The sequence below is a fragment of the Acanthochromis polyacanthus genome, chromosome 7 (assembly GCF_021347895.1).
Source record: "Acanthochromis polyacanthus isolate Apoly-LR-REF ecotype Palm Island chromosome 7, KAUST_Apoly_ChrSc, whole genome shotgun sequence".
Classification (NCBI taxonomy): domain Eukaryota; kingdom Metazoa; phylum Chordata; class Actinopteri; family Pomacentridae; genus Acanthochromis; species Acanthochromis polyacanthus.
In genome coordinates, this window is record NC_067119.1 from 37,384,311 (window position 1) to 37,528,489 (window position 144,179).

Here is a 144,179-nt window from a genome sequence, read left to right on the forward strand (position 1 = left end):
GCTATTTGTGTTTCATCATCATGTGCGAGAGTCTCTGCCATCAGAATATCTTCCTTGTTAGATTGTGCATCCTTATGGACTGCTACCCAAACAAAGCCCACCTAACCTTTGCATTTTCTCATAAATCTGAATTTGGTTTCTATTATTGCAATCAGCTGCAGATACTGCAAAATCACTGCTTATTAGGTTACTCAATAACCTTGTTTAGTATCCTTACACTTAGGTGTCCATAATATTGCTATCCTTTCTGCAATAAGTACTGTCGTCTGATCTGTAATTCTATGTCCCCTGTTAATTTCGGTTATGAATGGTTGCTTCTTGCCTCTCTGAATCTTGTGATCCCTCTGTATAAATTTAAATAGACTGTATAATAAAGATGGACGTAGTTCATAGACTGTCAGACTAATATGATAATAATATGAAAACAAGAAGGTGCTGTTGATGTGGCAGCTTTTTAGGCCTGCGTTTTTCAGTTTAGAGTGTTTTATTCTTCATGCTAAACTTTTTTTGTTTTGTTTTACAATCATTGGCAATTTAAGTTTTTTCTTCTATGTTTTTTTATTATCTTGGAGGAGTGAGAAGAGGAAATAGAGTAGAAAAGACGGTTGCCACTGTTGCTCATTGGAGTTCTACCTGCAAAACAATGGAGCCAGCTGGCTATTGTTTACTCCCAACAGGAGCCTCTGATCTCGCTGAGCTCTCCAAAACTGCTGGGATGAGATGATATTCCAGAGGAATTTCTACAGAAGAGACGTAGAGGGAGATGAGCTGGACTAAAAAGGAACAAGGGGAAGGAAGACATACCTTGGAGAGAGGCTTAGCTCTTTCGTCTGTTATCATGGGAAAATGTTCTCTCTTTGGTAATAATATGGAGAAGCTTGAGACACTCGTCAGAAACCAAGGTCTCTACCGGGATTACAGGTTATGTTTTGTGACTTGTGTTAACACCGATGCTAAATCAGTTTTGTCAGTCTCATAAATTAGTTAACTGTTAGCTGTAGCTAACTTTCCTGCAGGTCACAGCTGATCAATTATAACAAATCAATAACGGCTGTCTCGAAGTGCCTGGTTGTTGAAAGTTGATTGTTTTTATTCTAATGTATCACTAGCATTAACATGAGCTCCACACTGTTATCTGATCATACACTGTTGTAGAGGAAAAAAAATCTGTTCTGCTTTACATTAAATAGCAGCAGAAAGTACCGGTCACCTCTCTGGGCCACAGTGATGGTGGGTAGACCTCAGTAATGTAACTGTTTCTGAAAGAATCATTTCAACAAATGTCTTCTCAGTGAAATGAACAGAAGTTGTTAAAAACAGTCTGAAGCAAAGAACAGAGATATTAACTCACAGCTGAACTGTTCTTCATTCATTGCACTGAGAGATCCATATTCATCAGTAACAGAGTTCTGTGGAGGAACATTAATGTAGATTAATTTAAATTTATTGATCATTAACCAACATCATGTTAAAATAGCAGTTATTGATCCATTATGACTGATCATCTGTGACATGCAGGAGGACACTTAGCTACAGCTAACTGTAAACTAATTTATGACGCTGTCAAACCTGATTTAGCGTCACTGTTAACACTAAGTCAAGAAATATAACTTTAGATTTGCAGAACAATTTTAAAATACAATGTTAGAACATGTTTACCATCAGAGGTTACAGTCTGAAGTTAACTTACAGTCACTTCAGCTACAGTGATGTAGGTCACTGCTTTATATGTGATATTGTCCAGATGTAGAAAAGAGTGCAACAGGTTTCTAAGATGACTTTAACAATTATCTGTGAAGTTTATCTTCACTTTTGGAAGCTAATGGTGTTAGCAGTAGTGTCGGTAAACAGTAGAAGCCAGTGAATGTGGGTGGGAGAGAGAGTCCTCGACTCTCAATCAGTCTGATCAATGGCTGCTCTCCAGCTCCGCCCTCTGAGAATCTTTTCATCTCTGACTCCAGAAATCCACTAGGCAAGCAGGATGTAGCAACAATATACTTCATTTGCTCAGTGCAGAAACCAACGGGTGAGTTATATTTGGTAAAGAAAAACTCACCATATTTAAAAAAAAACTGAAATTACTAAAGAATCTGAAAATGGAGGTTTACAAGCCCTACACTTTCATTTTATAAATGTAACCTTGAAAATGAATTGGTTAAAATCCCTATTAAGCAACAACAGTTTTTGGTTTCATATTCCGAGATAATTTTCCAAAAAATTAGGAGGTGTCAATTTATTATTGAGATGTGACTTCACCATTCAAAGATTGCCCGTTAAACTACTCTTTTTTTCACCAACAAGATCTCTTAAATTGTAAAATATTGTACAATCATAATTTCACCCCACACAACACACCGCTTTGGAACAACAGATATACTGTGATCTAAAACAAATCATTGTACAATAAGGAATTGATGGATAAAAACATCTGGTCCATAATTCATTTTGTTGATGTAGAAGGATGTATGATGTCAAACATAAATCAAATATCAGTCCTAAATACTTCATTTCTATAACAAAAGCAAATAATGCCACGATTTTAGGTCTAATTAGAGGTATCTTTTCAAGTTCCACAGATGTCACTCCCTGTCTTCCACGCTTCTTGTGGGCGGCTGTGACTTCATGTCCACCAAAATCCCTAATAAAACAATTATGAAAATGTTTGATAAAATTTTATATCCTATAGTGTCATTCCGTAACTCCATTGCTCATGTCTTCTTGGGGGACATCATACAGTCTTTGTGTTAAAAATATCTAAAATACCCTATCACTCCAAAAGCTAAATAATGGCATTTTAGAATTGTGAATGGTATGTATCCCTTGTATGAATTTTTACATCAGCGACTCGGATTTGACACTAGTAAGTGTGTATTTTGTAGGGGTATGGAAACTATAGATCACTTATTCTTTCAATGTATTTTCACAGAAGCACTTTGGGCTGATATACGTATATGATTGGCTTTACCCCAATATTCTACTTGAACCCTTTCTTCAGAAAGATATTATTTCTGGTTTTATATTAGAAAACAAAGATTATAACTTGATGACTCTTGATTAACATTATCCTCATCCTCGGAGCCTGCAGAATTAACTCTAGACCAACGCGGGAAAAATCAAGGAACTGGTGGTGGACTAGCGGGCCACAACATTGTCACATGACAGCGCTCGAGCAACAGCAGTCCACTACGTGACAGTGCTTTCAGCTTGACAGTCGGCATATGAGTTGGATAAAAACAAAGCTCAGCTGCAAACTCCCTTTTATTTCGAAAACACTAAGAAAAGATTGAAAACCCTGCTTTGCACTCAACATTTTAGCACTTGACAGACTGCAAAAGTAAAAGCAATCCTATTACCCAAGGTCCTATTAGACTTGAACTTATTTTATGGCACTTATCCAGGTTGTTTCCCCATGACTAGATTCTTGCTTACATTGTATCTACTGTCAGATGTATGTCCCTTTGGACAAAAACGTCTGCTAAAGGAAACTAGAATTGCAGAAAGAAAGAAAGAAAGAAAGAAAGAAAGAAAGAAAGAAATGATTCTTCATTTTGTTCCAAATTTTAAAATATATGCCTTATAGACAACATTAATTCATTTATTTTTAATGGAGTTTGTTAGCAAACAACAACAACAAACGAACAGGACCGGGATGCGGGGTCTATGGCCGCACCCTGTCGTCCTTTCTTGCGCATGCGCAGATACGGTATTTCCGGAAACGACATGTAATATAAATAGGCTCGTGTGTCGCTCGAGCGTCGGTAGAATATACGAAACCAATGATTCCCATATGTCCAGTGGTCTCCTTCACCTATGGTGAGTGTCGTTAAAAATATGTACATTGTTTAACGGTCACCAAAAACGTCTTGAGTATCTGTATAAACGTCGAAGCTATATTTAGATAGTGTCGTTAGTGAATAGTCCTTGGACCACTCATTTGAGCCTGTTGCTAACGGTTAGCTTAGCGTTACCCTGTGTGTCTGTCCTCCGCAGTGCCCAGCCGGCTTGGTGAAGATGCCAAAATGGCTACCGGCAATTACTTTGGATTTACCCATGGCGCTGCCGCTCAGTACAGGTAAGTGGACCCTAGATACGTGACTTTTGGTTTAACACGCAGAATAATGTTTTTGAGTTCTAACCTTAGCAGGGTTTGTACGATGTGCTGATAAGTACAGGCTGTATGGTATCCACTGCTTCCATTGTTTAAGTTGGGGGAGGGGGCGGTCATGCTTCTGCTGCTGTAATAGGATGTAAACAGAATGGAAACTGTACTGCGTAAATAACGCTACGTGCTGCATTGATTTACATCTACGAAAGTGAGATATGTGGGAAGTTAGGCCGCATTAACTCATCCGTGACTTTGAAATGAGCGGATGCCAGAACACAGCAAGGTATCGTATAGTTACTGAGGTCAGAATTTACAATTCCCCAAGGTTCATGGAGAAAGGAATTAAATGAGAGTATAGTGTAATTGTGGGACCGAACGTTGATCACCAAATATATTAATTCAACTGTCTCCATTTGTACAGAATGAAAGCAGTCATGCTTTCAAGTGGGAATTGTCATTGGCAGTCAATTATCCATTCTGCATACACACATTCTGACAGGCATCTCTCGTCCTCAACTCCAGCTGTCTGTCAGCGGCTCCTGATGAGCTAAAACGACTCTGGGTCAACAAACGGTCTTCACCAGGCTAAATTATAGTTTTCATGTAGTAAGCGATAAGTAAAATTATCAGGGTTATAATGAACAGATTTGCTGATTGCATTGTAATCCATTATTGTAAAAAATAAATAAAATGGACAGCAAAGAATTTAGAAGTTTTAAATTGGTGTTGCATACTATCATTTCAGTATCGATATTGCGATCTACACATATGTAGTGGTCACAACCCATGCAGTACAATGTAAAGTATGGCAGATTAACTCAAGCACATGATGCCACTTAACACAGAAAAAATGACACAGTTCTTATTTTCAATGACCAAATACAAGAGAAGTCCATGTAATGGAACATCATTTATGGCTTTTTGTTTTCTTTTTTCAAAACCACTGTAAATGTAGGGCTGGACAGTTAATGGAATATTAGACACAATCTCCATTTTGACTAAAATGATCCCAATTAAATGTGGTTTTGACATTTGAAATGCACCATGCACATAGAAAATCAGAACATCATTTCAAGGTATATCATTTTGGGTCACACACCTGTATGGGCTGTTGTGCTGCAGAGAAGCGAAGGGATGTAATGCTTCTGTGTTTACGGCGCTGTAGCCGTCTAACTTGTGAATGCTGTAGTTGACATGTAAGATGTTTAAGAAAAATAGGGCTGCAGCTAACGAAGCCTCGAGTAATCGTCTGAGCACGATACCTCATCAAAAGCGGAAGTGAGCGCGCAATGCAACAGAAATCACCGTCCGACCAGAGCGCGGAACACGGACGGACATCGGTGCTGCATCGTGCATGTATTATGTATGCACGTTGCAGCGCGGACATTGTCTCTTCAAATTATTAAAATAATTGACTTTACTGCCATTATCTGCTTCTCTAACATATTAGTGTGTGTGTGTGTTTACAGTGTTTGCAAAATGCCTGTCTACAGTCGAGCTTATTATCAGAATATTCTATTACTGTTAATCCCTCTATGAATATTAAAATACGCTGAACCATTTGTCCTGTATCATAGCTACATGTATGACATTTGCAGCAAAAAAAATAAAAATAAAAAACGTGTGAAAATCAGTTTAATATTCAGAGTTAAGATGGATTAAATGCGCTGTCAAACAGCGCTGAGTGGAGCGGGTGACCGGACCAAGATGGCGGCCCCACCGCTCGTCAGACACAATATTCAGTAGCAGTCGATGTGGCGTCTACTCTTTATTATGTCTATGGGCGTCACGATTTCAACATTTGGAGCAGTTAGCTGCATAGATATATCTATGGTTAGCTGCGTCGGAGTAGCCATTTGAAAAATGCCGCTCACGGTGGTTATTTCCCGTTGGTCCCACTCGCTAAACTGTCCGGCTGGTGTGCGCGTCGCATATCTTTGGTTCCGCTTACTATTTTTTTTTTTCCCGTTTTCTGCGGCAAAGCATCGAGGCTTAATTAATCGATGCTTAATTGTCACTTGAACCATCGTGATTCATCGCCAAATCGATGAATCACGAGCAACTCTGGAACTGATACCGCTGCTATTTTTAAACACCGGCGGTATACGGTATTACCGTAACACCACCCAAGCCGAGCTTGCATACCATGGTGAGAAATTCACACCAGCCAGATACCTTTTTTTAACATGAAGTGGTTGGTGGATTTAAGACACAAAATGAAAGTTTACTATTCAATAATCATATTTGGACAGGTCTCTGTCTGTTTTCTTAAAAAGTTAATTTGACTTTCTGGCACATGTGTTCCCACATGCGTTCACACCTTGTCACATCAGTTAACAAGAAAAGCACTCAGTCACAGTACTCCACCAAGACTGTTCATTACCTGACCTTGCGCTGAACACAGGTGTGTGTTATTCATGTATACATACAGAATCGCGTCACCTAAATATGTAGCGGGTGGCAGGAATTGATGGGACTTGGAAGCACCCCCCACAATTTCATCAATTGTTCCTTGTATCACTTGCGATACGTCCACAGTGGTGGATTTGTAGTAGGATCGCAATGATGTGATCGTCAGCAGACCACTGAGGTAGCATTCACTTGTTGCCATGGTTACCGTTCCGCTATCAGACGTTGTGCCGCTGCCTCAGTGGGAAATCCTTAACAAAGCCATGTATCCAGACTTCAAGCCCCACCACTGCCAAAATCGAATAACTTGATCCTTGTGTCATTTCTGACCGTCCCTGAAAATTTCATCCAAATCCTTTGGTCCGTTTTCGAGTAATGTTGCTAAAAGAGGAATGATTCACATATGCCGATCGTCACATAGCTCCACCGTGTTCCTCAGCAGAATAATTAATCTAACTCAGGGCTCCAGATTGCAACTAAAATTTGAGACAGTGCTAGTAAATTTTTCATCTACTCGGGCATGTGCGACCACTCCGCAGCGCACCACAGATTTCAACTTGACATGTTGTACAAACACACCGTCGCTTTCCCTTTCATTTCGAGAACACTTAAGTGAAAAGTATTTCTGAAGGCATTTGAGGCGAGAAATAAGCTGTGCATTAGCTAAATTTGTCCTCATTTTAGTTTACCGATGGCTAGTTTAGATGTTTGAGGACCGTTTCACGATACGTGGAATCTCCGCACGCCACATCGAATTTGCATGAAGTTGAAATCAGGTCTACTTTATGCAAATGAGCTGCGGCCTGCTCCAGGTAAACACACCTAATCGCAGCTGGAAACGCACCGCAATCGGACCAGCATGCAGCATGTGGTGTGTTTCCAGCTGTGATCCGGTGTGTAAGCTGTTTATTATATTGTATCAACTGCTCCACAATAAAATGTGAATTGAAAACATAGTTTATGCATTTATTGTCCAAGTATTTATCAGTAATACAGTGAAAATGAGAGGAAATGTGAATATTCACTTTGCAAGTTGATTTCGGTGTGCACCCCTAAATTTTCTGTTTGCACTCCTAAAATTTTAAGTTAGGGGTCACCGTGCTCCTAGGAAAAAGTTAGTTTGGAGCCAAAGAGCTAGCTTACCTTCATTCTTTCAGTGCTCCAACAGATCTGGATGCAACAGTTTCCATCACGGTGATTTGTGTGGTCTGTGGTCAGCTTGTTTCAGCCATTCTCCTAATATGTTTCGTGGTAGGAAAGTGTTTATCAATCGATTTTGTGTTTTGTTTTTTTTTGTATTCCACCGCAATATTGCATGGATGTAAAACAGTTTACTTCCACTTTGGTGAAGAACATCAGGGAATTGTTTTTCATGGTCTTCAGCAGTAATTTTTGTTGGTAAATGAGAGACATTGGAATTGGACATGTCTGCAACAAGGAAGTGAATTTGGTGAAATACATACATTACGTTTGTGCTGGGGACTGCTATGATTGGTGGAACTCATGGGAAGCCGGCCAAATTGCGGAAATGTTGCGGTTATTGGGAAAAAATTGCAAGGTCGTGCAGAATTCACTGAGATTGGTTGAAGTCGCGCGATCGTTTGAGTTGTTCACATTTTTCAAGTGTTTGGGATAACGTTGGCTGTGTGAGGGAGCCGAAGGGCTGTTACTTCTTTGCTGCCAAGGTCCGCAGAAGCTCCACATGTTCGACCGTGTGGTATTTCTTCAAATGCTTGATAAGGTTTGTCATGTTGAACCAAACTGCATCGGTGCCACCACGTGAGACTTGTGCGTAACACGTTTTGCATTCCGCCATTCTAACTTTTTCATCTTTGACGATGAAGTATTGCCACACTGCTGACATTTTTTTCCACTCTCCATGAGCTCCCTCCCCTCCACAGACTGTTTTCTTCCGGTTGTTGTTGTCGTCAAATGAGCTCCCCCTGCCCTCTCCTCGTGTGTTAGCAGTAAGTGATAGAAAAGCTGGAGCGGACTTTTTAACTCGATTGCTTGTATGGGGCGCTAGTATTGGAGTTTTCCCCTGCAGTCAGATCCGATCCGTGTGTTTTGGCTGGATCACAGCATATTCGTGATCCGCGGATTGGATCGCAGCATCCCTACTACAAACGCCACCTAAGCAGTGAAGAGGGCAGTGACTCCCACTTTCTCAGGATCCTCACCAAAAACTACCTGTAGGAAAAGTTGCTCATGTCCTTTTACTGCTGCTCTGTCAAGAGGTTGCTGGGGTACTGTCACTTAGTGCTTCAGCAGCTGCTCAGCAGTGCACAGGAAAGCCATTAAGAGGATTATTAGCATCACCCAGAAGCTCATTGACTGCTCACTGCCTTGTTTGGATGATTCAATCAGTTCTCGCTGCCCCAGTAAAACCGCACACATTCTATAGGATCCCATTCTGGACACCATCTGTTTAACCCATCGCCCATAAGAAAAATAAACTCTGGCAATCACTCAAACTAAATTTCTGGGCCTAAATGTTTACCAGTAATTTACTTGCTGTTACATTTACAGAATCTAGAATAGTTATACTTTCTGTGTCTTCTTCTCTTACACACTTTCTACTTACATACTGAACATGTACATATGGGTACCTGCACCTTGTATGTACTTTTTGCACCACTTTTACTTTTAAACCATTACATTTTTTTATATGTTAATACACCATATGAGCTATTTTTTACAACAATAAGCTATAGCAGTGTTTTCGGAGATGACAGATGTACATAGTACTCTTCTAATGTATTTTATTTTTGCACATTTCCAACAGTACTTTAAATAATGTTTGGTCACAATGGGACCACAATTCAGCAGTTCTGTGATACCCTGAGAGTCTTAGTTTCATGCCTTTTTAACACAGACTCACTGTTGGCAACTTGTCCGTGTCAGCATGTACCATCGTTTCAATGTAGCATAGCCATAAACTAGAAAATAGCTGAACTACCAGCAAGCAGACCAACTCTAAAATGTTTAAAGAAACAATGTAAATCAATCTGTCAATTGCGTTTAAAGAAAACTAAAAATTTTTTAATCCAGAACGTTCACACTTCCCAAAAAGATCTATCCATTCTCTATACACGGCTTTATCCTCACTAGGGTTGCGGAGTGTGCTGGAGTCTATCCCAGCTGACTCGGGCGAAGGCAGGGGACACCCTGGACAGGTCGCCAGTCTGTCGCAGGGCTACATATACAGACAAACAATCACTCCCACATTCACACCTATGGACAATTTAGAATAGCCAATTAACCTCAGCATATTTTTGGACTGTGGGCGGAAGCCGGAGTACCCGGAGAAAACCAACGCATGCACAGGGAGAACATGCAAACTCCATGCAGAAAGATCCCAGGCCCAGGCCGGGATTCGAACCAGGGATCTTCTTGCTGCAAGGCGAAAGTGCTAACCACTACGTCACTGTGCAGCCTCTCAAAAAAATACCTTTTGGAAATGCATGTTTATGTCCTTGACATGCAGGCCACACTAAATCGTTACATCACAGCAGTCGGAACAATTCTTTTTTCAGATACAGTAGTTCCCAAGACACACAGATACCTTTGTGCTAAATTTACAAGTAATGTGTATGCTTGGATTCTTCAATAAATCGGACTTTTTCATTATCCACTGTAAAGTCCTATGATGTATTTTCTCACCCCAAGCATTTGGCCTTATTTCATGTGAGAGACAGTACTTGTCCTCTGACACCAATCCTAGCCTTCTTTTGACAGGAATTTTGCTGTTTGGAGTATTAGATTATTATTTAAATGGTTCTATACCCGTGTTATTTTTTTAAGGCTTTGTTTCTCATTGAACAACACTGGATGTATTTATGCTTGTGTTAGTCTGAAAACAACTTTCAGGTTTTCAGTGAATTTTAACACCCTTCAACTTCAAGTGATGACTGTCCAGCCCACCTTTAACATTATCTGTTTGTGTTGTCCTCTGCTAGCCAGCAGCCAGCAGCCGGGGTAGCATACACACATCCGACTACTGTGGCCAGTTACACAGTTCATCAAGCACCAGTGGCGGCACACACTGTGGCAGCAGCCTATGCCCCCACTGCAGCCACAGTAGCTGTAGCTAGGCCTGCGCCAGTCGCTGTGGCAGCTGCCACGGCTGCGGCTTATGGAGGATACCAGCCAACCCATGCTGCCACTGACTATGGCTACCCTCAGCGTCAGCCTGAAGTCCCTCCGCCACCACCACCGGTCACCTCACAGAACTATCAGGTAAACACACTTTCTGATTGCTACACAGATTAAAGCGACATCTTGTTTTTACTATTGTAATTGCATTCTTAATGGTCCCTCCTCATTTACATTATCATTTCTGATGTTGGAGTGGGGACCAGATGTGCTGCCTTCATAATTTGCAAAGGATTACTGTTGCCATACAGAATTCCATTCCATTTATTCCGAATTGGAAATATAACAAGAATTACATATTGTACAAATAAATTAACAATGCCCCTATATATGTTAAGCCATCACTAAATCAGGAAAAGTAAATAAATTACAATCATTTAATTGTAGAGTAATGAATAGTAGCATGATGGAGTTGTTGAACCTGTCAGTGGTCTGTACATTTAGCCTGCTGAACAACTGGTAATTTGAAGTGTGTTTCTATCTATAAAGTCCCTTTCAGACGCACAGTCCATTTTGTAAATGTAACAGCAATTTAACATGCCAGCTTCATGTCTTAGTATGCATCTCAGTCACATTTCTGGAAAAGCCATGCCGAGATTGTTACTAGGTGAGACCAAGAGACATTTTCACCAAACTTGGAGCAGTTGTGAGGAACATTATAGGAAAATTGACCCATATCTGAATGACTAGAATGCCATGACTTTTAAGGGATTGATGAAACCACAATGTTGCACATCCCATGTCTGAAAGGGGCTTATCCGTGAAGAGGCAGCCATGAAAGTTATAGCAATTTAATGTTGTCACTCGCCACACTGTTCCATAGTGACATTTTTTGTAACATGTGAAGTATTTAACTATGAGCCCAGCCGTCTCCCAAGTTTCACACCTGAATCCTTCAGTTTTTGAGGTATTAGTGATTTATAAACTAAGTTAAAAAACTAATCACTCATCAGTTATAGCAAATATCAGCATGCTGTTTATGAGCTAACATGGCCAAATAGTATTAGACATTTTAAAAGGAGAACCATATTTAAGTGATGCAGTATTTTGAATTTGTTTGACTGCGCTCACAAAAGTTTATTAGTCAGTCACTGAACAACAATACATGACTTCACATCAAATTTAGGAATAGTGTTTGAAGACCAGAAGAAGTATGTAGGATAGAGAATCATAAATATATTGTGTGAAAATATCTAAGTGACAGAAAAAAACGTGTTGTCAAGAAGCCGTTTATCAGCTAGCTTATTTAGTAGGATTTTGTCTGGGAAAGGAGTATAACTGAGCTTTTTTTCAATGTTTTGTGAAACATCAAAAATTTGTTTTATCACTGCACTCTATAGTGGCACAGGTATGGATGGCAGCACCTGGAGAAATTTCACCAGGAGCCAACAGCCCTAAATATTTGGTTTACTATTTGGCTTTGCAGGACTCTTATTCCTACGTCCGGTCTACAGCTCCAGCAGTAGCTTATGACAGTAAGCAATACTACCAACAGCCCACTGCTACTGCCGCCGTTGCTGCTGCACAGCCACAACCCAATGTGGCAGATTCGTACTACCAGACAGGTATGCTAAATCCACACTCAATTTAAGTTTGATTACTTATACCCCCTTCAAACAACAAAGGTCTTAATGTCTTTGAACTGTATGTGACAGCTGTCACTCGGAAAAGGCATAGTTAGGACTTTCCACGTACTGGTCCTGCTTGTAGATCAGGTACTCCCAAAAGGACTTTTCTTTATTTTTGTGAATTTTTAGGAGGATGGGGAAAAATTATGATCGCAGTTAACAGTTTTTTCTCTCTTTCTTCTTTGATATTTTACACACATAAAAAAGGCAAGTTGTATACCACCCGGCATTGTTGCATAACAAAGTTGCAACACTCTTTGATCTCGCTGCCACTCTTTGGTTATGTCTTTCATTTTGGAAAGGACATTTTTTTGTGGCAGTTTTCAGTTAATAATAATGCATAATATGCATTGATTTCTGTGTTAAATGCACCTATACTTTCATTTTTTAAGGTATCTTTCCAGGGAGAGACGGCAGTAAATTTCCAGTGGAACACTGTAATTGCACTCAACTGCTTTTATAATGCTTTTAAAATTTATATTTTTTTCTTATGTTATTGTGAAGGCTATAAGCATATACACACTTGCCAATATATACAGATCAGCAACTAAGGCATTCTTGCAGTCCTGCAAAAAATGCTGTTCTGTATGTTTAGGAGGATGCAGGGAGTTGTTTTTGGCAGTTGCATACCTTGTTTTTTTGAATAATTTGTAGATACCTGGCTTGCTCAGTCCTCAAATTTAGTCAGATGATTAACAGAGGAATGTTAAGTAATTAGCATTGTCTTTGTTTTTACTGTGATCATCAACATTCGTACTGCCAATCTTACCACCCAACATTGTTACACTGTTGGCTATATTATTTAGTTAAGCCAGTTATTAGATAACACAATTTTAAATTGCATGTACTAATAAAGTCACAGCTAAGTTTTGTTCATTTTAACAAGTTTGTATGCCCACAAACCGACATCTGATAGTGGTAGCTAGCGAAGTGTTGTTCACATAAGCCAAATGGAATGACAATCTAATGAGCTATTGTGTCATGACCAACATTATTTAAAGCGTCCTACATTAAATACAATCATTTACTAGATTATTGAGAGCCTAGCTAATTGTAAAACATGCACCAATTTTATCAACTTGCCAGTGATTTTGTGTGGGGAAACTGAAAATTATTAGGGTTCAGTTCAGGAACTATTTAGTGAAAACTACATTGAAACTGTCTGGTTGTCTCAACATATGCAATTCTTCAGTTACAACAGAAGGTTATGGCAACTCCCTTTCTTTAACAGTGCTGAGACAAGTAACAGCTGGCATCTAAAGTGTAAAAGGCAATTCAAATAAAAAGATAAACCTGGTACTCAGGATTAAAGTGACCTACTACAAAATTTCTGGTATTGTAACATTTCTGCAGTAAGCAATGCCGATACAATGAAGACAAATATGGGTCATTGGCACATACATTTATGAACTTCAAGATTGTGATTTATATCCGGATTGATTCGTTGACATCGTAATAATGGTAAATGTTTAATTCTAACTTGAATCACAGCTTTAGTGCTACACACAGCACAAATACCTTTTCATGGAACAAGTAGCAAAGGTATAGTTAGTTACTTTGCTGAAGGAACAGTTTTATGCAGCCTGTTACTTACAGCTCTTCATCCAAGAGTTCACTGCAGCAGCTCATTTTTGTTCATTTTGCTCATTTTTTCCTTTTTCAAAAAATATTTGCTGGCAAAAACTTCAGAAACCATTTATAGTTTATTAAAATCTACCTTTCAGTAATCAAATATCAGTCAACACTAAACACAGAGACAAAGCATTGGATTTCTACTGCCTGCTACTAGGGCTTCAGTATATGCTTTCTTTATCCCTGGCACTTAAAGGCCTAACAATGTTCAAAGATATGAGCAGCAAATCACTTATGACCTGTTTATGATGCCAGAATTCATCTGTCATTTTCCCAGGTTTCACATATCCTGAAGAGGGGCGGGGTTAGGCAGGATTTTTGTGCAGTCATTTTTCAAACAGTCGTTCCCATTTTCCTTGTCAGACCAGTTCTGGGAAGTAACCCTCACCAAAAGGGTTTTTACCAGTGAAACATGGCAAAGTGAGGTTGTCATTCACTGTCATCCAACTCTCTCTAGAGCAGTCTAGTGGAAGCTATTTTAGCCAGAGCTGCAGCAACTATAAAGCTGGACCTTGAAAAAAAACTTTTATCTGCAGAGCCTAAAGTGACACTAAATTGTTCATATTTAACTTGTATGAACTTTACTTGGTTATCTCAGTGAATTCTGTTTATTGTGTACTACCAGCTTTGAACTCCAATACAACTGGCACATGTCCTCATGTTTCATATGTGTGTTTAGCTTCAGTGATCTTGCCCTGGAAGCTCTTCTTTGTACATATGAATAGAAGGGACAGCAGGTGGTTTTAGTTTTTAACTTCCTTGTCTGAAACTTTTTCTCACACAGCTAAAATAGACATTATAAACTCTGATGTTGTCTTTTGATATTTGCAGCTGTGGTCTTGCAGTATTCCTGCAAAGTGATGGAAAGACCAAATCTGGACAGGTGGAACTTGAGAATTTATACTGTACACATACATTAAAACGCTATGTATATCCACTGTGTTTTCTAGCCCCCAAATCAGGATATACCCAGGGGGTAACATCATACACCCAGAGCCAGCAGACTCGTCAGGTGACTGTGATAAAGCCAGCTGCTCCTAGTCCAGCCTCATCTACTTTCTCCATCTACCCAGTGACCTCTACTGTTCAGCCAGTGGCAGCTGCAGCCTCTGTAGTCCCTTCTTATTCCCAAAGCCCAACGTACAGCACAAATGCTGTCACCTACTCTGGTAAGCTTTGACACCAAGTTGATTGCTACTTGAAATTGTACAAAAAGTGCTCTGAGAGAACAATGAACTGTTTTTGCTCTTAGGTGTGTGTAGCTATGTCTACAATGATACACAATGATTCTGGATTCTATCATCTTAAAGCTAGTCAGTGAGAAATTGACTTACATTATATAACTTAAGTAAGTACATCCCTGTTCAATATCACTTAAATGCCAAATTAATCAAAATTGTAAAGCCTAACAGCAATTGTATTTCTACATTACTGTGATTCCTCGCACTCAAACATGACATTGGTGCAACAGCATATCTGAGTTCGGACCACTGTTTTGAGTAACGGTTGGAAAGTTATTCCCTAAACAAATATTTGTCAGTGTTATACAGTTTTTGATTGCTGTGGTATACTGTAAATAATTGTGAATTTTGATATTGATCAACATGGACTTTGTTGAACAAGTTCTGGACAGAGCTTCCCAGAGAAATTGACTTCAGCACACCTGGCCATGCAACACGTCAATCGCCTGCTCAATTAAACATTTGAGGTCATTCATAGCAGACAATGATATCTAATGTATTTCATTTTTATTTTTGTTATAAAGTATCCAGGTGTGGGCTAAAGTTAACTCAATGGGGCTGCAAATGCTTAAGGTGAATGTCAATCATGAAAATTGCTTTAGTCATGGAAACTCCTGATGTGTATTTTGGAATTAAAAGATATCAAATATAATTACAGAAATTATTTCCTTCATTTACCTTCCCACGCTGGCAGCATGGGATGGCAAAGTTGGTCTGTTGGTTATTTCATGTTTAAAAAGTGAAATATCTCACAAGCCATCCAGTGAAAGACCAGGAAATTTGACACTCCCAGTCATGCTCCAGACAGGATGAACTGTGAAACTCTGGTGATGCTCTGACTCTGTGTTTTTATCTGGTGGATAGATTTATGATTAGATGCCAGCAAAACTGGCATTTATTATGGTCGCCTTAGTGTTTACTGTTAATTTGTATTTTATCAAATGTTAATATGCCACCATTTTAAAGTCATATATTGAACATGGTTGACATTATGCATGAAAACCTTTACTTTTTTTCTTCAGAAACCTAGTAAAAAGACTTAAAAATTACAGATTAATGTCTTTTTCAAATTGACATTTGGCTAATCTTTTTCAGGAACCTCATACTCTGGTTATGAAGCAGCAGTTTACTCAGCAGCTTCCAGCTACTACCAGCAGCAGCAACAGCAGCAGCAGAAACAGGCAGTAGCAGCTGTTGCAGCAACAGCAGCATGGACAGGGAACACTTTCACCAAAAAGCCCCCCTTTCAGAGTAAGCAGCTGCGACCAAAGCAGCCGCCCAAACCCCCTCAGATCCACTATTGTGATGTCTGTAAGATCAGCTGTGCCGGCCCACAGGTGAGTTTAGAATACCCCATAACGACACAATTTTGTCAGAAGTGCTAAGCGTTAATCACACCCACAGGGTTTCTGCCAGAAATATTAGAGATGGTGCCTAGTGGCATTTGTCTAGTATGTGCAATGGCCAGACACCACTTACTATACTTTGAAGCCAGGCACAGGGAGAACATGCATAGTCCACATATAAAGACCCCAGGTCAAAATTGCAACCAGTACCAGCAGACTGTGCTGCCCCACCAGGGGTGTTTTTTTGTTGTTTGGGAGGTGCCAAATTCTGTAAAGCATATGTGGTTTAAAGCATAACTATCTTTTTGTGTTCTCAGCATTTCTGTGCAGAGAATAACTTTAATTCATAATTATTAAATTACAAATGAATTACTGTTTATATATCAGATTGTAGTCTAAACATGACATAATAACAAAATGTATAATATCTCAAATAAATACTTGCCAATAATTTGACGAATTAATGTTTTCTCTTTAAATATTGATTGCATCAGACTTACAAAGAGCATCTTGAAGGCCAGAAGCATAAGAAGAAGGAAGCAGCACTGAAGGTATCCCAGAGCAGCAGCTGCAGCGGTAGTGGTGGAGGGGTATTAGCCCGCAATGCTCAAAACCAGCTCCGTTGTGAACTTTGTGATGTTTCATGCACTGGCGCCGATGCCTACGCTGCCCATATTCGTGGAGCAAAGCACCAGAAGGTATGGATATGAAATGGTCATTAGATTTCTACCATTGATTTGTTCAAGACTGGCCGTGGTGTTACGCTCTTACTGGATAACAGGAAGAACCCGATAGTCGTATGATTTGGCTCAGTCTCTTTCAGTTTTAGTTGCAGTAAACCATGATTGATCTTTAGTTCAAATTGTGCATGAAACATTGACTTTTTGTCTATGCACTTGTTGCTGTTTTTAAGTGCATCTGTTTGATGGTAAAAATTTCATAGTAGTAAAATAATTAAGTCCGACAGCATTTAGTCTTTACATTCATACCCATGGACAGTAAGGAGTGAAATTGTTCGAAATCAGTAGGCTGTGTTTTGCAGATGGAAACCTCAGATCTACTAAGAATGTTCTCTCTGCACTTTAAATTCTCTTAAGGTTGTGAAGCTTCATACAAAGCTTGGTAAGCCTATTCCCTCTACTGAGCCTAGTATGGTCACTCAGACATCATCCTCCACAACAGCTGCCCTCACTAAGACCACCACAGCTACCTTGAGCAGTTCCAGCACCACCAGCTCTCTGTGTGTAGCTGCAGCCTCCTCCTCTGCCACCAGCTCCAGCCCACCCTACCTTAAACCTGTCACCATGGTCAGCAGTGGTGTGGCAGGTGTCAAGAACCCGTTAGCCAACAGCCTCTGTGTTGCTAACTCTGCCTCTGTTGGGAAGAAAGTCAACACCCCCAAGATCAATTTTGTTGGTTAGTAAGCATTCTTTACTTTCTCAAATGATTTAATTTATGAAATTAAGTAATGAAATATTTCAACCATTAGTTTTTCAGAAGTACTATACTCCTGCTTTGAAGATTTAAAAGGAAGGTACATTTCAGTAAATAAATCATTCAATTCAAAGAGGTATGGACATTCTATGTTATTTTGTCAGCAGAGCAGTTCTGCATACTGTGGTGAGGAATATACAAGCAGCGTGACATAATCTTTCTGCAATTTGTGTGAAGCAAAACTCCAGGCACATCAAAATTAGCAACACTTTTGTCAGTCACCAGCTGTATTATTGTCTGTGCCGTGTCACTGTATTGAGCTCTGAATCGTGGAGGTAAATTCCGAAAAGGGTCAACTAGCAGACTTTTCTTGTGATTACAACCTCAAAAGGATTTTTTTCTCCTTTAGCCAGCTAAACTTTGTATATATTACTTTTATTAAACAATATAATTTTTCAAATGCAGGTGGAAATAAATTGCAGACAACGGTTAAGGCGGAAGAGGCCAGATCAGAGGTCAAAGTGGAGGTTTCTAAGCCTGCAACGCCCTCTTCAGGTTCTCATGACTCCAAGACTGAAGTTCCAGACACTCTGTCTGCATCAACTCTGGCTGCACTGCAGAATGACGTCCAGCCAGTCGGTCATGACTATGTTGAAGAAGTAAATTTTGATAGACTTATGTCTGCGCTTACATCTACGAGTTAGAAATGCATTTAGATGTTGAGTGTAATATATAATTATCTCTTTTCTAGGTCCGAAATGATGAAGGCAAAGTCATCCGCTTTCATTGCAAGCTTTGTGAATGTAGTTTCAATGATCCAAATGCAAAAGAAATGCATCTGAAAGGTCGTAGGCATCGTCTGCAGTACAAGGTTTGGAGCTGACATGTCTTGCAACAATATATACAGTATAATACTACTTTACAGTATAAACCTACTGTTCTTTTTGATCAGTAGGTCATATAATACTACTGTAATACTCATTACTGTAGTAATACTGCAATACTACTGTAATACTCATTACAGTAGTATTAGTTGTATTACAGTTGTATTACAGTAGTACTACAGTAGTACTACAGTAATACTGTACTAACATTCAAGTTAGTATATAATTTGTATGTGTATGTTATAATTACATGTATGCATTGCAAATGGTGTCAACATGTCATGATATCTACAGGTATGGCTCTAAACTAGACCTTGTGACACAAAAAGGGCATTACACTTTTTGAAGGCAGTCACCTTTAACAACTAACATTTCAAAAAGAACAAAACATACATAATACTACCATTGGAATGACTACTAATACTTGTATCCCTGAAAAGCAAAAAAAACGATTTTGACATCACCCATGCCATTTTGAGTAAGAATATCTCAGTAACTACAAATATAACCTTGCTGCTTTTTTGTACAGTGATACAAGACAGATGGAACTGTCTTGTAGAAAAATTTGGGGTCTCTGGTACCTGTCCCACACTGAGATTTTTACCACCAAAAATGGCCAATTAAAAATCTCGTCCAACTTTGGGAGCTCATATTTTCCAAACTGAGGTACCTAGAAAGCTCCAGTTTGCTAAGTTATCACACAAGTTTGTGTAGAATGGAACCCAGGGGTGTTAGAACACTTCTGTGCAGTATTTCTAGTACTTTTAAGGTCCCAAACCCCACTCGCGAGTAGGTTTTTCTTAATTTTTAGCATTTTTAGCAAGCCCCCATGGCCTGCAGAGTGTAGGGAAACACCTGGGGATGTTTGTGGGGCACTAGCTACATGCAGAGGCCTTGTTTACCAACTCACAGCTCTCTGGTATGTCTAGAGACTGAGAATTAACCAGTTAAAGATGCAAAAAAAAAACCTGGCAAGGCTTTTTATAGCCCAAATTCTGAAAATTTCAGACCCCTACAACTCAAACTATTTGAGCTACAGGCCTACAATTTTGCATAGAAAGTACTTTTGTGACTATCTAATGGCATGCAAATTTAGGACTAATTTGAAAATGGTGCAGCAACACCCCCAAGGAATATCTGGTCATTTCACCTGGAATCACCCGCATGGGCGCTCTAGCAGTAGTCTAAGAGCAGGAAAAGAAGTTCCAAGTGTGAAACATATCTGGCTCTACAGTATATTACACATTACTGCAAAATAATTCATTGTTATGATGACAGGAACGTTGTCTTAACTAACCTGTTTGCAGGAAGTCATCAGACACACTTACATTGTTGGTATAGACACAAAGAAGAAATATAAAGGAAAAAACATTTTTGGCCGCTAACCATTCTGAAGTTAGAGGAACATAAAATGGTATTGGGGCCATACATTTATCAGTGACATAAAGAGCTTGTATGCTTTAAGCGTCTCAAAGTGGGCACCATGTTCATCTGCAGTTGCGTTTTTTCTAGGGATGAATCTGCGATGCCTGATAGCTATAGAGCCTGTCATACTGACAGTGTATTCATGGATATTTGCCTGTGTGAGATCAGGTATCAATAAAAAAAAAAAAACTGTTTTTGGTCCACATTGGGACTTTGAAGTTCAGTGTACGTAATTTGTACGTTGTATATTGCATTCCTCTGAAATTCGTTTTTACATGTTTTGTGTTGTAGAAGAAGGTGAACCCAGATCTGCAGGTAGAAGTCAAGCCAAGTATTCGAGCCAGAAAGATTCAGGAAGAGAAAATGAGAAAGCAGATGCAGAAAGAGGAGTATTGGAGAAGAAGGGAGGAGGAGGAGCGCTGGAGAATGGAAATGAGGTATGACTGTGGTCTTTTTTTTTTTTTTTTTTTTTTTATTAGTGGATAAAGAGAAAGGAAGCATTTATTCACACCAGCTATAAATGCTGTCTCAGAAGTGGATATGTTTTGAAGGGAAGAGTCCATGTCCATTCAAATCAAACTGGAACTAGCGTTTCACTTTCTTAAAAGCTAATGAACAGTCTTTTATACAGTTTTGTGAAAAAATATTTTCCCCCTTCCTGATGTTTCCTGTTTTTGCATTTGTCACTATTAAATAATTATATTTATTTGATATTAGACAGAGAGAACCTACAAAACGGTGCAGTTTTTAAATGAAAACCTAATTGAAAACCTATATTAGCCCTGTGGAAAAATATTTGCCCCTTAAGCCTAATAATTGGTTGATCCACCCTTAGCAACAACAACTGCAGTTAAATGTTTGCCACAGCTCATGCTTAGTCTTTTACACCGCCATGGAAGGCTTTTGTCCCATGCTTCTTTGCAGAATGGCTTAAATTCTGCCAAATGAGATGGTTTTCAAGCATGACCTGCCCTTTTGAAGGCACTGTATCTCTACTGGATTGAAGTCTAGACTTTGACTTGGCAACTCTAAAACCTTCATTTTGTTCTTTTTGGACCATTCAGAGATGGACTTGATTATGTGCTTTGGATCATTATCATGCTGCATAATCCATTTGTGCTTGAGCTTTAGGTCATGAACTGATGGGTGGATATTCTCCAGGAGGATTTTCTGATGGAGAGCAGAATTCATGGCTCCATCAATTATGATAAATTGTCCAGGTCCAGTGAAAGCAAAGCAGCCGTAAACTATCACGCTAGCACCACCGTATTTTACTGTTGGTATCATGTTCTTCTTGTTGAATACAGTATTAGCTCTACACCAGATGTACTGGACCCATCTTCCAAAAAGTTCCACCTTTGACTTGTCACTCCACAGGATGTTATTCCAAAACTCTTGGGGCTCATCCAGATAATTTTTTTTTAAAAATCAGACAAACCTTTGTTTTTTTTGGTCAGTAGGGGTTTGTGCCTTGCAACTCTCCCATGGATTCCAATTTTGCCAGCGTCTTTCTTGCTGTCGAATCATGTACACTGACCTTCACTGAGGCAAGTAAGGCCTGCTGGATGAGATGATGACACACTGTTGGAGAAATGTTGATAGGCCGGCCATTCCTGGGAAGGTTCACCTCTGTTCCATGTTTCCTTTACTTGTAGATAAGGGCTCTCTCTGTGGTTTGCTGGAGTCCCAGAGCCTTAGCAATGGCTTTGTAACCCTTTCCAGACTGGTAGATGTCAATGACTTTGTTTCGCATCTGTTCTTGAATCTCTTTAGAACAGGGGTGGGGAACCTTTTTCATATCAAGGGCCATTTCAATTTTTATAAAATCCTCCAAGGGCCATACTATTATGAACACATAAGTGATTGGAAAAAAAGACGAAGAAAGTCTATAACTGCTGTGTTACTAAGCCTCATGATTGCTGCATTTGTAGACTCACCTAATGCGATGGCTGGAACTGTTTTTCTTTAGCGAGGCGTCTGATGTCAGCTGGCAGTGATGATGATGCTATTCGAAGCTGGTTTTCCAAGTTTGAGTCAGTCAGTCTTGAGCGGAGGCGAGTCTTTGCAAGAGTCAGTTTTGAAAAGAACTGTTCACAGCAGTACGTTGTCCCAAACAGAGATGCAAACTTCAGGGCATGTCTCCTCAGGATTGGAAAATCCTCAGCACGCACATACAGTTTGTAAAAGTCCAGCAGAGAGAGGTTGTTGTACTTGGCTTTGAGCTCGTTGTTGTTTTGCAGCTCAATTATTTCCGTTTGGAGGTTGTCTGGCACATCAGATGGTTGCACATTAAATGGTGTCTCAAACATGTCGAGTTCCTTTTGTATATTTTTCACATCATGAAACCTTTCGTCAAATGCCTGGATGAGTTTTGCACACTCACCAGCATATTCAGTTGTAACATCAGGCTTTTGTTCTTGTAGGGTGGGAAAGTGCACAGGGTTTCCCCTTTCCAGTTGTCCTTGCCACAGCCTTAACTTCACTTCAAATGATTTCACATTTGAAAGCAGAGAGCTGATGAGCTGATTGGGACCTTGCAGCTTCATGTTTAGCTCTGACAGGTGCTTGCTGATGTCCACCATGAAGGCCAGATCACAGAGGAACTTGCCATCACTGAGCTCCACGACAGGTTTCCCCTTCATCTCCATGAAGCGTCTGACTTCTTCCCGCAGTGTATAAAACCGCGCCAGCATATTTGCACGACTCCATCGCACTTCACAATGATACACCAGATCACCATACTCTGACTCAAGCTCGCTGAGTAGCTCCATGAACTGACGGTTGTTCAGCCCTCTGCTTTTAATGAAGTTTACGGTGGACACAACTGTTTTCATCACATGGGTAAGCTTCAGGGAATGTGCTCATAAACGCTCTTGATGTATGATACAGTGGCATACAACTAAATCACTTGGATCCAGACTCAGACAGCTCATTTCTTTTTTGACTAATGCAGTCAATCCTTTTTGCGCGCCAACCATTGCGAGAGCTACGTCAGTGGCGATGCCGCTCAACTTCTCAAATGGCAGTTCAAAATTGTTCATGGCCACAATAACTTGATTGAACAAATCCTCACCTTTAGTAGTGCCATGCATGGCTTGCAAAGACAGCAACTCCTCCTTCGTTTCAAACTCGGTCGTAATCCCACACACAAAAATGGCAAGCTGCGCTGTGTTTGTGATGTCTGTTGTCTCATCACAAGCCAGAGAAAAATACTCAGTCTCTTGCAGTGTTCTATGTTTTTTCAATATCTTGCGCCATATCAGTAATCCTGTCTGAAACAGTTCTTCGAGACAAACTGACGCTTTTAAATAATTTAACTTTGTCGGGCGCGAGAAGCTCCGCGGTGGCTACCAGGCACTCCTTCACGAACTCTCCTTCAGCATGAGGTTTCAGCTTCTTGGCTATTTATTCACTCACCACAAAACTTGCACGCGTAATATTCGCTCTGTCAGTCTGTGGTTGTGTGAAAGCTGCTTGTTGCGCATCCAAACTCCGACGAAGAGTGTTAATTTTATCCAAACGCATTTGTCCTCTCAACTCCTGGAGTTTAGCATGTTTCGAGCTGTAATGGTGCTCGACATTTGCCTTTTGCATCACCGCCAGCGCCTCGCCACACACAAGGCACACTGGCTTGCCTTTCACTTCAACAAAGAAAAAGTAATTTGTCCATTTTTCCTGGAATACACTAGCCTAGCCGCGCTAGACAACCCACGGCAACAAATTTAATTCTCTGCCAGGGTGGGTCTAGTTACCCTCCATAAGGCTCGAGGTTGGATGCTCCTAAAACTGGCCAGATGAATCACCATGAAGTGTAGAGTCAGAAGGCGGGCGTAACGAAGTGACGACAGAGGCGCGACGATTCTGACAGAAACAACCGGCACACAATAAACGGTTATCTTTCGACTCGGCTTTGGCCACAGCCCTTAAAGATTTGAAGCTAAAATTCAACTTGAAAGATAAACAAAGGACGGCACTTAAGTGTTTCATTGAGAAGAAAGACGTATTTGGACTTATGCCGACGGGATATGGCAAATCCTTAATATACCAGTTGGCTCCGCTGGTTGGGAAGCTAATGGGACTTAGCCACAATCCACCAGTGCTCTAGGAACTATGTCAGCCTATTCATTGCGTTGTTTGGTTGTATACCTACCCAATTGCTGCAGAGGGATTTGATAGACAACCTTTTAGCCCGCCTCCCTCCCTGTCGAGCGTGCCTAGACCCCTGTGCCTTCAGAACATGGGGTCTAGCGCGGCTAGGCTAGGAATACGCGGCACTCTGCATCCACCTTCCTTTTCTTGACAGTCGCCATGATGCATCACTTGTCTTGTGTCAATCACTCCGGCCCAATGCAATGACACGTACATCGCATGTTGTATTCACTGACGTTGACTCAGACACGTCTGTTTTTTCTCAGAAAACTAATGCCTGGCAATTTTTCCGCCCATAATTTTTTATTTATTCATATATGCATAAATGAAGATATAAAATATAAAAATTGTATTGCATTGCGGGCCATTTGAAATGGTCTCGCGGGCCGTATACGACCCGGAGGCTGGACGTTCCCCATCCCTGCTTTAGAATGTGGCATCATGTGCTGCTTTTTGAGACTCTTTAGCTACTTCAGAATGCCAGGCAGCTTCTATTAAAGTGGGGTTTTTTATTCAAAGAGTCTTGCACTAATCATACATGGATGTGGTTGGTAAAATTGAGCCCAACTACCAAATTAATTTGGTCATTTAGTAGATTGGTAACTAAGAACCTTTTCATGAAGGGTAAGGTGGGCCTGGCCAGCATTTTTCCTTCAATAAATGAAGTAATTTAAAAATGGCATTTTCTGTTTTCTTGGGTCATCTCTGTCTAATATTAAAATTAGTTTGATGGTCTGAAACATTTAAACCTTTGATGCACAAAATGGGTCGAAGTGACCCAAATCCAAAGGAGAATGGCTATCTCCTGGCCCACACTGCACAACAAAGGGTTAAGTGTGACCGATTTAAAAAAAGAAGATGCCTGTAGGCAAATACTTTTTGCTGCATTGTATATAGCCGTTTGGCGTGTCCTTAGACAAGTACTTTGGTGGTGCTTCTTGAAGCACCAATGTAGCATTAAACCCGCAGTGCATACCTTTTTTTTTTCCTCCTTCCTCTGGCAGTGACAGTATTTGCACAAATACTGTTAACTAGCTTGTTGTGTGTGCGCGTGCATCTTGCTGCTGACCACCTCCTTTTTTCGAGTGTAATCCTTTCTCTGATCAGTTTTTTTTTTTTTTTTTTACATCTGGAACATCAGAAACTTTTCTATGAAGTTTACCACATTCCTCCACCTTGTGATCCACCGTACTCCTAAGTAGCTGTAGTCTACTCTGCCTCTGTTGGTGCCGTAGCCCCTCTCTTAGATGCTGGTTAACCAATCATTGCTGATTCATGTAAAACACATTGTGACTTGTGCATGAGTGTGGGAACCTCGCCACAGACACGAGATTTAAAACTCTGATACCGTGAATACAGGGACTCGCTTGGAGCTGATTGGCTTAAACAACAGTGTGTAGACTTGTTTGGCTTTGATGTAACAGACATTTACTCACCTGAATTCCAGTTTTTAGTACAATGCTATTGGTCCTGACTATTCAGCCTATCCATGTCATTTAAGTCTCATCAGATACAAAATAACAGAAATTGTTTACGTTTCAGACATGAATTTCACAATCCTTTAAAATTATCACTGAAGATTTTTCTTTACCTTTTAGTTTCTGTAATTGTGAAGTGAACTCCATGAATATGGGATCCTGTTACGGAAACTTCTAAAGGGCTTACATGTGTTTTCTTGGCCACCACAACACATTGACAGGTGATAGTGCGACCCCCAGCTGCCTCTTCTGCATTGCTAGAACAATCATTTTCTTTTTAATTTGAAAGACTAAAGATATTTTTAATGCGGGGGCATAAGACATTTGAATATTGCCAGACTGGTACTTTGTTCTAGAGATTTTCAATATGTGATCTCAATGACTTTTGAGATGTAAACACAGTTAGAGGTTGAACACTTAAGACACCACATGTAAGTCAGAACTGAGGCAACCTTTTGGAAGAGAGACCAAATGTTGTCAATAATCTAAAGCAATTTGAATTACCTTTTTAACTTTGTCACGTACTATTATGCAAATGACAGAACTTGTGATTCTTAAAACTTTGAAATCTATGCCAAGAATCCCTTAAGTTTTTCTCAAAGATGGAGCCACAGCTTAATGAGACTCTCAAAGTAAGTTTTATTCTCAGTTTGTCCAACATCTGTAAACGAGACGCATGAAAACACGCTAAGTGAAGTAAAATTTTTCTGGAGACTCACTGTTATTTGTTTTTTCAGGCGATATGAAGAAGACATGTACTGGAGACGCATGGAGGAGGAGCAGCACCACTGGGATGAGCGACGTCGTATGCCAGATGGAGGATATCCACAAGGGCCTCCTGGTCTCCTGGGAGTCCGGCCTGGCATGCCAGGTCTGCAGCCACAGGGTCCCGTGGTAGGGCTTTGACTTTTTTTTTTTAATTTATGTGTTTGGTATATTGCATATCACCATACATCTATGAAAGAAGAATACATACAATACAGTCTACAATGCTGCTATTGTAATGGCTCCAAGAGGAGGGGTGAATGTAATGAAGACAGATGTATTAACAGGCCACCTTTTAATGTAAGAATGGTGACATAGTGGCTGTAAGGACAGAGGAACATTCAAAGTCTGCTCACTGCGTTGGCTAAAATACTTGACTGTATGTCTAAATTGTTAGATGACTTAATATCAGCAAAATTGCAGATTTATTTTTGAGTTTATGTGCAACGTCTCAACTGTATGGCGTGTTGGGGAAAAAAAATCCTTTTTGCACCATTAAACCCTGTTCCTTGTCAAAACATTTGTGTCTTCCAGCCACCACGTCGACCTGATTCTTCAGATGACCGCTATGTCATGACCAAGCATGCAACCATCTACCCTTCAGAAGATGAGCTCCAGTCTATCCAGAAAATTGTGTCAATCACAGAACGTGCCCTGAAACTGGTCTCTGACATAATTACAGGCCAGGACAAAAGCAAGGATGAAGACAAAGAGAAGAAAGAACCATCTAAAGACAGGTTTGGTATCTCCATGAGAGTAGTTAACCCTTCTTATAGAGGATAGAAAAATCTTTTTTTTTTTTGTCCTGTCTTAACATGAAACTAAGTCCTGAACAGTATTGCCTATCCCTACTAATCCCTTGCAGTCTGAGTTACATCCACATGTTCTTCTTTCCATCATTTTAACAGAGTTTGATTCTTAGTTCCACAACGTCACCAGTTTACTTTTGCGATGCTTTTCTTTGTTGTTGCTGAACTGCAGTCTGACTTTATCTGTTGTTCTGTAATACCAGGGGTTTGTGTCTTGTGCTTAATCCTCTGTTCTCCTACATCCCGGAGAGCACTCAGGGTTCTCGCCAGGATTTTTTTTCAGCGTAACGGCAGCTCCTCCTCCTGCACGCACGCGCGCAATAGGCAGGAATGCGTGCGCGCAATAGACGGGAACGGGTCAATCGACAGGAAAGTACGGCTGAGGTGGGGAGACATAAATTAACCTAGATAGGCACCCAATTGATAAAAACAAACGCACATGGCATTATCTGTCAAAATAGCAGCGCAGCGGCCCTAAACACAGTGTTAACCCTTCCTGTTCACCCCCGACCGTGGTCAGGAAGCCCGGGGTTAACCCCCTTCACTTCATCAGCAGCCGTAGAGGCAAAGACACAGGAGCCCAGCCGCATCGAAGAACACTGCATCCTTTATTGTCTATAAACAGTGACTGAACCGCACAGTACCTCCAACACACCTCTCCACCTCTACCGACTGCACCGACTGCCCGTCTCTCTCACTCGCTCTCCCCCTCCCTCCCACACACACACGCTGCTCTCTCTCCCACTCTTATGCCGGAGCCACACACTCTCAGCGTCAACAGCAGCGTCATCTTTGAAATGGGCTGGCGTAGTGGCCCTAATCACAGCGTAATCTTTTACACTGAGCGTAACGGGCCGTTAAGACTGCGTAACGGCCCGTTACGCTGAAATGCGCTGGCGAGAACCCTGGCACTCTTAAAGCACTGACTTCAAGCTAAATCATGCTTTCTGCATGTCGTGAAGCTCTGCACCAATATGCGTGATGTAAATTTCGTCCTACACTGACGTCTGCAAGGGTCCATCCACCCCTTGATGAATGTTTGCATGCAGCCAAGACTTGTGATGATGTAGACTCTTCACATGGCTGTATGAGAATTTTTTTTGTCACCATCACCTTTATAGTTCATCATTAAGAGTTGTTATTGATGTAGGAGAATAGCATAATACTTTTTTTTTATCCTTTACAGGATATTACTTTGTTACAGTCACATTTTAACATGCAGAGAACCCGCAAACCCGACAGAACACCAACACTAATAGTCATCAGTATGACCAAATACACAATATATAAGTTGTAGAAAACTATATAAGTTAAAGTGTATGCACAGCATATAAATCATAAGTTAAAATATTATTGTTGATTATTTTGAATTGACAAGCCTTATTGCAGCTGGTAGGAAGGACTACCTGCTGCGCTCAGACCTGCACTGAGGGGGGATGAGCCTGTGGCTGAAGGTACTCTCCCTAAGCTCCAGGTTGTGTTGTGGGTGAGAGGCATTGTTTGTAATGGAGTTCAGTTTCCTACCTCAAAACCATTTGTGGAGCTCACCTTCTTGATCAGCTTATTCAACCGGTTTCTGTCCCTGGAGCGAGCCCTCCCCTCCAACACACAGCCATAAAAAGAATAAAGCGCTGGCCACCTGGACTTGGATCTGGACATGTTTCCCTTTGTGTGGGGATCTTCTGCAGAGTCAGGCTGAGGTTGAACAGGTATGTGACAATGTCACACAGCTGATACCATCAGGGCCAGCTGCTTTGCCCTGTTTTAACCTGTCCAGTTCACTTTTAACCTGAAATGGGTGGATTATTAATTATCAGTTTGTGAACGTCCCTGCAGGACTACCTCAAGCTCTGTCTCAAGCTGTTTACTGCAGCTCGCTTCCCTCTACGTCTCTTCCATGGTAACGCTTCCCAGGACCAACGTTTCACCATCTTTGTAGTGACAAGTAGTCTCTTAGCAACAGGAGTGTATGAAGGAGAGAGGTGTACCAAATTATGGTCTGATCCTCCAAGAGGCGACACTGCAGTGACTTTCTATGCATTTCCCATATTGGTATACAAAAGATCAAGAATCTTATCTCCTCTTGTCAGGCAATCCACAAAGTGTTTGAAGGAGGACAGTGTATTGGGGAGAGAGAGATGTTGAAATCACTGGACAGTAAAATGAGTGAGTCTGGGTGTTTGGCTTGTAGTCTCGCAATAGTTGCATTAACTACGTCACAAGCAGTTTCAGCATGTGCAGTAGAAGGAATGTAAACGACAATGGCAACGATCATAGTGAACTCCCATGACGGATAGTATGGCATCAAACTAACACCATATGTCATTCACAAGCAGAGCAAGTCCCCCAATTGTGAGCATCTTTCCAAACTCTTTCCCCCTTCCTCCTGTTCCCTTTTACTCAAGCTTGCTTTCCTCTACATCTCTCCCATTGTAATTCATCCAGAATATCATATCTCATTCCTGCAGTTTTGGAGAGCTCAGCTCAAGATCAAGAAGCTTCTGTCAGAAGTAAACAATAGCCAGCTGGCTCCCTTGCTCCGCATGGAGAACTCCTCTGAGTAACAGTAACAACAATCTTTTCCACTGCATTCTCTCTTCCCACTCCTCCAAGATAATTAAGAGTAAAATAAAAATGCTTAAATCACCAACGATTGTAGAAATGTTTGGCGTGGAGAAAAGTAAAACACACTAAATTGAAAAATACAGGACGAAGGAGCTGCTGTAACAGTCAGGACTTTGGTGTAGCAGGACTTTGGAAGACCTTTGATTTGTTCATGCTTTCAATCTGTAAGCACCTGGTAAAAACTGCTCCATGTTTTTCTGTGTTCGATAAGAGGGACAATGAAACCTTATGCACAGACAGGCGTAGACCTATTGTAGTATAAACTGAAGCATGTGGGCATATGTGATCCATTTTCAGAATCCACATTGGTCATTACCTACTGACATGAAAAGCATGAATGGCCCTTACTGCCCTTCTTTTCACCTCACCATACAAATAATTTTCTGTATCTGCAGACTTGTGCTGTTCTGTTTTTCTGCTGTAGTTTTCCTGTGCGCTCCTGCTTTTGTCGTGCCAAAATGGCAAATCAACGGCGTTTTGTATTTCTTAAATTTTTTTTTTGCAATCCTTTCAAGTCTTAAGTCTTCTCCTACTTGCATTATCACCCCTTTACTCCACATATTGATAAACCACTCCTCCATCTAATGGCATCCTTCAAATCAACTCTGGCCCCAGGCCAATTTGTGTAGTGTGCTTAAAGGCTATATCTCGCACGCAGTTCTTTCATTTTTGACTTTATGTCCGAATAACACTGAGAATTGCACTTGCATAATGCAATAATTGATTTCCAATTGAATATGTTAAGACTCAGAACCTGAGGAGCCAAGAAGGTACAACTGTCCAAATACTTTGTCTAGATCAGTGTTTCTCAACTGGTGGGTCGCAACCCAAAAGTGGGTTGCAGACCCGGTTTCAGTGGGTCGCGGGCCTTTGCCTGAGAAAAAAATGTGAAGAAAAAAAATTGAGTGTCATTCATACTCCTAAACAGTGGATGGCGATAATGCTCTGTAATGTGAGTTGACACCCGCCATTTCACACCATAGAACAAGACCTGCTAAGTACATTTACATACGTTGAGCATGGCAAAAAGCAGATACAACGAAAGCATGAATGGCATGGAAGTAGTAGGTGTGGCATGTGATATTCTATTCTACTACCTCTGGTTCAAACTGCACAATCATTTCATCCAATAAATTTGAGAAGTTGAAAATTTTCCTTGTCATGAATGGTGATGATGGGTCCTGGAGCCAGACCAGTTGAGAACCACTGGTCTAGATTGAATGCATTCGTACATTTTTATGTGTACTTGCGTGATTACCCTTCAACCAAACAGTGCTGAAAGAGTTCCATTAGACAAGTTTAGAACTGATTTGCCACACGTAATTGTAGAATAGATAATGCAGTAAGTTAAATATAAGTAACTGTCACTGAGTAATTAACGACACAAGAAAATGGTGGGTCGTCTTTACTCATCTTTTTTCACCTTCCTCCAAACATACAACAATAACCATTTTTCAGTTTGACTGGTAAAAACACTGGGTTGAAACAAAATGTCTTTTCTTCATACAAGTTTAATTCTATTTCTTGTTCCAGGTAATAATATACATAGATATCAAAAGTAAGCAAATGTTATTTGTATGTATTTAACTTTTTAATATGACATTTAAGTTTTTCCTTGTTTTGCTTTTGTTTATATTTTTTGTGCATCTTCTTTGTGCAACTTTCCAGAGCCCTGAAGGGAGTGATGCGGGTTGGAGTCTTGGCCAAAGGCTTGCTTCTTCGTGGGGACAAGAATGTCAACCTAGTCCTGCTCTGCTCTGAGAGGCCCACAACGGGCCTCCTCACCTGCATTGTGGAGCACCTCCCCAAGCAGCTAACAGTACTGTTTTTACAAATGTCCAACTACTATAATTTCATCCATGGCAACATTTATTGAATACCTGCAATCTTAAAAAGCACCCATGTTCAGTTCATGGCACACTACCAACAAAATATTTTATATAAATTATAGTTTTGCTCAAGAAGGGAGTGTTTACTACTGGCAAAATGTCTTTTCTTGGCCAAGTTGTGTAGGTACACATTACACTTCAATGTAGTCCTTACAATTAGAAGGCCATTTTTTCACATAGAATTAAAGTTTGTAGCTGTAATTTGCCACAGATGACTGCTATATATGCTTGATAACCTGTTACTATCAACTAGCTGTGTGCAAATAGACTTTGAAATAATGTTGGCATTTACACCACTTTTTACAGATGGTAACACCTGAAAAATATGAAGTCAAAGGATCTGTCCAAGAAGCAGCCATCATTCTGACATCCTGTACTGAGCCGAAGATGCAAGTGACGATCACACTGACTTCACCTGTCATCAGAGAGGAAAATGGCAGGGATGGAGGTGGGAAAACCCATCACAGCCTTTTCCATTGCATCTCTTTTCTTGTCTTTTTGCTGTCTCTGTATGAAATCCGTTTCAGTATGTTGGTTGACACACTGAAGAGCACTGTCCTGCTGGCACTCCACAAATATTGTTTGTTGGGCTTTAAATCGGATCATCCAGGCAAGTTGCTCTTCATGTATCATTCATCTGGATTTCAGAAATTACAGGGCAATCAACACATTGCAAGCTCATCATTTTATGGTAACTTTAGTTATGGTGTTTTCCTTCACGGTTTGTTATGCACAGTGTAGGAGTTGCAAGAAATATTTTTTCATGCCATCTTTGTGTAAGAAACTAAGACCACTAGAATGGATTTTTTTTTCTCTGAAATGTTACATTTACAAAACCAGCTTTTGACTGGTCATGAACGACACCAATCTAGTTGTTTTCTCAATTGATAGTCTTTCTCATTATGTGGGGCAGATCACTTCTAGTGTAAATTTGGAAAATTTAAAAAGTCAGAGGCAAGTGCCAGCAGTATTGCTCTTATGCTTTTTGCTCTGTAACTCTTACCTCTCAAGTGCTATCCTTTAAACAAAGCATGATCAGTGTTTGTATTAAGTTTAGTTTTTCCCAGGTGAGTTTCTGTTTTGTTTCCTGTGTTCCAGGGGTTTGATTTAATTTTATTAGCTATAATCAAGAGAAGAATCATTTCTCAAAATAATATTTATGAAATGAGAAGACCAAAAGACAATTCCTGCTCAAGATGTATAAATAAGTAGGAGGCACATCTGTTCCTTAATTCCTTCCTGCATTTTGGAACTAACTGTGCAAAGATGAATTTTGCAACCCTTTCTCAAATCTTGATTTGGCCTTAGTTGGAGAAAATTGGACATGTTTTTCCCACAGGAAACAAATCCTCCTTTTGTGTACTGGTGAACAGTTCACCATGCTGAGGTCCCCTGTTGTAAAGTGCTCCCCTGAGGTGATTGTTGTTATACTTTTACACACATATGACAAAAATTGGACTCCGTAAGAAGTACAGCTACAGTCAAAGACTGACAAGTTTTTGTCCTTTTGATTTCATTGACAGTGGAAAGTGAAGCAAAAATAATTTCAGGGTATTCTCTTGAATTAATTGACATTGTAAAGATGAGAAACTATAAACGATAGTTCTGAAATCTGATTGTTTCACATTATTCTTAGGGGAGTATTGTTAAAAGTTCAGGATAGAAGACTTTGGCAGAGGAATCTTTGGTTGCACCTGATTATAGTCTTTGTAATACAATGACTGTTGGGGTCTGATTCCAACCTGCTGATGTTAGACATGCATGCAGTGATATCCTAACCCCTTTTGTTTCTGGTAGTTCTCATGTTTTTTTCCTCTTCCTCAGCAACCATTGCTTCCTCCTTTTTGATGTTCATAGTAGTATATACAAGTTCAGCTCAAGACTTCATTTCTTTGAAGACCCAACGGGGGTTTAGTTGGGCCCAACAGCTTCGGAAGGATTTTTGACCAGGGTTTTCTTACATTACAAAAGCTTTGCCACACCTACTACTGCCATGCCAGTTTTTTATCAGGTCACTTCCTATTAGCCATTTGCTAATTCTTTCTCTCTGCAACATGTTTCATGCTAACAATCATTAGCCGTGGGATCCCCTTTCTTTCCCAATGCACATATCTCAGAACATATACTGAATTTCATATTTTTAATGGTATTTAAACTTTATGAACATAGTGATAATCACAATTACCTGATAAAATGGTATTGGCTTGAAATCAATTGCACATCTAAACCCAATTTTGTTAGTTTGATGATAGCCAAACATGTAATTCTATTAGTCTTTTAATGTTGAGTCAATAAGTTCATACCCACTGTAAGAGAATACAATGACTTAACTCGTAGTAAACTGATAATCTGTATTTACAACACAATGCAACAATTGTGTTGGTTTGTCGAGTCAGGTTTTTTTTGTAATGTCAGTAACATTTTCAAAATTGCAAAAAGCAACCATTTGTAGGTTGTCATGGAATATTGGTATGTGTGGCAATGTGTTTGTTCTTTGCCAGCCTTGCTGACCTGGTCAAACACCCATTCCTCATCACCATTTTGACACTTCAAATCCATTTTTAGATGTAACCTCGGGTATGGTGAAAGACCCAGCGGACGTCTTGGACAGGCAAAAATGCCTTGACGCTCTGGCTGCTCTGCGCCACGCTAAGTGGTTCCAGGTTCGGAACATCATTTTACTTTCTTATTGTAGCCTTATGCGATGCATCATTTATTTGTTTATTTATTTATTTGTGTGTTTTTACACATTTGTTTGTTTTTTTTAATCAAGAGGAAAACTATTACTATTCGAAGCAAAACCAAAAAATATTCAAGGATGCCACATGTTAAAGGGAAAGATCTGATTAATGTCAATCATATGTATTGATTGTAAATCTAAGTTCATCTGAACGACTTACATGGCAAAATACCAGCAATAAACTGGCATCCTTGTATTCTCTATTCAATTTTCTAAGTACTGTATTATAGTTACATGTGATTCCATAAGGCTGCACAATAACTAGCACAAAGTTGTTTCACCAAAAAGTGCTTTCATGTTGAACGTTTGTTTTTATTCTATATATTTTTGTAGAATGGGGATTGAGAGAAAAGGGAATATCTGAGGAAGTTCCTGTGATTCTGCTACCTGAGCAAAAGCACAGGCTGAGTAAAGCAGATTTCCTTGAATCTTTCAGTCCCTATACTCTCCTCTCAGGTGGACTCTTTACATTTAAGTCCCTGTTTGTGAGATACCTGAATAAATCTGGGGTCAGGGTTTAGAAGATTGCAAGAAAATTCCTAATTTCTTGTGCATCTTGCAAACTTTGAACTCCTTTACTAACTGTGAGGTACAAGACTACTGGGAATGGCAGCTGATTGCAAACATGTTATGGCCTATACACACATCAAACCATACTCAAGCTTCCATTATGCACAGTAGTGTTTGGACCTCTATGACAGAAGTGATTCACTTGTTTGGTCCATCTTTTTTCACCCTGGGTCACTCCATAAACCTAACTTTATTGCATCAAAAGGCTAGAGCCAATGGTCTTCAATCCTGTGTGATCATCATCCGAATCCTGAGAGACCTCTGTCAGCGAGTTCCTACATGGTCGCCTTTCCCTGGATGGGTAAGTATGGCATACTAACATGTTAGTAGCATTCAAAGACCACGGTGCTTTGTGGGACATGGGGTTATTGATGAGAGAAATGTCAAATCTATTGCTGTTTATTTAACATAGTATTTGAGCTTTGGTCTGCAAAGTTCTAACATAATTTTTTGGTCCTTTTTCACAAAAACAAATCGTCCTCAGTCTTTTTAAATACATATTGCGCCATGGTTCCTGGCCCTGTAACTGCTCTTGCGATACTACTTTCTGATAACCATGGAGGATCGAAGTTTACCAATGTTTATAATTTGGGTAAAGCATTCATTTCAAGGGTAAACACAAACTGCTTGTCACCAGTGTCTGATTTCTGGTCTTTAGATTGGAACTCTTTTTGTTCGAACAGCTTCTTTTCTAGAAAAGTGCTAGATGAATAGATAGGGAGTGATGAGGAGAAAATAACTGATCAGCAGAAATGAAAACCTATCTTGTTAGTTGTTTTATTGTAAAAATGCATGCACGTGGAAATGTGACCAGTAAAAGTCAGCACAGAACATCTTTTTGCAATGCAGTTGCACATTACTACTTTAAAGAACGCCTTATCAATTGTAGTGCTAACATCATTTTTTCTTTAACCCTTTAAGCTTCAGTGTACCGCCGGCGGTACACCTACTAATTTGCATAGGAATTTCAAGAATGTCCGACGGGTGCAAACGCGATTACACAAACACTATACGCCGATGGAAAGCTTAGATTCTCATGAATCCGCCGGTATAAACCACTTTCAGATGCGATTACCACAGCGGGTGAGAAAAACACATTTGTCCGACAAAAACGAATATTCATCCATCCGTTCTCTATACACGGCTTCAAAGCACACAGCGCGACTCACATTTCCGGGTTTATTATTACACACACAAAAAAAGATTCCACAAAAAACGGCCATAATCCAACCTTTTACATCCAGATGACACAAGCCAGTAAACTATTTTGTCCAAAACATGTCCTGAAGTCGGTATAAAATCCCCGAATCGGTCGTTTTCAAGGAAATGCACCTCCCGATGTGCGTCCAATATTCCCCGTATTTTTCGTAATTTTTTTTATTTAAAAATAGAATATTAGCGATTTTTTGTACTGAAAACGGCTGGAATTGACTGAAGCTTAAAGGGTTAAAGGTATTTCTCAATAGAGACTTTAACTCATGACATAGTTTCTTGTGTACTTACATTTCTGTGGCTATCAAAATAGATTTATAGTGCAAGTGTTCCCTATCCCTCTGGCCATGGCTCAGGTGGTAGGTTGATTTGATCCCAGCCTTGTGATTAGTTGGATGATCAAGACTTTATTCTCCTATCGTTGCTGTCTTAACAGTGTCAATCACAGCCTTTCATTAAAGTCTATGTAAACATGTATTCTTACACATAATAATCATTTTTGGTAATTTCATTTTACACTACAAACCTGTAACTATTCACTGACTACAAGCCTGAACTGGTGAGAGAATGATCTATTGCCTGTCAGTTAGTGTTTAGTGTATTAAACACTAACTGACAGGGATGTATCTTTGTACATATTGAGTATAATGCTTGCTTCATCTTTCTAATGCTGTACTGATGTTGCTTGAGGAGAAATTAAACCAAATACAGATTAAGGTGATTGTTGAACTTTCCCAGAATATACAATGCAGGAAATGCCTTAATTAAGTTTCATTAGAGTCTGACTGCTACAAGGAGTCTAATGAAGTGAACATTTGTTTGTTTTTTCACCTACCCATAACAATGTTGGTCTTGTATAATCAGGGTGCATTTCCTCTGTTTCCTCTCTGACAACCAAGATATGTGCCTGTCCTCCTGTGTTTGTCGAGGGTGCAGATGCATGTTATTAACAGGAGAGCATCTAGCATCTTTATCGCTTCTGCCACATTCTGGTAGCCAAGCCACGCTAGACAACCCACGGCAACGAATTTAATTCTCTGCCAGGGTCGGTCTAGTTACTCTCGGTAAGCCTCGAGGTTGGATGCTCCTAAAACTGGCCGGACCAATCACCATGAAGTGTAGAGTCAGAAGGCGGGCGTAACTAAGTGACGACAGAGGCGTGACGATTCTGACAGAAACAACCGGAAACAACCATAGAAACAAGGATAGACAAGAAGATGGCTTCTTACAACAAAAACAACAGCCGTTGAGCTCCATTAGCACCGACTCTGAATAATCTTTCTGTTAACATGTCTGTAATATACTTGAGCTTCACCCATTGACTGTTTAAATGAGGCTTCACCGAACTCCCGCATCCTCTGATTTCCGGCGCTCTAGGAGCCTATTCGTTGCGCTGATTGGTTGTATACCTACCCAATTGCTGCAGAGTGATTTGAAAGACAACCTTTTAGCCCGCCTCCCTCCCTGTCGAGAGTTCGTAGACCCTTGGCTAACATTCTGGTCGATTTGTTTGAAAAAGTCCTCTAATTTGGCCTCTCTTTAGTTTTAGATGGACTAACGCTATATAGAAAGCCTTTAGTGAAACAAGTTGTCATCAACTGTAGTTGCTTCACATGTCTCCTCTGCTCCTCATATATGTAGGGAGGGACTTAAACACAGTGAGACAACACTCGCACACGAAACCTAAAAATGCAGAACATATTCTCAAACTGAGCTAGAATGAAGCAAGTGCACAAAAGTGATATGCAAATAACAATTCAAATATGTAGATATTTTCTATTCCTCCAGGCAATGGCAGGGACTGTGAAATATTACAAATTTTAAACAGCTACTGTTATAACTTAGGTATCCCTGCTTTCAAACTGATTAGTGTAATGCAAGCAAGGATTGTGTGCTTTCCCACCATTGAAGTCGCCGTCACTGTCTGTTCACTCTGTGCAGGCCATGGAACTACTAGTTGAGAAGGCCATCAGTAGTGCTTCTGCCCCGCTTAGCCCTGGTGATGCATTGAGACGTGTTTTTGAATGTATTTCTTCTGGAATCTTACTCCCAGGTAAGATTGTATTTTATTTTATTTTTTTTGCATTGATTTATACTGACAATGAAGCCAGATATGTCAAGAGGCAGGAAGCAACCTACCAAACATGGCTACTTGCAGAGTTGCAGAACTCTTCAATGCTGTGGAATAGTTTTGTTCTTACGGCTGCTAAATGTATAGTTACAAAGATTTCCACAGGTTTAAGGCGGTGTTGTGCTCCCAGGGTCTCCTGAAGATTTCTTGTTTAACTTTATTTATCCAGCATTTTTTGACATTAAAGTTACCTTTTTTCAAGGGATACCTGGTCATGAAGGCAGACCATAAAGTTGGAATAAATTATAAAACTGAGCAGGACAACAATTGACATTTGTCAGAAATAAAATACATTAAAATTACCAGGGGAATTAAGACAAAAAAAAAAAAACGGCTTAGGAGTGCAATTGCACTCTACAGTTGCACATATTGTGGTTTGAATGCTCCTAGTGAGACAAAATTATGAAACTGTAGTGAGTTCTGAAGGTGTTTTTCAAGATCAGACAGCAATAGGAGAAGGCCATTCTAACAAGTAATCAGATTATGGCTACCCTGGGACAGCAGCTGTTTAAATTAGGGAAAAAATTAAGTCTGAATGGTGAATGTGAGCTCTGGGAGTGAACTCTGGAAAGGATCTTAAATTTGATTGTGTTAGTATTCAGAACCAACCTTTAGTGTTTCAGTGAGGCCTGCGACTGTCAAAAGGCAATCTGGAACTCGAGAATAAATTAGCAGCAAGCTTTAAAAGAAAAGATAGGATCCAAGTTGCCAGGTCTAGATGACACTTTTAAATCAATAGCCTTCAATGCTTTACATAGGTCCACAAAATATATTTAGACACTGACAAAAGTTTTTTTTAATTTAATGACACATATTCCAGTTATAGTTATATAATGGACAGGGACATAAAGTGCACTCTCAGCTTTCATTTGAGGGTATCAACATTCAAGTTGGATGAAGGTTTTAGGAATTTCAGCTCCTTAACAACATGCCACCCTATTTTAAAAAGGACCGAAAGTAATTGGACTATTGACACAAAGGCCATTTCATAGGCGGATGTGGGCAATTCCTTGGCTATGTCATTACCAATTAAACCTATAAAAGGCCTAGGGTTGATTTGAGATGTGGTGCTTGCATTTGAAAGATTTTGCTGTAAAGACAGCATGCGATCAAAGCAGCTCTCCGTGCAGGTGAAACAAGCCATCCTTCAGTGAAAACAGAAAAAAATCCAGCCGCGAAATTATTACAATATTAGGAGTGGCAAAATCTACAGTTTGGTGCATCCTGAGAAAGAAAGAAAGAAAGCACTGGTGAACACCTGGACAACAGTGGTGGATGATCGCAGAATAATTTCTATGGTGAAGAGAAGTCCCTTCACAACAGCCAACCAAGTTAAAAGCACTCTCCAAGACGTAGGCGTGTCATTGTGCAGTCTACCATAAAGACAAGACTGCACGAGAGTAAATCCAGAGGGTTCACTGCACGGTGCAAGCCACTCATAAGCCTCAAGAATAGAAAGGCTAGATTGGGCTTTGTTTAAAAACATCTAAAAAAAAAAAAAAGCCAGCACAGTTCCGGAAGAACATTCTTTGGACAGATGAAACCAAGCTTAACCTCTATCAGAAAGATGGCAAGGGAATATGCATGGAGAAGGTGTGGTACAGCTCATGATCCAAATTATACCACATCATCTGCAAAACATGGCGGAGGCAGTGCATGGCTACCAGTGGCACTGGGTCACTGGTATTTATTGATGCTGTGACACAGGACAGAACCAGCCGGATGATGGAGGTGTTGGATCCTTTTGTTCAACCCACTGAATTTAAACTGAAAGTCTGCGCTTTCACTGCATCTGAATGGTTTCATTTAAAATTTATTGTGCTGCTCTACAGAACCAAAATCAGAAAAACTTTCTCTGTCCAAATATTTATGTGCGTAACTGTACATCCCCACTAGAATTAGACCTCGGAACAAAGGGATCTCAATACAGAAATGTATACAAATGTTGTATGGGTCTCCCAGTTCAGCCAGTGGCAGCTGGTGGACTTTACAATCAAAAAAGAGAAAAAAAAACTGCAGGAATGCTTTCAAAAATTTGTAAAACAACAAGAAATCAACTGAAGGTTAGTCTTTTGCCAGCACATCATCTCTGAATCTGAAACTAGAACAAATGGTCAGTTAGAACATCCATTGCTCTGGGTTTTTTGATTCATAAAGTCAGTCAAGTCAAACATTTTAACATGAACAATTTTGTGGAAAGTTTTGAAAAGTGCTAAATTAAGGATGCAGTGACAGCAAAAGTCTTGGCGTAATAAACTGTACCAACATGTCTTTAATGAAAGTGTTATCACTTCTATTATGATTAAAGCAATATAGAAATTCTGTTCGAGTTTTATCTGTACATTTGAGATTTATGTGATTTATAAAGCTTTCTACTGTATTTATTGTGGATGGATGTACACTGACAGTCATTAAAAACTTTGAGACCATATTTTTCAACATAATTTTTATTTTGAAGCCCGAAACTGGATTTTCTTCATATGAATCATTTGTTTAGCATATTGGCATACAGAAACAAAAATCTAAAGTTTCAAGAATGATTTCAAAATAAAGAATTTCACAAAAGAAAACGGCACCTGCCAAACACAAAGTCACAACAGTCAACACCGAGTATGGCCTCCATTTGCTTCGATGCAGGCAGCAATCCGTCGGCGCATGCTTTGGACCAGGCTTCTGATTGTGGGTTGGGAACAGCCCATACGCCTGGCTACATCACTGTAGCTCAAAGCGGCCTCCACCATACCCAGTGCCCGGAGACATTGTTCATGTGATAGACGCGGCATGATGCTGTTCACTGGACTAACAATGGTGGCCTTTTTTGGGCCTTTATATAGGCCTTCAAAACCCATTCTCACATTGTGCAGATACTCACTGAGTATTGCTTGGTGTGTATTTGGTTCACTTTTGCAAAGTGACCAACCCATGTGCAATGAATCATGACAAAATGACAACTCATCATTATCTCAACTACCAGGGCACTAGATCATCAGTAAATCCACAATGAATAATTACAACCCCCCTACAAGTAGAATTCTGCATACATTTCTACCTCGGTTTCTATTGACTCTCAGTATATGATGTGATTCTGTTGATCAATGTTTAAAAATTTGCTGTAATAAAACACCACCTTATAAAGTTTGGTTTCTTTGAACAGGTGGTCCGGGATTGGTTGACCCTTGTGAAAAAAAGCCTGTGGATACCCTCACACCCATGGGAGAGCAACAGAGAGAGGACATTACCTCAAGTGCCCAAGTACGAGCTCTTGAATTTTAAGTAAACTATCAGATTGAGACATAAAGAAAGTTTGACATGGTGTTTAGATACGAGAAACAATGCTGTTTTCAGAAAATATAGAAAAGCTAAACTTGTCATGAGATACTGATAACATGACAGTGTAAGAAGCAAACAATACAGAAAAGTAAACCAAGCAAGAATTTTCACTCTTTAGTAAATAGGCAGTCCATTTGGTGTCACTACTTTTTGTGTTTGGGTCATTGTCACCAGTTTGGAACCAGCATTTAATTTCAGGATTAACATAAATATTTCAGAAATCACCAAACGCATACACAGAGATACATAGTGTTTGTGATTTAGGTAGTGTGAGCTCTTTTCTTAAACCTGATACTCTGTTCAAAGGGATTTTCTTGGGGCTGCCTTGACCTTCCTTCAAAGTAATTGTTTTGAAATGTTCCATCTGTGTTTTTGTACAGTTTGCTCTCAGGCTACTGGCATTCCGTCAGATCCATAAAGTTTTGGGTATGGACCCTCTGCCACAGATGAACCCTCGCTTCAACATTCGCAACAGTCGTAAACGTCGTCGTGACAACAGTGATGGGACCGACAGCTTTGAGGGTGAAGGCAAAAAAGACAAGAAAGATTATGATAGTTTCTAGACTTTGTCTCTTATTAATTTAAAGTAATCTAAAAATGTACGAAAATGTTATATGCCTGTCTCCTGTATACTGGCTTCTTTTTATTTTTAAGCTACAAATGTACCAGTGCAATTGCAACCTCACTCTGTATTACACAAACAAAATGTCAATTTGTGTATTGTTTTAGTTTTAGATTTCTTAAAGGTGGGGCTTAGACCTCTGTGCTAGGTAATACTGTTTTTACCTGTTGTGCTTCTTACATAGAAGCTTCTGCCGCTACTTCCCACTGAGCTGTGTTTGTTTGATTTGAAGTTGAAGGGGACAATGGTGATCATAGGATCAAGAGTGGAGCCAGGCTTGTCTGTATCGCACATCAAGAGAAAAAGCAGTGTCAATGCTTTTGTTCATCTGTATAGTTGCATTAAAAGGTGGACTGTGTTACTGTTATTATTGTGAACCATTAATTTGGTCCGCTGAAATTTCAAACTTTCTCCGTCTAATATGAATAACTGTGCTACAAGTGATGTCTGATGCTGTGGTCTTGTAATGTTTCAGTGCTAAGCTACACTAAAAAGATCTACTGGGCATTGCATACAGATTCAACTGTTGATATATCTGTGTTAGTAGTGAAGTTGTCCACCCTAAAATGTAGTTTTGTCCTTTCATTTACACACACATTTAAATATTTGTATAATCTATAAATAGCAAAAAAGGCTTCAGGTTGTGGGAAAAACATTGCATACTCTTTTGGTTTTTAAATTTCTGTTTTCCTGTTTAATATGAAACTTAATTGGCTCACTTACCTTTTAACTTGGTTAGGTGCTAAATGAGGTTTAATGCTAGAAAAAAAGAATACAAATGACTAGCAATGAGAGGGATGGTAATGTGATTGCCCTTTAGCATAGGTCCTGTTGTGAATGCTTGCTGTGCTTTGAATTCTGCTTCACAGTTCATTAGCAGAATAAAAACACTTTCAAATTTAAAGTTGTTGATCTTTCACTATGTACACTTGTTTTTCTTGTGGTATACATTGTGCACATGGTGTTGCAGACATGACCACATGAACACTGGTCAGTTACTATAGACTATAGTCTATAGTAACGTGTCTTTTCAAGCTTCAACAAAGTATTCAGCTTTCTGTCAGTACCTACAGAAAAAAACAAAACTAAATTTGTACATAGGAGCGAATGTCCCAGTAAGCTGTCAAAGTGAGCCTTCATAGTACTAGGGCCTGCCAGAAATGGAATGCTGCCATCATTAATGTGACTGAATAGACCTGGACATTTTCAGACCTAAAATGTCCACTGTAAGAGGGTTATTTGCAGGTTCACCTAAAGAGATTGATCCAAGTCCTGTTTGAGTGTTTAAGTGAAATCTTACTTAATTGTATTTATTTAAATGCTGTCCACATTAATAAATAATATGTTTTGGGAATGCACGCTGCCCCTACTGAGTGAATTAGATGTATTGATAGAAGTTCACACATATTTGGATTTTTGGAAATTCCTGTTGTGTATTTTGTTTGGAATCCAAAAGCAGAAGTCATGCAGTTTTTTGTTTTTTCATTTTAAACTGACAAAAAGCAAAGTTGTGTGGTCTGTGTGTTTTTGTTACAGAATGATTAACAACAAAAGCTAATTGAAAATTTAACAAACTGAATTTCATTGTTTAAATTCTGACTGAAGTGAAGTTTTCTTTGGTGTTCGAATTAAAAATGAATTGGAGATTATCCATTGATACCAAGAACCCAGATCCTGCTCTGCCTTTTACCTTCATCTCAACTGGATGAGGCAAATGTCAGCCCTCCCTGAGCCAAACTCTGCCAGAGATTCCTTCTTGTTGCCTTTTTGAGCAGCCAAACTGCTACTCAGAAGGAATCATCAGATTTCTTGAGTTTCTCTCTTAGTTTAAGGTCTTAACTTGTTTGGCATGGCCTGACAGAACTTATGTTGTGAACACAACTGACATTTATAGACAGAATTTATTTGTTGAAGAGAACGTTTATTTTGATTTGAAAAATTTGACAGTAAACAATGAAGTATAATAAGGAGACTTTTTTTTTTTTTTGGGGGGGGGGGGGGGGGGTAGCAGCTTGGATTTTTCTGGGAAATGTGAACATGATTTGTATGACCAAATTCAAGATGTAGGCATGCTTTGGTAAATGAAGTTCCTATTTATCTATATATGCCTACTGATTGTTTCCATTAAGGGTATAGGAGTAATGGAGAATTCCGCCACTCTCAAGGAAGCAGTCATGCTCATGGGTTCCCGGCTTGATCTGTCTCTGGCAAACTCCTAGGAGGTCATTGAAGAGGATGTCACTGTCATGAACCTCAAGCCTCAGTACGTCATTCTCCTGGCCCTGGAAATAGGTGAACTTTTCCTCCCACCAAGGGTTTGGGTCGTTGTTGCGGACAGATGTTTCACCCAGAGAAGAGGAGCTACAGAACACCTTGACATAGCCATCTGTAGTTCCCAAGATGCCAGAAGGAAGATCGCTGGCCCGCAGATTGAAAACCGTCAGTTGTGCTTTAGCTGCAGATAAACTGCACAATGCCAGCAGGAGGAGAGGAAGGCCGGAGGTCATGGCTTCACAGGAGGCTGTTCGGACAGAAGAACAGATCTTTGCGTTTTTATGTAGCGCATGGATTTACTCAATCAGCCCTTGTAAGGGTCTTTATACACACTCAACCTACTGGTGACTGCAATATTTTACTCCACTTGGAAGTCTTGTCTGCTTTCACTGGTTGACGTCAGCCTGTCACTGCATTTCCCTGCCAAGATGGGCAGTTTCATACTGTGCTTGTCACTCAAAGACTACTTGTAGCCAAACATAAATCATTTCCAATTCACCAAACATGGGGATTTGTTTCTTTGACTAAATTCTGATGCCAATGAGGTTGTTCACTAAGTGTTTGACTCTGAGGAACTTTAATTTTAAAGACTTTTTGAGACTTCAGGCATCATTGGACTACTGTAAAAAAATAAATAAAAGAACTTTAGATGGACTGCTATTTCTTATGTCTGATGCAAACTTTTTTTTTAATCTGCGCAGCTGCGTAGTTAAGGTTGAAGAAACATAATTGATTAATAGATAGGTCAGTGATAACCGCTTGATCTTGTAACTCCCAACATTGAATACAAACTGTGATGTGTGGACTTATTCAGAATGCTCTTAAATGGCTGTTAAACACCACCATGGTTGAAACATTTGAACCGTTGTTTCTGTCAAGGATCATGGTATTACATTTTCTTTAGACATCACAAGAAGTCTGCCTCACTCCTTCTTTACCTTCAATCATCAGTCCTCTCCACTAGAGGGCAGTATCACTATTAAATCTAACTATGGATAACTTGGGGTGAAATTTTGTGATCTACATATGCTACACGGTTATTGGAAACCCTAAAAAATAACACAATATAACATCTAAGTGTCAAAGATGACACAGGATTGAAATGCATAATACAAAAGACTTAATTTGTATGGCCAACCATCCAGCATGTCTAAAAACCAAACCCTTTTCGCTAAAGGAATTCATGGTAACTACTCCACCACCATGCTGTCTGGCTGACATACAGGTAACTACAAATCTTTGCAATATAATTCACAAGACTTTGACTGTCATGCCAAGCTATACAGTACATAAAAGCCCGAACATTAGCTCCACACTGAGCACATATGGCAGTTTGTGAAACTTTGAGTGCCTGATCAGAGGGTCTAAAACACTACTATTGCATCTTGACGAATATATAGGCTAGACAGGTCTCAGGGCACACATGAGTGTGATTAGGTTAGAAGAAATTGAAAGGGAAACCCCAGATGATACTAAGCAAAATGACAGTAATAGATGTAAATCTTACCTGTAGGCTTGGTGTGTTGTCTTTTCCCACGCTATCTGCTGTTCCACACGTTTTTATAGGTCAGCGGACCTCATATCAGCTTCATGTCACCCTCCCTAAAATACAGGGACAACACAATCTGCTACATTCTCACCATTACATATAAAGACACAGCTAGAACTTTTGCATGGGCTTGACCAGCTCCTTAGTCACCTTTTCCAACATCTGAGAAAGTTACACCATCACAGTCATTCGTCCATCCATTTTCTATGCATTTATTCTATAGAGGGTCATGGGGTGTAAGGCAGAGTACATCCAGCCAAAGGAGCTTCTGGCTTTGCTATCAAGCAGCACCGATCCACATCTATTGGGTTCTGTCTACTTTTATACTACTTTTTATTCTATCCACCATGTCACCCACTGCTGCAATAACTATGTTAACAGATGGTGTGTTTATATTTGCCTCTCTGTATTACATTTTGTCTTGATGAATTTTTCAGCCTCAATGGCACAAGTGAAACTTAAGTTCTCTTCCTGCCATCTAAGTCACACAGTTGCTGGATGACCCCATGTGTATCCCAAATGATGCTACTGTAATATCATTGTCATTGTCAAGGTGTCACTTTTTCGACATATTGGGAAAAATCTCAGGTCTATCCATTCGATTCCATGCCAGGAATTCAGTTGTTCTGGCTCATGAAATGTGATTGTTTGCTATTATCTAGGAAATTAAAATATGTTCAGAAAAGAAAATATCTAGACTGTCCAGAAGTAAAATGAAGTTGCTGTTTGGTAGGTAACACAAAAGTTTAAAAAGAAGCATGAAGCAAGCTACTCCAGTCAAAAAGTTCAAAGGTCTGTATTCAAATTAATTTAATGATATATTTCTAAAAAAAAAAAACATAGGTTAAAATATGTTAATTTACATTTTAAATAATATGTATGGGTTCTATTTATTTATTTGTCTAGCTATTTCCTGACATTTTGCCTTCTGAGCAAACAGTTCATACTAAAAAAATAATTGCCAGATGTACTAATACATCAAGAACAAAAATAATTGTTCATTGCAGTCTTACATTTTTTTTTTTTCTGGTGGAACAACATGATCTTCCTTGGAGTTTTCAATTGTCAAATGCTTTTAAAGATATTACAGAACAACCTAAATTATAGTACTCATCTTGTCCATGTCATAGACCCAATGCCATTTGTCTCCCTATGAAATTGTAATCATGATGGAAATGTTTTTTAGGGTGTGTGAAGTGATACACTATCCAGCCAATGGTTTTGTTCCATTCCACATATCAATAGATGACAGTGATTCCAACATGCACACCAATGAAAGGCTGCCAGAGCACACACAATTGAGGGTGAGACTCACACAGGTGACAATTCACATGCTCTCACCAAATGTCTATTTCTCACGCTGTGGCTGCATTTCTCAAGATAGTCGCTGTTGCCATGGTGACAAAACTGCCAACTGCAGAGGTAGGAGTCACCCAGACTCACAGACATAGTAGCTATCAAGAACACCCACAATCAAACTAACATAAGACATAGCCAATCACCAATGTACGTATATATTTGATTTATTAACAAAGAAACTTCACAACCTTCAACCTTTAAGTCATCAGTGAATATACTTTGGGATTTAATATATTGCTTACTAGCAGCGCAAACTGCATGAAGCCAGTGAGGCAGTAGGCAGTATATTGCGATGTAATGTGACCATAGCATGCATGGCAGTTACAACTTGGTTTCAATACATACAGCAGACTTGCAACATAAAGACATACATGTCAGAAGAGAAAAAAAACAATAGCTTCTAAGGTGGCTATAAATTACTTTTCTAAAAACAAACTTTTTTGCCAGGTTAAAACTAATGGAGGCAGTTGCTTTTAACCAAACCTGCAGTCCAACTTGAACAAAGCTCTGTGAAGCAGTGCCATTGTTTTTAAAAAATCTCAGTTTCTACTATATCGGCACATGGCAATTACGATATGGTTAAAACTAATTGGAGATTGGGGGTATGGTCAATAAATGTCAAATGTTAATTCTATGTTTGTTGTGAGACAGGGCAAACAGGGTCACACACCACCCCTGCCTCGACACTGTTTTACCTCTGCTACTATTTGCATTAGCAACGATTGCGTTGGATGTAAATGCTGATGACGTTAATTTGGTCATAATTCTAAAGTGTAGCTGTTGATGATTTCTTCTGTAATTTAAAGTTTTATAAGAAAAAAACCCATGGGTAGTTTGATAGCAGTGTGTAAACAAAGAAAAAATAAATCATGTGGGGCAAACTGAATATTTCTGTCTTTCATTTCCACAGTATGTGTTAAATGACTAAACACACAGTATCAAGTTTGTTTGTTGCATCACAGTTTATTTTATTTTTTTACTGACAATGTTGGCGGTCTCAGCCAAAAGTGTAGGTATAATGGAGGGTTCCACCTTTCTCTAGATAGCAGTCATGCTCATGTGTTCCCGACTTGAGCTGACGCTGGCAGACTCCCAGAAGGTCATCAAACCCAACGTCACTGTCATAAACCTCAAGCCTCATTACATCATTCTCCTGGGCCTTGAAGTATGAGAACTCCTCCTCCCACCAAGGGTTGGCATTGTTATTACGGACAGAGGTTTTACCCAGAGTGCTTCCGCCACAGAACACCTCGACATAGCCGTCAGTGATTCCCAAGAAGTCAGAGGGAAGATCAGTGGCTCGCAGGTTAAACAGCCTCAGCTGGCACTGAGCCACACTCAGACTGCACAGGACCAGCAGGAGCAGAGGAAGGCTGGAGGCCATGGCTTCACAGGAGGCTGTGCAGGAGAAAAAACAAATCACAGCTGGAGCTGGCAGTTTTCTCATATCTTACTTTTCATTATTTCTATTTGAGTTTTTGTAAAACTGTGAAAATTTAAGGTGCAGGGCAGAAGCTGTCATTACTTTTAGATTTGGTTGTTAAATTTTCCAGGTAGAAGAAGGGGTAGAATAAGTCAGGTGGTCCAAAACCCAGCACTTATTTAGCACTGACAAAGTTGAAAAAAAGGGGGGGGGGGAGGGGGGGGGGCACTTCTTCTGCAACTTGATGGCAACACCTTTGATCAATCACACTTGAAGCACTTTTTGCACTTACTACAGGTTTTTCCTTATGTCTGAATTCTTGCTTGTGTTGTAGGTCGCTTTGGACAAAAGCGTCTGCTAAATGAAATTGTAGAATTGTAGAACATATCAACTGCTGAGGACTTATTGGCACTTATCCGTCAGAAATCATACAACTGAGTAACCTTGGACAAGTACTGCACTCTCTGAGTGCTGTTCTTGTATTTGTATTGCATCTTTCATTAATCAGATATAGATAGCAGCATCTTTACAATTAGCTCATACATTTTAATGAATTGACTTAAACAGGCAATTTAAACAAAAAAAAGAGATATTTAAATAATAAAGTCTATTGTTTGTTCATGAGGACCACATCCGTTTTATTAGTATTTGAACATCCATCCAGCCATCCAGCCATCCAGCCATCCATCCATTCTCTATATACCGCCTAATCCTCACTGGGGTCGCAATGGTGCTGGAGCCTATTCCAGCTGATTTAGGGGCAAGGCATGGGACACCCTGGACAGGTCACCAGTCTGTCGCAGGGCTACATATACAGACAAACAATCACACCTACGGACAATTTATAGTTACCAATTAACCTCAGCATATTTTTGGACTGTGGGAAGAAGCCAAAAAACCTGTAGAAAACTCACACATGCAGAGAGATCATGCAAATTCCATGCAGAAAGATCCCAGGAAAGCTGGGACACGAACTGGGGATCTTTTAGTATTTTAACATCAGATAATGAAATACTTAAAAATGTAATCATTATCAGCTTATGAAGTCAATACTTTCAAAAATCTGTCAGACATTCTTATTTTTAGTGGCCAATTTGAGATTAAAATAATTATTTATAACCAAGTGGTTACAAGGCTACTGTGGTCCATATGGGAAACACGTAAATACTGTTGTAACTGCATATTCAAAGATTCAACTTCAGCATCTCAACCAAATCTAACCACAGTTAAGAAGCAAAACAGGCAAAATTAGTGTAGGAAAACAATGTAAGAAAAATGAGATTTCATTTCACAGTGCCACACTTTACCCGCCTTGCCTCCAGTGCTGCTCTCACACTGGTGTATGAATGTGTGTGAATGTTGGTGGTGGTCGGAGGGGCCGTAGGCGCGGATTGGCAGCCACGCTTCCATCAGTCTGCCCCAGGGCAGCTGTGGCTACAAATGCAGCTTACCACCACCAGAGCGAGAATGTGTGAGTGAATGAATAATGGATCCATTGTGAAGCGCTTTGAGTGCCCTGAAAAGCGCTATATAAATCTAATCCATTATTATTATTATTATTATTATTATTATTATTATTATTATTATTATTATTATTATTATTAATATTAGTAGGGGGAAGAGAATGAGGAGGAGCAGCAATAAGCGTCAGAGGTAATGGTAGTAATTGCTGAGAGTCAGAAATTGCATTGGTGTACATAAAGCATGCATAATACTGGTAATGATACTGGGAGTTAAATGAAGGCATCAGTAGTTGTGGGTAAATGTGATTAAACCATAATGATTGAATGACAAATTGACATGTCTTTGAAATGGGAACATCTAGAACAACAGTGAACATGTACTAGTATAAAGAAAAGAACATGAAAAAACCCCTCTGACTTGAACCAAAGATTAGATGTAAAGGTCTTACCTCAAGCCTTGAATCTGTGCTTCTAAGCTTTCCAAGTGCTCGTCCTTGTTTTAAAGGCAGGCAGAGCTGATATCAGTTTGATAAAAACCCACCTGTAAAGCACAACCTGCTGCACTCTCAGCATTATGTAACTGGCAAAAAGTGACTTTATGGAATTTCTGGCTTTTTATAGAGTAATGACAAGAAAAGCAAAACATAAGCCTTTAAAAATCCCACAGCAGGTAAATATGCAGCGTTCTGGCAACAAAGAGAATAGTGCAAATTTGTAGAACCATCAGTGGAAAAATAAAATTCCCCAAAAATACACAAATACTATTGTTATTGTCCAAATTATTCAGTATACAATCCCAATCATCACATTTTTTCTTTCAGCCAGTTCTACACTGATAGTTTCTTTTCAGTTACCATGTTTTTTGTTCCAACTCTCTGATGCTGTTTCAGCATGGTCAGGAGGATTTTTGGAGTGAAGCTAAAGAGAGCACCATTTCTATGTCCACTTGTCCAGCCTGACACAACGGACAACGTGATAGCCATTTCTGGGTCCAGTCACTCCTTCAGATCCCAAAAACACACAGAACCTATAAATCTTTTCATGATCAATTCCTTCTTTAGTCAAACACCACTGAGAGATAAAAAGGACAATTTTCATACTTATTCTCCCAGTTGTAGATTTAAGAGAAAAAAGTTTAGGTAACCATGAGAAAGAGAGTTAACAATAAGTGAGTTACAAGGTAGCATTGAGCCAGATGAAATACAATTACACACACACACACACACGTTTGTACTTCTATCTTAGTGAGGACATCCATAGGCGTAATGCATTTCCTAGAGCCTTACCCTAACCTTAACCATCACAACTGATTGCCTAACCCTAATCCTTACCCTAACCTTAACCAAACCTCAATTCATACCTGTTCTCTAAAAACAAGTCTTCACCCTCAAACATGGCTGTTTCAAAGTGTGGACTGGCCAAAATGTCCTCACTTTGTAGAAATGTCTTCACTTTGATAGTTAAATGCAGAAAATGGTACTCACCATGTAGCAAGTACAAGAACACACACACACGCACACGCACACACACACACACACACACACACACACACACACACACACACACACACACACACAAGCACATGCTCAACAGATGCGCACCTTGGGACCACAATGAAAACCTGGCCTTGACACTACAGATAAGGTAACCTTCAGACACTTGATGGAAATAAATGAGAAGTGTGGGAGGCAGTGAAGACTGGTCTCAACACTCAAAGCCAAACTACTGACCACAGTACACTGCACGCTGCTAAAAATTTACATACAGCAAATCTCACAAACAATCTAGCCATTTATCAAAGCACTTGACTCGATTAAACAGCTTGACACTAGTATCAGTGCTACCCAAGAAAAGTGAATATCACAAATAAGAAGAAGACAAATGTATTAATGTCTCTTCTAGATGTGTAGAGCTGAATCTGTCCAACTGTAGGCATTGCTTGTCTGTGGTGAAGAAGGACACTGTCAGGCCAGCTACAGCTGGTCCTAGTTAGTATCCACAGGACTAACTAGACTAACTGTGCTTCTCTCCCTCTCTCCCTCTATCGTTCTCCCTTCTAGGATTGGCTTGACAGGCTGGAGTGGCAACAGGTGTTCCTCATCTCATCAATGTGATCAAGTGACGCTGAAGCAGCTGGTGACGTCCAATCAGATGTGAACTGCTCGGCCTTTTAAGCAGTTTCCTCCCACTCCTCAGAGCCGGATTGTAACCCCACCTGTAAAGACACTCAGCCAGCCATTCTCACCTCCATCAATAGCAAAGCTTGAACTAACTCCATTTTCTGCTCTTCTATCTCAGTTCCCGGACCAGCTGCCTCAAACTGCTTATCGTCGTGGATCACCACCAAACTACTCTGCCTGTCTTCAACTCGAGGATACTCGACTGTGTTGCTCCTGAAGCCCGGCGTCGTACAACTTACCTTTGGCCGCATTCTCCAGCCGTTCCAACCATTGGGCCGCCGAGCTGCTCTCCACCGCAGGAACCCAGTCCGAGCATCCTAGTTCACATAAAGTTTTGGAACCTAGAATTATTTGTTCGTTGTTGAAAGCCAAGACTGTTGTTTGATTAATTAGAGTTTGACTTTTTGGACCTTCGTAACAATCAGAACCATCTTGAGTACTTTGGAGTTGGTAATTAGCTGTACTGGTATTTGACCTCCGATCCGCTAGTCCAGGGGTCGGCAACCTTTAACACTCAAAGAGCCATTTCGACTCATTTCCCACAGAAAACACCAGGAGCCGCAAAATCCTTTTGGCATTTAAAATGAAGACAACACTGCATATATCGCTTTTTTTAAATTTTTTTTTTACCTCTATGCCCTTGTTAATCAGTCGTGATTAATTAATTACAAAGCCTCTAATTAGATAGATTCATATGTTTTAATCGTGTCCTTCCACTAATATTAATCTTACTTGGTTCATGTCATTTTTGCTCCTGGACCTCATATGTTACGTAATGTTAGCTGGAAATCCATATTTTGCGAATGTCTATTTGACTTGTAAAATCTATTTATCTTAAGCTAATAACTTTTCTCCGGTAAGTCGCTGCCCTATTTTCCAAGACTCCTCTGACTCTCTGACCTGTTGCCTGGATGTGAGATCGAGCCCTGTTCTTGCGAGTAACGTGTATTACCCTATCATGAGTACTTTTGACTCAAAGACAAGACGTGTCTTTCTTGGAGTGGAGCTTTAATATACAGGCTTGCCATTCTTGAGTACAAAACGATGTGAAACTACAGACGGTGCTTCTCCAGGAGTAAAACAAAAAAAGGCATGAAACGTGTGTGACTCGGAAGCTCCGTGTTGTCTCTCTGCAGGGGGAAAATCCCAGCAGCACATCCGGTGGAGTGACACGTCAAAATAAGAGCGGTAATTTCACAATAAAACTCTCTATATTAAAATGCATTGAAACGCGCCTGAAAGGCAGAACAATTTATTTTCCAAAGTTACAGGGAGCCAAAACAGAGGGCTGAAAGAGCCGCATGCGGCTCCGGAGCCGCGGGTTGCCGACCCCTGCGCTAGTCTGTGCTGTTTTGTTTTGAAGCGTTTCTTCTTGAGACTTCCTCGAATAATGAATGTAGTTCCCAGAGCTGTCAAGTAACGAAGTACAAATACTTCGTTACCTTACTTAAGTAGATATTTTGGTTATCTATACTTTACTGGAGTAATTATTTTTTGGACCACTTTTTACTTCTACTCCTTACATTTTCATGTAATTATCTGTACTTTCTACTCCTTACATTTTAAAAATTGCCTCGTTACTTCATTTTGACTTGTTTTTATTCCGGCTATCCAGATAAAATCCGCCACCCGAATAGAATTAATTTAATTGTGGTTGGATGAGAAGTCTCAACGTGACACCATTCCTATACCCCATTGGTTTCAAAGCGATGCAACGCGCTTGCGCATTACACACCCGCACACCGGAGCAGAATGTAGAAGCGTTAATACAGTAAATGGTGGAAGAGAAAATGTCCATGGCGGCAGACGAGGAGCTTTCCCAACCAAGCACCAGTGAGGAGGGTGCAGGCAAGGAAGACCAACCAACCCTTGTTCATCCCTGGCCTTATCTGGAGGATTTTTTTGATATAACAGGATGCAAAAACAACTCTTTTCGCATGCAATGCAAACTGTGCGCACCGAAGTACCACGAGCTAATGGCTTTCAAAAACTCACCATCAAATTTAAAGAAGCATATTGAGGTAAGTTCTAAGATTCAGTCGTGATCTGCTAATAGTAAAATTGCAATGTTTGCTATGGCTGGGTAAATGCTAAGACATGCCATGCTTTGCATGCTAGCTTATGATTCAATGTTGCAAGTTTGTTTGGTGGGCTCCGTGTAAGGTTTAAAATTCGACGTTAGCCAAATGTTTTCTGAGCTTGTATTGTTGTTATATGCAATATTTGTAAGTTAACCCTTTAAGCTTCAGTCAATTCCAGCTGTTTTCAGTACAAAAAATCGCTAATATTCTATTTTTAAATTAAAAAAAATTACGAAAAATACAGGGAATATTGGACGGGCATCGCGAGGTGCATTTCCTTGAAAATGACCGATTCGGGGATTTTATACCGACTTCAGGACATGTTTTGGACAAAATAGTTTACTGGCTTGTGTCATCTGGATGTAAAAGGTTGGATTATGGCCGTTTTTTGTGGAATCTTTTTTTTTGTGTGTAATAATAAACCCGGAAATGTGAATCGCGCTGTGTGCGTTGAAGCCGTGTATAGAGAACGGATGGATGAATATTCGTTTTTGTCGGACAAATGTGTTTTTCTCACCCGCTGTGGTAATCGCATCTGAAAGTGGTTTATACCGGCGGATTCATGAGAATCTAAGCTTTCCATCGGCGTATAGTGTTTGTATAATCGTGTTTACAGCCGTCGGACATTCTTGAAATTCCTATGCAAATTAGTAGGTGTACCGCCGGCGGTACACTGAAGCGTAAAGGGGTAACTGTGCGGAGCTATTCCGCAGCTGGTAAATAAGGCAGGCAGTTTACAAGAATCTGCATAATTATTATCTCTGCCAGGAGGTTATGTAATCACCAGAGTTTGTCTCTGTGTGTGTGTGTGTCTGTGTCTGTGTCTGTGTCTGTGTGTCTGTGTGTGTGTGTCTGTTAACAGCATAACTCAAAAAGTCATAGACGGATTTTCACCAAATTTTTACAGGATGTCCAGAAGAGCAAGAGTAAGAATCGATTAGATTTTGGAGGTGATCTGAATCACCGTCTGGATCCAGGAATTTTTTGAAGGTCGAAGGACAATTGAGAGATGGCCGCCAGGCCATCTCTCAATTTGACAGAGATTCCTGGATCCAGACGGTGATTCGGATCACCTCCAAAATCTAATCGATTCTTACTCTTGCTCTTCCGGACATCCTGTAAAAATTTGGTGAAAATCCGTCTATGACTTTTTGAGTTATGCTGTTAACAGACACAGACACACAGACACAGACACACACACACAGACACAGACACAGACACAGACACACACACACAGACACACAGACACACACACACACACACACACACACACACACAGACAGACAGACAGACAAATGGCATGGCGGAGGTATGCGCTCTCCGAGTGCTTTTCTAGTTCTTTCTGTGCTATGCAAACGACTGAACAGATACCTGTTGAACTATTCCCATCTAACTCAGCCAGCTTAATAATTTAGCACTAGATGCTGCAGCATGGTATATTAGGACCACTGTAGGTAAAATAAATAAATAAAAAGAAGTAGAATATCAATATGGAGGTAAGAGACAGTGGCAATATTCAGAGAAAACAGTTTGAATTCCCAAGTTTAAAGTTGAAAATTTATGATTGGGATACAAAAGGGAATTCACAGGGTTCAGATTAGGAGAGTAGATACATTTTATTTATTTATTTATCCAGTTCTCTTTCTTCTACAACTACAATTATCTTTGCATCTTAGTCCCCCGAGGCCAGACAAGATACATAATCCATCCAGCGGGTTTTGGGTCTACCCCGGAGTCTCCTCCCAGGCGGACATGCTCGGAAAACCTCCGAAGGAAGTCTCCCCGGAGGCATCCCAATCAAATGTCCAAACCACCTCAACTGGGTCCTCTCTCCGTGAAGGAGTAGTGACTCTACTCTGAGCTCCCTCCAGATCTCTGAGCTTCTCACCCTATCTCTAAGGCTGAGTCCTGTCACCCTGAAGGAAGCTCATTTGGGATGCTTGTACTTGCAATCTCATTCTTTCGTTCACTAACCGGAGTTCATAACCATAGGTGGGGGTTAGAACATAGATGGTAAATTGAGAGCTTTGCCTCAGCTCCCTTTTCGCCATGAAACAATGGTTTGATGCAATGAAAAATAAATGAAATTCACACAGAATTCAATATCAGAGACAAGATCATTCGCACTACAACTGACAATGGATCGAACTTCCTGAAAGCCTTCAGAGTTTATGGGAAGACTGACAAGAACAACAATCCTGAACCTGTAGGAGAGCGTGCTGAAGAAGAGGACGATGGTGGCCAAAATGATGATACTGATGAAGAAGAAGAAAGCATTGAGGGTGTTGAATTTGTTGATACTGGAGCCCTTTTGGACAAAGATGACTACTTGGAATATCAACTACCCAAGCACCATCGCTGCGCCTGCCACCTCCTCAATCTGGTGTCCACAGTTGATGCTTCAAAAGCAGAGGACAACCCATTGTACAAGCGCATATCAAGGTCCACATTTGCCAAATGCTCTAGCCTGTGGAACAAAAGTTCAAGAACAACCATCGCATCTGAAGTGATTAAAGACCACTGCACACTCCAACTGATAAGGCCTGTTGCTACAAGGTGGAATTCATTCTTCTCCGCTGCGGAAAGAATTGTGAGAATAACAAGAGAACAAGGTGAAGGAGCACTTGCAGCTGTCTGCAGTAAGCTGGATATACAAAAGTAAGTGTTTGTTTTTCTGTCTTCTGCCTTTAATAAAGAGATTACCCAATCACTGTCACAATTTTATTCTTTTGAATGCACAATATGCAGTCCCCATGTTTACTCTGGATGTTATTTGTAGCAACATAACTAAATTTCTGAAAGTCTCAGATGACAGTATTTTCCTTTTTAATTATCAGTTCCTTCAGTTAAAGGTTCTATATCAAGTAAGCTAAATGTTCCATGTTGTATTTTTCTTTTATTTGTGCAGGTTTACTCCAGTGGAACTTGCATTTCTTGCAGAATATGTGAAGACAATGAGCCCAGTGGCCAAGGCAGTGGATGTTCTTCAGGGAGAAACCAGTGTGCAGATGGGATGGCTGCTCCCCACCATAACTCTACTAAAGACCAAGCTCCAGAACCTTCAGGTCACCTCCAAGTTTTGTGAGCCTTTGATTGCTGCACTTCTTTCTGGCATTGAAAAACGCTTCGGAGAAATGCTTGCAGATCCAGAGCTGATAGCCGCAGCCATTCTGGTTCCCAAATTTAAAACCTGCTGGACAAATGATGAAAACATCTTGAAACTTGGTAAGTATCTCACCTCTCAACTTGCTCTTAATATGTGTAATTTCTTTGGGGACAGTGAAATGAGTTTGAAATGACATTTAACGACACACGCACAGAACAATCAATGGCACAATTACTACACTGTAATATAATGTAAATTGTTTGGATTTTTGTTTTTATTCCACAGGCCTTGACTACATAAAAAGCCACTTGAGCTGTCAGGAAAGGAATCCTGTCTCTGAGGGCTCCCTGTCATCTGTGGAAGAGGACTTCTTTTCCTCCTTAAAGAAGACTGGCCCCCTTGAAAAGACCCAGCAGCTGGATGCATACCTGGGGTGCCCAGGAGACATGACAGAGGTGATGAAGTCCTTCCCAGCTGTGTGCCACCTATCACTGAAGCTTAATACGGCACTCCCTGCCTCAGCAGCCTGTGAAAGACTGTTCAGTGTTGCAGGGCTGATCTTCAGGCCAAGAAGAGCGTGCATTGGCTCAGTAAACTTTGAGAACCAGCTACTTTTGCGGCTGAACAAAGACTATTGGTAACTCTTTGTTGCTTGTCCTTTGCTTGACTGATGTCAGTCTTTATGTTAAAAGTGCCTGTTACATCTCCTTAAATTTGAATCGTTGCGATTACCTACAGAAATGGGCATGACCAAGAATGTGGCACAATAAAGGTTAATTGATAATATGCGTCTGATGATTTACTATTTGCACCATTCCAACAACTAGTCATCATATTTGCTGCTCCATGAAACACGTGTTAATTGTCAGTAGTACACACACATGATTCTGTAATATATATTTACTAAAATGCATTCCTTTTCAATGGACATATATGAGGTGGAAACAGATAGCCTATTCTAGTGCATTCCAAATTTTTCAACATTAGTCGTTATAACCTTTTAGAAAATGTGTTTTATGATTGCACTCTAGCCATTTTTTCCCTCACATTACTTTTACTTTTATACTTTTAAGTAGTTTTAAAATCAGTACTTTTGTACTTTTACTTGAGTAAAAAGCTGGAGTTGATACTTCAACTTCTACAAAAGTCTTTTTGAATGTTATTATCTATACTTCTACTTAAGTAATGAATGCAAATACTTTTGACACCTTTGGTAGTTCCCCACATGGGATTTGTAGTTTTGAGTTGAGAATAATTTGATGGTTGTTTCCCACATGAAATTTGCAGTTCTGAGTTGAGAATAACTTGATTGTAGTTTCCTGCTTGGGATTTGTAGTTTTGAGTTGAGAATAAATCTCCTTTAAACATCTTACCTTCCGTCTGTTATTTCCTGCACTTGGCCTCCTTTGCAAAACCCTAACAGACACAGGGCTGTGGATTGTCTCAAATAGTTTATGCACCAGGGAAACTGTAGCTGGTCACTACAATTGGGTGCCCAGTTAACGGAGTCCAGCCCCAGCCCAATAGTGTCCGTGTAAAGCAGATTAACAATTGGTTTCAGTGAGACATACATTTTACTATATCCTCATTTCGTAGTAGCCTGGCGAAACAGAGAAATGGGCAGAGACAGATCCCTGGACATGTATTTGTAAATGTCTTGCAGGATAGAGAATCCCAAGTCAGTATGACTGACCAAGTCTGGAAAAATAAACACTTGCCTCATTTTGAAATCTGGCTATTCACAGAACTGATGTAGGATGATGATGATAAGTTAGAAGTTGCATTAAGAAAGAGAGCCTGAGAGCATCTGGTGGCCGAGCCTTGGGGCCCCATGGGGCTCGGTCGGGCACAGAACAAAAAAGTAACATGGGGTCGTGTCCCAGTGGGTCCACCACTCACTGGGCAGGAAATCAGGGTCGGGTGCTATGCCCACAGGGTAGTAAGCAGGAGTCGGTGTCTAGGCACACCACCCCCTGGTGGCATAGATAGCTCTGGTCCATGGAACGTCACCTCACTGGTGGAGAAGGAACCCGAGCTGGTGCGGAAAGTGGAGCGTTACCGGCTAGATATAGGTAGGCTCACCTCCATGCACAGCAAGGGTTCTGAAATCAGAACCCTTGAGAGGGGTTGGACTCTCTCCTTTTATGGAGTTGCCCAGAGTGAGAGGCACCAGGCAGGTGTGAGGATACTCACAAGCTCTTCGGAGAATGAGAGGGTCACCTTTCTGCGACTGCATGTCGCATAGGGAAAAACTCTGTTTGTGCTTATACACCAAACAGCAGTACAGAGTATTTGGCATTTTTGGAGTCTCTCGGTGGTGCCCTGGAAGGGGTACTGCTTGAGGACACAAGAATCAAGAGTCAAGAATCAGTCATTGTGCTTTCCACACAGCGAAATTACGATTGGTGACTCCCAGCTATAGCTAAAAAACAGAAGATGGCACATTATATACAAATAAAATTGAATAATTTTTTTTTAAATCCTCAAAACTATAAATATGTAAGCAGAGTTAGTGCACATGAGCAGTCGGATGAGTGTAAAGTGCAGTCCAGCGCAAGACTCAGTTCTTTATTGCACATAGTGTGACTCCATAGTGCTCCTGGGGGACTTTAATGATCACATGGGCAACGATGGAGAAACCTAGAGGGAGGTGATTGGGAGGAACAGCCTGCCTAATGTGAACCCGAGTGGTGTTTGCTATTGGACTTCTGTGCTTGTCATAGACTGGCCATGTGTTGAGCGAACACCATGTTTGAGCATAAGGTGGCTCATAAGTGTACCTGGTACCAGAGCACCAGGTCATAGCTGTGTCATCAGACCTGCGGCCATATGTCTCGGACACTGGGGTAAAGAAACGAGGAGAGCTGTCAACTGATAACCACACATCAGAGTTGAATCCGATAGCGGGGAAGGCTGCCAGACAGACCTGGCAAACCCAAACATGTAGTGAGGGTGAGCTGGGAAAATCTGGCAGAGGCTCCTGTCCGTGGGGTTTTCAACTCTGACCTCCAGAAGAGTTTCTCCTGTATCTCGGTTGAGTTTGGTGGACATAGAATCTGAATCGGCCATGTTCAAAGTTTCCATTGCAGAGTTAGCTGTGGTCTAGAGATCACTGGTGCCCCTCGCAGCGGCAACCCAAAAACCCACTGGTGGATAGCAGTTAATCAATATATTATTGGCAAGTTAGCATAACACCAACTTATTGTGTAATGTCAAAGAAATTTCCTTTTATCCAACTACCAGATCTCCATCTCTTACCCTAATTTCTTTACAAAAATGTGACATATTTAATCTTGCAACTGAGCAGGTATGTAAACACTGCACTGACAGCAGTCTGGCACAAATACATGATGCAAACTACTCAACAGTAGATTTGTATCGAAAGAGTGCGAAAAACAGCATGCGATATGTAATATATAACAATGTACTAATACACAAAAGTGTTACGACCCGGGGGGTTTCGATCCCAAAAGCAGGCGGATACTTAATGATTTAATAATGAACTCAATGAAACACAACTCCACACGGGAGGCACCAAAATAAACAAAACCGGGCTCGGAGCCAAACTAAGAACACGAACCAAACAGGCTGCAATAAGGCTAAACTAAACACAAGAACTGATATCACTCACAAACTGAGAGTCCAGGGACCGGGAACCGGGGAGAGGACAGTGGGGAAGTTCTGGGGACCAAGCAGGTGGTTGCCTGTATGCAGCGGGCCGGTGGCTGTACAGCCGAGGCAGGGACAGAGCTGACGGGGATCGGTGGCGGGGTCGTGGCAGGGACAGAGGGGTGGGAGAGACTCCAGGGAGAGAGCTGACAAGGAGAGCTCCAGAGCTGGGCTGGGCAGGACAGAGCAGGCAGGGAGATCCAGAGCTGGGGAAACCGGAACAGGGTGGCCTGGTGGAGTGCCAGCAGAGACAACCGAAGCAGACCAAGGGCCTGTTTCACGAAGCAGGTTCAAGAAACTCTGAGTTTCTTCCGCGACTCTGAGTTAATCTACTCTGAGATAGAAAACTCTGAATTTTCGGTTTCACAACGGCTGATATGAGTTGGGTTAATTAACTCGGAGTAGGTTGACCCGGAGTTACGCGCGTGCACCGCAACTCTGAAAAGACAGCATCAATGGAACCCCGATTCGACGAGTCACCATGGAAACGGGGAAGCGAAAGGCTGCGTTTTTGAAATGGAAGTTTTTAACGCGCTCATACGGCGAGTTTGAACACGTTTTAAGAAAGAAGTGCAACACCGCTGCAGCTGCAAAAGAGAGGGAGACGGCGTGGAGAACATTGCTGCCCAGGTCAATGCGTAAGTTTAAATGTAGTCCTTTGTAATCATAATAATATTACAGGGAATAGCTGTCTGAATGGCAGCCTAGTAAGTTATTTCATTTAGGGGAAATCCCGCTGTGGGGAGAAGCGCACGGGGCAGCAGCTTAAGATGAAATATAAAAACATTGTTCAAACAGGTCAGACCTCGGCATTATCTCATGGAGGTACTTCATGTTGATCATGTTTTACATTGTAAAGTAGCCTAAATATTAAGTGGCTGTTTGACTGTGCAGTTGTTTTATCCACACATAGCCTAAATGTCTGCATCCATATCATGTCCTGTTAAATAATTAAGCCTATTTAAACTAACACAGACTTCTGCTCAGCCAACAGAAAGAAAGTAGATGCCTGTAAAACGGGTGGTATAAAAGGTCATGGATGCATATATATATATATATATATATATATATATATATATAGATAGATAGATAGATAGATAGATAGATAGAGATAGATATAGATATAGATATTTATTTAGTTCTGTTTTGTGTCTTTTTTTGTCTTTTGGCCCCTTCACACCACAAAAGACCTTGTAACTGTAAGTAGACAATACTCCAAACATTTATCCAAATGGTAGTTTAAGTTTTATACAGAGGTATGTTACTGATAGTTCTCTTCCCATTCACATTTTGGGTGGAATATAGAGTGTGACATTTAGCCTACACTGAAGTGTTGCACATTCTCATCCTTTTTAACAGAGCATGGCTGGACAGCAGCAGGATGGTTCCTCAGCTTCCACTGCACAGACTGACACAGTGAGATGGATGTTCAGGAAACACCAGAGCTTCATTCTGTGGAATTCATGTGCAACTGTATAATTTAATGTCCTCTATGTATTCCCAGTTATCACTAAAACAGATTTACAAACTGCATTTGCTGAGAAAAATCCAAAAACAGATTAGGAGGGCAGATCTGGAAATTGAAATACTGGAGCACAAGTTAGAGGTGGTGATGGTCACAGGTGAATTATGTTAACTATTGGAACATGAACTGAACTATCTCTTTTATTTGTAGGAAATAAAGAAGACCAAATGAAATGTGTATCATGTCTTTATTTGCTGTGGTGGTGATGATGATGACTTAAACTCTAAAGTGATTATTGCATACGGTGTCTCTGACTGCTCTGCTGTCCTGGATAGCTGCAGGTGGATGGACTCATCATCTGGGTCTTCAGTTTGTAGGGCAGGGTGTTGCTCTCCTCTAATAGTGGTAATATTATGAAGAACAACACATGCCACAGTAATATCACAGGCCCTCTCAGGGGTCACCCTGAGGAGACGTAGGCTCTGGAAACGGGCTTTCAGCAGGCCTATGGTCATCTCCACCTGGGCTCTGGTCCTACAGTGAGCCCAGTTGAAGTTCTGTTGGGGGCCTGGTTCAGCGTCAGGGTATGAGGTCATCAGCCTGGGTTGGCATGGTAACCCCTGTCACCCAGCAGAAGGCCATCAAACTCTCCTGTAATGTATAGTGGATACATCAGAGTATATTGAAGGAGAGAGAGACAAGTGAATTCTATTGTGAAAATCTTTAGGCTGCTGACCACGCTGCAGTCTGTTGCTCAGGTTAGACTCTCCATCAATCCTGGAGTCATGAACAGACCCAGACCACGTGGCCTCCACATTAGAAATGATGTATGCAGCATCACATATGATCTGGACAGTGCAGAGAATGACAGATGTTGAACTATGATGCAGTCTTTAACATTTAGAAACAGTAGTCAGTCTACCTGTAGCCTACCTGCATATTTATGCTGTGAATGGACTTCCTGTTTATAATGTGAGGGAGCTGTGATGGGGATGTGTGTGCATCTATGCAGCCAATCACACTGGGAAATCCTAAAAGAAATGAAAATGACTAATCCCAGTCTGAGGTTGCAGCACAATGTCATTAACAGAATATGATTTAAAATGAATTTAACAGATCTCTACATCATTCACCTGCAATTCTGTGGAACTCCTCTTGATGTTCTGACAGGTTTATGTTCACAATGATGAGTAAAAGTCGTTTCAGAGCCAGGAAAACTTTTCTGACCGTCCTCCATACAGTTGCCTTACTCTGCATCTCTGACATCATATAAAAACTTTCATTTGCAAAGAACCGCAGCGCAACACACAATATCTGCTGGATGTGAGAGCATGACTGGTTGGTAATGTAAATGTAAGGACGGATTAGGTTGTTTATGTAGATTATGGACTTGAAACGATTACGAAACGGTACCGCTCAAACCGATAATTGTCTGGAAATGCGAGAACATTTATGCTCAGTCTGATAACAATCTACCGACGAATATTTAATTATCTGTGCAGTAATGCTGCTCCTTCATCCACTGGATCGTTAATAAAAGCTGTTCTACGCCAAAACTCGCTCGCTTACTGACTGAATGAATGAGGAAATGAAACAGCGTGTGTGGCTGAAAGAGGGCGGAGACAGAGAGAAACTCGAGGTTTTCTCAGGTAAACCTGCTGCCGACCAGGTTCAACTCATAGAGTCTGTTACTGCGGTAACTGACCGAGAGTTTAAGTTACCCCTCTTTGTGAAGCAGGCTAGAGTTACCCCTCTGTCTCAGGGTTAAGTTACCTCGCTTCGTGAAACGGAAAACTCTGAGTTTCCCTCATTTCAGGGTTAAGAAACTCAGAGTTTTCAGTGAACCTGCTTCGTGAAACAGGCCCCAACTCAGACAGGTGCATCTCAGGCAATGGCCCAGCACCGAGTAGTCGGGAGAGCCAGGTTTTATGAGCTGCTGATTGTAGATTAGGAGTGGCTGTGCTCCTTTGCAGCCGCTCCCAATCAGCCCAAGCTGACAGCTGGCCAGGAGTGCTGCACAGAGGAGGGAGGGGCCATGGCCCAAAAGAAACTGATAATTGACATAATAATAATAATAATAATAATAATAATAATGAATTTCCCTTCAGGGATTAATAAAGTTATTGTACTGTATTGTAACATATTAAACTAAAATGATTTACCTGCAACTGATAAACCACAACTCTGTGTAACAGTCTGAGGTGAAGAATAGCGCACAATGTGACCTGCTGCTGGAGTCTATGGAGTCACAGGAGTGCCACAATAAAATATAAATATAAATATAAGGAAGCAAATGTGTGAAAGGAATAAATAAAAACATGAATAAATATATAAACGAACAAAAACGTAAATTTTGTCTTTGCTTTTCCCTTTTCTCTTTTGTCTTTTATTTTTCCAGTTTATTACTGCCTTTTCCTTTTGTCATTGTCTTTTCATTTTGTGAAAAAGACAATGACAATGACATTTTGTAATTGTCTTTTCCATTTTGTCATTGTCTTTTCCTTTTGTCATTGCCATTTCCATTTTGACTTTGCTTTTACTTGATGGACCGAGCTGTCCATCAAATGGCTTTGGGCAGGGCTTTATGTCCAGGGTGAGAAGTAAGTCCCTGATCACAGGATTTCTATCTGACGCCACCATGCCAATGTGCAGCCCCTCATGGTCAAATGTTGGAGAAAATAATCTAAAGTTTTTATTGAATTTACCGATGCTGTTGCTCCATTGGTGTTCAAGTTCTCCTGGTCTCTGTGTTAAATGATTACATACATTTTTAGTAGTATCATTAATATAAGCTGCTAGTATCTGTTTTTATCAAAGGAAACTTTCATTTTTATGGACATTATGGGTTGTAAGAGATGTCAAACTGTTGAGCCAAGTAGGAGAATGGAGTGTTGTAATTTTGGAAGAAGGGCTGTGTTTTTTGATAAATGGTCTGCACTTACTGCTTTTCTACTGTCATGGTGCTCTGAATGCTTCACAATGTGTTTCTCATTTACCCATTCACACACACAATCACACATCAATGTCGACAGCCATCACTCCTCTATCTGATGCTTTTGGACCAACATGGGTGCTAAAACATAAAAGCCTTCCCCAAATCACTTGACATAATGTTATTTACTGCTGCTTGCACATTCCTTTCCGTTCATTTGACTGCAAGAAATTCAGGAGTGTGCCATGTTGGAAGTGATACAGAAGTGTTACTACATCTGACATAGTAAGACTGCTATCATGACTTTTATGGAAAAGACACCAATGTGCTCATTAGGTCAGCTGCTATCAAATTAAATAAATATATGTCTGAATCGGGCTTAATTATTGTCCTATCATAAAAGTAACTACCAAAATATGGTAACAGGTAGCCTAAAGTAACAATGAAGACATATTTTATTGTACGAAACATCGCTTTAGTTAGATAAATGATCTTCACAGATGGACAGCATTTTGGTTGGAAAATTTATATCTTTTGCCAGTGGATGAACTTCTCCCCTTCAAATACAATTAGCACCTCTTCTCCTGGGTTATTTTGGCATCGATCACCCAAGTAACCAAAATACTACCTGTATCCTTATTAGTCGCATCAGATAATTCGTAATATTATATGTAAAATAACAATACAATGTATGTAATTTCTTAATATTGATAAAGTTTTCAACTAGCCCTAGAAGGCTAAGAAATTATAATCAAATTCCTGAAATTCAGAAGACGAAGAACAACAACAGCACTTCTGTCACCCCCTAGGTGTGCTCCAATATCCACGTTTCCATACTATATAGTTTGTCATATGCCAAAAATAGGAGGCTGTCTGACTGAATCTGGCCGGATTTTGCAGCTTGCAAGCCTGTAGTTGCTACAGTTAAATGCAAAATTTAAAATCCAGCACAGATTAGATGGACAAAAAAGTTCTCAAACCAAAATGTGAAGAGACTGCAGGCCTTTCTCTGTTGTTGATGCCAATACTATGATGTCTTTCTGCATCTTAGGTGTGTCTCATATTTTCTGTTAAGATCATCAGTCATTGCAGAGGTTTGCTTTATGATGAGTCATACACATGTTAGCATTTCTATGTACATCTGCTGTTACAAAATGTAAGATGTGTGTTTTCACGTAAAATACACAATGTACTGAAAAACATTCAACATGGAGGATTTTGTGATTCAAGATTATACGCACAGTGCTCAGCTGGAGCAGCTGCATGCAATGATCCAGACAGGCTGCTGTATGTATTGTTCATAATTCACAGTGATCATCACGTCTTAGCTACTTTTTGTCTTTGTATCCATGCAAAAAATGAATGAGCGGGGCCAATGGGAGGAAAACCTCATCTGGTGCTGTTCATCTGGTTGTGAAGGAAGGCACTGCATGGACAACTGTCACGCCCTCCATGTCTGGCTCCAGGTAGTGTCCCTTCCCCTTCCCCTTCCTCTCTCTCCTCAGGTGGCGATGTTTGCATGGTGGGCAGGTACGGCCAATGCAGTCAGCAGGAACTGGAATGCAATCAGATGGAAGTAGTCAAGCCAACAACCTCTCCTCCCATAAAGACACACTGCACACCATTCAATGTTGAATAGTCACAGTCAGTTTTAATCCTCTGTTTAGTCTAGCTCCTCTGCTTTTGGCTATGTGTTCATCTTGTATGCCTTGCATTTCAGTCTGGACTTCCTTACTGTTGGTGTCCATGCCCAACCACATGCCACACACCACCACTCCCCTGCCACAGCCTCCTGTACCCCACCTCAGTGAAGTTCCTTGCTTAATCTCTGACCCAGTCTTAGTATTGTGCACCTGTTTGTTCGTTTATTGTTAAATTTAGCCTCACCGAATTCGTAGTGTAGATTACGCTTTAGGATTCTGGCATCAGCAGTGTCTCCTTCCTGCCTGGGTTTTACTTTGCGCGGGTTAATTTAGACTCTTTGTATATTTGTGCATAGACTCTGGTAGTTGTAATTCTGTCTGCCCTGTAGAGAGTTTTGTGTTTGGAGTTGTGTTTGTTTGCTTCCTGTTCTGTCCTTCGGGGCACTTCCTGTTGTCCTCAGGCTCGAATTGTAGTTCTCATTCTGTACTGCTTTGTTTTATTTACAATAGTAAATAAAACTGTAGTATTTTGCCTGCATTCGTGTCTCTTACCCTGCCTCAGTCTGGAATCATGACAACATCCTCAGCGAACCACATGCAGTTCAGCTTCCTCTGATTGAAGGACAGACAAATGCTTTCAACAGTTGATTATTCCATGTTCTTAGAATTCAGAGAGTTGTTTTGTTGACTTAATTTCTGCTGTTTTTCCAGAATTTTCAGATATTAGGCAGAAATTAAGTGATGGATCAACTCCAGCCACCACTTTCACAGGTGAAAATATTTTGCTGTTTGATGTCCAAAGATTCTTTAATAGGAAACGCACCCATTAGCAAAATCTAACTCTCGTAATAGATGAGCACTGCTAAGACTGAAAAAGCCTTGGGATTTATTAGAATTTTTAGAGAAAAAATTCAATGTGTTCTTGTATAACTATATTGCTGTTAAAATACCCTTATTACATAGTAAAAATTATGTTGCTGTTTTTAAAAACAATTTTGAACTACAAAAAACAACAACATAGGACCATCGGTTTAGAGCCACGACCAAAGATATTGCCACAATTCTGTCACAATTGTTATCTTTCATCTGGGATGGCCAAAAATTGCACAGTCTGTAGTGGCCTTTAACCCTCAAGCGACCAAGCTATTTTAGCGACTAAAATGACTGACTGGTGTCATTTGTGACCCCACTATATTTTACACAGGAATACATCTACTTTAGTGCCTCTTTTTGTGCTTTCTTACCTATTCCACTCCACTGCATTTTAAGATGCATTCTAAAATATCTTTAGCAAATACAATTAAATGACATGGTGTTGCCCTCAGGCAACAAACTACTATTTTGGCCCACACACTGTTCCTTTAATTTTTTTTAAGTAAAACATCACATTAAAAGTCTGATGATAAGTCTGTCACCAATGAAATTTGAGATGATTGTGGTTTTGACCTTTGGTCTGGGAGAGGAGCAGTCCTTTTTGGAGCATAGCCAGCTTGGACACACTGCTAGCAGAAGGTAAGATAAATTTCACTTTTTAACATGCTTAAATTTAAATAACTTTGTATAAAAAATATCTCTGATGTGCATGAATATGTAAAGAAGCATATTTGATTGAGTAAAGACACTTTTTGTCTTTATTTATATAGTAAACTGGTAGTTTTTCATTCGTGGCCTCAGGGCAGCATTGTGCAGTTAGACCACTTTTGTTTGAACAATAACATACTCATGGATGGAGATGTGCTGGGATGCATAGTTATGACCATAATCATTTTTCTCCTGTGCTGTCGTAAATGGATGCACGAACATTCTATGGGTGTGAGGAAAAAGATCAAGCAGTTAGGGTCATTCGTTCCAACAGTGAGGACAGTGAGCTTGAGGAGAGTGACAGTGAGGAAGAGTAGACCCCAGAATTAGGTTTCAGGCAGAGTTAGCAGATCAGGGTTCAGTCAGTAAAGTAACATGTAATGAACATGTGTGTGTATGTGTGCATCGGTGTATGATCTATTCTAATTTTATGCTTCCTGGATTCTTTTGAAAACAGGTGATCTCTCTGATGAGAATGCATCAGTAAATGAAGAGGAAAATGAAGATGACAATAATGATGTGCCACACTTACCCCGGTGGAGAACACCCCACAGTGCCGAAGTTTGTTGAAATAAAACTTGTAATGAATTTATTTCTTGTTTGTTCCTCATTCCACTTAATATATAATATAGGAAACCTTGGTGTTTTAGTACCCTCATAGCATCTTGTTGCCCTGAGGCAACAAACCAAAATCTGGTGGTGGTGGTGGTGGTGGTGGTGGGGATGAGGGGATGACCCCACTCGGTCGCTTAAGGGTTAAGGACATAAAGAACTGGATGTGCTGCAATTTCCAGCTATTAAATGGAGATAAGACAGAAGTCATTGTATTTGGCTCCAAACATCTCAGAAACTTGCTGTGAGAAACCTCAGAGTTATCATTGACCAGGACATGTTCTCTAACTTACACATAAAACAAGTCTGTAAGGCTTCCTTCCTTCCTTCACCTGAGAAACATTGTAAAAATCAGGAACATCCTGTCTCAGAGTGATGCAGAAAAAATAATCCATACATTTGTTACTTCCAGGCTTGACTATTGCAATTCCTTACAATCAGGCTGTCCAAATAGCTCTCTCAAAAACCTATAGTTGATCCAAAATGCTGCAGCAAGAGTACTGACGCAAGTTAGCAAGAGAGATTCATGTTTCTCCTCTACTGGCTTCTCTTCATTGGCTTCCTGTGAAATCTAGAACTTAACGAACAATATCCATTGTATCTTGAAGATCTTATAGTACCATATCATCTTTGCAGAACTCTTTGTGTTATGGGTCCCAAGAATAGAACCACAGCAACAAAAATTAATACCTGCAAAATACAGGAAATAATGCACAGCAACCTCTCTTGATGCACCAAGCCCTTCTCTCATTACCTTTGTATTTATATACCGTTATTGCATTGCATTCACTGTGTCCCCCTGTGTCCTTCTCCGAGTGTCCCTGGTCCTAGAGCTGGATGCTTTTGATCTGGGGTTGCCAGTCCTTCCAGAATTTCGCACGCGTTTTTCAAGATTGTTGTGACCGAAAATGTCTGAATTTGCGGCAGCTTTTCTAAAAAAAATGTGATGTAAGTTTCAATGTTTTAAACTTTTTTGTTGCGATGAAATTGTGGAAGACAGTGACAGTTGCTAAAAAGTTGCATTGTTTGAGCTTTTTAGGACATGTTTCAACATTGTAAGTGACAATATTTATTACGAAATTTGCTAGGTCCTATATAACGCTCCAACCCATTTATACAAAAGCTGGCCTACCATGGTAGGAAATTAGTAGCAGCCAGATCAGTATCTGGCTGCTTAAGTGGTTGGTAGATTTAGGTCACAAAATGATAATTTACTATTGAATGAATCACATTTGGTCAGTGGCCTAAAAAGTTAATTTCACTTCCTGGTACACACGTGTTTATACACACGCTCACGGCTTGTCACATCGATTAACAAGAAAAATGTTTAAAGAGCGCAGTCCTCCACCAAGACACTGCATTACCTGACCTTGCGCTGAACACAGGTGTGTGTTCTGCATGTGTACATACTGAATCGCGTGACATAAATATGTAGCAGGCAGTGGGAATTGATGGGACTCAGAAACACCCCCACAATTTAATCAGTTGTTCCTTGTATCATTTCCAATATGTCCACAGTGGTAGATTTGTAAGGATCGCAATGATGTGAGGTACTGTTTATTTGTTGCTATGGTTACCGTGCTGCTATCTCAATGGGAAATCTTTAACAAATCCGTGGATCCAGATTTTAAGCCGCATCACTGCCAAAATCGAATCACTTGTTCCTTGTGTCATTTCTGACCGACCCTGAAAATTCCATCCAAATTCCTTAGTCTGTTTTTGAGTGATGTTGCTAAAAGAGGAAGAATTCACGTATGCCGATCGTCACATAAGTCAGCTGCATTCCTTGGTGGAGTCATGAATCAAAGTCACCTTCATTCTTTCAGTGCTCCAACAGATCTGGATGCAACAGTTTCCATCATGGTGATTTGTCTGGTCTGTGGTCCGCTAGTTTCACATTCTCCTAATATGTTTCATGGTAGAAAAGTGTTTATCAATTGATGATTTTTTTTGTTGTTGTTTGTTTTCCACCACAATTTTGCACTGGTCTAAAAACAGTTTACTTCGGCTTTGGTGAAGAACACCAGGGAATTAATTGTTTTGCACAGTCTTCAGCAGTAATTTTTGTTGGTAACAGGGCTGAGGAGGTCCTGGGTGGTCACGAACACCTCCAACTAAACTCCACCCCACACGGTTAACAATTAGGCCTATTAAAGGTCTACACACACTCACAGAATTGGGATTACATAATCTTTCATTTAAAAATCATGACTTGGAACAAAGAATAAGCAAAAAACAAAAGTGAAAAAAAGGGGCTGTGTGGCTTACAGAGGTGGGTACTTAACGACTTACATTTGCTCTGTTACATTTACTTAAGTAATTTTTTGAAAAAAATGTGCTTCTGAGAGTAGTTTTACTCTGCCACACTTTTTACTTTTACTTGAGTAGATCTGTGAAGAAGACACACAACTCTTACTCCGATACACTAGGCTACACTCGACTGGTTTCTTTTTTATTTACCACATTAGATATGTTGTATTTTGCTGGAGAGATGCCCCCATGTGGATCTACCATAGACTGTCAACTGGGATAGACTCCAGTCCTCCATGACCCTCTACATGATAAAGCAGGTATAGCAGATGGATGGACGTTCAACTGTGATGAGTTATTGGCAGTCCTTAGAAAAGAGTTGGAGCAGAATCTGATGAAAACCCTGTTTGTTTGCCCAAACTGGTTATTGTTTTTCATCTTCCATTGTTCAGTGTCATTACTGCTACCTCTGCACGTTGTGTTGCATCTTCTCTCAGATATAGCTCATTGGATAGAAGCGTCTGCTAAATTAAACTGTAAAATTGTAGAATAATGCACTGCTCTTTCTGCCACTATACACTGTCATGAAGCTAGATGCCAAGAGTCATTTTTCAATACAGAACCACCATCTCGTAACAGTACTAGGCTGAAATCTTTGATAATTACTATTGAGCACATTTCCTCGCTGTTCTCTAAACACAAAATGCTGAGGGAAAACTTCAGATATTTTTTTTACTGCACTTTTCACTACATCAAACTCAAATATTTGGCAAAAGATTTATTGAAAACAGTGCAAGTGTGAGTGAAAAGTAACAGTTTCCTGAAAAATATTGAAGATTGAGTGTATTGCTGAAGTGTTGGCACTTACAGCTCTGCCTGTTGGGCTTTGGAGTATCTAAATAGTATCTGTTTTAGAGTTTCGATCATGGTTACTAATTGGCAATTTACATAACGTTTTTTCTAAAAGGGAAAACGCAACGACAGAGAGACCAAGTTGAAAAAATAGTGCCTGAGGGTTGAGTCTTTTTTATTATACAATTTTGTCTTGCAGTTCAGATTTTTAGTGTAATGGTGGTCTAGTAATTGATTCTCAATACAAAATAATTTGTTTTTCAAGACAAAGAAAAAATAGACCTTGTTTTCACTCTTGCTCAGAGCACTTTGTGTCAAACCACCAACTCTTGTCCTTAGTCCACTGGGATGCAAATCAAACACAACTGATGGTTAAACTTAACTGGCATTGACAAGGGTCATTTTCTGACTAAGATAAAAGGAGATCTGTGAGTGTATTTACCTTTCTTTATTGTCTGATCTTGGAGTCATTCCACATCCCTTGTCCTAAAAATGATGAAAGTGTAATTTACTGACAATTTGAATGTTTTTGTAAAAAACAAAGTTGATTTGTGTGTTTTATTGATGAGACGTGAATAATATAATAAACAAAAACCTTGCCTTCATCTGCATCAGATTGCAAAGGCAGTGGGAACTGCAGAACCACAGAATAATTAGAAAAACATATTCTAACCAGAGACATGCTATCCTCTCAGTCATCCATCTGTACATCTCAAAAATATACATCTGCTATTTCCCATCAGTGATTTAACAAAGTGAAAATGTCATATATTATAGATTTATTACTCATAAAGTGAAATTCTTTAAGCCTCTTTTTAATTTTCAATTTTGCTGAATATGGCTTATAACTCATGAAAAATCACAAATCCGGCATCTCAAATTATGGGAATAAGTTCAAAGATTAAAATATATATATATTTACAATACAGAAATAAACAGCCTCTAAAAAGTATGTTTATATTTATACAATACTTGTTTGGGACTCTTTTACCACAAATTGGTGCATCACTGCAGCGTGCCAGGGATCAGCCTGTGGTACTGTTCAGGTGTTATTGAAGTCCAGGTGTCTTCAGCTCATCTGTATTTTTGGGTTAGATGTTTCTCCTCCTCCTCTTGATAAAACCTCATATGGAGTTCTATGGGGTTCAGATAAGGTGAATCAGCTGGCCAGTCAAGTACAGTGATATCATAGCCAGTGAACCATTTGGTTGTAATTTTGTCGCTGTGATCAGGTGCTAAGTTCTCCTGGAAAAGGAGGTTGTTGTTGGTTCAACTTTTCATGACAAACCTCTCAACGATTGTGCACCTTTTCCAACAACGCTTTTTCTTCCCAGTCAACTTTCCATTGATATGCTTTGATGCAGATTTCAGCAACCAGCCTTTTAAGCAATGACCTTCTGTGGCTGAACCTCCACGTGGTGGGTGTTAGTGAATGTCGTCTTGACAACTTTCAAGTCAGCTGTCTTCCCCATGATCAAGATTCCAAGCACTGAAGAAGGCAGAGAGATTCATAGGATTTATACTGTTTAATTAGTAATTTCCCCACCTCGAAATGAAATATTCTAATAATTTACTAAAAGCCTTATTATCTAAATTCATACAATGTTATGTGTAATTAACAACTAAACAACTGAAATAAATAAACAAAACATTAAGCTTTTTCATAATGTTTGATTTTTTTTAGATACACAAGTATGTTGAAAGTGCAGCTCCTTGCTGGAGTCATTTTATTTATTCCTGTCACCTTCTTTGTTTTTGGTTGGTGTGTTTGCATTTCTGTTTCCCTAAAAGAACATTATAAAAAAAAAAGACTAAATAGTTTCAGCAATAATATTCTTCTGAGTTTGATGTCGTAGCTATCACACTCGGATAATTTATCATTTATCATTAGTGGATTTCTTGTATGTAAATTTTTTTGCCAGGTCTAACTGAACGGCACAAAAAAGATTAGGCAGACGCTCATATCTAACGTCACTACAGTGAAACAGAATTTTTCATCTCCATATATGACCATCTGTTATCATGTGACCAGAAAGCCATACTTAATTAAAATATGATTAAAGCAACACCGCATCTATGATAACTCAGAAAATCTAACAAGTTGGGCCTTGTCTTAAGAATTCTTTTTAATCATTCAACCATTGTGGTGCAATGCTAAAATATATTTCATTTCATTTCATTTATTTATTTATCAGGACAGTGTACAATGACATTAAGCTCAAGAGCAAAGATGTTTGTACCAGACTGTAGCTTTACAAGCTAATTTCCATCTGTAGTCCTTAGGGAAAGGGACGGGGGCCAAGGTGCAAATACACATAAAATACCTTTGACTATTTTCAAATAGTCCCATTCATAGAGTTGCAGAATATATAAATACATTTAAAATTTTTGATACTTAAGTTACATTCATTTTTCTTTTACTTATTCTGAACGTATGTTTCATTATGCAGGGCTCAAAATATCCTTATTTCTGGTATGATATGAAACTGTGTCAATATAGATCAGAATGTCTTTACTATATTTACTCTAAAAGAGCATGAGAACTGGCATCAACACTGGTGGCATAGTGCAACTATGTATGATACTGGTAAGAGCACATGCATTTTATCCTGATAGATGCTATATTTTTTCTAGTGGCCTGAAGTTTCATCAAAGTTGAAAAGCTGTTTTATCTGCTCACTCTGCATTGAGTGGCGTCTCCATAGCATTGTCTTAGCTTTTAGATCCTGTGGGAAAATGGGTGCACTGGATAGAAAAGCCTTTGACCCTGTAAGTACACCATTCACTGTTTTGCTGCTTCCAGGGTAGGAGGTGCTAGAGCTAACCCCAATATCAGGTATAGGCGCATGGGGATTCAGAGGGGGGAGGCATCCAGGGCGAGTGTGGGCAATGTGATCCAGAAGAAGGGCCCCTGATTCTCTTCTCTCCAGAGCAGCAGCACCTCGTCTCTGGACAAAGCTCTCCAAGGACTCCCTGGATCCTGACAGAGTGGAGGATTTGCTGTTGACAAGTTTGTGCCTTTCTGGTCCTGGTCCTGATCCAGCACTACCACCAGTCTTGAAGTTTTTGTCTCGGCTGCCAAACTGCAGCAACTGAGAGTCAGAACTGTAGTGGTCAATACCGATGTTACGCCGACGTACCACATTCTGCAGACTAGAAACATTCAACTGTCTAAGACACTCAGGGGAATTTTCATCCACCGGACTGGATTCAAGGGGAAAGGTGAGACTGCCTTGATGCAAGTTTGGGTGCGAAGCAGAATGCGATGAACTTGCAGCACTGTCATATGACATTTTTCTCCCAAAGCATCTTCTTCTACATCCTTCCCTGTTCTCATTTCTTGACATGTTCTCTAGTGCTTTCAGGAGCCCTGTCGTGTCTTTGACATCAATACTACAGTGGTGTGAAATAGTAGGAGGTCTTCCATCAAAGGCTAGGCCACTAACTCGGAAAGGTAACTCCTGCTCAGGGGTAATTTCTGTTGGGCCCTCTGTCAGAGAAAAGCCCCGACTCCGCAGGAGAAGTAAGGAAGTGGGCCACTGTTCTGAATGTAGCCTGTGGAGATTAAGTCGCCTATCTACATCAGGAACACTTAAAGGATTAGGATGCTGGATTGGAGAACCAGGTTGAGATGCGACTGGTTTCGGTCCTGAGCTTAGACACTGTGGATCTCTGAGGCCAAGAGGGGGGCTACCAGGTTGGAGAGACATAGCTTGTGAGGAGCCCTGTGTGAGCGTTTGCAATTGGATCTCATATGATGACAAGCAACAAGATTCTGAGGTGTAATCCTCAAGGTCAAGAGGTGGAGGGACATTGAGGAATTGCTTTGTCATTTGGTGACCAGAAGGAAGTCTGTTGGTTGTGATGATGATAACCTCCTTACCCTTTGCTTTACAGGCACCCAGGAGGACACTGACAATGTCCCTGTTGCCTGAGTTGATTGCATAAACTAATGCGGACAAACCTGTATGATCCTCCAGAGTTGGATCAGCTCCACCGCTCAGCAAGAGAGACAGGATTTCAATCCCAGTTTGTTCAAGGCACGCATGCATCAGAGCTGTTTTCCCCATTTTGTCTTGGATGTTTGGATCAGCTCCATTTTCCAGAAGATACCTATTCGGGGCAAAGATCACATTTTTAATACCAGGAAAGTGAAACATAATAATCTTGAAATGAAACACATGCTTTCATGAATAAGTATTATTCATGCATCCAGAGAGAACGTACCGAATCATTTTGTGTTTGGGTACACTCTGTGTATCTTTATGCCGTGTCTTACAAGCCACCATGAGCGGTGTCTCACCATGCTCATTACTCTCATTTATGTAAGCCCCTCCCTCCAGAAGTACCCGAGTCAGACGCAGCCGACTCAGATAGACAGCCTTTAGCAGAGAATTGCCATCTGTTCGAACTACGGTTGACTCATCCATTGGAAGGGTCTTTTCTTTTAGGTGCATACAGCCCAGCACCTGCAATACAGGAAGAGGAATATAAAGATCTGGTTACGGTGTCTGACAATACTGAAATTAATGCAAACTGAAGGTGGCCTAGGGGGTAGGAAAAAGCATTTTTAACTCTATGACATGCTTTGAGAAATGTTAAAGAGAAATTTAAAACATACACAACTTGTAATGAAGGACAAAAAACATACAAAAGCATAAGTGGTCCTTGAAGCCAACATTCTGCTGAGTGTTCTGTGGACTGTTCACTTTTATGGTCTCAGTTTGTCTTCTGTTGTCATGACATTTATGTTGTTTGCTACAACATTTTGCAGTGCTAAAAGAACAGCAGCAGTTCAGACAACAACTATCCGTCCTCTTTGTACTCCTGTAATAAGCTTTATGCTGCCTTGAATTCACACAGTGATTGTAAGACTTTAGTTTCTTCACTCCTGAATCAGTTTTGGTGTTTTGACCGACAGCGTGAGATAGAGGAGCCGATAAAATCTGAAGAAAGCAGATCAAACCAGGTAACAGTCAAACAGTTCAGGTAAGAAAAGTCTCCAGAGCTCCATCAGTACCAGAGACCTCCGGTTCTTGGTGTTTCCTGTCTTCAAAGTGTCCAACCAGAACGTTTCACCCAGAGCTTTGTCTCGTTTGTCGCCACATTCGTTGTGTTAGAAGACTGCACGATGCGTTTTAAGGCCTTCGGGAGTCATGAGGTCCGGTTGCTACGACAACACTAATAAGGACAACACATGCACACTTGTCTGCATTTGTGCAGCACTAAATGTTTCACTCACATAGTTGCCTCTGTCACTATGATTTACAGTAGTTGAGGTAGACAACCGCAACAGTTTAAAACCAAACATCAGCTGCTGTTTGGAAAGAAAATGTGACGATCTCAGACGGCTGAAATGCAGAACTTCTGCCCCCTCCTTGTCCTACTTCAGCTGTAAGACAGTGTGTTTTTCATCACCTTCTGCACTGCCTGTACTCATTTCTGCACACTGTTGTTTGTATGTGACCTTGTGTTCCTTTCAAGTATGTCAAACTGTTGCTGATGACTCATATTGGCTAGAGCTGAATATCAGCTGGGTGTAAAAATGTACGTCAATACAACTGCTGTCCAATAACATAAAGAAGGGTAGTGCTGTAGTGTTCTTTTTAGTGAATACACTGTGACATCGAGCTGTATTTCATTTTATGATTTGACTGCAGTCTAACATGACAAGACAAAACAAAACAGATATAATGCTTCATCCCTCTATATTTGTCAGCTTCCAAGGTTGAGCACATAACAGAAGCTTTGGATGTCAAGCTTAGACACTGCTAAAATTAAATTATACAGTATTGAAAATGGAATGATGTTTTATTTAATTACAATGAGCCAGTAACTATGATTATTACCCTTAGGACTGCAGTCATTCACAATTGTGGCTTATCCTGTCCACCTGCTAATCATGTGTGTATTTGTATTTTTTACATCTTTTCTCTACAGCTTTGCTTTCATTCACAACATCTTGTTTACATACAGAAACAGTGTTGGTGTGTTTTCATGCAAATCCTGAAACATAATAAGCTAAGACTGGCTGGGATCTGGCTGGCTGGGGTCCAACGTGTCAAGAGCAGTTTGTGGGCTGTGAAACAAATCAGTGACTTAACAGCGCAGCAAAATGTTCCACAGAGGGTTTGCATTTTGAGAGACCCTCTCACATATAATCATAGTCATTTGATTCAGTGTCAAATAAAGTATTGACTAGTGCAGCTTTAAGGTTTTATGACTATGCATACAAATAATTGATATAATCAAATAAGTTGAGCTCATTTTATTTGCTGTATCAGTAAACTGTTTGGTGGTTTAATCTATAATACTGCATTGCATTTTAGGAGATGAACATAACTTTTTATGCACAATCTTAATCTACGAAGTAACAAAACTAACAGGGGGAGGTAAAATTATTACACTTCCCTTTGAGATGTGGAGTGAAATTATCAAGATAATAAAATGTAGATTCCTCAGTAAAGTAGAGAATCCTTTCCAATTGTGCAGTACTCACTGAGAAAATGTATTTAGTTTCACTACTGGAGTTAGGACCCATATTGGTAGCTTCTCGATAGAGTCGAAGCAGCTGACAAACAGGTTTTGGCTATTGCTTCTTTTAATCCATATCTTGTAGTGTCCTCACTGAAAGTAATAAATGTACAGTACTCAAGTACTTTTTAATCATTTGCACAATGCTGTGACGATTCATTTGCAAAAACTGTAGTGTTTGGGTGAGGGGCAAGATATTTTAGCAGTGTTTTTTGTGGTGACATTCAAACCCCCATCTGTGCCTCTCTGAATGGTCAGGCCTGGCCTTGAACCAGCACCAACACAGACAGAATAGCTAATCATGGACGCAGTAGTGAAAATGCCATTCCTTAACATTTTATCTCTCCACAAGTAAAGGCCAGATTTTTTACTCTCTCGGTTACATCATTCACAATGATAGACTAAAAGTTTTCATCATGCTTTATATGTATGTGCATTTCTGTATGGATGTGTAATGAGCTATTTATACGTGTAGTTGAGTGAAAGGCTGTATGCAATGCCCCAAATAAGATAACTAGTCACATGTAACACTATAATCTGCTTCACAGGAACACAGTTCAAAACATGACTTCATAGGAATCTTCTGCTGCCCGTTTTCAAATACATCACAGTGCATAGACAGATTCTAAATAGTGCCCACTCATGGCTGTAAAAGATTTTAGATGTAGAATGAATATATATAGGAATGTCACTCAAAACACAACAACCTATGAACCATCCACAGTGATAACTCCTGCTTCATGACGTAAACCCTGTGAATGTAGTAACACTTAGATAATATCCGCATTGAATTCCTACCAGACAAAATTGGAGAAAATTAGTGCACACACAGTGCCTACAGTGTCAATGTTGGAATGTGCAAAAACTTACCTGAGTGTGTCTTATTCTTCACTGTGAAAGGTGTTTAAACAGCAGGTCCCCTCCAGTTCATAAACCACTGTCAGTGTGCAAAAGGAGCATAAATCAGTAGGGAGAGCAGACATCTGTGCGGGGATGTGACTGATGGAAGGAGAGAGTGAAGAATAATATATGTCAGATGAGAGCACAAGACTAGCCTATGGCAGCTGAGAAGCAGGAAGCACACAGCCAATGACAGCATATCTTTTTGTGAGCACCCCCAATGCAGGCAACAGCATTCGGTAAAGCATTTGCGCAAGTAAGTCTCATTTCTTTTCACATTCAGGTATTCAGACTTTTGATGTGTGGAATGACAATAGTGCCGACGTCACCGGAAAGTTCAAGGCTGCAGGCACATTTATTTTGTTGATGACTGCAAAGCCCCAAGCTTTACTCACTTCATAGACCTATTACCATATTCAGAAGACTGGGATTGCAAAGTACTAATATGTCACTATAAAGCATACCAGATTGAGAAGGACTTAGCTAGAATTACAGTAACAGCTTTAAGGCATATCCAGCCTGATGTTCTCCTTCACTGTGTTCTGCTGTGCAATTTAACTCAGACCGACACATTGATTCCTTTTTTACTTTGCTTTTAAAGTCGTTTCAACTTGATGCATAAAAGATGTTATTACACTCCACTTAATCATGGAGTTAGGCTCCAGTAATACTCTTAATTTGGAAATGTCACCACATCTAGCAGACAAAACCTGTTAGAGGGGGGCAAACCCTATACGGGGCCCTAGGACCACTTACTTTGCCTAAGTGGTAATCCAGTTGCAGCAGGTTTGTGGCCCCCAGGCTTATAATCAAAATGTAGTCCTCTTCACACTGTCAAAGACATCATTTCCACTTATCATGTTCAACTTCTTATTCATTATGCCAGACTAATGCAACAGCAGGATGGCAAGTCCAGATATCCAGCAGGACTCACAAAGAAGTATGTTCAGCCACAAGAACAAGGAGCCCTGCAACACATGGTCTGGCCCTCAGAGAGCACTGATCCCAACATCATGGAGGCAGTTTGGGATCACATAAAGAAACAGATGACAGAGATAATCTAAACCCACAAAGTGATAAGTTCTCCCAGATTATCAATAACTTACAAGCAGTTTCAAAAAACCTTGTGAAAGAGAATCAGGGAGAACCAGAATCAGTCCAGGTCGAATTCTAGAAAATGTTTCTTTTAGTGGGTTTTATCATTTAGAAGTCTGCCAATAAATGTTTCTAGATGGTGTGTGGATAGATATGTCTGAGCCACATCAGCATCAGAACACAAGGTATTGTGTTCCCTCTGAAACAGTGACACATTTCCAAAAGCTACATGTTTTCATGAGAATTGATGCCTCATTAAATATTATTCTTAAATGTAATTGTCTGATTGAAAAACTGTTGGAACTGTCTACAGGTCAGACCAGCCAAGTAAATTTTTCAGAGCATGCAAAGGACAGCTGTCTTGTCGAGGTAATAAGAGAAAATGGCAACTATCAAAAACCGGAAGTGGCAGCTTTTTGGTTTTTTGCCAACATCATGTCTTGTTCATTTTTAATCTTTGTTAGAAACGATTAAACTTTTTCTGATTATTTAACAGACATCTCAATACCTAACTTCTGATTCTGTGCCTTACATATTATATATGTACTAGCATATACCACAGGTACACACCCTAGACCTGATATGCCAAATTCATAAAATGAAGCTCCGATCTTCAAGTCTCACTGAATGCAACTATGTTGTCCAAGCGCAAGTGAAAGCAGGATGGATGGCTGTACTGGGTATACACAGATACATAATATCACAGTTGAGTGCTTTTCCTTGAGACACACAGACCTGAAAACATGAACAGGAGCTGAAGGTTTGTTTACCGCCTACTGTTTGTAGGAATCTTTCCTCTCAGTTGATTAAACACCTGCAGCAGCAGGATCCATATGAAGGTCTCTAAAGAGAGAGAGAGCTGTCCGCATTTAGGCACAACACACTAAACCCCAAATTGCTCCCAATGGCAGCAGGCACCTTTAGCTCAGTGTGAGACACCAGGTTCAAATGCACTTCAAAATGTTACTGATCTTACCTAACAAACAACATTAAGTTTATCCACACGTAACAAGCATCATGTAACAAAACAAGAAGGATGAAAGGGCAGAAATCAGTCTTTATTTCGACTCTAAGAAAAAAATACAATTGTACTGTATACATTTTTTGGAAAAATTACAAGTTCAAGGGCATGTGCCTTTGCCCAATAACAAAAGTCACAGATTTTTTTTCTTCTTCTTTGTCTCCTCATTTAGATGCTCTCATAGACTTCAAATCTGTACTCGATATCACTCTCCACCTGCACTTCCCGTGGCACTTCTGGAAACCTGTAGAAGAACATTTGCTTGTGATAAATGTGTTTGAATTTGCTTTAGAAACTTACTCGGGCACAATGATAAACTTACTTGGGCATGAAAACAAAGGCAAAGAGAAAAAGGATTTCCCATACTGCTTCAAAATTGACTTGCCATACTTATTCCACTTATTAGCTCACTTTCTGTTTAGTCTCCAGATAAACAGATGAAATTTCAGCAATCAACTTGCCCAGCACAATATTGTAATAACTAAAAGTCAAGACTGTCAAAACTACCAACACTGTCGTGGTCTTACTCTGGCAATAGACGATATTTTTCTGGACTGATTTCAGGGAAGAATGTGTCACACTCAAACTGCTTCAGGATTCGTGTGACAAATAGTCTCCTGGTTCCCGGGCTCTCCATCAACTCCTGGGTAGCCCAAAGCAATCACAACATAGTTATTGAAAGAAAAAGGCTGTGGGTGTGCAAGAGATGTGTGCAACTGCAGCTCATGAAGTGGTTCACTATAAATGTCACTGGCAGCAGTGACCAGTGTAACAGTAACATTAAACTACCTGCAGAATATTTGTCAGATAGTTACATAAAAACATTTTTAAAACAATTTTCCAGCAAGACTCCAAACTAAGAGTAGGGAACAAAAAACATAAACGGAAGTACCTTGTAGACAGAACTGCCTCCTATAACCCAGACCTGGTCAACCTGCTCAGTCAGCTCGATGTCAACTAGCCTGAGCGCTGAGCTGAAGTCTGCCACAAGGTAGTGTGCTCCTGGAGGGGGTGCTCTGGAAGAGAAGTGGCAATTAGGTCAGTTAGAACTAAGCAGTATTTGTAATTATTTGCAAAGAAACATTTCATTGCAGGACATTTTGGCCAAAACACATAAACATTGTAACATCCAGCTAAATGGCAATCATGTTATTTAAGGAGTCAAAGATATATTTCACATTAATTTGTCTATGATAAGATAATATATACCTGTACTGATCTGGAAAGAAAGTCTATTACCAGATACTGCTCAGAGAACAAAATTACATAACATGAAAAAAATGTAGTGCTTCATATGTTGGTAAATGTTAACATAAGGACAGGGAAGAAACCTGTAACTTTGCACAGATGACAACATACGAACCACTATGTACACATGGCACACATCCAATTGTACTAATGGTAGAGGCCTGGAAAGTTGACCAAAGGCTATTTTTTGGTAGGAAAAAAAACATACATTCATATAAGCACATTTAGAGGAAATTTCTGGGGCCCAAACTCCACCCTCATTTTTAAATTTGACCCTTTTGTTTTTCCATTTTCAAAGGGGCCAAAAAATGTAGCCTCTGTTGGAGCCATTTAGTCGTTTAGGTCTACTAGAAAGATGAGACTTTTTTCAGGTCTAAAAACATATGACAGTCTCCCTTTTGTTTAAACAGACCTTTGTCTTTGGTCCCAAATAATAATCCGAGATGGCTGAGCAACACCCAATGACAGACTGGCCCTGCAATTTTCTCCAATATGATGTATTGTGTGAGAAAGACTGATCCAGTGATTGACAAACTGGTTGGAAGTGAATCATCAGCACACTCTAAACAGGTGTCATTTTTGGTTCAACTCATTTGAAATACACACGTGGACAAAATTGTTGGTACCCCTCAGTTAAAGAAGGAAAAACCCACAATTCTCACTGAAATCACTTGAAACTCACAAAAGTAACAATAAATAAAAATTTATTGAAAATTAAATAATCAAAATCAGCCATCACTTTTGAATTGTTGATTAACATAATTATTTAAAAAAACAAACTAATGAAATAGGGCTGGACAAAAATGATGGTACCCATAACTTAATATTTTGTTGCACAACCTTTTGAGGCAATCACTGCAATTAAACGATTTCTGTATTGGTCAATGAGCGTTCTGCAGCTGTCAACAGGTATTTTGGCCCACTCCTCATGAGCAAACAGCTCCAGTTGTCTCAGGTTTGATGGGAGTCTTCTCCAAATGGCATGTTTCAGCTCCTTCCACATATGTTCAATGGGATTCAGATCTGGGCTCATAGAAGGCCACTTTAGAATAGTCCAACGCTTTTCTCTCAGCCATTCTTGGGTGTTTTTGGCTGTGTGTTTTGGATCGTTGTCCTGTTGGAAGACCCATGACCTGCGACTGAGACCAAGCTTTCTGACACTAGGCAGCACATTTCTCTCCAGAATGCCTTGATAGTCTTCAGATTTCATCGTACCTTGCACACTTTCAAGACACCCTGTGCCAGATGCAGCAAAGCAGCCCCAAAACATTACTGAGCCTCCTCCATGTTTCACCGTAGGGACAGTGTTCTTTTCTTCGTATGCTTGGTTTTTGAGTCTATGAACATAGAGTTGATGTGCCTTACCAAAAAGCTCCAGTTTGGTCTCATCTGTCCAAAGGACATTCTCCCAGAAGCTTTGTGGCTTGTCAACATGCATTTTTGCAAATTCCAGTCTGGCTTTTTTATGAGTTTTTTTCAGCAGTGGTGTCCTCCTTGGTCGTCTCCCATGAAGTCCACTTTGGCTCAAACAACGACGAATGGTGCGATCTGACACTGATGTACCTTGGCCTTGGAGTTCACCTGTAATTTCTTTGGAGGTTGCTCTGGGCTCTTTGGATACAATTCCAACGATCCGTCTCTTCAATTTGTCATCAATTTTCCTCTTGCGGCCACGTCCAGGGAGGTTGGCTACTGTCCCGTGGGTCTTGAACTTCTGAATAATATGAGCCACTGTTGTCACAGGAACTTCAAGCTGTTTAGAGATGGTCTTATAGCCTTTACCTTTAAGATGTTTGTCTATCATTTTTTTTCGGATGTCCTGGGACAATTCTCTCCTTCGCTTTCTGTTGTCCATGTTCAGTGTGGTACACACCTTTTCACCAAACAGCAGGGTGACTACTTGTCTCCCTTTAAATAGGCAGACTGACTGATTATGAGTTTGGAAACACCTGTGATGTCAATTAAATGACACACCTGAGTTAATCATGTCACTCTGGTCAAATAGTTTTCAATCTTTTATAGAGGTACCATCATTTTTGTCCAGGCCTGTTTCATTAGTTTGTTTTTTTAAATAATTATGTTAATCAACAATTCAAAAGTAATGGCTGTTTTTGATTATTTAATTTTCAATAAATTTTTATTTATTGTTACTTTTGTGAGTTTCAAGTGATTTCAGTGAGAATTGTGGGTTTTTCCTTCTTTAACTGAGGGGTACCAACAATTTTGTCCACGTGTGTATTTCCCTTTGGGTGATGTGAATGCTGTGAATGGTCTTGCACTTTCAAAGTTGTAAATCTGTATTGCTAGTCACAGAATAGATTGCTACAAATTCCTGTCCACAATTCATGGTGGGGGGGGAAAGCCAAATTGTTTCCCATCTGGGCATTAGTAGTGTTGTTGTATCCATATTTGATACCAGTTCAGATAGTCTAGATATTATTTCTCCTACAGTTAAGGACTTTCATCAGCTATTCTCGGTACACTATCCTTCCAGACAACTGCTCTGAATGATATGAACTGGTTAGGATAAAAAAGGTAATGTCGGTGAGTGATTCCTTTGTGCTCCAACGGCAGGAAGCGAACAGGGTTACTGTGCAGTTGTAAATCAGAATTGTGTTAGTGCATTTACATTGTGCTAGTGATCATTTACTGATTTTTATCCGACAGAAAATTGTGTCTGTGCCGAGGCAGATCGAGTCCGTCATCCTCAACAAAAGGTGGACATGCAAAGTACTGAAAAATTTTTAAAAATGGACTTTTTGTACTGTACTTTTTTGTTGTAATGAATGATAAACTGTGTGTGACACGTACTTGCACTTTCTGCTAAGAACAATGTTGATTCTGTTGTTCAAAGGTCTGTTCTTCTCTGGGATGGAAAACCATGTCTTCCTGCCCATAATCACCACATTCTGCTTGCCTGCAGGACAGGAAGAATTTAATTAATTAATTCATAACTCTCCTAATTTCTATCATTCATTTTACATTTCACACAACTGACAGTCACTAAACTGAGCTTTAGTTCATTGTATCAGACAATGCAATGATATTAAAACCTTTATTTCATTGGCTTGTTCAAATAATGTTTATGTGTTGGCATATTTCAAACTGCAGCTTGTGACTTGTTAAACTTCATCAGCTGGAGGCCAAGTACTGTTCCAATTCAAAGTATGCATCTGTCCAAGTACGGATGAAACACCCGGGTGTGTTCTCACTCCGCCCACATTATCAAGGACACATCAAACCAGACTTGTGGACACTTGGGCAGCCAAGGAACCCAAGATGTATTTCGCACTGACCAGCAGCAAAGGGCAAGGAGAACATTTTCAGAGGTAACACAATTGTCTTTTATTGTGACACAAAATGTAGTTTTAAGATTATGCGAGGTGAGAAAATAATTGTAGAAATGTTAAATATGTCGTGAATTTCAAGAAAAAGCCTGATTTAAAAAAAAAAAAAAAAGCTCCAACGATGTCGGAGATGAATGCCCCGGTTTGACAGCTATGACTGCACGGTCAGCGCTTACTGTAGCCACCGAGAGCAGCCTTATCTCAGCAAGATCTTTTAAAATAACGGGTCTATAGCTCTTAAACAGGGATATAAGTAGTTTCACGTTTCTCTCACGGTCACATTTGGCCACAATATATTTTTTTATTGTTCACAGGAAAAGTGGTTTGAAAGAAGTTCAAGTTAATGTTCATAACTTTATCTTGTTAGAAGGATAAGACTTTTTTCAGGTCTAAAAACATATGAGGCATGTGTTTTTAGACCTGCAATGTTTTCCATTGCAGACTTTGTACTTCTGAATTATTGTCTTGTCTTCATTTCCTGTAGTACAACTTTGTTCTATTCTAAGGACTGTTACTGTGCATTTAAAATAACATTTAAACAATATTTTATTCAAGGGATAGCTGAAGAAACCCAGATACTGTACATATATATTCTTTCCACAATGGAAATCAGAAAGTTATTTCCAACTCTGTTGCAGAAGTTCTGATAAATGTGTGGCACTTCTAGGTTGTTTTTCTTTCACTCTTCTGTTCAGTTCATCCCAAACCAGCTCCATGGGTTTTAAGTCTGGAGACTCTGCTGGCCAATGTTTTCAAGCCTACCATCATGTACTTCTGGCATCGCTTGGACTGATGTTTTGGGTCATTATCTTGCTGTTGGATGAACCCTTCCTAAAAAAAAAGAGGCCTTTTTGTATAATTCTGAAATGTACATTATTTTTTCAGTTTTGGGTAATTTTACTTTTTTGTAAATCTCTGGCATTTCACTGCTTACCTTTGTACCATTTCAAGCTATTCATTGGACTTGAACTTCAATAAAAACTGAAAAAATGGAGGCGTTCTAAATCTTTTGTATATATAAAAACAGTTATATATTAATCATGAATATGCAGGGCTGTGTTATTGTATCTGATTTAATTTTGTTGTTTTTCAAGGTAAAGATAATTGAAGCAGATGAGCCGAGGTGGTGATGTCATCAAGTACGCTGGTGTTTTAATTGCACATTAAACGTGATACGTTGTCCCGTTCTCAGGAGTCCGTACTTTCAAATCCGTACACAAGACCATGCTTGTGTACTTGGTATTAGAAACCAGGGCATAACCAGAGAGCAACGAGGGGTGAGACTTACTCGGACCCTGAGGACAATCTGTCCAGCCTGCTTTATCGGCTGCTGCTGTGTTATATCAACACTGCTGCTAACATTAGCCTCCATGCTAAACTAAACTATACAGTTAAGTGTTAAAATCATCTTTGTAACTTGTTGGAGTCTTTTCCATATCTGTACTATTTTATGTATAAAAGAAGTAACCTAGTAACCATTGCTGTGTCCTAAGTGAACGTTAAACAGTGTGTAACTACCGATGGTAAAACGTGTTCTTGTCCTTTAAATTTGCTCTGTAAATCTCAGGCTTGTTTCCTAACTTAGTGTTAACAGTGATGCAAAATTGGGGTTGTCAGCATCTTAAATTAGTTTACTGTTAGCTGTAACTAAGTTTCCTAACTCCAAGTACTATCTTGGGACAGGTTTAATTTTTACCATATGGTTTTACCAAAAAAAAAAAAAAAAAAAAAAAGCCTGATTTGTAAAATGTATTCACTGCCTCCTTTCCTGACACATCCTTTACCTGTGGAAAAATCTTCATGTAAAAAACAATACAATACTTGAAAATTCCCTCAGACTCTGGGTACAGCTGAAGAAAAAAATTTGACTCAAATATCAGAACCCCACATACACTGACAACTCAAAAGCATTCTCAGACAGTGTTTACATCTATTTGCATTTTTCATGCTCTCTGAGTGCACATATGCTGCATTTTAATACAGATTAATTTTAAGTAACGCTTTTCTCTTGTGCATATTGTTTTGTGCTATTGTCATAGAACTGAAGGAGTATGAAATATTGGCTAAACTGCAACTTTTTAACAATACATGTTAACCTGGAGTCACTTCAGGCCAATTTTTCAGTTCTCAACTGCTCTGCACTGCTAAACTACAAATTTTATAACCACAACATCATCTGACAAATTCACCACACACGAGTTAAAAACTATAGTTGTGCTGTGTCAACATTTCCATGTCCAATAGTTACTCAGAGGAAAAGTTAGAAGCAATAGGAAGTCCCACTATCAGCAACTGTTTTGATCAATGCTGTCAATCCCAAAGAGTTTCCTTCCTGACAGAGGCTGCGACAACAGCAGTTCATTCATTTTCAGAGCTAAACAGCCTTTAGGACAACCCTGAATACAGGGCTTCTAGAGTACTGGTAAGAGGAGTTTTGCAAAATGTAGAGGTGAAAACTTTAAAGCCACGCTGTATGGACATGTGAAACTTGAATGGATTTACTGAGAAGGGGCAAAGTACAGGACCTTTACCAGTGTGTTGTCTAATTTGTACCATATTTCCACCTAACTAACTTAATAATCACTTCTGTTATAACTGCAATAATGTTATCTAAACTTTGTAGCAGTTAGCTTTTCACAGTATATTGAGCATTTTTGTACTACTGACTAAACATGTTTGCTTATTCCAGTTTATGTCAGATTTTCTCTTTCCTCCTTCATTCTCCTCTCAGCGTCAGCTCAACCTTTGCTCAGTCAGAGGACACGGGCAGTGGCGGATTCACACTGCAGATGTTTAACCGAGATACTAATAAATTCTGAATCTCCGAGTTTTAAATTTGAAAAAGGCTGAATGTGAGTTACCTTTTACAGATGAAGTCGCTGTCATCTTTCGAAAATGCGCGAATTCGTTGCTATAAAAGAAAAACATAGACATCGTGTGTACTCAGTACATACTTATAAACACACAAACATACGTACACACACGCGGATTTCTCAGTCTGCGAGTGTGAGCCGGGCTGATCTGTGGACTGCAGTTTGCAGTATTCACAGCATTTACTATTGGTATTACCGTTGCTACCAATCCCACTTACTTGAGTCGAACAGGATGCCAGGGCAGGTTTCCATTTTTCCCAATACCCAGGTCAGGACACAATGCCACGATACCGTTCAGGATGCGGGACATGATCTGTGACCGCACGGAGCCTGCAGCTGTTGAGCTACAGCTTCCCGCCAACAGACGCTCAGGAAACGAGCATGTCTTCCTCTTCCGGCAACTCAAAGTCCGGTCAGCACAGCACTGCCCCCGGGTGGCCTTCAACTCCCTCTCTCCGTCTTCCGTCAAATCGTCCCTCAAAGCACATTCTCATTTTTAAAGGACTTTTTGTTTGTAGGATTTTATGTATGTTTGTCAACAAACATCGAAATTAGTACTCTCCATACTGAAGTCTGGCTGAAAATTGTATAACTCAGTGTGGAAACTGTTCAGTAGCTTTATACTGCTTTGTGGAATTTCTTTAAATGAGGCTACATTGCTGCTTTGAATTGGGATTTATTTACAAAAGGAAAGGGACAAATGGGTTATCTAATACTGTAATGATATTCCACTGGACACAAACTTATAACTTTATCTTTGACTCATTGCAGTCATTTTACTCACCATCTACACCTCGGACTTCACCTCCAACACGGACAGCTGCCATCTCCAGAAGTTCTCTGATGACTCCGCCATTGTGGGCCGTGTGTCTGAGGGGAACGAGCTGGAGTATCGGTCGGTCATCATGGACTTTGTGGACTGGTGTGAGCGCAACTATCTGTGCCTCAACACCAGTAAGACAAAGGAGATGGTGGTCGACTTCAGGAGAAGGACACTCCCACATCCACCAGTGAACATCCAGGGGCAGGACATTGAAACAGTGGACAGTTTCAAGTACCTGGGTGTTCACCTCAACAATAAACTGGACTGGTCCCACAACACCGATGCTCTGTACAAGAAGGGCCAGAGTCGCCTCCACCTTCTGAGGAGGCTGAGGTCCTTCGGAGTGTGCAGACCTCTACTAAGGACTTTCTACGACACTGTGGTAGCCTCTGCTTTCCTCTATGCTGTCGTCTGCTGGGCCCCGGGCAGCACAGAGCGGGACATGAAGAGACTGAACAAGCTGACCAAGAGGGCCAGCTCTGTCCTGGGCTGCCCACTGGACTCTGTGATGGATGTGGGTGAGAGGAGGATGTTGACCAAGCTCTCATCCATCATGGACAACAGCTCCCACCCACTGCACCGGACTGTAGTGGAGCTGAGCAGCTCCTTTAGCACAAGACTCAGACACCCTCAGTGCAAGAATGAGCGCTACCGCAGGTCCTTCATCCCCACTGCCATCAGACTGTACAACACTACTGTGTAGTTGTTATTATGTGCAATATTTATTATCTTGTTCTTGCACTTTCGTGACTTTTGCACTCCTGTTTTTTGTTTTTGTTTTTGTTTCTAAGAGCCCTGTAATGTTAAATTTCTCCTTTGTGAGATTAATAAAGTCTATCTTATCTTATCTTACTCTAATTCAATCACAACTACTGAAAAACTGTGATCACTTGTACATCATCAAGTGAATGCTTAATGTCAATAATATATAGACAATACCTGAAAAATAGTATTTAGACAATACCTGAAAAACAATTTATTTTACAGAGTGAAAGAGTATGTTGCAGAAAAAGCACATCGTGAGGTCCTGCTGCAAGATCATTTGTCTCTGCATCACTCCATGTGCCTGTCCTTTTTCTGTTTTGTTATGCTTAGCTCCCTCCCTCACAATCATTTTTTTTAAAAAAAAACACAAATTTTGAAGTTCCTTTTCACCATGTTTGCACTCTTTACATTCAGTATTGACAATTCACATTTATTCTTAAAATGGCACACATCCGGGTCACTGAGGAAGAGTAATCGATCACAGATCCACAGAGCTCGATCAGCTGATCAGCACCTGCAGAGCAAAGTAATTGTACTGTGTTGTAGTGCATTGTGTAATATTTTGTAAAAGTATTTTGAGCGCAAACACCCCCTCCCAAAAAAAACAAACAAACAAACAAACAAAAAAAAAAACTCTTTTGCTCTCTGTGATGCTTTTGGACAAATATTGTTGCTGAAATGTGGATAAAAGTTTAAAAAAATACTTAATGCAGCTCAAAGTAATGTTGCTTGTACCTGCTTCTTCATTATTGTGGCTGCATGAAGCTCTGACTTGTACTGAGTTGAAGCTGGTTCAGAAATAGTACTGGGTCAGTTCTCATAGCTGATGTGTTGGTAAGCAAGAAAAAATGGGCAGCTCATGAATTTGAGTGAGAGCTATTGTAGCACAAACTGCTGAAAACCTTATTGTTGTGATAGAAAGGTGTCAGAACACAGTGCATTACAGCTTGCTATGGGACTGCATAGCCACAGACCAGTCAGAGTGCATATTCTGACCCTTGTGCACCACTGAAAGCACCTACAGTGGTAACGTGTGTGGCAGAACTGGAGCATGGAGGAATGGAAGAAGGTAGTCTAGTCTGATAGTTTTCTTTTATGTCATGAGGACATCAGGGTGCATCGTTTATCTGGGAATGAGATGGCAGTAGGATGTTGTGGGAAGAAGGCAAGTCAGTGTGATGTCAGAGGTAATATCTGCTGGGACAGCCTTAGTCCGAGATTCTTGGGGATGCTTCTTTGATACATAGTAGCTACTTGGATAATGTTGCAGACCACATACACTTGTTAATAGCAGCTACAATCCCTGATGGCAGTGGTGTTTTTCATCAAAATAATACACTGTTCAGGAATGATTTGAACGTGAGAAAGAGTTCAAGGTATTGACACAGCCTCCAAATGCTCTAGATCTCAATCAGATCAAGCATCTCTGCGATGTACTGAAAAAAAACAAGGTTAATCCATGGAAGCCCCACCTCGCAGTTTCCAGGACATAAAGGATCTGCTGATGACATCTTACTCTTAGAGATCCCTGGACTCCAGGCCACAGGTGGTTTAATGTTGTGGCTGATCAGTATATGCTTTGGTATATTAAAAAATAACTAACTACATTTACTCGTGGTCATGGGTACAGTTATGAGGTAGTTGTACGTACTTGGGTATTTCCATTTTATGCTACTTTCTTCTTCCACTTCACTGCTTTTCATCAAAATATTTTTACTCTTTACACCATTGTGATCATGTAATAGCTTGAGTTACTTTTAAGATACAGATTTGATGCAATAAATAAAGTATAACAAGCTTTTAAAAATAAAACACGTAATTATAGATTGTGGTGCAACAATTTTGTCTTCTTCCAAAAAACAGTGTGTAGTCAGGCTCACATTTCAGATATCTAACAGTTACACTAAATAGTGATTATTTCTTCTAAACGTCTTACATGGTTTAATTCAGTAAATGTGTCAAAGAGCCAAAATCTCGGCAAAAATTATAGATTACAGGTTAAAAAAATACTGAAGACATTTGTGTACCAGAACTTTGTTTTTCCTATTTCCTCTCCCATTAATCATGTGATGAACCCTCACATTTATCTGCTCTCACTGTATATAAAATTAGATGTACAGTAATTCAAACTAGCTCCATCTGCAACAGCTAAAACAGTAACATTCTGCTGACACACTGATGTTTCACTATTAGTAATGTTATAATTGCAGATAAAATAATATACAGATCAGCCACAACATTAAAAACACGGACAGGTGATCGTGCCATTATAATGAAATGCTTTGCAGGGAAACTTTGGTTCCTGGCATTCATGTGGATGCTACTTTGGCATGTACCACCCATTTAAACACTGTTGCATACCATACTTTAATACTTTGCCAACATTTTAATGCTTATGTGATTTTTTCATGCAGGATTTTTACTTGTAGTGTTTATATATTGTTCTATGGGTACTTAAATAACTTAAATCAGAAATGTGAATACTTCTAACATGCATTGTGTATATTTTGGCTATACAACAACAAAAAAAGTTAAAGCAATTTAAACAACACAATCTGTGATTTTAATGCAATTTTCATGTCACTAAAAGAACTCTACTACTAGACTGTGTGAATGCAAACTAGTTTTGACATGTGACATTGGTGTGCTATAAAAGTGCAGCAGCTCAGTACTTGTGTCTAAGCTTTGGCTCAAATGAGCAGTGTTATTAGCTAGAACGCAGCTGAATAACCTTCAAACAAAATGTATCAATCAAAAAAATGTCTGTATTTTATGTCAATCTTCACATAGAAGCCTTTCAAACACGCACATTTGGATGGGCCATAGGCAGCGTGTGTCCATGATTCCCATACTATCAGAGGTTGACAAACACTGACAGGAGAGACATGACAAGTCAATAACAGACATTCAGTCTCTGGGTAATTCCCGAACACATGACCTCCGGATCTGCTTCAGCATCTGTTGGATAACTGGAGAGGTGCTCTGCCTCAAGAAGCAGTTTGACTGTGGATACAGCTGGGGCAGCAGTGCAGCGAATCATGGATGAAGAGATCACATTCCACACAGAACACACTGCGACATAATGGACAGGTGAATATCTAGGAGCCCAAAGACAAAAACGGAAATCAAACAGATGAATAAAAGTGGATATAGTGACTGTTGGGGCGTTTGTAAGATAGTCATAAAAATGAATTCTAAAAATTAATCCAGCAGAGGCCAATATAATCTGACTTCTAGTCCAGGGCATCAAATGACAAATTCTACACATCTAGTTTGTAATGCATGCCTATCATAGCTGTAAGGTTATTAAATATTGTAGGGCATTCTGGTGACCACATACAACGGCAACAAATGTGCTTGCAATTGTAATTACGTGATTATTTCTATTCTTCAACAAGTGTTTCTAACAAACCTTGATATTTATTTTTTTTGCTATTTAAATGATCAGTGTTACCTCCCAGTCACCCTTGCTAACTGAAAGAGTGTGCGCTGGGATATACTCTATTTAGCTAAGTGGGAACCACTGGTGTCACTACACCACAAGGGATATTTTCTCAGGCTTGACAAAGCTACAGAAGATACTTTACAGTTGTTTTTAGAGGACAAATAATGCTCACTATGATGAGTAAACTGAACTGAGTTCAACTGGAGTACAATTGAAAGGTTGCACCTTTAAAAGATAAATAGCAGCCCGTGCTCTATCATGAAGGACTTCACAGATGCAGACATTCAGTGACTGTACTTACACTTTTGTCCTTCAGCTCCCCTTGACAGGCTTGGCAGAACCTAAGAGCAAACAACAGTATAAGATACACAGTGGCATGCTACAGACCTGATCAAAATCTTAAGACCAGCTGAAAAATTGCTAGAATTTACCTTTTGCACATTGGGATCTTAATGAGGTTTTAAGTAGAGCTACAATATGCAAAAAGCAAGAAGGGGGAGTGAGACAAAAAAGCACTTTGAAAAAGTCATTTATTGAAAACAAGTAAACTGATTAGCTGTTAGCTGTTTATCAGCTAATCAAAAGTGTAAGACCATCACTCAAAAAATTACTAAAAACTCTCCAAACCAGAAAAAAAATGTTGTCAGTAGGACTCAGTAATGAGTAGCTCCACCGTTCTTGTTAATCACTTCAAAAATTCGTCTGGGCATGCTTGATGCGAGTGTTTCCAGGAAGCTTTTGGGAACATTGCTCCAAGTGGTGAAGATGGCTTCATGAAGGGCTCCAACTGTCTGGAACTGATGGCCATTTTTATGGACTTTCCTTGCCATCCATCCCCAAATGTTCGCTATGGGATTTAAATCAGTGGAACATGCGGGATGGTCCAAAAGAGTGATGTTATTCTCCCTGAAGAAGTCCTTCATCAAGCGAGCATTGTGAACTGCAGCGTTGTCCTGTTGAAAAACCCAGCTGTTACCACACGGACCAGGGCCCTCAGTCAAGAGGGATGCTTGCTGCAACATCTGCACGCAACCAGCCACCGTTTGACGACCTGACCACCTGAAGCTCCAATGTTCCACAGAATGAAAAAGCACCCCAGATCATGATGGACCCCCCTCCACTGTGCCGGGGAGAAAACGTCTAAGGTGAGATCTCCTTGTCATGCCAGTAACGTTGGAAGCCATCTGGACTGTCAAGGTTAATTTTTTCTCATCAGAGAATAAAACTTTTTTTCCACCTTTCAATGTCCCATGTTTTATGTTCCCTGGCAAAGTCTAAACGGGCAGTTTTATGGCGTTGAAGGAGACGAGGCCTTTGAATTTGTTTTTTGTTTTAGAAACCCTTTTCCCGCAGATGCCCTCTGATGGTTATTGCGCTGCAGTCGGCACCAGTAAGGGCCTTAATTTGGGTCGAGGACCGCAATGTGTCTTGACGGGCAGCCAGTCGGACCCTCCAGCTCAGCGCAGGTGTAATTTTTTGGGTCTACCACTTGACTTTTTTGTTACATAATGCTCAGGATCTTTCAAAAAATTTAGAATGACCGTCTTACTGCGTCCAACCTCAGCAGCAATGGCACGCTGTGAGAGGCCTTGCTTATGCAGCTCGACGATCCGACCACGTTCAAGAAGTGAAAGCTTCTTAGCTTTAGCCATCAGGAGGGCATGACCGTGTGAATGGCTGACAGAAAATGAGAATTTTGAGCAGATTCTGGCTTTTATAGCCTGTGGTCTTAAACTTTTGATAAGCTGATAAACGGCCTATTTCAGTTTACTTGTTTTCAATAAATGACTTTTTCAAAGTGCTTTTTGTCACACTCCCCCTTCTTGCTTTTGCATATTGTAGCTCTACTTAAAACCTCATTAAGATCCAAATGTGCAAAAGGTAAATTCTAGCACTTTTCAACTGGTCTCAAGATTTTGATCAGGTCTGTGTCTGTATGTGAATATGTGAAGTGTGTGGGAGTATCAGTGGTACCCATTTCCTTGGAGCTCCTCCACCGGACTCTCTATAAAAGCATCAAGGGGGAAGAGGTGATGGAAGGATCTGGCCAGATGGGGGGCTGATACCAGAGTCAAACCTTCAAAACAACACATCAGTCAAAGTTATGGTACATCTGTGCATAGTACTTTAACCAAGCACAAAGAACTGCAGTATTCATTCGCTGCAAGATGCATTAGATTCAATTTTAATCTGCTTTACACTGACACACACAGACGTACCACAGACTTTACACTCCACGGGAAGCTCTGTGTAATTAGAGTGGCACTGCGGACAGAAGTATCCTCCCAGAGACAGACCGCTGCTGCTGTCTAGATGACTGGATGGCACACACAAAGAGTAATACATCGAATTCATTCTATTACACTGTCCTGGCCACAACTGTAAAATCAGTTTTGTACTTACGACATGCTGAATGAAGGTTTAGCATCTTGGTCCGCCAGAGAGTTAACTGTGTGCTGAGGAAAACCTGAGCAATCACAAGATTCACATTAAGTGGATTGGAGACAAATAATAATTAATATGTAATTGATATTTCAATTTTCAGTCATAATGTAATTATTTTGAAGACAAGCACAAATTACCTTTACAAATGTGTTCTAAGGAAGCAAAAAATGTACCAAAACCAATGACTGTTGGGATTTTTCAAAATTTGTACAAAAAATTGGCATGCCCTGATAGCCAAGTGGTTAGGAGACATTGCAGTGTGTCTCAGGTTTACTGACCACTTTCTTCATGTAACTAACCCTACTCTCTGATCCTGCATTTCCGGTCTATCTCTGCACTGTCAAAGACATAAATTTCCCCAAGCAGTATCTTTTTGCTCCAATTCTCCAAGTTTTGTTTTGTAATGGGCATTTCTGGCAGCAGAATGGTGTACACTGATTGCGTCAAAACAAATTGGAGTGCGTGTCCATAACAGTACAGTAACATGTCACCAAGTGCAACAATGTGGCTCACCAGTGTGTGTCTGTGATTTATCACATTTTTTGTCAAGTAGCAATATTTGACACAATAAGCAAATTTTTGGGGATTGAGAGGCAATTGTATTAGGGTGCTAGACACACCTCATTGTGTGTTTTCTGCATAATGGTCTCACTGTACAGTGCGCCTTACATATTGGGGCCAATACCAAAAAATACAAAAAGACAACCCTTTTCAATGTGTCATCAATCTCAACATTCTGGGGGTATAAAAAGCTGGTATTGTCAGTAAGTCATTCCCAGTTCATCATTCAAGCAGCCATGAACACACAACGTCTCTTCACGGCCCAGCAGCACTACCCGGCCATAGCGCACCTTCAGCTTGGTAACTGGCAGCTAGATGTTGCTCGTGAACTTGGTGTGTCTCAAAGTATTATCAGCAGACTTGCAGCAAGACACAGAACTACTGGCAGTGTTCCAGACAGACCCAGGAGTGGAGTCCCATGAGTGATAGAACGCAACGATGACCAGTACCTAAGGACCTCTATGCACTCAGACACCGTTATGCAACGGCCACACAGCTGCAGGCCTGTTTACCAGAAGTGAGGGATACTAAGGTTTCAAGACAAACCATTGGAAACCGACTCCACCACTTTGGCTTGAGTGACAGATGACCGTTGCAGGTGACCCAACCGACGCCAAGACACCACCGTGGCGGTTTGCAGTGGGCACAAGACCATGTGACCTGGACAATGCAGCAGTGGTCTACCGTCCTGTTCACTGAGTGTCAGGTCACCTTGCACAGAAATGATGGTCATCAGTGTTGCTGGAGAAAGCGAGGTGAGTGATATGCCAAGGTCAACATGGTCCCCAGGGTTAGCTTTGGTGGAGGAGTTTGGGCAGGCACCACCAGTCAGTGCACAACAGATTTGGTGATTGTAGATGACTCAGTCACTGCACGTTCTTACCTCAGAGACATCATAGAACCCATCACCATGCCCCAATTCCACCAGCACACCCCCAACTTTCTGTTCATGGATGATAATGCTCCACCACATGGTGCCAGAATTGTCACAGCTCGACTTCAGGAAGTCGGAGTGCCTCATATGTATGGACAGCAATGTCCCCTGACCTGAACCCCATAGACCATGTCTGGGACCAGCTGAAGCAGCGACTGGATGCTCTGTGTAGAAACCACCATACCCTCTAGGAGGGTGCAGTGCTTCTCAAACAGCAAGCCATGGGTGACTTCTGAGCTGAGAGCCTTGCTGCTGGAGAAAGGGAGGGCCTTAAAGTTAAGTGACAAAACACAAGAGAGGTCTGGAGAGGACTCCAGACCATATCAGAGCAGGGCAAAGGTTCAGGGGCCCAGTCTCTGTCCCCCTGAGCCTGAGGACAGAGACGAGGCCAACAAGTAAAACCTGTTTTTCAACAGATTTGACACTGGTCTCATCCCCTTCCCCTCCCTGTCCAACCTGCCTCCAGTTCCTCTTCCCTGCTCGCCCCCTCCCTCTCACCTCCTTCACCATCTCTGGGGCTCTTCTCTCCCCCCACCTCCTTCTCCTCTCTTCATACCAACAGTGGATCAGGTGAGAATGCAGCTTAGGAAGACCAGAGCAAGGAAAGCCATGGTCCTGATGGCATCAGGTCCAGACTTCTCAGGGGCTGTGACCTGACAGAGCTGGTCTGCTACATCTTTGACCTAAGCCTGAGACTACAAAGAGTTCCTGCCATGTGAAAGACTTCTTTTGTGGTCCAGGTCCCAAAGACCTCATGTCCCAAGGAGCCCAACCACTTCAGAACCGTGGCCTTAAAGGGGAACTTTGGTTTTTTTCAACCTGGGGTCTGTTTTCATTTGTCATTTCATACATGTCAGTGATGGAGAAATGAATTTTCGACATAGCTCCAGTATTTAGCCAGGCAGGCAGCTTAGCAGCTCAGCTATCGAAAAGTATGGGGCAACTTGCCCGCCCACGTCAAAGTGCGCCCTAACGTGCTTTTTTTCCCCACACTGACCGGCTCGGATAGTCTCAACGAGTGTCCCACAACATACTAGAGATGAAAAGTGAACGAAAACCTCCACATTACTTGGCGATCGCTCTTTGTTGTGGTCTGTATCCAAAGCTCAGGACGCTAGAAAGTAAATCTCGTTCCGAAATCACGTGATAGCTCGCGGCAAAACACCGGTGTTGGCGCGAGCTACCCCTGGTGAACCCTGCAGATTGCGTACCAGCCTGGGATTGGGACGGATGACGCCGTCCTCTAGCTGCTGCAGAGATCCCTGTCTTACCTGAAGGACACTAGAAACACCATGAGGATCACGTTCTTCAACTTTTCCAGTGCCTTCAATACAATACAATCCTCACTGCTGAGGGTGAAGATGGAGAGAGCGGAGGTCAGTGACCAGCTGGCTGCATGGACCATGGACTATCTCACAGTCAGACTGCAGTATGTGAGGCTACAGGACTGTACATCTGATGTGGTGGTCTGCAGCACAGGAGCCCCCCAGGGTACAGTGCTCTCACTTTTCCTCTTCACCCTCTACACATCAGATTTCTGCTACTCCACAGACAGTTGTCACCTCGAGAAGTTGACATTGAGAGAGTGAGGAGCTACAAGTACCTGGGTGTTCACTTAAATGACAAACTACCGCAATTTCCAGATCACTGAGTGCACCTGAATTTAAGCCACATCCACTAAATTTAAAAAGAAAAAAAATTGTCTATAAGCAGCAGGTGTCCACATTGTAACATGTATGTATGTATGTATATATATATATATATATATGTGTGTCAGGGTAGAGACTGCGATTTGGGGTTTCTACCAGTAGAGATTGCGATTGAAGTCTCTACCAGTAGAGATTGCGATTGGAGTCTCGACCAGTAGAAACTCCAATTCAGTTCAAGTTGCATTGCCTACTGGTGCAGCTCTGAACTAAAGTCACACTTCAGTTTGAAACCAAAAATATCAATATTTAATGGCATTTCTGGTTTGCGTCCACTTGATTCTAGTATAATTGTTCTTGGTTATTGATAAGATAAATAGCATAATAGCACTATATGCTATTTCCAATAGGCGTGGTCTCACTGTATAATTCTTGAGCAGCTCACCTAGTTCAAAGTGAGGATGTTTAGATATCATAAGTAAAAGCCATTCATGGAATAATGTCACCACAACAGTTTGAAAGGAAACATCCAACACTTGCATATAGTGCTATTCTGCTATTTAACTTATCAATAACGAAGAACAATTACACTAGAATCAAGTGGACGCAAACCAGAAATGCCATTAAATATTGATATTTTTGGTTTCAAACTGCAGTGTGACTTTAGTTCAGAGCTGCACCAGTAGGCAATGCAACTTGAACTGAATTGGAGTTTCTATTGGTAGAGACTCCAATCGCAATCTCTACTGGTAGAAACTCCAATTCTACCAAATCGCAGTCTCTACCCTGACATATATATATATATATATATATATACGTATACAGTGTCTTGTGAAAGTATTCGGCCCCCTTGAACTTTTCAACCTTTCGCCACATTTCAGGCTTCAAACATAAAGATATAAAATTGTAATTTTTTGTCAAGAATCAACAACAATTGGGACACAATCGTGAAGTGGAATGAAATTTATTGGATATTTTAAACTTTTTTAACAAATAAAAACCTGAAAAATGGTGTGTGCAATATTATTCGGCCCCTTTACTTTCAGTGCAGCAAACTCACTCCAGAAGTTCAGTGAGGATCTCTGAATGATCCAATGTTGTCCTAAATGACTGATGATGATAAATAGAATCCACCTGTGTGTAATCAAGTCTCCGTATAAATGCACCTGCTCTGTGATAGTCTCAGGGTTCTGTTTAAAGTGCAGAGAGCATCATGAAGACCAAGGAACACACCAGGCAGGTCCGAGATACTGTTGTGGAGAAGTTTAAAGCCGGATTTGGATACAAAAAGATTTCCCAAGCTTTAAACATCTCAAGGAGCACTGTGCAAGCAATCATATTGAAATGGAAGGAGTATCAGACCACTGCAAATCTACCAAGACCCGGCCGTCCCTCTAAACTTTCAGCTCGAACAAAGAGAAGACTGATCAGAGATGCAGCCAAGAGGCCCATGATCACTCTGGATGAACTGCAGAGATCTACAGCTGAGGTGGGAGAGTCTGTCCATAGGACAACAATCAGTCGTACACTGCACAAATCTGGCCTTTATGGAAGAGTGGCAAGAAGAAAGCCATTTCTCAAAGATATCCATAAAAAGTCTCGTTTAAAGGTTGCCACAAGCCACCTGGGAGACACACCAAACATGTGGAAGAAGGTGCTCTGGTCACATGAAACCAAAATCCAACTTTTTGGCTACAATGCAAAACGATATGTTTGGTGTAAAAGCAACACAGCTCATCACCCTGAACACACCATCTCCACTGTCAAACACGGTGGTGGCAGCCTCATGGTTTGGGCCTGCTTTTCTTCAGCAGGGACAGGGAAGATGGCTAAAATTGATGGGAAGATGAATGGAGCCAAATACAGGAGCATTCTGGAAGAAAACCTGTTGGAGTCTGCAAAAGACCTGAGACTGGGACGGAGATTTATCTTCCAACAGGACAATGATCCAAAACATAAAGCCAAATCTACAATGGAATGGTTGACAAATAAACATATCCAGGTGTTAGAATGGCCAAGTCAAAGTCCAGACCTGAATCCAATCGAGAATCTGTGGGCAGAGCTGAAGACTGCTGTTCACAAACGCTCTCCATCCAACCTCACTGAGCTCGAGCTGTTTTGCAAGGAAGAATGGGCAAGAATTTCAGTCTCTCGATGTGCAAAACTGATAGAGACATACCCCAAGCGACTTGCAGCTGTAATTGCAGCAAAAGTTGGCACTACAAAGTATTAATGCAAGGGGGCCGAATAATATTGCACGCCCCACTTTTCAGTTTTTTATTTGTTAAAAAAGTTTAAAATATCCAATAAATTTCGTTCCACTTCACGATTGTGTCCCACTTGTTGATTCTTGATAAAAAATTAAAATTTTATATCTTTATGTTTGAAGCCTGAAATGTGGCGAAAGGTTGAAAAGTTCAAGGGGGCCGAATACTTTCACAAGGCACTGTATATATATATATATATATATATATATATATATATATATATATATAGAGAGAGAGAGAGAGAGAGAGAGAGAGAGAGAGAGAGGGCTGCCTAGCTGGCAGTTCTGATGTGTCCTGTTTCCACTTAGTTTAGAGACAGAAGAGAAGTCTATTTAGTACCACAGATAGGAACAGCATCTGTACTGACCCATGCGAATTAAAGAGCATTCAGATGATGAGCTGGTTGGAGGAGGCTTAACATGCAGCATCAGCAGCTCTTTGAAGTGACTCTCATCCAGGATAACGTGGTATGAGCCGCCTGTTTCCCTGGTCAACACTGTACACACCCGGACCTCTGCTGAAAGGCCGATTATTGACACTCGCACATTCAGAGACTTCAGCGTCTGAAGGAGGAGGAATACAATTAGACATGACAGACTGTGCGTGCAGCATGAAAATGAGGGGCAAAACATTAAATGACACAAGCAGCTGAATTGCATATCATCTACTCAGTGGACACTGACGACTGCACCCCCTCTGGGAAAGGTTTAGATGGGACTTTACCTTGGTCATCTCGTAGATGTTGGCTGGGTCACATGTGGTGAGGCTACTAAGGATTATCAGGATCTCTCGGCTCGTATGTCCAGGCATGTGCCTTCACATGGAGACACACAGCAGCTGAGTGACATTAATTCATTAGGCAGCCAATCTTAAAAATAAAGTCTGTATAAAAGTATTCACACCCTTTGGAAGTTTTTCTAATTTAATGCCTTTCTATTATCTATTATGCGATTGTAAAGGCTATTTGAAAACACCAATATGAAAGTTAGGAAATCACATTATGATATATCTAGGTCCGTCTGTCATTTCACAGTGACAGATGATCACTTATCGGATTAAAATTGACTAACATACAGTGGTGGAAAAAATGTTTCCAGACATCCCATGCATTTGTGAAATACTGCATTAAGAATCACTCCTAGGTCTTCCAGTGCAATTTCTTTTAGTACAGAGACAGCCAAAATACTAAAAAAAAATCCTAAGAAAGCTATTAAAAAATTAAAATTGATTGGTTCCTTAAAAATACACAAGAAATTTTGAGTATTGGGTCATTTTGGTACCAGTGATCTACTAATGAAGGTCGTGCTTTATATTAAAAGACACAATTTTTGTTGCCGTGCTTCGTGTCTATATAAAGCAGCACATTTAAAAGTTATTTAGAGACAACAATGGCTAAAACAAGGAACCTAATGCAGGAAATATGCCTGAAGATACAGACTCTCAGACAGGAAGGGTACAGCTGCTGCCAGATATCCAGGAAGTGTAGATGCAGTCCTTCAGCAGTTGGATTCACTCTGCAGAAATACAGACCAACCAACAGCTTGGAAGACAAACCTAGGTCTGGGTGTCCAAGAGTTTCTTCAGCAAGAAATGGCCGCATCTTGATCCCCATGTGCAGGGAAAACCACTGAAAAACATCACAGGAGTTTCAGCAGTAGCAGTCAAACCAAACTGGTGTCCAGTGTTCCAAGTGGCCGACTTTTACATCACGGCTTAAGGTCCAGCAAGGCTGTCAAGAAGCCTATGATCAATGAGAAAGAGAGGTTAGCCCGGCGTCGTTGGGCCCAAGCACACAAGACCTGGATAGCCAGGAATTGGAAGAAGATTCTGTGATCAGATGAGTTTTAGTTTCCAGCTCTATCTTCCTCCTGCTAATGTGAGGATATGCAGAAGGCCAGGCAAAGTGTTATCTCCAGTCGACCTACTGTCAAGCATGGTGGAGGCAGTATCATGGTTTGGGGACGCATGAGTGCTGCTGGTGTTGGTCATCTCACTGTCTGTGATGGCACAGTTCAATGTGTCACATATTATGCCATTCTCCAAACCCACATGCTCCCTTCTGTACGTGCATTGTTCTGTCAAGGTTAAAAAGGGATCATTCAGCAAGATAATGCCCCTTGCCACATATGCAGGGCGAGCAGAACATGGCTGCAGGAGCACGGTATCCAGGTCTTAGAGTGGCCAGCTCAATCCTCGAACATGAGCCCCATTGAAAATCCGTGGTGGATTAGGTCTGTTTCAAGGGGGGGGGGGGGGTATTTGGATACCAAAGTTAATATCCGGATACCACCGTAGCGAACGAATATTCTGATATTTCGGTCCAGCCCTACTAAACACTTATTTTCCATTTTTTGTTTTAAACAGAGTTCTATGAAATATTGTAGAAATCCATCTTCACTTTGACAGAAAAATGTTTTTTGTAAATTCTTGGCAAACAAGTCAAATGATACTTACCATGATTCCATGTTGAAAAGCAGTAAAAGACACAATTTCCAGGGGGGGGGTGAATACTTTTATAGGCACTGTAGACACTGCTGAACTTACTTGAGGGTTTGTATGGCCAGATTCAGAGAGTTGTACAGAGACGGCTCTCCTACACACACTGTGTCCACTGCTTTCTTCAGCATAGCAATGTGCTTCTTTGGATTTCCTGGTGGTGGAACAAAACCACACATCACTTTTCATTGAACATGCATACCATCACAGACTGGTAGCTGTAGGTACAGCTACACAACCGATGAGAAGTGAAATACTTGAACAGAAGACACAGTGTGATGCTCATTGCTCTTTACAAAGGAGACATGTAGCATATGTATGCCATCATCAGCAGTGCATTGGTGTCTCATTTTTACTGTTACTACTGATTTTAAAGATCATAACATTATTGTGACTAAAAGATGCAATTTGACAATATATATGGAAAAAGTATGTGTTGAAAGTCAAATGTAAAGTAATCCATTGAGAGGTAAAATTAGCATTAGCCTCACCTGCCAGGTCAGTCAGCTTCTCAGCCCTTTTGTTCTTTGTGGTGATAATGCCCACCTGAAAATATGGAATTCATGAAGTAGTCACAAACAGCATTAGAAGCCTGCTTAACATCCAGTATGCAGCAATGCCTTTACAACAACTTTACAACCGTCTGTTATTATGTGTCACTTAACATGGTTGATTACATGAGATAAGAGTGATTACTAGATTGACTAAATAATCCAATTAAAAATACTGACAAATTACATCTGATATCATCACTTATGTGACTGACTATACAAAAGTAACATTATTGATTCAATTCACTCTCTACTGACATAATAGAGTGTACCACCCACTTTTTTCTCCTCTCATATTCACACTGCAGCTTTAATGCTGACAAAGTGAGAAGCATGGCTACAAATACGAGTGCTCTTGCCAACCATTAACAGATTATCCACAAAGTAGATTCACCAAGAAAAAAATTACATTATTTCGTGAACAGTCAACAGTTACTACGAGCTCACGCAAACTACAAAGCGTAAGTTAATGGTCATGCCTTTTTGCAATACCAGTAACTTGTTAATTGGAGTCATTTGTTGGTAATAAAACTGTTTATTAATTAGTACTAATAGTGTTTTTTTTTCTTTGTTGAACTACTCCTTCAACCACTTACCTACAAGAAAGAATAAATACTACTGAAAAAAACATCCTAGTATCTTTGCGTTCTTATCCATTCATAACAGCAGTTACATACCTCCAACCATCTTATAGTACAAGCTATCAATCCTTTTCTATATTAAATAATAATAAACAAACTTTATCTTCCATGTTCCATTATCTGCTATTCCACTACTTTTCCTTATGCTTTAGCCTTTTTTCTGTGGTACTATTTCAGTATTGGCATGGTCAAGACTAGTTAGAAACCCTACAATACCAGACCTACACTCACTTTTGCACTGAATAGGATTTTTTCTCCAAATAACTCAAATTAACCATGGAATTTAAGAGTCAAGTTTTATTATAACTTGGTGCAAACTATGCCCAGGACTCATAAACATACCTGGCTGATGGGATTTTGGTCAAAATACCCATCAATAAATGCTTCCATCAACTGAAGAAGAAAGAAGAAAGGAGATGGTGCTTTACAGACAGTTATATCATATGTTTGCTGGCGTAGACTGTGATAGGTATAATACTGAATATACCTTTAGAGTTGAGGTGAGGCGGTTTGGTTTCAGATCCTGGTCTTCCATACTGCGTGAGCAGTCAATCACCACAAAAAGGTGACGCATCTAGAACACAGCACATCTTTTGATATCTTGACATTTTTGGAAAAACATGATTTTTTTTTCCTGAATACAAAATACATTAATTTCTACAATGCACTTGATGTTATGCTAGGGTTAAGTGCAGTATTCCATCGCCAACATCTTTTACATGAAGTCTTCACCAACTTTGGGTTTATACAGATAATTAAAGCAAAAGGTTCTGTAGGAGGTACACATGTTGATGATTAATTGTTAATTATTTGCCGTTCATAAAATTAAAACCGCTAAATTAATCACTAAGGCCAGTGGTATACTTTTTGTGTCCACTAATATCAGATGGTCTGCATCACATAAATCATGCCATCTCCCCATGTCCAAAAGAGTATAACAACAACTACTATGTGCTTATGTGTTGTTCATGTACATGTCCAAAAGGGAGTATAGTCAAGGCTATATTACTTTTCAAGTCCACTGGAGTATGCTTGGAAGGCTTTATTCAACACATGCTTAGTATGCCATATCTACTGTTGAGCATGCGCTTTACTGCTAGCCTAGCCGCGCTAGACCCATGTTCTGAAGACGCAAGGGTCGAGGCACGCTCGACAGGAGGGAGGCGGGCTAAAAGGTTGTCTATCAAATCACTCTGCAGCAATTGGGTAGGTATACAACCAATCAGTGCAACAAATAGGCCCCTAGAGCGCCGGAAATCAGAGGATGCGGGAGTTCGGTGAAGCCTTATTTATTCAGTCAATGGGTGAAGCTCAAGTATATTACAGACATGTTAACAGAAAGATTATTCAGAGTCGGTGCTAATGGAGCTCAACGACTGTTGTTATTTTTGTTGTCGACCCTGGCAGAGAATTAAATTCGTTGCCATGGGTTGTCTAGCGTGGCTAGGCTAGTTGTTTCCGGTTGTTTCTGTCAGAATCGTCGCGCCTCTGTCGTCACTTAGTTATGCCCGCCTTCTGACTCTACACTTCATGGTGATTCGTCCGGCCAGTTTTAGGAGCATCCAACCTCGAGCCTTATGGAGGGTAACTAGACCCACCCTGGCAGAGAATTAAATTCGTTGCCGTGGGCTGTCTAGCGTGGCTAGGCTACTTTACTGCCTCATGATGGTCACAATGCAGACACAAATTATGTGCTGCATGTGGACGAGAGAAATTTCTGTAACGTGGACCCACAAGTCGTAAAAATACTGGCTCAAAAACAAATGGAGTTGCAGGTGTGTTTGCTGTCTGCCTGAAAGGATCCATGAAATGAGCACCCCCCTCTGCTGTCTAACTGATAACTGTGGTAGTTCTGTTGATGAACTCTCCAGCATTAGGTTTGAAAAAAGGTGTCTGATAATTGTTCAGTTCAGCTAACTACCTAGGGCTCATGCAAACACTAAACTAAGACTGGCTAATGCCAGTATTCTGCTTAACACATGCACAAGTATGTGGGGGTCTGTCAAGGTGTACTTAATGAGAATGATGCCCACACAGACTCCTCTGCATGCAGCTGAAAATTTGTGTCAGTGTTCCAACTACGCTACAAGGCCAGTAGTGAGCATGACTGACAGCTGTGTGTATGTACGGAATTTATGGATACAGCCTACTACCCAGGCATGGAACAGAGTTCTACCAGAAGACTGCAAACAGATTAGAAAGTAGTATAATAGTAACAACAACACACCTTTCGTGTCTGAATTTATCCAAGCATGCAAATGCAAGGATATAAGATCAAGGTTTAATACAGGCAGGAAGCAGAGTGTTTCCCACAATATCAGAACTTGTGATGGCGTGTATCAGCATCACCCTGATTTTAGTGTACATGCATATTAGAGGTTCAGAAGATACTGATGCATTTCCAGGGCCAATAAAGTTCCAGTGACTATATTTGTGGACATCTGTTACAGCTGACTAATGTCAACTACAGTGAATATTCACTCCATATAGCGGATAAGGCAAGATGATTTTTTAAAAAAATATGATGTAATACAACTGTAAAAATATTACTAATGTCACAAGTTATATACTGTGGAAGAGCAGCCCGTTTTCTGTGGTTAATATTTTTTGTGGGGACAATCACTGAATAGCAATTTTAAATGAGTCATTCTGTTTTACAATTGAATTTATAATTTGTAACACCTACAACTGTACATTTAATTGTATAATCGATTAATGTAAGTGCGCCAATTTCACAGACAACAGTAAGAGTCAGTGGTTAGAAAACAACTTCATCAACATATGGAAAATATCCACTGTATTTCATTCATTTAAACAATTCATTTGTTGTTTATGGTTAACAAGGCCAACTATTGGTGAAAGAAAACTGTTCAAAATTTGCTTCTCCAGTAGGAGGGGTGCAGAAGCCACTCACCATTCCAAGCCTTACTTGTCCATGGCTTTCTATCACCCTATGAGGTTAGCAAAGTGAAGTATGTGAGAAAAAAAAATAACATTTTAATATACAGTCATGGAAAATTATTAGACCACCCTTGTTTTCTTCAATTTCTTGTTTATTTTAATGTCTCGGTACCACTAAAGGTATATTACTAGAAGAATGCAATGAACACGACATAAAGTGCAACTGATTACAAAATACTTTATGTCCTATTTGAAATGCTTAAGCCTAATTGTATTCCCAGGGTATATAAGATGTCATAAGCAGCACTGCCTAGAGTGGTTTCCTGCTTACATTCAAGCAGCAGCACAACTCAGAAGTTGTCAGTTCTCACATAATGCCTAAAACAAAAGAATTATGTGAAGCCACAAAGGCAGCCAACTTGGCACTGCTGCTTGTCCAAACAAATGCACTTTTAGTTGTACCAGGCACTAAAATAAACAAGAAATCGAAGAAAACAAAGGTGGTCTAATGTTTTTTTCCATGACTGTAGATACAATATAAATTATATTGAAATTACTTACTTCTAACTCAGACACCAGACAATCTTTCCCAATTACATCATTACAGGAAAGTGTAAAAATACATTAAATTGTAGCACTATGTTTTTTAGTAATGTTAAGAATATCAGGTAATGTTCCATTCATTCATTTTAACATGCACACACACCTTTTCCTTTTGGACTGATAGAGGATCTCTTCCACTGTGGCTTTGAGTGAACCAGATTCGTCTTCTTTAAGCACCTCCCTGGAATACGATACATGTAGTTCACAAGGTTGCATCAAATGACAACATATACACTATACTGCCAAAAGTATTGTCTCACCCATCCAAATAATCAGAATCAGGTGTTCCAATCACTTCCATGACCACAGGTGTATAAAATCAAGCACCTAGGCATGAAGACTGCTTTTAAAAACATTAGTGAAAGAATGGGTCGCTCTCAGGAGCTCAGTGAATTCCAGCGTGGAACTGTGATAGGATGCCACCTGTGCAACAAATCCAGTCGTGACATTTCCTCGCTCCTAAATATTCCTCAGTCAACTGTCATCTGTATTATAAGAAAGTGGAAGTGTGTGGGAACGACAGCAACTCAGCCACCAAGTGGTCGGTCATGTAAACTGACGGAGCGGGGTCAGAGGATGCTGAGGCGCATAGTGCGAAGAGGTGACCAACTTTCTGCAGAGTCAATCGCTACAAACCTTCAAACTTCATGTGGCCTTCAGATTAGCTCAAGAACAGTGCTTCAGCAGAGAGCTTTATGGAATGGGTTTCCATGGCCGAGCAGCTGCATCCTAGCCATACATCATTAAGTGCAATGCAAAGCGTGGGATGCAGTGGTGTAAACCACGCCGACACTGGACTCTAGAGCAGTGGAGACGCCTTCTCTGGAGTGACCAATCACGCTTCTCTATCTGGCAATCTGATGGACCAGTCTGGGTTTGGCGGTTGCCAGGAGAACCATACTTGTTGGACTGCATTGCGCCAAGTGTAAAGTTTGGTGGAGGGGGGATTATGGTGTGGGCTTGTTTTTCAGGAGCTGGGCTTGGCCCCTTAGTTCCAGTGAAAGGAACTCTGAATGCTTCAGCATACCAAGACATTTTGGACAATTCCATGCTCCAAACTTTGTGGGAACAGTTTGGAGCTGGCCTCTTCCTCTTCCAACATGACTGTGCACCAGTGCACAAAGCAAGGTCCATAAAGACATGGATGACAGAGTCTGGTGTGGATGAACTTGACTGGCCTGCACAGAGTCCTGACCTCAACCCAACAGAACACCTTTGGGATGAATTAGAGCAGAGACTGAGAGCCAGGCCTTCTGATCCAACATCAGTGTGTGACCTCACAAATGCGCTTCTGAAAGGGTGGTCAAAAATTCTCATAAACACACTCCTAAACCTTGTGGACAGCCTTCCCAGAAGAGTTGAAGCTGCAAAGGGTGGACCGACGTCATAGTGAACTCCATGGATTAGGAATGGGATGTCACTTACGTTCATATGCGAGTCAAGGCATGTGAGCGAATACTTTTGGAAATATAGTGCACCTCAAGTTTAGACTCTGCGTAGCATACAGTCTTACCATGTCCTCTCATAGCCTCCTTCCCACCGCTTAGCTCTCTCCGGTTCTTCATCCATTGTTTCTGCTGGGCAGAAATTCAACACTGTCAGCCAAAGAACCGGGAAACAAAACCGCACATTTGTACTGAAGGCACTAGGAAATGCTAATTATTTGTATACCGAATGCAGTATTACAAATGCACTGACGATTCCAAAAATGATTATGATCTCGAAAGTCGGCAGCTAAGCAAATTCACAAATTATTCAGTTGCAAGTACACTCAATGGACACTGATATTATCTCTGGACAAAACATAAAATGTGTTTGGAGATTCCCACGTTGTTATGAACGTCTCAACGTAATTATTTGCTAACCACAAGGTAATTAAACGAATAATGGACATGCCATTTAATTGTGCCACAAACTGTATATACGAAAAATAGAAAGCATGTATTCAACATAGTGAGGATGTCAGTTTCAAGCATCGTGGAGTTTCGCATGCTTTATCAAAACAAAAAACACACGGTATTCTAAAATAGCGGTACAAATATTAAGTAATGGCAGTTATTTAAACCACGCGACTTGCTGACAAAGTAAATAAACACCGCAATGTGCAACTCTCTATGTCAAATGAGCTTGAACACTTATCTCTTACAGTGATTTCTCTACCACAAGAGTCGTCTCCTTTCAACTAGCTTGCCAGCTAGCTAGCTAACGGTTCTGATGAGGCGCTTCAGTGACGGCGGTCCAAATGTTTAAACGTATCAAGCACTTTCTGCTTCACTATTGTGTCACACAGCTTTTCTATCCAACTAAGCTCGCAACAAACACAACAGCACCACTGTGAATTCAACTGGTGCAACAAGAAATTTCTTCCGGAAGGAAACGTGCACTCCAAAGAAAATACCCGACTCGGTATCAGCCTATTGAATTACATCGACTACAATTAACGACAGCATAGTTACCATCGCAGTTTCATTTATCACTGGAACTCATGTCAGTGTGTTATTTTAAACAGTCACACAATATAGGATAATAATTGTATGTTTATTGAACCTTTACATTGCACAATATACAGACGGTTACACTTTCACAACTGCACCATGTACACGGTGCTTCCATCTCAAAGAGCAGACGGCTTTGAAAAAAAAATCGGCAGAATTCAAAGAAATGGAGAAAGTGGTGGGATTGTTTGAATAACATGGAAGTGAAATTATTTCCTGGAAATGACAATTTTAATAGCACACGGAGCATTAATGATGACTTGGTTAATCTGGGGTTTTCCCTTAAATATCCACCATGAGAAAAGACCATAATAGCAAGGACAGAGGTTCTTCTTTTACACAGTTTTATGGAAAACAACTGAAGAGTACAGAAAGGCTTAAAACACAACTATTTACACACATCACTAATAATAGAAACAAACGTTTTATTTTTTTTACACTGGATAGAGAGTGACCTAATGATGCCAACAAATGCATGTCTCATCTTAGCTGTGCCTTAATTTTACATGAAACTGTCAAACTTTTTTTCTTTTTTTTTTTTTTTGTAAAGCTATAAAGGAAAGAGAATAACCGTTCCATGAAAATCACTAGCACTGGTACAAAACATCTCACACTTTCATTGTTAGTCAAAATAGTTCTCTGTGTAACTGGCAGAGGTTTCAGAGTTGGTCAAAGACAATAATAAAGAATGCACATTTCATTCAACCCTGCCCTTGTGGAAAATCTGGATAGGTTGATAATAATTAAAAAAAGAAACATAGTGGCAACAGGTTGCCACCATAAAAATCACAAATATTTTTGTGATATACTCACACAATGAAAAACAGCAGGGTGGGAAATTGCATATTTGTGTCTTTTTCTACATGAACAGGGTCACAGGTGAAGGTTCAAGGTCGACGGTCATATTCACCAATCTTTCTCTTGATGTGTGACAGTTTGGATCTGAGATATTTACACCGCTTCTTCTTAATTTGGTAGTCTGATGACTGTAGAAGATTAATAATAATTCAGTAATAATTCAATAATTTAAACCATTTGATTTCATCACATCATCTCAGAGAATTGTACAGAACAACACTACCAAAAAATCTGAATATATGCCTTACCTGCTTTAGATTCTTCAGCCTGGTGTATTCATTCATGGCATCCTGAAATTATAAAAATGTTTAAGTGACCACTCAAAAGAAAACTGTTTTTCCTGATTCACAACAACTTTTATAGATAATCAAAGAGCACAAGCCATTTCAGTTGCATGGCCTTGTTTTTGGTCCAACATTGCGAAACCTTTATAATAGTATTTTCAGTAGCATTAGAGGATTCTGCAATTTAATGACTGGAAATAGTAATGAATAAAACTTTAAAATATCAGTCTTGTAAATCTCTAGCAAAACCTTCTGCAAATTAAGCCACCCCCTATTCATGTCCTAGAATAAGGAATCCTTAAACAAATCATAAACTAAATGTAATGTACACCCTAGAAAAAAATGCAACATGTTTTTTATAGATGGGAAAGAACAGTTCATCGATTTGTCTGTAGTGGATGGCCAACAGTTAACATTACCTATAACTCATTTCTATATGTAATTTCCTTAAGATGTTCTCATTAACTGACCACTTTCTCATCCTTATGTAAACATTATTCTATTTTGGAGTCACAATCACTGATCATTGATGAGCCTAGTAAAGGAAGACTGGCCAACCTCACTTCAAAAGTGCAGCCTCACCAGAAACTGTGGACTGCCCTCAGAATGTCGGTCCAGCTCCCTGTTGAGGTCAGCTAAGTCCTGGTTTAAGTTGTCCAGTTCAGTCTGCAGGCCTTTGTACTCATGGTGATCCCGGTCAAACTCCCGTTTGTAGCTCAGACGCTCTTGCTCATCCACAATGGAGGGAAACAAGCTACAGATAAGACCAGAAATAAATTCATTTACACAGTTTATTATCCATCCATCCATCCATCCATCCATCCATTCTCTATACACCGCTTTATCCTCACTAGGGTCGTGGGGGGGCTGGAGCCTATCTCAGCTGACTCAGGCGAAGGCAGGGGACACCCTGGACAGGTAGCCTGTCATAGAGACAGTTTACTATGTTAACTAGTATTATTCTTTATTGGATACATTTGGTGGGGTGGATATCAAATGGATTTGTGGTTACGAGATCCAGAAAATCCCAGTTAAGGACAGCATTATTTATCATAAATAATTTATCAAATCATTATTTATCGTAAGGAGTAAATAGCAGCCTCAAGGGGGCACAAGCCAGTGTCCTCCATGTGCCGATCCCAACACCGGATAAATGCAGAGGGTTGTGTCAGGAAAGGCATCTGACGAAAAACCTATGTCAAATCTAATATTCGTATCAATCCTACAACTTCCATACCGGATTGATTGAGGCCCAGGTTAACAACAACCGACATCGGTGCTGTTGACCCACAGGGTGCCGGTAGAAACTGGGCAACTGTTAGTTGAAGAAGGGGAGGAGGAAGGTGTGTTCATTGGCAGAGAGAGAAGAGGAAAGTCTAGAGTCTACGACTGAGAGTCGGGACTTTGAATGTTGGGACTATGACAGGAAAGGCTAGAGAGTCGGTTGACATGATGCAGAGGAGGAAGGTGAGGATATACTGTGTGTTCAGGAGACCAGGTGGAAAGGTAGCAAGGCTCAAAGTTTAGGAGCAGGGTTCAACTGCTTTGAAGTGTGTTCAAACAGGTTGGAACAGGTGGAGAAAAGTGTCAGGTGTGATGTGTGACAAAAGAGTATCAGCAAAAATGAAAAGAAAGGTGTAGAAAACAGTGGTGAGACCAGGGATGTTGCATGGTTTACAGACAGTGGCACTGAGGAAAAGACAGGAGGCAGAGCTGGAAGTAGCAGATATTAAAATGTTGAGGTTCTCTTTGGGAGTGGCCAGGATGGATAGAATAAGGAATGAGTACATCACAGGGACAGTGCATGTTAGACGTTTTAGAGATAAAGTCAGAGAAGCCAGACTGAGATGGTTTGGACATGTATAGAAGAGGGATAGGGAATATATCGGTAGAAGGATGCTAAGTTTTGAATTGCCAGGCAGGAGGCCTAGAGGAAGAGCAGGTGTATGGATGTAGTGAAAGAGAAAATGAAGTTAGTTGGTGTGAGAGAGGGGATGCAGAAGATAGGGTCAGACGGAAGCAGATGATTCAGTGTGCAGACCCCTGAAAGGAAAAGTCGAAAGGAAAAGAAGAAGATTTATCATAATGAGAAAAGCAGTTTAAAATCTTTCACATAATCAAACTGGTTATCATATTTACACCACTTCCACTCACACACTGAAGTCCTCTTCCTCAAGGTCATCTCCTGATTCCATACCAGTATCATAGTCCTTCAGCCTAGGTTTCAGGCCTCCCACAGAGCTGCTGATGTCCGAGTCTCTGTAAATAGAATAGTTGATTTATACAATTTTATAGCAGACTTGTCAACTATCTTTTATATGAAAGCTATCACTAAGCCAGTGGACCCCCTTCACCAAATGGGTCTGTAGACAATAGTGTTAACATGGTCCAGAACTCCATCCTCCAACACCTAAATGTTCTTCAGGAATCTATAAGCTTCAGCACAGTCAAGAGAGTGCCTGGCTTCACCACAGATGCATCACAGATTATTGACAGTAGGCAGTACAGGGGAGACATGTCTTATTGTTTTTATGATTTTGCATCATTACCCAGGATGGGAATTGAACATCAGTTCATCAGATTTTGGAATCTGGGGCACCTCTGAAATGATTCCAAGCGACTCTCCTGACTCGTTCAAGCAATAATTTTCTTTGTCGGATGTTTGCTGAGCTCCTCAGACTTTCAGCCAACAGCTGTAGTCAATTGTAATCATTCCACAAACCAATTTGATTAAACCAATTTTCTACATCACCAAAACTGATAACTGAAGTTACTGTATGTACATTTTTAATTCAACAGATGTCATCATATTTCCAAAAGACCAATAATAAATCTATAAAAGAACCAAAATGCATTACAGTTTTTCGTGCTAAAGACACAGGGGTTTCAAACTTTACAAGTCTATGGTAGACATTACATTTCAGCTGTTGCATTGTCATTCCATCGGGATAAATTTTTTCATGTAGTATAAGCCTAAACATTTGATTTCACTTAAATTGTAATTGAACATGTATCTGGGTATGCATTTTCTACATCTATTTATTTAGATTATTAATTAAGTTGATTTTTTATAAGTTGATTTTTTATAAACATTTTTAAAACATTTTAGGACTGATTCTAGTTAATAAAGCCAAAGATTATGACAGAGTCCATGGTAAAATCTTTCCCATCGGGTCAGTATTACAGGAACTCTGGTTAGGCAACAACAGTTGCTTAACTGTTGTTAAGAGATAACTGTTCCTGACAGTTAGCCTGACAGCTAGCCGGTCCTGGGTAAGGTTAGATTCCTAGGCAAGTTGTCACGAGAAACTGAGCACTGGCTGGGCAGTGCAAATATAATAAAAATGACTAAAAAAAGGCACACAATATAATGTATAACTTACCCTGGTAGGTACAGGGGCTTATTGTAGTCTAGCTGGTCCAGATAGTCTCTAGATCTCCCAACTTTATCATTGTGGTCATTAACCAGAACCTCTGGTTCACCAGACACATTGTTTACCTGCAGCAAAAACAAAATCATACATTCTCATCAGAGTTTGAGTTTCTGTAGAGCTAAATCTGAGGATCAGTTTTAATGACCCTGAATTTAATTAAAAAAGGTCAATTTCTATTTTTAGACCAAGTTAAAGATATGAAATGATAATATTTTCATTTTTAGGGTAAGAAACACTCACTTATACAATGAAGATCACTGTAAAAAATACTAAAAATAATTACAAGATAATAATACTTATATATACACTTTTTAAGACACTCAAAGATGCTTTACAATGTAGGCAAGAATGCAAAAAAAAAATACATGAAACATGGTGGAGAAGCAAGCATACAGTTAAACTGGTAGTTGTGGTTTTACAAAAACCCTGATGATGACATCACTGTAATTTCATCTTGGGCCAAGGAACAACAACTTTATAACACAACCTGCATCACAACTTTCAAGCAAGAAAAGGTAAGAATTCAAGTCAAATTGACAGGGCCTAACAGTTCAGCTGCATTATGGGAAGTGCAGGATCCAACAATTCTGAACCTTGTGCAACATTAAAGACTACAAAATAAATATATTGTGGTTTCTGCTGATTCAATGCTGACCACTCATATTTTAAATCTATTTCAGAAGTCCCACAACTTTATGAAATTGTAATACTAAATCTATAGTGTTCCTTTGTAAGGACAATAAAGTTCAGCTGATAAGTAACATATTGCTTGACTTTTTACCATAGCACAACTTGCCACTTAAAACTACTGTTACTATTACTATAAGTTTACACTGTGTGTTAAAGTTTCGGGATCTTTGAACATTTTTTCTTCACAAAAAGAAAGAAAGGGTTTTCACATATACCTATCACTATTAGTGTTAATAAATATTACTGCAATACTTCAGATGACTTGAAGAATTTTGAGAGGACTGTTTATTTTCTATGTTCTACAATGTTGTGTAATAAAATCATAGTAACTGTATGATCACATTAACCCTCAAGCAACCGAGTGGGGTCATTTATGACCCCAGCCATATAATCATATTTGCCGTTTTTATATCTTTTATCTGAAAATGTTTCCTACCATGAATTTGTCAATCTACTTGTCCTACAGCTGCTCATAGTTTTTTGTAGAGATCGGCCAACTGGTGTGACAAGGATAATGGAAACTTGTCTGGGGTCACTTATGACCCCAGAAAGATGTATAGGTTTTTCACTATTGTAGGCCTTAGTTTTATTTATGTATTTTTACCTCTAATCACTATATTTCAGTGTTTTGCAGTGCACTATAGCTGGCAGACCTACATTTTTAGCCACAGCTGCCCTGGGGCAGACTGACTGGCAGCCAATCCACTCCTACAACCCCTCTGACCACCACCAACATTACACAGCATACACATTCATACACCAGTGTAAGTGGTAGCACTGGAGGTAAGGTGGGTGAAGTGTCTTCCATTGGACAAACGGCTCTGCTACCTGAGCCACAGCCGCCCCTAATCTAAATACTTCTCTGCATGTTACATTGCACACATACAGACAAGATGTTTCTGTAGATTTTGTTTTTATGTACTTCTGATTTACTATTGAGGAAATAAAAGGAATAAAGTTTTAACAGAAGTGGCAGACAAAGCGTGTCTAAATAAATGTTATTGCGTTCTTACAATGCCTCATATTGTTCATATGGTTTTACTTTAGCTCTGAGTCAAAAATGATTAAAATCCATGAATAATAAAAGATGGTTATTTTAGAATATCCATCTTAAAATGCAGTGGAGTGGAATAGGTAAGAAAGCACAAAAAGAGGCAATAAAGTAGACATATTCCTGTGTAAAATATAGTGGGGTCATAAATGACCCCAGTCGGTCATTTTAGTCGCTAAAATAGCTTGGTCGCTTGAGGGTTAAGAAACCAACAATGGGATTTTTTCTTCATGTCAGTCATTGTACATTTTTTAAAATGTATTTTTTCTCCCACAAAAGTTAACTTGTCTCAGGTTTCTGACAGGTTTACCTGTGGCTCCTCTCTTACCTGTAACAGTCTCAGCTACAGAAACTGTCTCTCCATATGAAGAACAGTGCTTGTATGAGCCATTCACAATGGACCAACCGGTTCCCCTACTTCTCCCTGCATGCCTGAATTCCACCGATACTATCACTACCATCAACAGGAAGCCTGAGACAATGTCTCTTAGCCAGGTCAACTGCTGAGATATCAGGTTTGAAAGCAAACTACTGGGAAAGTTTACACACTTGGAATGAAAGCTATGCTGCTATGGAAGTAGTTTTCAGGTAAACACTTTCATTTGTGTCACTGCCTTCAGAAGGCAAACTATGGCAATGTCTTTACTAGAAATGTAAGCACAGTCTGATTTGTATGAATGTTATTTTTTACATCCAATAATCTGGATTTTAAAGTGTTGTTTAGCTGCTGTATGTTCTGATAGGTCTAGTATTATTTATTTTAAAAAACCCATCATCCTGCCAGCACAGCACAGAGTGGCTAAACAGACCACACCCAGAAACTGCAAATGAAACCATCCAGCCTTGCCTCATGTGTCCAACACACACACACACACACACACACACACACACACACACACACACACACACACACACACACACACACACACACACACACACACACACACACACACACACACACACACACACACACACAGGCATACTACGTCTCTTAAAAAGCACAGTAGAGTATTAAACACTCACAAAGTACATTTAATTTAAATGAATGTTTGCTTTAGTTCACCGAGTTTAAAAATATTTCTAACTAGAATTTTGAGTTTGTTGAACTGACCTAACGTCCTTATTTCAGTCTGAGTTCACTGAATAAAATTTCATTTACCAGATTCAGGTTTTTGCTGTTAAGCAAACATGTTGTTCAAACAGTGACCTACAAACACAGTCCCACACAAACTTACCCACTCCCCGATACTGTTGTGGAGACCAGTATTGACCACCTTCACTTCCTCCCAGAGAATACGGTCCTGGCCCCAGCGCCTGATCTTTGAGCGAGTCTTGACTGCAAACACCAGCAGGATGATGAGGGCAACAAACACCAGAAAGCCCAGGATGATAGCTATGGCCTGCAAGAACCACAGAACACCAGTGAGCTGAAATTCAATCCACTAATGCATAAGTAAGTTAAAGGGAGGCCTCAAAATGAGAGGTAACCAAGACTCACACTTACAAAAACTAGGCCTGAGCAAAAAAGGGGACTTCTCTAAGAATCTACTGGTTCAGGTTCGGTTCACCAAAATTACCCACTGTAAAGAAAATTGTTGCACTAATTCAATAGAAAAAAATAATTAAATATTTTAACATGGCAACTTTTAAATATAAGCCTGTCTTGAAAGAATGACTACATTTGCATGCATGTAAGTAACTGGGTTACAGTCAGCTTTCCTTAGGAAGTTGGCTTCTTCATATGACCTACAAACCTGGTCCTCATACTATGCAGTTATGTTTCTGATGTGCTTCTTACCAGTATGCATGTTGCAAAAGAAAGCAGACAAGGAAAGTAACATTTGAATATTTTCAGTGAGTTACTTCAGTGCATGTAATCACTCTTCCTATTTATCCATCAAAGTGATAATTTTGCCAGCTACAGGCATGTATAATGTGGTGGATTACAGGTTCTCTATCAAGACTCTGCCAAGACGCTTTTTAGGTCAGAGTGAAATAAATGAAATTCAGTTACTGTCTGGATGCAACAATAGAACACCACAATATATCTTGATCTTGAGGAACAGTTAAGATAAAGTGATTAAATGGAGCTAAAACATCCAAAAACACAGGAATGGTCTTTCAATATTCACATTTGCCCAAAGCTGCTTCATAAATTACTTCTGTGAATCAGGACTGTTTTTATATCTGGTAAGAGTTTGGAGAGTAACAGATTTTTTACAGTGGAAATATTTAAGTATTAATAAGACAAATTTGTCTGTGGATTTAAAGGTGCGCTACACCTGTCATTAGTGATATCCATTCAAACACATTATTTATTCTCAGATTCTGACCTCATATCAAACTCAACTCAACACTAGAAAGAAATTGGTATATCCATCTTCATAAAAGAAGGAGGTTTGACTGAAGTACCAGTATCTACAGTACCTCTACAACATATTTAAACAAAATGATTTAGCAACTGTTGAGAAATAAGCCATACAGCAAATGCAACCTGTCCCACAGAACCCAAAACACCACAAAAAAAAAAAAAAAAAAAAAAAAGACAGACAGATGTAACACACCTCTTGGGGCTCCACCACACAGTAGTGGTAGAGATACTGGTTGAGGAAGATGCCCTGGGCCTGCGTCTGAGTCTGGTACTGGGCACACAGCTGGCGAACCTGGTTGTAATACACAGATCCTGTGGACTGTGCTGTTGGGTTCACCGCCACCAGATACACAATAGTGGCAATGATCATCAGAAATGCCAAGATAGCACAGATAATGATGGTTGCTAGGTAGAACTTTGGTGAGCGGGCAGCATTTTGCCTGGAAACAACCAAGACAAATATGACGAGGACAGCTATGAAGGTAATGGCAGCTATACCAATAATAAAGCCTTTGCCAGCTTTGGGATCCATTTGTGTTCCATAGCCATAGGAACCGCTGCTGCCAATACCGCTGCCAATACCGCTGCCAAATGAGCCACCAAATGAGCCGCCAAATGAGCCGCCGAATGAGCCTCCAACTGAGCTGCCAAAACCTGGCAACAAGCCAGTTCCACCTCCCAGACCCAGGAGGTTCATATCATAGTCCCAAGCCAGGGTGGAGGCAACACACGCAAACACAGCCACACACATGATGATGATGATGATACATAATATCTTCATCACACCTGGTGGCGATGTCCAGCGATAAAAGTGAAGCATTTTGTCTCCTGGATAGTAGGAAAAGGCTGGGTTGGACATGAGCTCGCTGTGCCTATGTCTGCTGCTGTGGCTGCAACAGAAAAAGAAAAAGAAGCTGTAGTCAATGTCTGTTGTGCTACATTTGACAACATTTTAGCATAACGGTAAAAGACAAGTCAGTGATCTTAAAAGAATTCAGCTAACAACAAACCTTAAACTGAACATGATTTTTTCATATTCTAGTAATCTACTTTTAATTGGTGCTAAAACATAAAAGTTCAACATTTTGCAAACCCTCTTGTTGTCGTAATCCCATTTGGATATGATTACCGTAGTCTGACTCACTGGATGCTGACTTTGAGCCTAAGCCTGCCATTCTCGTTGTGCATTCCACACAACATTCTCCTTCCTTTTTGCTATTCATGCCTTAGTGTTTTCATAAGCCCTCTTCACCACGGGAAACAACATCCTCTGAGCAGTAACCCACACACTGAAAATGGCACGTTTTGACAAGTACTGGGATCAGCACTGACTGACCTGGAGAATGGTTTGGCTATGCAAGACTCTGTAATTTAGCTTATTATTTCAGATGTCACTTTAACTATCATAAAATATAGGTTGTCTGCATGAGACATGGTCATTCAGCAAGACTAGAAAGGAGAATACCTATAAATCTGATTACAGCTGAACTGATGACTTTTTATGTGATTGCGCTCATCTGATGACCTTCATTTTTTCTGTCATTGTATTGGTTTCTACATCGACATGGTGTATAGAATAACACAAAAATATGCATTTTAATGTCTTAGCGGCTTAAGGAGTTGACTTCAAATTTAAAAAAAACATCTGTGTGCAATTTTGACATTAACACTCATCAAAAAAGTAGAAGAATAATATGTTGTTGATTGACTGATTCATTTGCTGATTTTTGAAAATGAAGTATTAACCACCAACCCAGTTTACTGCATTTATAAGTCTGATAAAATTTCAATAGATTTTACTGCATGGGTCTGTCACAGCAGTATGTACACTGAAAAAATAAAAACGCTATATGCAAGTTAACACCATTTAAATCAGCCCTATCATTAAGTTACTGAACTAAATGCAGAAGTAAGACACAAATGGAGGTCAACTTACTGTTTGCTACCACTTGGCTGGTGTGATGGATGGCTGTGTTTGTTGCTCGGCATACTGAAATGCAAAATGAGAAGACACAGTCACTGCACATGAAAATACTGAAGTATAATCTTAACTGTCAAATTGACCATCTTTGCTGTGGTGCCACATACCAGCAGCCTGCCTTTTGTTATTCCAAAGATCATGAAGCGCCTGACAGTAACTTTCAGACTATTTTACCAGACACCAGGTAGCACTGCATGCTGAATGTGTTTTCCTGAATCACCTGCTTTCATTTACTCTGAAAATGAACCATCAGGGAAAGTAATAAAGATATTGTTTGAATTAGGCAAATCAGCACTTAGAAATGCATTTGAATTTATGTACTGAAATGTCAGGCTGGGTGCCATTTGAAATTATAAATATTATTGCCAGTTTAATAGGTGTTGCAATAATCTACTTTGAGAAATATAAAAAAGTTTTTTTCTATCAAACCTTGCATTCTAAGAAAAGAAGTCAAACTATCAAATATTTAGAAACACAAGCAACTCTGCGAATGCTCTGCCTAAATAACACTGTCAACAAAATCAGATTGAAGGAATAAGAGAGCAGGCTTGAATATCTGAGGGCAGTTTCAATGTCAGCTTGTAGTACTTGACAAATCTGAATACTCTGGGCTGTCAATGCATAAGTACAAACATGAAGGATCGTGGTTCCATATCCAGTCCTGTGAATAAAGACAGTGGCTGCTTGGAAGGCCCAGCAGGACATTCAGCATGCAAAACATTATGCTTGTGTTAGTAAGATAATGATTTGTGAAATATTAAAGAAAATTAGGAGCCTGATGGTGAGGTTGCTTCATTCAAAATCCATTATCCATACACCGCTTAATCCTCATTAGGGTTGTAGGGGTGGGGGGTCACCAGCCTATCCCAGTTGATTTAGGGAAAGTCTACACCCTGGATAGGTCACAAGCCCATTATAGGGCTAAAGACAAAATAAATCTTCAAATCCTGATCTTCCCCAGTAAAGCTAATGCTAAGCTTTTCAACCAAAACAAGAGGGCAGCCTGCTGCCTGGACTTTAGATTTGTTTGTGGCACAACAAACTGAGCGGAGATACATATGCTGGCACAAACTGAAACTGTCCATTTGAAGACAACTGCTGAATAAGTAGCCTGCAATCCACAGAGAAGCCCATCTTTTGACTCAAGTGTATTGCTGTCCTCCACTTGGCCCTAGATCACCTCAGTAACTGGCGATACCTGCCAATTCTGATTCTTTTAAGGTTCCACAGAGCTTTTCAACTGGGAAATACACAAATTCTGCATTTTAGTCACATTGAAAAGCATGACTTTAAAAATCTCTCAGACCTTAATTTAAATTAAATTTAAAACCACAAAATGCAGTTAGCTATACGCTGTTACAAATTCGAATTCCAGGAGACAACGGTGGTTTTAAATAGATTATCATAAGCTTCCCTCCACTACTGTACGTCCTCTGCACAGGGCACTTAATCCATCTCTAACTACAGTTCAGCATCCACATTGTGTTAAAAGTTTGAAATGGACTCACTTTGTGTGATGGACCGTCTGATCCGGATAAACACAGCTGTGACCCTCAGATGATGAACAAAGACAATAAAAATAGTGACTGCGCGTGATCGCATCTACCCACACAGCGCGCGGAAGAGACACTCCTACAGGTGTGTGTCTGTCACGTGGTCTCCTCACCAGGTCAAACAGGACTAACCGGTCCGTCGTACGTACCAGACACAAGGAAGAGGCAGGAGCGGACGCCACACTCCAAGGCCCCGGGATGTGACTGAGGCTTTGAGAGCACTGAGTTTTATGGACAAAAATGGTAATAAAATGAAAAATATAATATCAAATCAAAAATGACAGAGCTTATGTGTTAATTAGTTTTATTGTCAGAGTATAGGGTGCATAATTTTCCATTTGCTTAAATTTCAGCATTATCAATTTCACATTTAAAAACAGTTGCATGGGTACAGTGTAAGAAATTCCTCATTTAAAACTCAATGGAAGTCATAGCCTAGGTAATTTGCTGATATAAAATCTGAAATACCCTTTTGTATTGCTTTAGTGTAACCTGAAGCATGAAAGGGTGTCATGCTCATCCAGCAAAAACAAAACAACTCTCGAGTTGCAAAACCTGATACTGGGCAAACACCTCAGCCCTGCAAAACCAGTCCTCCATGCTGTATACAGCACAGTCACAACAGCAGTCATTTTAGGAGAGTGACATCAGACAAGGCAAGTATCGGGCTCTTTCAGCACAGATTCCTGGTTTTACTTGGGAATTAATTGACCCATTCTAACTTTACTACTTGTAATGTAAACAACTTTATGAATAAAAAGTTGCTCAAGACATTGACTTTCTAGAAAGAAACTGATTTGTTGAAAAATCATAATGGTCTAAAATAACTGTACAGCAGATCTACCACCAGTATTAAAACATTTAGATCTTGCTCTTACATATTTACTATAGATCACAAGAAACAATTATTTACAAATATTCATTTGCTATGACCAACTGATTTCTCGTTGTACTGAGGATAAATAACCTACATTCAATTAACAAAAATATAAATTCTGAACACATATTGTTTCAATTTTACTGTTTCATAGTTGTGTAAACTTTATTAGCTACCATTGTTCATTTCCACTGACTGAGCTTGGACAGCAGTGGAAGAAAAAAGACTGACAAAAGACTCACAGAAACAGCATAGTTTCAGAGATAAACAGTAAGCAAGACTAACTATAAAGCACATTATATTCTGCATTTTGACTTAAGCAACAAAGTGAGAGACAATTCATACATTGTGCAGATGAGAGTTTACATCACACCTCACAATTTAACAGAAGCCTGCAGCACAGAAGAAAATCAGGATAAAAACTAATAACAACAGTGTACTTTGGCATTATGACACACACAGTAGAGAATTATTATCTATTTCACCTCCATCCATGTTTCCAGATTTCATTTTTAATGAAGCTTACTTTTCTTTGCCTTTTACTTTTCTCTATGAGCACAGTCATCATCGGTGATGTTCCTACCCGAGACAATGATTTTCTGTCTGTTATCATGGCATTAGCAAAGGCAGAAAATTCTGTATGTTTTGTAATTATTGCACAGCTGTGAGCAGTAATTCTGCATTTACCAAAATTGAGTGTGGTTTCACCTGGAAGAGACATATTCTTGTTCAGTTCCCACCTCACTCCCACTACTGTGCTTTATGTAACAAAGCATGTATTCTCAGCTGCAGACCGCAGCATGGATCAAAGATATGTTAACTGTGGGGTTTAGTTGAAAATATTCTAGTCCTTGATCTTGTCATACTCCTGAATCTTCTGTTTGATATGAGAGAGCTTGTTTTTTAGGTACTCACACCTCTCCCTTTTTTCCAAATATGTTGGGTCCTGACGAGAAAAACAGAAAAGAAGTGAACACGAAACAATAACAGAAATAATTTATAGAAATTCTTAGTGAAATTTCTATGAATCAGGAATGTTCTCCCTGGTAGACAGACATTATCAAGGACTTTCACTAATACTTCTTCACATAGTTCAGTACATCACACAAACATTAATTAGGCAGACAGACGTTTTTGAGGATCAAACTCCTATGCAAAAAAACGACTTTTAATTTGCTCTAATAAAAATAACAGACTTACAGAGTTACTATACAACTACATAAAAATGGGGGAATCGTGGCACAGACTTAACAAAAAAAACAAAAAAGTCAAATCAAGAGCCCGGTACTTGGTTACTAATAGAGTTTCAAGAACTGAAAACACTGAATCCTATTATTGCCATAGCATCTTTCTCAAAAACCTATTCTTTCTGTCAAACTCAACAGCAGCAGTTTGTAATATACTGTTACAATAAAAATGTACTCTTCCAGCCCAAGTGTATAAAATCTGATGGCATTACCAAGGTTAGTATCTCAGACATTCCAAAGTCACAGATGACAATATGCTATCACTTTCACAGGCCAAGTACTACTTTTTAATAAAAGGCAAACACACAGTAGCCATAAGCATTTTTGTTTACTTTTGTCTCTCAGTTATTTTCTATATTGAGTATTTAATAAAGCAAGAAAGGGTATTAATTTTACTCTCCAGTTTAATTACAGTCACCATAAAGAATACAGGTAGTGAGGAACAATGATGTTAGCTGTGTTACATTCTACTTCCCCTTGTCTGAATGCACAAAGAGAATCGACAGCCAACTATCCTTTGTTAGTTTCTTCCAGTTGATGACAACATAGTTGTATTCTCCAAGTGTGACTCATGGATTTCTTAACTCAGATACTTGAGTACTGTAGTCTGCTTTTGGCTGATGTAATTGGAAAAGAACAGCCTGATAAGCCTCCACTTTCACTATAAAAGCTTTTGTTAAGATTCAAGCATCATTCAACCACTATAAATTGCTTAAATATGTTTAATATAAGAAAAAGTACGTCGATATACTTTGGTATAATAGTGTAAAAGTGGCAATAGTAGAGACAGATGCTATCATTCATCTCTTATCAGCAGTGATGTAACAAATCCTGGCCCAGACTTTATACTTTTTATTAGGGTTCCAAGACCAAGTTATCATTTGTATCTGTTTATTTAACTGACTGGCTGAGGTGTTAGGTGGAACTGTAAATTCGTATATCCATTACTGACAATTGTTGCACCTATGGATAACAAAAATTCAACTGGACTCAAATCAGCGACAACAAGCAGAGGAGAGATGGTCTGAGTGAGCTAAGGAGAGGAGACAGAGGTAAATACTGTGCTAAGAGCTGGGTTTTAGTTCTTAGCATGCCCTGCTTTTTTACATTTATTATCATTTCTGCAGTACCTTACTATTAAAAATAACATAAAAGACAGAAAGAAAGATTTGATTTTTAAAATTTCAGTGACAATTGATTTGGCCATAATGTTGTTGTTTTAGGTTTGTGTTACATTCGCTACGTACTCTGATACCAAATTGTACACTTTAATGATTGCGCTCTGTGCAAAATAAATCCTTGTACGTGACCATGACTATGCACTTACAAGAAATAATAGAATGATTGTAACTTTTCCTCTATTCACTTATCCACTTCTTTTGACATTTATCTACATCCAAGTTTGCTACCATCTATACTGCAAAAATAGATTGGTAGATAGAAGAACTTACACAAAAAAGTGATATCCAGGATGCTAAATTGTGACTTTGGGACATGACTTTCAATTTCACATTCAAAAACCTTATAAAAAGAAAGTAGAGTGCAAAAAAGGTTTGACCTATTCTTGGAACTAAAATAATATCTTGACTTCTGATGCTTTGACGTTGACCCTTACTTTTTCACTTCTTGTCTCAAGTAAGAACCTTGAACAAGAACATTTCTTTGTATCACATTTTTGGTAATCTATATTTTTGCTGCATATGGACATCAAAGGATATAAACACTTCATAGAAACAGAAGTTTCTCCCACAGACTTTAATTATGAATCAGGTTTCATAAAGCATACTTACAGATTTCTTCCTCTGATAGTCCATTAAAATACTACTGATCCGTTCCTTCTCCTGAAACAAAATTCAGGTGTTACTAGACGTGGTTACACAATAAGTATTCAAGAATGTTTCAGAGTATATGCATGTGTGAGTATGTATGTTAGTCTGGAGTTGAGTAAAAGTTGTACCATTTGACTAGAGGGCCGGGAAGGAAGATTCTGCATCATCTCATCCATCTCTTCAAACTTCTTGGCCATGACCTGGACTTCTGCATGCAGCTCCTTGTACTCAGCATATTGGTCATTGAAAACAGCCTTGTACTGTTCCCTCTCTTCATCTGAATGAATGCTGGGGTACTTCCTGTGGAAATAGGGCAGTAGACATGCTTTCTTGGACCACTGGATACATTCACACAGCAACTAAATACGTCTCTGTCCCCTAGCAGCAGGAACTAAAGATGACAATATAAATCCGTCCATGTAACACAACTACAGGCCGGATTACCGCCAAATATACTGTGGACATTCCTGTAAAGAGTATTATTAAAAAGTATTATCTTATAATACTTTTTACAGGAATGTCCACAGTATATTTGGCGGTAATCCGGCCATAAATGTTTTCAATACCACCTTATAACTAATTTTGGGTTCCAATATGTACTAGTATATTGAAACTAACCATTCAACCTGCACACAATGATCACTAAAATATATTCTTATAACATGTGCGAAAAATGCTTTTCAAAGTTTATCTGAAGTAAAGAAGGCTTCAGCAGTCTGAGTTAGAAAGCTCAAACTAGTATCTTTCACAGTTACTGCTGAGGCACAGCAGTGGCCAGAAACACAAAAAGATGGTTCACACTTGGGTTAAAAGAAACTGGGTTCGAATCTGGGCTTTTCTATTTGGAGTTTGCATGTTCTCCCTGTGCATCCGTGGGTTTTCTCCGGGTACTCCAGCTTCCTCCCACAGTCCAAAAATATGCTGAGGTTAATTGATTACTCTAGATTGTCCGTAGGTGTGAATGTGAGTGTGATTGTGTGTCTGTATATGTAGCCCTGCGACAGACTGGTGACCTGTCCTGTGTGTCCCCTGCCTTCGCCCGAGTCAGCTGGGATAGGCTCCGGCACCCCCCACGACCCTAGTGAGGATAAAGCGGTGTATAGAGAATGGATGGATGGATGAATGGATGATCAAGACGGTAACACTTACGCCACATAGTCAGCTATAACAACAGGTTTGGGGATGTGTCCAGCTGGTATGTGACCTCGAAGGATCTCTGGCTCCAGCAGCATCAGTGGAGCAGCTGCTGGATTGTGTGAAGTGTCCATGATGTCTGGCTGGATGGTAGGGAGAGGAGTCTGCTCTGAGGCCCTGGAGGCTGCGCCAAGCTACAGTGCATAAAGGGATCAGTTCAGTTCACACACACTTGTGGGTGTCTACTGGATTCTAAGTTAAGAGTTAGTCATTAAAAGGCAATCTTTGATACTTACTGCAGACAATGGGACAGATGATCCAATGGTTTTCATCTAGGTTTATTGTGATAGAAAGTAGAAATGGAAATTGATTTATTAGATGTTCACTGTTTTCAAAGTCAGAAAGTCATTAAACTGCCTTCAAATGATCTTCTCCAGTGTTTTTGAATGATATAAACCCCTTACTACTGGTCATTACAGTTTAGCTGTAATCTCTACAATAGAATGTTTATATTGAAGAAACCAATGGCTTGCTGGAAGATTAACTTTTGACAATTTTCCTATGCCTGTGTGCCAAAAAGCACCTGTAGGTCTCTATTTAATTCCATTCAAACACTGCAGAAAAGACATATTGGTAACTGTATGTCTAGTTTAATGGGTTATATCACTAAATTCTGTCCAGTGTACACAGCGTTAATCTACATTGTGTTCCAGTTCTGTCATGACTGTCAAAGATGTTCCACTGTAGCTGGATTGAAGACTAAGGGTTGGGATAAGCATTTAATTGCAATAGTTAATAGTTGGGGCTAGGTAATGCATTATGCTGAAAAAGAAGTCCCATCTATAGAAAAACAAACGTGCGTGCGTGTGCATGTGTACCTCCTGTGCCAGCCCCTCTCTCCTCATCCTGGCTGCTTCATGCCTCCACAGCTTCAGACACACTCCTGCACTAATAAAGTAGAGCACCATGGTGATGAAGAGAAAGACAATGGCAGCTGTCTGGCCAGCCTCCGTGCGACAGAATGCCCCATTTACTCCATTATTGAAGACAGGTATGTTGCACAGGCCTCCTCGAGTTGTGTCCCTCACATACACTATCCCTGCTGCTAAATACAGTACGGCCAACACCAGATTTATGGAGCACTCCGTGAGGGGCCACCAGGAGGAGTCTAGAAGAATGGCTCTGTAGTATAGTGTCATTCCGAGAACAACAAGAATAACAGTCACTATCCATGCAAGACCAGCCACCACCAGGACAAAAGGTGTCTTGGGGCCTGTATAGTGACTGCCCCCATATCCAAATGCACCAGCACCTCCACCAAGCCCTCCAAATAGCTGCGGTTGTGAGTATCCATACATATTGAACCACTCGTTGTCCTTATGAACATACGCGCAGACACAGGCAAACACAGCAGCTCCAAGCAACAGCTGTACACAACCCAGGATCCGAAGCAGGCCTGCCCAGGATTTCATGTAGGCATAGCGCTGGTGGTACTCTTCAACCCGGTCCTGGTAGGTCTGAATTGAGAAATTGGTGGGCACTGCAGATGCAGATTCTAGAGCTTCGACACCCAGTAACAGCTGATCTTGTTCTCTCTGAGAGGTGTAGCCCTCTCCAGAGTTGCCATAGTGGTCCTGATAAGAGCCGGGAAGGGACGGAGATGGAGGGGCAGAGTGGGGAGGTGAGCAAGGGATTCCTGCTGTGGTGTGACAGTTTGCATTCTTCTTGGTTGAGGAGGCTGGGGAGTGAGGAGGAGGGAGAGGTGGGGAAGAAGGAGGGATGGCCCATCCCTTGCTGCCACGGTTACCGCTGTTACCACGGAAGAAGTTCTTGACGGAGTCGGGGATGAAGCGGTGGACTGGCTTAATGTCCATGGCATCACAGTCATCCTCTATTGGCTCATCATCGCTGGAAGGGTTGAGGGACTCAGGTCCAACAGCAGGCTGTTCAGGAAGAGGAGGAGGTGGGAGGGGGTCTAAGCTGACTGTTGGCATTGTCCCATGCAAGAGTGGTGGGGGTGGAGGAAATTCTGAGTCTCGCCCTTGGGAGCCCACAGGGACCTGGTCATAGTATGGGATCTCCCTTAATCGATCGAACCTGGTTACAGAACCAACCCCTGCTGAAGACATTGGGACTCTATGCTCACTATGGAGACAAAAAACAGAGAATTAACAGTCTAGTGTGTACTTCACTTGTTTTATGGCACTTATCCAGGTTGCTTTCTATTGACTAGATCCTTGATCAAGTTGTCTCTATTCTTAGATGTGCATTGCTTTGGATAAAAACATCTTTTGAATGGAATTGTACAATTGTACAATTGTATTGCCAACAACTGGACCAACAATCGCTTTAAAGGAGTGCCTTGAAAAGCGCTATATAAATCTAATCCATTATTATTATTATTATTATTATTATTATGGTTTATCAAAAAGTGGGCTTTCGTTTAATGGCTTTAGACATAAATCATATATATTATGATAAAGCTGTACTGTAAAGTTATTATTATTATTATCATCACTTTATTTAAAAAGGGACCATGTACATAAATGTTTCCATTTGATGTATTGCACCAGAGCTTTAAGCTAATTTTTATCTGCAGTCCCTTATCGCTGAGATCTAGTAGCAAACAGGGAAACATTCCAACAAACCAGTCAAATGTGGCAACAAACATGAGTAAAAAGTACATGATTAAAAGCTGTAAACAGCTTTGCAGATTGTGACCTGAAACCAGTATCTAATCTGATCTAATATTGTTCAAGTCCAGTTTTTCTGCACAAACTTGTCTCAAATCGACAAGATGGTAGAGTAGCTTCTTCCTGCTGATGGTCTACTAATCTACTGAGTTACTTTCCTATCTTCAACCAAAAATACGATCTCTTAGTATGAAAGCATTACTTCTTCAATATATGTCCAGAACTTGTAATGCTCTCCCTCAAAACTTTATAAACTTGATAAACTTTATCGATCCCACAGTGGGGAAAGTTCCCCATTACAGCAGCTCCAAAGGAGAAAAAGTATAAAGGCAGTACAAGAATAAATTAGGAACATACAGTGCAAAAACACAGAGAACATTAAATACACAGACTAACTATAATTATTATTGTTATTCTTTTTAAGAAGAGTATATACATGAGGATGAGGTTGAAACAGTTATTGCACATAAGTGGTATGCATATTGAAAAAAGTGCAGCAGTAACAGAGATCGACCAGTTTATAAGACAGCATTGTAAAATCTTACAGATGTTGGAATGAAAAACCTGCGGAAATGCTCCTTCTTACCCTGTCCTATCACTCCAGCACTCTTGCTCATGTACAAATCTGCTGTGCTCCTGCTCAAAACTACTTCTCTGCTCTCAAATACACATTTTGCAGCAATAAATGTCCTGTGCTTTAGTTTTAATGTGTCTTAACACTCACACTGCTCCTGCAAATGTCTGCTCTCAGATTTGTCTTCTTGCTCTCAGATCTTTGTTAAACAACCCTGTCCAAAGCCCCCAACCAATGAAGAGTAGCGACATACTAATCACTGGAGTGATCTTAATGCTGAAGAACATCTATCCTCACTTGAGCTTGTTGTGTGTTTCTAGGTTTTAAAAAGTCAGGATAAACCTGGCACAATCTCTTTAATTCCAGAGCAAACCACATAGTTTAAAGCCCCCAAGTGATGTTTTTCTGTTAGTTGTCACTTCGCGTTCTAGCTGTGCGATTTTACAGTTTGTATTATTAGTACAACTACAGTACTTTTTTTCTGGTGCCTGTGCTAACTTAGAAGGGTCACAGTAGAAGCTGAGTCCTCAGATGTGCTATGGTTGTAGAGTAAAACAAAGCTTAAAAGCAGTACGAAGTTAAAAAAGAAAAAAGTTTGATCGGTCTACTGTATAGATCCCAAAATATGTCAACACAGTGCCCCTAAGATGATTCATTGTCATTGTTTGAATGCTTTCCTCCCCACTTTCTTTCTCCAGTCTCCCGTTTTATTTATCAAAGTTACACTCTAAATTAAACTCCCACTGCTTAAGTTAAAGTAGCAGGTCTGCCTGTCTTGTTTTGTCTAACTAACAGTCCAAAATGGAGATATCACAGAAAAAGAGAAAATCATCAAATCAGAGAAGTTTTCTGCTGATTATTGTCATCAGATGACATGTTCTGAATATATTTGTTGTCTATAAAGTTCAACAATCTGCATTCCCAAAAGGTTGAACACATATAGTATGCAATCATAAGAAAAACCAAAAAATAAAGCAAACACTGGAGGTAGTTATCAAAGTTTGAACGTTGTAACTACAGAATGGGGCCCACAACAAACTGATGAGGAACAGCTTGTCTCACTATGACTGAAGTGGTAAGAAAATAGTGGATACTATGTTTCAATTTCTTCAAATAAGAGAGAAATTTCAAGCAATTAATTGTGTTGATAAATCCACTGTCGTTTGGCTTTGTCTTCTTAAACGTATTTACTTTCTTGGCATCACAGATGAGATTAAGCCCATGTTTATAGAGTGAGCTCCAGGTCCCTGAGGCTTAACGTGCTCACTGCTCCTATGATATAAAAGTGTTACACTTTGTTTAATTACTAGCACAGTGTAACTTGCAGATTTAACGATAACTGGTACATTAGTTTCCTGAAAAACAGTTTGGTCTACGGTTCGTCAGTTATACAAAAAGACTTGATGAAATTATATCATCCTGTTAGCAGAAAACAGGTGAAGGAATCACTTCACTCAACAAAGCGATGCACTTCATATTTAGAAACTATGCCATCTATTTACGTGATGCAGTCTACATTCCTGTCAGCGAAAAGAAAATTAATAGGATATATGGATCCTCCCTGCCTTACCTGCTGATTAGCCGATTCTCCGTCTCTTTTTCTCGGTGGAACAGACAGGAACATCCTGCCTAAACTCTGACTTTGTGCTGTCGCTCTCTAACACTGATCTCAGGTCAGCAGACAATGTGAACGCAGCTGAAAAAAGGCTAGTTACAAAGAAAGAAAACTGATCCCATGTCCAGATCGCAGTGAAACTCACCTGGCCAGTCTAACCAGCCTCACGATGCGTTCACGGCTTACTGTCACATCCGACTTCACAATTGTTTTTGTGTGTGTGTCTGTGTACAGCAAGACGCGTTCAACAAATTGCTGTTGCTGTTTAGGACAACACAATTCATGATTAATCTCACGGCCTGTGTTATCATTGACATTAAATAAAGAAAAAAACAGAAGAAAATTATTGAAAGCCTTTGCTTGTGGACTGCACAGTGACTGGGTAGTTAGCCATATAGCTAAAAGGCTAAGGCAAGGAGTTCACATGTTGTCTTTGTGCATGTGTGGGTTTTCTCTGGGTTCTCAGGCTTCCTCCCACAGTACAGAAACATGCTGAGGTTAACTGGTAATTCTAAATTGTCTGTAGGTGTGAATGCGAGTGGTGTAGTGTACGTGATACGCAGATATACGCCGTATACCCACTAGAAAAGGTCCAGAATTTCAGTATAACCACTTAAAATGCACAAAGATACGTATCAGTATGTTTTTCACGAAATGTTCACTTTCCCCGCTTCTCTGTGTTACGAAGCGGTGAAGTTGTACGGGACGGAGAAAGGTGTATGGCTTATAACAGGTTTCACTAAATGGCGGACCGCGGTCCGCAACCGGATCCAGGCGCCGTCTATACGGGTGTAAATTGACGGGTCGCTTCTATTTTACCGGCGCAGCTTTCCAGTGTTTATCGTTGGTTTATCCGCTCTGAAACACACAGACCAATACGTACGAGTTCAGCCAATGACGTCGCTACATTGCATCGCCGCTCTGCCTTCAAAAAACAGTTGAGAGGTGAAGGACAGAGAGGAGGTCACTAGTGTTACGAAGTTCGGCTCTTTGCAGAGAGCTGGTTCTTTGGCATGGCTTCCAAAGAAGAGCCGGCTCTTTCGGCTCCCAAATGGTTCCTAATTTAGTATTTAGTATCTGTAGCGTCATATTTTAGCCTAGCCAGACAAATATGAATGATTTGTGTATTGACAAACTCTTCTGCATCCAGTGTTTTTATGAGAAGCCTTATAATTGCCTCATTTTATGCATTTGTTTTGTTACAAAAACAGACATTCTTACTTTTGTATAATATCTCAATAAAACTTTTTACAAAAAACAACAACAAATGAACAAAACACTGCACACAAACCTACAGAACCAAACTCGGTATTCCAACAGTATAAATGTCCTCAGTGCAGGTTGGCATTGAGAAAAATCAGATGCCTGAGCATGGATGGGACTTCACCCGTTGGTTTCTGCATTGAGAAAATGAAGCCCACATCCTGGTTGACATCTTGGATTTTTGGAGTCTTTCTGTAATGTTCTGCCTTCTTTTATTCAAGAAGTCATGCATGAACATTTGTGCTTCTGTGAGCTTAACATGCAACATCTTGGTCTCAGCTCAACAATGCATTCTGTTCACAACTCATAACACACTTATACTGCCAACTAGTGGACACTTGATAGTACTACTATCATTACATCTCCCTTCCAAAGTTTTAACAATACATATTTTATAACATTTTTTTAAAAACTCATTCAGTTTACTTTGTTTTGTTTTACATCTTCATGTTTTTCCTTTTTTAACAAACACTGCAAAGTCATTATTGTGGGTGACTTTAACATTCATGTTGATGTTGACAGTGACAGCCTTATGACAGCTTTTAATTCAATATCAGACTCAACTGATTTCTCTCAACATGTAAATAAACCAAATCATAGTTTTAATCATACTCTTGACCATGCTGAGGTTAATTGATGACTCTAAATTGGTGTGAGTACTCCCGTAGGTGTGAATGTGTGTGTGATTGTTTGTCTGTATATGTAGCCCTGCGACAGACTGGCGACCTGTCCAGGGTGTCCCCTGCCTTCGCCCGAGTCAGCTGGGATAGACTCCAGCACCCCCCGCAACCCTAGTGAGGGTATATATATATATATATATATATATATATATATATATATATATATATATATATATATATATATATATATTACCATTATTACATTATATTCACTTTGTGTCCCCCTGTGTCTTTTCTCTGAGTGTCCCTTGTCCCTTGGATGCTTGTGATTGGCTTCAGATCTGTGGTTGCTGTCCCACCAACCGGCTTAGTCTCCCTCCTATCCACTGTGGGATGCTGCTGCTGTCTTTCCTCCAGCCCACTGCTTCCAGCTGCCCATTTCTACAAATCTACTCTGTATTGTCCTTACCATACTTGATATGCTCATCTACACACTGTTTACATCTTACTTACTATGCAGTGTATTTAATGCCAGAGCCTTACACCACAACAGTAAACTAATGAATCAATTTCAATGTTGGCTTGTACTTTGTATGTATCATCTATGTTACTCTTATCATGCATGTATGCCAATGTGTGCTATTTGTTTCCTCTGTTTACACTCAATTTAGATTAAAAACAAAGGAATTAATTTTTGTTGAGAGTATGCACAGCTCATATTTTTCTTTCGGTGAGGCTCGAGCAATTACTCAAATGCAGGGTATTGACAGGAAGTCTCCACCTTAGGATGGATATATCACACATTAAATAACTTTAGCATAAAAACATCGACAAAGTAAATTAAGATTCACTACAAGTATTGAACACACACACATTGAATTTAGAGTGTCCTACAGAACTCACACAGATGCTGTAAAAAAGGAAGAAATAAACTGCCAATAATGTGCAGTCAGGATCATTTCATATGATGTAGAGTCATCGGTTAATGTGTAACTTTTGAGTATGTAGGATGAAATCTAGTTCACTGTCCTGCAGGTAGGTGGAGATAGTGTTGGTGGAAAGAGTTCATTATTATATCATCCTACACAAGAATTGTTTCTTTGAAAAGTATTGTTAGAACATTTAGAGACTATTTATCACAACACTTGGTCCATTGATCAATCAATCAATTAATTCAATGCAATGAATAGAATAATAGTTCCTGGTATTTATACCACTGCAAAGGCAATTACAAATGTGTGACGTTTACTCACTTTGTTACTAGAGATCTTGTGAGGTTAAATGGCCCAGCTTACTCCTCACTGGAAATGCCCCATGAGAACGTCTGACCTTGTGGATGTAAATTGCAGATATCCTGTTCTGCAGTGATGTAGTAGCATTTTACTGCTCCAGACTTTAGCCTAAACCTTGATGTCCTGCCAGGAGTTTGCGTGTCCTTGTTGACTGTGACCTCTGTAGATTGATCTACAGGAAGACATCCAAAGGTGTTGTGACTGGACAGCTGAACAGAAAAATAACCATCAAGTAAAGCCTGGTAGACAGTTGGATGAGTCGAAGGCAGTTTTGTCATTTCTGCATAATAGACTGGCAAATATCTCGCATAGTTCACCCTGTCGTATGCGAAACACCAGGGAATCATAGTTTGAATAGCAGAGAGATGGAGCTGCCAGTTTCGACAAAATCACAACTGGGGGGTATGGTTTCACGTTGCCAAACTATATGACCACATAAATTATTACTGTGACAAATTCTGACATATTCTGAACTACTATCCCTTTAGAAAGATTTTAAGTGGTTAGTTGATGCTGTGCATGCCCTGGTTTGTACAATTTTTAGCAAAATATTCAGTTGCTTTTTGGAATTCAAAGCATTTCCGCAACCATTTTTCGCCAAATTTAGCATATTTTTTATGTTATATGGCAAAGGTATTGCATAAATGTGATATAGTTTTTCTTCTTTACATGCTTTTATCCTAATTTTAACATACTGAGCCCATATTGTGACCAAAAACCGAATTTTAAGAAATTCTAGTGAATTTCGAATTTTCATACAAATCGGAGCACCCCGCGTATACATTTAGGGTAATAACACAGTGATGGCCGAGAGTTATACAAGGCTATCACACTTTTTCATCTCTCCGGATATATATCTTGCTAAAAATCACAGTGAGGCTTACTCCATCTGAATGGTACCGACCACCTCACTTGGCTCATATGCGGGGGGCTGGGCAAGATGGCGGACCGGGCACAAGCAAACTTTTGAGCTTTGTTCGTTTTGGTCACGAATTTTACATTACAGCTGCCCTCCTTTCATAACGAACTGTCGTGAACGCAGGCAAAACATTTACTGACTAACCTGTGAAGAAAAGAACAACGAAAAAGTGATGTCTGCGACAAAGGATCGAGCAAACGTAAAAGCGGGAAACTCGCTAGCCTTCCATAGCTACGCCACTACCTCCGCGGCTTCCGAAGAAGCTACCCCGATGGATACCACCAAACCAGGCAAGGCTAATGCTAACACACAAGGCACCCGGCGACCGCTAAACACGACTCCCACCCAGCTACCACCAGCTAAGAAACTGGCTCCAAACATTGAAAAGCCGACACCAAGCACTGAAGTGACTATTGCCGACAGGGAGTACTCATTTGCTGATGTAGTGAAAATCCTGATGAAAGTTGAAAGCAAAGTGGATGATTTTAGCGACAAACTGACGGATCAATGTGATAGATTTGCCGAGCTACTACAGCGCGTGGATGAAAACGGGAAAGCTGTTGCTGAGTGCCACTCAAGGGTTGACATGCTCGAGACAAAATGTGAAGGTCTGGAAAAAGAAAATGCTAAGCTGAAAGAGAAGGTTCTGGAAGTCGAACGCTATAGGCGCCGTTGGAATCTCCGAATTTCAGGCCTCAAAGAAGAAGATGGTGAAAATGTCAGGGAGAAGATAGAGGAGATTCTGCTTAAACTCTTCCCACAGTGGGCTGAATGCATCGGGGATGTGATCGACTCCGTGCACCGTGTCGGGAGAAGGGAGGAAGGACGTAGCCGCCAAATCATCATGCAGTTTGTGAAAAGAGTTCGCCGAGACGCGGTGTGGAAGTCGACTAAGGACTAAGGACTTTTCCCAGGATTTCACCAAAGAAGATCTACTGTCTCGAGAGCTACTCTGGCCAAAAATAAAATTGGCTAGATCACAGGGTAAGGTGGCATATTACAAAGGCCACGTCGCAGTCATTAATGGACGCATAGTCACACCTTAAAACGAATATGAGAGAGAAATAACCTCCAAATGTTCTAATTATATTTCTTCAACTAGTTCCAATGGAATTGCTGTTGTGTTCAAAAAGTTACTTTAAAGAGGGCATAACCCACTTTGTTCTCAGGGACCTGCCAAAAGTTTGTTAAACCTTAAAGTAAGAAGTTTACTTAAACGTTTTTGTGATCTGTGTGCATGTGTGTGAATGATAATGCAACTGAAATGCAATTTGAAATTTTTGACAATCAATACTCGAGGTCTAAAGGACTGTATTAAAAGAAAGGCTATGTTTTTATATTGTAGAAGTAAAAGAGCAGAATGTATCCTACTTCAGGAAACTCATACAAATGAATCCGATGAAAAATTCTGGACTTCTCAATGGGGAGACAAAATAATCTTTTCACATGGCACATCAAAATCAGCTGGTGTTGCAATCCTATTCAATAACTGCCAGGGGAAGATAATTACGACAAAATCAGACGAAAATGGCCATTGGATTTTAACTGTCCTACAACTAGATGATTATATCTTAATTCTTGGGAATATTTATGGTCACTGCAACAGAAGCCAAAACAGAAATCTACTCTCAAAAATACAGGAAATAGTAATCCAATTCAAAAGGAAATATGCATCAGAAAACATAATTTTAGGTGGAGATTGGAATTTGGTTAAAGATGAATGGCTTGACAGACTCCCCAGTAAATATAACTACACACATAAATCCCATGCTATCTGACTGGTGTGAATCTCTAAATCTAGCAGACCCATGGAGACAAAGAAATCCATATAAAAGACAATATTCTTGGTTCAAACCAGATGGTTCCGCGAGATCCAGACTCGATTACTGTTTAATTACTGACAGCATACTCAATCAAATCTCAAACTGTGAAATATTACCAGCACCTCTGACGGATCACTGCTGTGTCGAATTATATGTAACACCTCTCCCACTAACTTCTAAAAATAACGGATACTGGAAATTTAACTCTAGATTACTACTACATAATGACTTCTGTCAAGGCATTGAAAATCTTATACAAAATGTTCTAGGAGACGAATCCTTAGTATCATTTACCCAGAAATGGGAATTTTTAAAATATAAAATTCGTCAATATTCAATCTCTTATGGTAAACAGCTGAAAAAGAAAAACCTTATAGAAGAGGAAGAGATTATAAAAAATATACTTACAATTACCCTGCGCTCTAAAATATCAGAAAATGACCAAAGAAACCTTATACAACTACAAGAAAAATTAGATAAAATATATGAAAGGAAAGCTCAAGGTGCCTATATAAGATCACAAGCAAAGTGGATGGAGGACGGGGAAAAGAATACTAGTTATTTTTGCAGACTTGAAAAAAGGCGTCAAGAACGAAAGACAATAAAATCTTTGACGATTAATGGTGTGGACTGCTCTAATGAAACATCTATTGTGAACGAAATCCCCAAATTCTATCAAAAGCTTTACAGCTCCTCCTACTTAGCTCCAAAGGCAGAGAGTCTCCTGAAACAAATTAAACAACACATTCCACAAATAGACAGTGAATTTAAGGAGAGCTGTGAAAAAGACATAGACATGGCTGAACTTGATAAGGCAGTCCTGTGCCTAAAACTAGACTGTTCTCCAGGCACAGATGGATTAACCGGTAATTTCTATAGACACTTTTGGGAATCACTTAAAAACCTACTCTTTCAAGTTTTTAACGAAATCATAAATAGCTCAACCCTTTCAACAAGCATGAAACAGGGCATCATCACCCTAATCCCTAAACCAGATAAAGATACAAAGCTAATAGAAAACTACCGACCCATCTCACTTTTAAATAATGATTACAAACTACTTACATATATATATATATATATATACTAATAGACTGAAAAAGAAACTTGATACTATTATTAGTGAAACTCAATCAGGCTTTGTAAACAAAAGATCAATACATAATAATATTAGATTAGTAAAAGACCTTTTAGATTATAATGATCAAATAGAAGATAAAGGATTCATCCTATTCCTAGACTTTCAAAAAGCTTTTGATCAGTTAGAACATAAATTTCTTTTTGAAGTGCTGCGTGCATATGGTTTTGGACCAAAATTTTGCAAGATAATTGAAACAAGCTCGGTTATACTTCCAACTGGTACCACACCACGTTTTTCATTAAATAGAGGTGTGAAACAAGGGTGCAATATTTCACCCTTTTTATTCATAATGGCAGTTGAAATCTTGGCCATTATGCTAAAAAATTCAAGCATGGAAAAGCTAAACATTTTCGATAAGCAGCTTGTAATCAGTCAACTCGCAGACGATACAACCATCTTCCTAAAAAAACTTGAACGAATTCCAGAAGTACTAAAATTAATTGACATATTTTCTGAAGCATCTGGTTTGACACTTAACCACAAAAAATGTGAATTAATGGCCATACATGATTGTGACCTCTCAGAAGCATATAATATTCCCATTAAATCCTGTGTGAAATATCTAGGCATTAACATAACTAAAGATGCAGCTGTCAGTGACTCATTAAATATCCAAGCAAAAATTAATCAATGCAAATCTAAATTAGGTTCTTGGTTACAACGAGATTTAACGGTTTTTGGTAGGGTATATTTAACAAAAATGGAGTCTTTAGCTAGATGCATTTATCCAGCATACTCAATGGCAATACCAGAAAAATTAATCAAAACTGTTAACCAGCTAAATTTTAACTTTATCTGGAAAAATAAAGTCCACTATATTAAAAAATCGGAAGTTGTTAAAGAATATAAAGAAGGCGGACTTAATGCGATTGATTTTGAATGTTTCAATGTAGTACTAAAGGTTAAATGGTTGAAGTCTTTTCTCACAGAAAAAGATAGCATCTGGTTCTGTCTCTCCAAAGGTTTGTTCAAAAAATGGGAGATATTGAATTTGTCCTTAGATGTGACTTTAATGCTGATAAATTGCCAGTCAAATTATCGTCCTTTCATAAACAAGTTCTACTAAGCTGGAAAATAATGTGCAACCACAATTTTACACCACATCAAACCCCATTGTGGAACAACAGGTATGTTCTTTGTAATAGAAAATCTATTTTTTTGCAACACTGGATGGATAAAGGTATATGGTCACTACGCCACCTTATGGATAACCATGGAAACTGGCTCTCATTTGAAAACTTTTGTTCCCTTCACAACATTTCATGTCGAAGATCAGAATTTAAAAAGATTCTTAAAGCAGTTCCTCAAGCTGTCAGGCAACAAATGGAGAACTTGGACAGGGAGAATTTACCTGTGCCTAATCTCTCAAGTCTACAAATATTTGAACAAAATTTTTTTGAAAAAAATATACCAAACAAATGTCTTAGAAAATCTCTGAATAATCAATTATTTCCTATAAAACCAAACAAAAATTCAATCATCCAAAAATTTTCTGAAGCTGAAATTAAAATTATTAGAACTGAATACTTAAAACTTCCTGTTAGTCCTAAAACAAAAGAAATACATTTTAAAATACTAAATAGAATTTATCCCTCCAGTGAACTGCTGAAAAAAAAGATTTAATATTGAACAAAACAACTGTGTATTTTGTGAAAACGACATTGAAACCACTGAACATCTTTTTTACCAATGCATTTATACAAAGACATTCTGGGAAGACCTCTGGGACTGGTTGTCTTCAAAAATCCAGCTACAGAACACTTTGGACTGGGACATTGTTGTCTTTGGCCTTTTACAGAAAGACTCTGAAACTGAAATTGTGATAAATAGTATACTACTGTTGGCAACATTTTTTATCCATACTTGTAAATGGCGTAAGGTAAAGCCCATTTTCACAGTTTTCAAGAGACAAATGCAAGATAGCTATGTAAAAATCTTTGAAACTAATGTTATGTAAAAATGCTCTTTTTCTGATGCAAGCACTTGAAAATGTACAAATATTTGAAGACCTCTAACATACAATGTTGCGCGTGTGTGTGGATGTGTGCGTGGGTGTATGTGTGTGTCTTTATTTTGCTTGTTTTATTTTATTTGTGCCTTGTAAACCGCAATTCTGTTTTTGTTTATAATGTAAAACCAAATAAGCCAAAATGTTTGTAAATTTTGAAACTGTTAATAAAAAAAAAAAAAAACTTGGCTCATATGCACTTGACTTTGCGCTCTCATGTCACAGGCACAGCACATCCGGTTGAGTGACACGTCAAAGTAAGAGCGGTAATTTCAGAATAAAATTCTCTATATTAAAATGCATTGAAACGCGC

At 39.9% G+C, this 144,179-nt stretch overlaps 5 protein-coding genes and 1 long non-coding RNA gene across 9 annotated transcripts; 2 read left to right on the forward strand and 4 right to left on the reverse strand.

Moving 5' to 3' along the window:
* Positions 1–3,673: 3,673 nt before the first annotated feature.
* zfr (zinc finger RNA binding protein) lies at positions 3,674–43,483 on the forward strand. 2 transcript variants are annotated; one of them, XM_051950656.1, is made up of 20 exons: positions 3,674–3,813; positions 3,991–4,072; positions 10,474–10,753; positions 12,096–12,234; positions 14,880–15,098; positions 16,266–16,507; positions 17,011–17,214; positions 17,614–17,932; positions 18,416–18,609; positions 18,702–18,821; positions 20,551–20,696; positions 26,624–26,780; positions 27,186–27,388; positions 31,754–31,904; positions 32,281–32,422; positions 34,540–34,637; positions 35,490–35,585; positions 38,438–38,549; positions 41,782–41,879; positions 42,338–43,483. In XM_051950656.1, exons 1-20 carry the CDS (start codon positions 3,777–3,779, stop codon positions 42,518–42,520), a joined length of 3,222 nt encoding a protein of 1,073 aa, XP_051806616.1. In that variant the 5' UTR covers positions 3,674–3,776; the 3' UTR covers positions 42,521–43,483. The 2 variants fall into 2 exon arrangements, 1 of the variants encoding a protein (XP_051806616.1); XR_007943091.1 differs by lacking the exons at positions 34,540–34,637; positions 41,782–41,879; positions 42,338–43,483 and having other exon boundaries at positions 38,438–38,480.
* An 11,034-nt stretch (positions 43,484–54,517) lies between these two features.
* LOC127534733 (uncharacterized) lies at positions 54,518–58,800 on the forward strand. The gene is made up of 4 exons (XR_007943101.1): positions 54,518–54,848; positions 56,585–57,566; positions 57,817–58,133; positions 58,300–58,800. It is a non-coding gene; the product is annotated as an uncharacterized LOC127534733 (long non-coding RNA).
* A 7,717-nt stretch (positions 58,801–66,517) lies between these two features.
* On the reverse strand, positions 66,518–82,463 carry ankrd34bb (ankyrin repeat domain 34Bb). 2 transcript variants are annotated; one of them, XR_007943093.1, is made up of 4 exons: positions 80,423–82,463; positions 77,246–77,487; positions 73,461–77,131; positions 66,518–67,635 (listed from the first exon to the last, which is right to left on the reverse strand). XR_007943093.1 is itself a non-coding variant. In XM_022206874.2 (3 exons), exons 2-3 carry the CDS (start codon positions 77,473–77,475, stop codon positions 75,649–75,651), a joined length of 1,713 nt encoding a protein of 570 aa, XP_022062566.1. In that variant the 5' UTR covers positions 77,476–77,487; positions 80,423–82,463; the 3' UTR covers positions 73,177–75,648. The 2 variants fall into 2 exon arrangements, 1 of the variants encoding a protein (XP_022062566.1); XM_022206874.2 differs by lacking the exon at positions 66,518–67,635 and having other exon boundaries at positions 73,177–77,131.
* Positions 82,464–82,584: 121 nt separating this feature from the next.
* dhfr (dihydrofolate reductase) lies at positions 82,585–90,425 on the reverse strand. The gene is made up of 6 exons (XM_022206876.2): positions 90,255–90,425; positions 90,025–90,074; positions 86,628–86,733; positions 83,461–83,584; positions 83,096–83,211; positions 82,585–82,812 (listed from the first exon to the last, which is right to left on the reverse strand). Exons 1-6 carry the CDS (start codon positions 90,344–90,346, stop codon positions 82,737–82,739), a joined length of 564 nt encoding a protein of 187 aa, XP_022062568.1. The 5' UTR covers positions 90,347–90,425; the 3' UTR covers positions 82,585–82,736.
* Positions 90,426–94,369: 3,944 nt separating this feature from the next.
* gtf2h2 (general transcription factor IIH, polypeptide 2) lies at positions 94,370–112,479 on the reverse strand. 2 transcript variants are annotated; one of them, XM_022206878.2, is made up of 15 exons: positions 112,261–112,479; positions 111,628–111,688; positions 110,218–110,295; positions 109,525–109,561; positions 107,098–107,184; positions 106,953–107,003; positions 105,910–105,964; positions 105,467–105,572; positions 103,646–103,736; positions 103,290–103,485; positions 97,473–97,536; positions 97,289–97,386; positions 97,044–97,146; positions 95,371–95,410; positions 94,370–94,722 (listed from the first exon to the last, which is right to left on the reverse strand). In XM_022206878.2, exons 2-15 carry the CDS (start codon positions 111,681–111,683, stop codon positions 94,612–94,614), a joined length of 1,173 nt encoding a protein of 390 aa, XP_022062570.1. In that variant the 5' UTR covers positions 111,684–111,688; positions 112,261–112,479; the 3' UTR covers positions 94,370–94,611. The 2 variants fall into 2 exon arrangements, with proteins under 2 accessions (XP_022062570.1, XP_022062569.1); XM_022206877.2 differs by having other exon boundaries at positions 111,628–111,691.
* A 154-nt stretch (positions 112,480–112,633) lies between these two features.
* Positions 112,634–134,998, reverse strand: LOC110959876 (uncharacterized). Its single transcript, XM_051951150.1, has 16 exons — positions 134,756–134,998; positions 130,797–132,063; positions 130,215–130,250; positions 129,934–130,112; positions 128,913–129,084; positions 128,746–128,796; positions 126,554–126,654; positions 124,787–125,035; positions 123,234–123,287; positions 121,491–122,187; positions 120,162–120,326; positions 117,135–117,250; positions 115,906–116,010; positions 114,334–114,505; positions 113,716–113,757; positions 112,634–113,595 (listed from the first exon to the last, which is right to left on the reverse strand). The coding sequence occupies exons 2-16, from the start codon at positions 132,045–132,047 to the stop codon at positions 113,497–113,499; spliced, it is 3,489 nt and encodes a 1,162-aa protein (XP_051807110.1). The 5' UTR covers positions 132,048–132,063; positions 134,756–134,998; the 3' UTR covers positions 112,634–113,496.
* Positions 134,999–144,179: the final 9,181 nt, after the last annotated feature.

Coding starts and splice junctions, on each gene's coding strand:
- zfr (XM_051950656.1), top strand. CDS start 3,777: ATGATTCCCATATGTCCAGTGGTCTCCTTCACCTATG. Junction 15,099..16,265: donor AAATGCTGTCACCTACTCTG/GTAAGCTTTGAC, acceptor AATCTTTTTCAG/GAACCTCATACTCTGGTTAT. Junction 31,905..32,280: donor ACCTCCCCAAGCAGCTAACA/GTACTGTTTTTA, acceptor CACTTTTTACAG/ATGGTAACACCTGAAAAATA.
- ankrd34bb (XM_022206874.2), bottom strand. CDS start 77,475: ATGCACCTAAAAGAAAAGACCCTTCCAATGGATGAGTCAACCGTAGTT. Junction 77,132..77,245: donor CCCAAACACAAAATGATTCG/GTACGTTCTCTC, acceptor TGCCCCGAATAG/GTATCTTCTGGAAAATGGAG.
- LOC110959876 (XM_051951150.1), bottom strand. CDS start 132,047: ATGTCTTCAGCAGGGGTTGGTTCTGTAACCAGGTTCGATCGATTAAGG. Junction 128,797..128,912: donor CCCGGCCCTCTAGTCAAATG/GTACAACTTTTA, acceptor ATTTTGTTTCAG/GAGAAGGAACGGATCAGTAG. Junction 117,251..120,161: donor ACAACAGTATCGGGGAGTGG/GTAAGTTTGTGT, acceptor TTTTTGCTGCAG/GTAAACAATGTGTCTGGTGA.
- dhfr (XM_022206876.2), bottom strand. CDS start 90,346: ATGTCCCGCATCCTGAACGGTATCGTGGCATTGTGTCCTGACCTGGGT. Junction 90,075..90,254: donor TGGCATCCTGTTCGACTCAA/GTAAGTGGGATT, acceptor TTTCTTTTATAG/CAACGAATTCGCGCATTTTC. Junction 86,734..90,024: donor AGCGACTTCATCTGTAAAAG/GTAACTCACATT, acceptor CCTGTCCTGCAG/GCAAGCAGAATGTGGTGATT.
- gtf2h2 (XM_022206878.2), bottom strand. CDS start 111,683: ATGGATGAAGAACCGGAGAGAGCTAAGCGGTGGGAAGGAGGCTATGAG. Junction 97,147..97,288: donor CGTGGAGTGTAAAGTCTGTG/GTACGTCTGTGT, acceptor GTTGTTTTGAAG/GTTTGACTCTGGTATCAGCC. Junction 94,723..95,370: donor GGGAGCTGAAGGACAAAAGT/GTAAGTACAGTC, acceptor TTGGGCTCCTAG/ATATTCACCTGTCCATTATG.